This window comes from Enoplosus armatus, chromosome 3 (genome assembly GCF_043641665.1).
Source record: "Enoplosus armatus isolate fEnoArm2 chromosome 3, fEnoArm2.hap1, whole genome shotgun sequence".
NCBI lineage: Eukaryota > Metazoa > Chordata > Actinopteri > Centrarchiformes > Enoplosidae > Enoplosus > Enoplosus armatus.
Genome location: NC_092182.1, coordinates 4,783,010 through 4,927,188, shown reverse-complemented (window position 1 = coordinate 4,927,188; position 144,179 = coordinate 4,783,010). Strand labels below are relative to the sequence as shown.

The window sequence follows — 144,179 nt, the reverse complement described above, 5'->3', positions numbered from 1 at the left end:
AACATCCAAGCAGTTATATGTACATGTAAAGCCTAATTTGCACCGTGACACAATGGTGAAAGAAAATCTCATCTATTTGATCTACAGCTCTCTCAGAATATCCTGCAAGGGTATTAGTGGGAGCTGCAACTAGAGCAAACCTAAAGGTAACCCCAAAAATAGCACTAAGGCGAAATGAGCAGATATCGCAGTTCTCCACGAGGCAGATTTTTACTGTCATTAGAGATATATTGTTTCCCACACATCTCTCCTGTGCTGCCTCGAGATGAAAAGCTGCGTAAAAGGTGCCATAAGGATGTCAGCGGAGATTAATCACACTTATCCCTGATCTGTGGTGGCATTCCTAACCGGGTCACCGGTAAAACGATGACTTCAGAGCCGAAATAGTCCAGCCCTCTCTCAAAGTGAGACCCAGCGCGGAGAAGTAACCCACAATCACATGAAAGCAACCAGAGAAAAGCACATCAGCAGCTGCTGAATCACAGAACAGAACGACTGGTTTTTATGATGATGAGATGACTTTGGTTGTTGTTTGATGATTGATGTGTGTGTCTGTGTGCATATGTGTGTGTGTGTTGTTGCACAGCTGAAGAAATTGAAGCAGTGTGAGTGGTTAACCTCAGTCATTTGTGTTTATCCTTTTCAAATTTTAGGTTCAGCTTCTCCAAACTGACACTAAATAAACACTCACCAAGAGATGGGAATAGTCAGTACTTCATTTTCCAGTCATTTGCTTTTCTGTTTTAAACTCTCTGGTAATTTCCAAAAAAATAGGTTCTCTAATGTTCTCGTTCCTTCCTTACCTAAGTTCCTATTTATGATGGCTGCAGCGCACATAACTCAGAGGTCAGACACAGAGGATGGTAGTGAGGTGTCTGTGCCAGCTGGACTCAGATTAACAATCAGCCATTGTGGCGAAACCGAGATTCGCCCCCCTGTTCCAGGACCTCTTGCTTTGCTCTGTCTCCAGGCCTCTTTAACTTTTCAGAGAACAGAGTTCTGTCTCAAAGTTGAGCAGCTCAGGCCAAGGATTTTCCTTAACCTCTTTTGAGAAATGGACCGCGGGGTGAATTCATAAAAGAGCAGTCTGTTGGACAATTTGTCTTTTGACAGGAGGGAACATTGGAAGCCACCAGAGGGTGGTCAGCGGTGAGTGGCACAGGCGTGCCTGGGGCGGTACCTGCAGGCCATTCTTCCTCATGATTTGTCCTGGACGAGGAGAGGAGGGAGCGGCAGCGCTGGCCACCATCTGGCCCCGGCCGGGGAATTGGGTGGTGAGGTGCGGGCGGCGGGGTGTGCGTTCGGTGTCAGTACGGCTCCATCAGGGCTGTTTGCGAACAGATGTTCTGTGGTGTGTTCGCTCCAGCACGGCTCAGGAGGGAAGACGTGTCTATCAGTGGCTGGAGGCTTTCAGGAGAGCAGCAGACTCTGACCTTGAGGCTGCCGCATGTCAATCCCTGTCTCCTAAAGCCCTGCGAGACTGCCAAACACTGCCCCATTTAGTAATCAAATCAAACACACTACATTTAATTTCTGATATGCATTTATTAAAGTGGCTGCTCAGAAAAAAAAGTTGCAATCCTGGTGAATTCTCAGAAATCTTGATAAAAGTTCAACCCTCAAATCCTCAAAATGTAGCACCAGTCAGGATTTTTTTTTTTCTTTCAGTCAGGGATCAGTTTGTCTTTGGCTTAGTGTGCATTATGCTTCCTCGTGAACAGAGGGCAGTGTAAAACGCAAGGGCGAGAGTATCCATATCCTTTGTCTCCATCATCCGTATCTCAGCAATCAATAAGCGTTTAATCAGTCAATTATATGGCACTAATTTAACAGCCCGCAGGTAGAGCCATCTCCGAGCACTTCCCCATGAAAATACAGGCCATAGAAATTTATCTTTTGGAAAAATGTCAGGGAAGAAAATGAAGATTTCAAAGGGAGGCATGTGGAAGTCCACAACACGTCGTCCATGTTGGGGAGATAGGGAGGACAAACCAGAGAGCTTCGGTTTAGGGGACAGGGTTAAAGGGAAGATTATGTACAGGAAAGATTGCAGCCTGAACGTGCAGAGGAGACGATGCCCCACGGTAAAACTGATCTACAAATAACAGTTCTGCAGAGAGGGAAAAAAAGGAGCCATGGTCTTGATAGTGAAGGGAATATCTGAACATTCCCGATAGGGATTCCATTGGAAAAGATCAGAGTAGCAGCCATGTTACAGCAAGAGAGGGAGCAGCCTTCCTCTCAGTGTCCACAGTGAACAATGCCCACATTCAGCTTATCATTTATTAAACAAACATCCCTGCCTTCTCACTGACATCAGACATATTTGCAGAATTTCCGCATGGCAACAAAAAATGTTTATTTGTTCATGAACTGAGAGTTAATGTTTTATTTACGGGCAGCGATTAGAGAGGGCTGCGCTGAGTTGATGTTTAGCTAATAGGGAACAAAAACAAGAAACCCGACATAATAGCACAGAGTTCGCCGGCAACCTGGCTTGTAATTTCTGGTGTCAATATTTGAATTGATGAGGGGAAGTATTATGGACACGGGCCGGCGTTGTAGAGTGCAGCAGAGCTCCTCGCTCACCTATAAAAACTAACATCTGTTGAAGCATACATTAAGTTTAAAAATATCTGCACAGAGATCACCGAGTAAAGTACAGTCAACCAGATGTCGTTTTAAAAGTGCCAGATGGAACAATGAAAGCGGGATTGGAAATTAGAAAGCACTGTGAAAGGTCAGATCAATTAAGAAAGCGGCGTTGGCTGCCATATGACAATTAAGGCAAGTTTAAAGCGCTAGAGCTACCGGGGCAGCCGAGTGAGTGGCTGTCGCAGGGAGGAACTTCTTGGGGGCATGGAAACGTGCGCCGTGCTGAACGGGGGGAGCTTCCTGGACTGAAGTGCATTTACACCAGGTCAAGGTTAATGACCCGCACAGATAAACCTGATAGAACGCCTCACAGCGCTGCTCACGACCTTTGTCCGTCAGTATTAAGGAGCCAATAAATTACAGCCGTGACTTTAAGTGACATTGAGATTGACTCCGCTCTAATGAGGGGACGAGAGAGAGAGGGAGACAGCAGAAAGGGACAGAGAGAGAGAGAGAGAGAGAGACAGCAGAAAGGGACAGAGAGAGAGAGAGAGAGAGAGAGAGAGAGAGAGAGAGACAGCAGAAAGGGACAGAGAGAGAGAGAGAGAGAGAGAGACAGAGACAGACAGAGAGAGAGATGTGGGTGTGAGAAGGGGATGCAGTTAATCTGGAAGTTTGGTTGCAGAAAGAAATAATTTATTTCTTAAATACAAAAACCTAATAATCATGATTCCAACATGACATCAGACTCAGGTAAAAAAACACACCTCCTCTACTGCTCCAGCCCTTTACTTTATGTCGTGAAATACAGCTATAACAGATACCGGGTCTCTGCCGTCCCAGATGGCTGCCAGCTTCCCATGAGTGCACACAGAACCACAAGGGGGCAATATTTGCATTGTTTGTCTGCATCCTCCCCAGGCACACACACACACACACACACACACACACACACACACACACTCTGATTTACATTTATGTTTTGCATTTGCACATTTGGATTAAGTACAGTTTAGCTGTTCATTTACATTGCAACATGTTAACAGAAACCTCGATAAGCTGTTTTCCTGTAGCGACAACCGCTCACACTGCCAGCCTGACTAACAGGAACACAGGCTCTTTATGTTACAATTTACAGGCAATAATAATTTAGAGACTAAAACAGCCTCTCTTTTCTCTTTATATCCAGTGCTTATCTGTACGTTTGGAGAAATTCCACCAGAGCAACATCTGTCACTTTGCTCTGCTCTGGTTTTCCTTTTGAACTGTGGATTAACAAGCCATTGTTCTAAGTGGTCAAGCGTGCAGCGGCACGGCTTGGTGCAAAACACTGAGAGGCCGAAGATCGTCTCCACACTCACACACTCCTGAACGAGACCATTTAGGAATTTCTTACACAATTTGCTCTGTTGATTCTTCCAAAGTTCTGCTGTAAGCACTTTTGCAGTGTGCAAACGGAATTATTCATCGCACTAACGATAACATAAATGCAGCGGTGACAGAATTTAATGCACCCGTGGAGATTACCTTTATTTACTCATGAAAAAGAATACGTTGAGCTACTTCTTGCAGAGCAGGGTCTCTGTAAAACGATTCTTTTGAACTCTGTCCCCACCACAGTGAGAAGGATATATGTTAGGTCTGTTAATATCTCCATTTGCATGTCCATAAAATACAGTTTTAATTATAGATAAGGCTAACCTGTGATAGCACCATCTCTACTGCTGCGGCTATGGCACACCAGCAGTATGTTGTTAGAGTAGACTTTTTGTAGATTCATGTTAATAGTGTTCTATTCAGGAAGAGAGGGTGGTCAAAAAAACACGTGCACCCACACCTGTTATACCTGCACTGAATCTCTTTAGCAATTTCTCCAGTAAGCTGTGAATCTTGAACTGTAGCTTTTTTTGTCATTTTCTTTGAAGAGTTCATCCTTGCAGCAGGTGCATCACCTCCAGCTATGTATGCATCAACTGTAACTGCACTCTGGGCTCCGACTGGGCTCTTCTCCCAGTGTTTTGTCTCCATTGATTGTTGGGCCGCTCTGCTGGAATGTGGGAATTAATTAGACAATTTGTATAATGGACTTAGGCACATAAAGACGCGCGGGGCTCGACAGAGTGGCGGCATCCTGCGGCTCCCATTGTCCTTGAGGAACTCTCATCCAGATGTTCAAACGGATTGGAGGCTGACCCCTCACCCGCTCCTAATTATCATCTGAATGACAACATGGCCCAGATCAATAGTTCCCAGTCACAGTTTGAAGATCACAGATAAGACGCCACCTTGTTGTCAGAGAGAAAATGCTAATGTAATTAATGTTCAATAATCCTCTGGCAAAAGATCTGTGTGGGGATATTAATGCTGGATATTTACTCCAAACAGGCCCGAGGAGGGAAAAACACAGACTGGGCAAACTAGGTTTTAAAGGTCTCTGAGCCCCGTTTGGTCACAGTATACTGGAGTGAAAGTGTAACACAGAGGAGACTTCCTGTTGAGAGTGCAACTCATGATGAGGTCAATGGGACTCTTTAGCGCTGTGTCAAACCCCCTCAGTGCCCGCCCTGTGCTGTAGGTGCATGTGTGTGGTCAGCTGCTGTAGACACACACTGCAGGCATCTCTGCTGTCATCTCAGACACAATGCGACTCAGTAGCTCGTGGTTTAATGACACATAACATACATTCCCTCAGGAGGTAATTTGATCGTTTAACATCCAGTTTCCCCCTTTTCTTCCCCTTAAAGTAGCTTTAAAGGTGGAAATGTCCAAACTGTCTGTATCAGCTTGCTGTAACCTGTCAAAAAATAAGCACATTTACACAATGGTTTATACTTGCATTCCGCTACATTTAACAAGGAAGTATTGAGCTTTTTTCTCCATATTTTTTGGGGGGTAGTTTAATCAATAACAATTAATCATATAAGATGATTATAAAACCTTAATATGAAAAGTAGCTAAAGCTGTCAGATAAATGTAATGGAGTAAAAAGCACAATAGTTCCCTCTAAAATGTAGCGAAATCCAAGTATAAAGTGATAAAAGTACAATAATTAAATAGGATGAATTGTTATTGATTAAACTACACCTCCGCCCCCCAAAAAAGTGACTCCACTTTGACCAGCTACAGCAATAAAATGCTGCTTATGCAACAGCAATAATAATCCAAAAATATAATATATAGTAATATACCACTCACAGAAGCCACTTTTCTGCGTAATAAGTACTTCTACTTTTGATACTTGAGTACATTTTGCTGATGATACCTCTGTACTTTTATTTAAAGGGGCACTCCACCTATTTTACACATGGAGGTCAGGTTGCGCATCATGAGGAGAACTACTCAGCCTGTGGAAACAGCTTTAAACTATCTTCTGTGGCTCTGGATGGAGAAATAACCTCATTCCTTCATGATAACATTAGTTCTCTACTAAAATTTGAAATAAAGTTCAGTTGGTTTGAATCATATTTGGCTGCACAGAACAAGTTTATGACACACCCACCAGTGAGACACTGCTTGATAAGTCATACCTTAACACTGAATTTTGTCCTTTTTCTTCAGCAAACACAGTATTTTGGATCCATTAAAGCAACAGCTTAAAGACATGTATTACAACATATGTACACATAGTCAGCTTGGAACAAAAATGTGTGTCTGATATGTTTTTGCTGTAAAAAGAGCATAATTTCCACATTGAAATCCTTAAAAAGGCAAATTCTGTTCATTTCTAAAGTTTTCCTGCTGGACACAAGACGTCTACTTCACTGTAAAGTCCATTCTCAGGGTGTGTGCACGAGCGGCTTCATCAAGTATCTACATCACACCTGTATAAGTTGCAAATTGGACCAGGATTGGCTTCCAAACTATTTGTGATGTCACAAATCAATCACCCCTTAAAACCAGATTTTCAATGAGCGCAGAGAAACTTTCCACTTTCAGCAGATGAATGTGAAAACAGCCGCTTGGAGTCAAACTCTGCACATACATCATTCTGCACAGTGCAGCTCAAACATCGAACTGTAAGAACAAGAAGAAAAACATATAACATATTAAACTACAGTCAGCTTAGCTAGACAAGGCCTGGTATCAGGGAGGAAACACATATAAAGTGTTTGCTAATGACCTCACCTCACCTCATTGCTGGTGGAGCCAGGCTAGCTGTGCTTTATATGCCTTTTATTGATCTTCTCATCTACCTCCCTAATTTCCCAAAATGCCATTCACTCAGTGAAACCAAGGGACACTCAGAACTTACGGCAAGACATATTTACATAGGAAGAAATGTGACAAAACTCACAATAAAACATCAAATAATATGCTCTCACTATCCCAGAACAGCCTGATATCAAGACGCTCACTCGGCTGCAGTTGCTAATGACCTCCTGATGACACAGATACCTACAGTATCCTCTGCCCTGGCCTTGCTCCTCCTCGAGCTGTGTATTTTTTCTTTTTGATGCCGCCACCTGCCACAGCTCACGACTCTCTGACTGACTGAGTTCATGATTAACTTAATTCTTTTTTTTTTTTTATCTCCTAAACCTCTGCTCACAATGCTTCCCACTGAGCCAATAGCAATTTCTCTGAGAAGTTGCACTCCTCATGATTCAAAATCATAAACCCAGCATGTGTCAATGAGGATCCCATCCCTGGTTTTTGCAAAGACGAATAAAACAGGTTGCGGGGAAATAGGCGGAGATGCCCAATTAAAGAAATTGTTATTGTGAAATAGCACTGGATCTCATCGGGATTTTGCTTCAGTAACTATCCCATTCCAGCTTAAATGATCTATATGAGCAGTGAAGAGAGGAAGGGAAGGGATGTTTATATGTGTGTGGGAGGGTGTGTTCGTTACAAGATGGAGAAAGATGGAGCAATACAATTTATTCCTTAAGTGAGGTAAAGGCCATATTGCCTACCATTAACAGAGCAGAACGTCGGCACGGGCTGATAATTAAGTAATCCATGAGAGCATGAGCAATATAGGACAATCACTAACATCCTCTTCTCCTTTGCCACATCAAGCCACTTGCCGTTTTTTTCCTCCGACATCATTTTAGATTATGCTGGAAAATATTATTGCATTGTGATTTGAAACTGCTGCTATAGAGGAAAATGTTCTGCTCGCAGCTCCAAACTAATGATTCCAGCGAGATGAACTCATTTCAAAGACGCGTGTCGCCTGTCACACTTTTCTGATTTGCTCTCTTTGCAAACTTTAGGTTGATATTTGATTGAGTGGGGGTGTGGGAGGTGTTGTTGGTTGTTTTATCTTTAATTGTCATTTGTGGGGTAGGCCCATGATTCACACAGCCATGATTCATACAGCAGATTTACCAATATATGCATCACCCTAACTTTATTTAAATGTAATTCTACAACTCTTGAGTCATTTTGGTTTGGAAACAATTCCAGACCATGCGGTGCACTGAAATAATATTTGTATTTTGTCATTTTATTCAAACATTCAGAGGGAATCATTGGCTAAACACCACAGGTGTTTCATGACAATATTATTGACACATCATATGATACCTGAAGACTCTCATAAACTCACATCCCAAATTTAACATCTCATTGATTCTCAAAGTATTAGACAATATTTTATCAATGTTTTAATGGAATAGAGCATACTATTCATTCAATAAAGTCTTTTTACATTATAAAATCTTAAGTGATCGACTTCTGTGAATGTATTTAACCATAGGTGTACAATATTCAATTGTATCTCAGTGAGATTTCTATTTCTCTACATTTTATACAACGCTATATGTTGTGTGATGGGAATGACATGTCATGGCAGAAAAGGCTGGATATAGTGATTAGTGATTCTGAGCAGCATGTATTTTACAAAGAAGCCTTGTTGTTGGTAAAAAATGAGAATTCAAATGTGAATCCACAGAAAAAGGCTGAAACTGGTTCTGCACTGCTCTCTGTGGGTAAGCGTTCAAGCATGTGACAATTCTCACCTATCAATGATTTGAGAGCAGCTGCTGCAGTGGGACATCACTGACTGGGGGTGGCTCCAATATGACTCCAAGTTTGAGGCCATCAAGAGCAGTGTAGTGACAGCTATTTTTGTTGCATGTCAGTTAGTTTGGATTTACTCTGTAAAAAGAAAACAAGTTTAGACCGATAGCTACTTTCATTCACCGCACAGAAAAGGACATTTTACCACTCAATATCTTTTGATGTTTTAGTGGCCTTCTAAATACATCCTTGGGATCCCAACTTTAATGCACAGGTCACAGGGCAGCTGGCAGCAGATGTAAGTGCAAGTGTATGTTGTAATTAAAATAAATAAATAAACCAGCTTCAACATCTAAACCTAACCAAAGTGAAACTCCAGCACTTAACTACAGTACAACAAAGACACTCGTTTACAACGTGCTTACATTGTCATTTCCATCACAACATTTGTGTCTAAAAAAAGCCATGAAATCAGCCCTAGGGTTAGCACTTAATAATTATTAATCAAATTATTTTACATTAAAAGGAAATATGAGCTACTTCTGTCTTTAGCCATGTGCTCCAGTGTCACATTACTATTTCAGTAGTAAGACCCTCTTGAATTTAGTTTTTGTGCAGTGTGGTAGAAATGACAGTGACCCCAAGAAAGAAACAACATTCCATTTGAAAGCTCATTGTCGGGCCTATACATATGACTATGAATATGAAAAAAGTATTTTTAAGATCAAATTTATTGAGCTAAAAAATGAAATATTAGCGGTGTTTGGTTTTAATTTTCAACGCGATCAACTGACACATAAATCCACATCACAATTACTTCTAAAATCATCTGCTGTTTACGTTTCATGTCGTTCTCTCACTCCACTCTGAGCTTGTCTCTGTAGCTGTTTGCTTCTTCCACATGGAAAATGGACAATAACTCGCCCCTCATTTCATCACGTTGGTCCAGTTGCCACTGAAATATTTATCCAGATTGCAATTTACAACAATCCACAATTTACGACAGCAGTCTGTATCATCCATCTTCCCGCTTGTCCAAATGCATTTCCTTTGTTTCTTAAAAGAAATTGAATCATGGGAGGTTTAGGACAAGACTCTTCAATTTTTCCCCCCCTCGCTTCCTAACAAACGGTAACATTTTAATTCTTGCTTTCATCCCTCAAGACTGAAAATACAATTTCATGATCACCTCGCTGCTAGAGCCATGTTTAATAATTCCCAATTATGCAGCCAGGCACCTAGTCCACAGCGTGAGCCCCACCATGCTGCCTGAGCAGCAGCTGGCTCGCTGCTCTGTGTGTGTTCAGTCACCTTGATATCATCGATGAGCATGTTCCCCCATCTTAGCAGGTTACAACGCTGGGACCTGTGCTCTTGTTTTAATAATACAGCATGGTATTGTCCATGAGGGAGTTTACTCTGTGTCTCCGGCTCCAGCCTTTTTTCTCCAATTTGTTACGCAGTTTACCCAAACACGGAGCGTGCAGCGTTTCGTGGGGCCCTGCATGAGGCGGATGCACTGACGCACAGGGACGACTTGCACTTACTGTGCGAGAAAAAACGCACTCCTTCCAAGAGAAGTGAGACTGGCTGTGTTTACAAGTTTCAAATGTGAAGTTATTTGTCCTCATTTCAATTTTTCTACTCATATTGGTTTTCATTTGACACACACACACACACACACACCTCCTCAGTGATTTATGAACAAACATTAATACTAGTAGCAGGTGCACTTTGGACATGTAGAAGGGCTATGTCATACTGTTTTGTGCATTTTTAACTGAAAAGTGATGGGGGGGGGTGTCCTATTCAGGTGCTGAATTACACGGCTGACATTTGGCTTTGGATAAAAACTACTATCAACATGTTGACATGACAGGAGCGAGAATATGACTCAAATGAAACATCTTGAGGGGTGTCAGTTGGTTAAACCTGAACTGAAACCTGTCTCACTTTGCCTTTAGGAGCTGTTAAAGTCATTTCTCTGAGTGTTACGTGTCTATTGATAGTCTGCATGTGATTCAGAGGCTTTTACACAGTGGTAATAGGATGTATTCAGATCCTTTACTTAAGCAGAAGTAGCAAAACCACACTGTAAAACTAATACAGTTACTTAAAGTGATTTGAAGAGTCCTGTTTTGAAAAGCACAGCAGTATTGAGGCATTGCACCGATGCATTATTGTGTAAGTAGCATTTTACCGTAGTTGTTCGAGGTGGCGAAATTTTCTTTTCTTTTTGGATAGTTTCATCTATAACAATGCATCATATTTTACACGCTAATTAGAAATGTTGTATGTTAAATCTAAACTGGTTATCGTATAGTCACAAATAAGTGTACTGAGGTAAAAAGCAAAAAGATTTCCTTCTGAAATGTAGTGGAGGAGATGTATAAAGTGGCATCAAATGGAAACACCCAATGAAGAACCATGAATTTGTACTTTCGTAAATGTACTTTGTTACAATTCTCCACTGCTTTCACACCACTGACAGCACTCAGTCTTTTCACTTTTTTGCAGCTTCCACACTAATCTAAACCCTGAACCCTTTGAAAAAAAAAAACCTCAGCTGAGCCCTACAGGGTAGATCGGACTCATATGGAGACAGGAACAAGTGAAGACATTTCAGTGTGAAAGAAAACAACAAACGTAAACAGTGCAATAAGACATTCAACAAGCAGTAATGAAGTCAATGACCAGTAAGCCGCTGAACTCACTGACTCACTCAGTTCATACTGAAGACTGGAGGAGGGTGTGTTCTGCAGTCGTGTTTGAAACTGTTTTTCTTTGCTCAGTGTGTCTTCTGCATTTCCTTCCTGCTCTTTGTTCCTACGCTGAACATATCTCTAAGTCACCCTGGGTGTCGCAACGGGACGCGCTCCTCGCCCTCCGGCAACGCTTTATATCAGACTATCGCCTCAGCGCATGCCCGTGTAATGCTACATTACAGCATCACGTTGTGGTTTTGTTTCATGGTTTTTTTTGGACTGAGTATTAGCCCGTGAACCCACATGTCGGCTATGCTTCTCTTGCTTTTTCCAAATCAATACCACCTGAGTCTTAATGCATGACTCCTAATGAATGGGAGTGTATGCAGGAGGGAGAGATGGAGGTGGGAGAAATAATAAAACACCCATCCTGAACACACACACACACACACACACACACACACACACACCTGTAACGTCAGTGCCTGAGCATCCATTACATTATACAGTGAAGCTATTCAGGAATGAACATACCTCGCCGTGACTGGCCAGTTATGACACAATACAGTTCAGTACTTTATTTTTCTAAGCCTTCTTTCTTTTTCTTTTCTTCTTTTCCCCCTTTGCATGTCACCTTTAATACCGCACTCCCCCTCCATATGGAAGCAAGCTCAAAATTAGTGATTGCGGGTTACATGGAGGTCAAAAGTCTGATCAGAACCATGTGTTCTGAACATTAGGTGTGCGTTTTTTCACGTCAGTCCTCGTGGAAATCAATCCTTGCGACGACCCACCCATGCGCTCTGAAAAAAAACAAAACAGGGGAGCATATTTATGAGCTTACTGTACACTCGCATGGCATGAAAACTTCAAGGGCAACATTTACTCTCGCACGCGGAGTATTGTTCACCAAGATGCAGGCTGAAATACTGGAGAAACACGCCTGAGGGTGCTCAACTATTAGACTTTGTTTTTGATCTTCTTTGAAGCAGTTGCACCCCTTTCCTCCATCATTTACCACGTCGGTGTTTCTCATGAACAGTGGGATCTTTATTGTCTAATATTGCTTGTCAAAACCTAATTTTTCTTCATATTAAGCAGCCGGGATTTGATGGCGTCTCTGATTTGGACTGTCATTTCATTCACATGTACCGAAAAGATCCAAAACATAAAAAACCCAAACTGTATTTTGCCAGAGTGCGCAGCAGCTCAGTGTGTGTGACTTACAGCAGGAAACAAGAAAGTGCTTATGTACAGTGTGTGTGTGTGTGTGTGAGGTCAAGGGTGTGTGCATATGTCTAGGCATGTGTGTGTGTGCAGTGGATCCTCCTCCTTGTTGTGTACCGGTGTGCAGGGCCACGCAGGCCTCTTCAAAGCAATCTCGCTCCATATGGTGTGATGTGCTGTGAGTGGGTCAACTTAGCAGCACCGCTCTGAGAGAGGGGGATTTTCTCGCTGCCCATCGTCTGTCCACAGAGCCTGCGGAGAGAGCCTGCCGCTCTCGGGGCATCACCGCCAGGCCCTAATATGGCAAATGAATGCATGAGCGAATACAAGGGTGAATAACTGAATGAATAACCAAAGACAATTTACATAATTGCACGTAGGGTATGTATTTTCTAACGTTTGAGCAGCCATTTGCATATTCACACTATATAGAAATTATTCAGTCAATACTGTAGATCCATCATGTCAATACAACTCCTTTGAATTAACGGCAAAAGGGGGGGAAAAAAGAACTCAAACAATAATAATGTTAATGATGTCTTCTGCCCTGAGGGAAGATCTCCTCCCAGCCTCTAGAGCAATTGCTGTCAGAATAAGAAGTGTGATCCCAAAAATTCAGTTATGACATGTTTGCTTAACAGATAAATATCAGGCAAAAAAAAACCCAAGAAGAAGTCTTCAGTATCTTTAATCCTTTCTTGCAGAAAACCCCCCACCAACTGCCGCCACTGTCTTGTTGTGTCATCTGAAGTGCTATTTTCTCCCGTGTCACCCTCCTTTGTGATCAAGATGGACGCCGGGTTCTTGCGCGCCGACATCTTTTGAACTATTCAAAAGCGCCACTATCACTCCGCGTCCCTTTTGTTGTTGTTTTAGGCGGGATGAGAGGCCAGTTAACCTTCACATCGCTTGCTTGAGAATGAATGCCGGGTGGCTGGTGGAGGCGGTGGTGGTGGTGGGGGGGGTGAAGAGAAGTGAAGAGAGTGGCAGATGAAGAGGGAGATGGGGGAAAAAGGTGGGTAGAAAAAGTATTGTGCATATCTGTGTGTGTGTGTGTGTGTTGACCTGCCTACCCTTCACCTTTTGTCTCACTGTGTGGTGCTGTTGTGAGTGCTGGAGGAGGACATGTGAAGAGCCGGACTCTGGCCAGCAGAATGGCACCCCTGCCTGGGTTTTCACAACCCCTCCTCCCCCTCCCTCTCTCTCTTTCATTCCGTCTTCCTGGCCTGCAGCTAAAAACACATATTTTCTCTGTTAGGGGGGTTTAGATCAGAGGGGAACCAAACACATCAAAAGCCCAAGGATGGAGTATGTAGCTGTATTTGACCAGGTCAGCCAGCGTTGTCAGATTTTACACGGCGCTGAAGAGCGGCTCCCTCACTTCCCTCAATCATCTCATTTTGCCTCTCTCAGAATACCAGCCTCTATGCCTCATTTTGCTTGTCATACTTAAATTCCTCTTGTTTGTCAGCCATAATTCAGCATCTCATGAATTAGTCATGAGAATAACTGCTTTCATTTAGAGGCTTTAACCTGTGCGAAACCCTCCTTGGCTGACTTGGCAGTAGCACACGCATGCACGCAACATATTGGGTGGGTGCTGCCGGCGGGAAGCGTGGAACCACAGTAGATTTGCAGCAGCTCTGTCCACAAATGGGGGAGGGGAGGGGGGGGATGTAAATGAGATGGCCTGTGGTCCTGGGGAGGGAGCAGGGGGGGGGGGCAGTCGCTGATCACTGTCCACCACATTAAGCACCACTCATTCCCTCCCGCGCTCACACGCACAATCATCTCATCATATGCAAAACAGGAGGCTTCCAGTGTGAAAAACAACAACAGTCGCACTAATGAAACACTCGCCGTTAATGTGCTTCTGAGTAGCATGTCATTTGTTGAAGATGGGAAGATGTTGCATTTCAAAAGGGATATCATCAAAGTGGAGCCTCACTGAACATGAACACGCGACACACTGCAGGTTATCCTGCAACAGTATGCTCCGTTCTGTTGTTCATTTCTTCTTCATTCCCCAGATGTAGGCGATGATTTGATGATGGAAGGAAACTCCGCTGATACTGACTTTTCACATAATATTGTTTATTTGCATCAAAGATCAGGATCAACAGGCATGCGCATCTTGGCCTGTACAGCACCCGTAGCCGAATCAGTACTGCTGCCCCGAACACTGTTCAAGCTCATCTTTTATACCTTTAGACATACATGGGGTCCTACTATAACACACAAGTCTGTAAACTTCCGTTCCCCATCTAGGGGTCAGGAAAAGAGACCTCTCAGAATGACCTTTCACATACCTTTACCTCTCCTAAACAACAATAAATCTTATCTTTATGGGCCCCAACATCTACTAGTTGTTTACCTATTGCATACGTGGCAACTTTATACTGCATATCATTTTATGAAAAGACTACTTTTATGATTAGTATCAAATAATACACATCAGTTGCTGGTTAAAGGATCATTCGAGTTTGACATAACTTGGGTTTTATTTTCCTACATTTGGCCGCCAGTAATCGCTGAGATCTGGGAACACTGAAAGTTGACAGTTGGGGCAAATAAACACACAGGTTTTAAACAATGCAAAAGTTTAGCCAGAGTAATGAAAACCATTGAGCACACCTGTTATAATCCCTCATTAGTCGTATTTCTTTGCACATTTTGAAGTTGTTGCATTAGAAAAGCTGTCGGAAAACGGCAAACTTCAATAAAACTCAATTGTGCAAGAAGGTTTGTACGCTCACTTGAGGTGGTTTCTGCCTTTGTCGAAAGACAGCTGATGCGCTAAATGGGTTATGGAAAGGCCTTTGCAGAATAAGTTCTGACGTAGAGAACATTTAACTCACATGACTGATCAGCTATTTCTGCAGAACCGCTCTGCATTGATTTGTCTTTGTCTCTGGACGGCATGAAACACGGCCGACACCAGCTGACATGAAAGAACCATTCAAACTTGCCCAATAGAAAACAAATTCCTGAGGACCTCTCTCCATTTTTCTCCTGTAGATGGTAGATGGCAAGGCGACCTGTACTTTTCTCCTCTCTTTACTGGCGGATTACAGCTGTGTTTAAACACAGCCTGTACCGCCAACTTCTGCAATTCGCCTTCCTTTTTCGTGACATTGTAGAAGGTCGCTTAAAATACGCTTGACAATAGAATAGAACCACAACTACTGGAGAGTTACAGTGTGCACAGCTACAATAAACAGGAGTAATAATCTTCCTAACTCTGTTTATTTACTGCTAAATGGTGACGCCTAATGCATTTTGGAGAATATTCAATCGTTGTATGGATTACGCTCGCTGGCAAGTCCACGTGGTGTTGGTATTGATGTGGGCGTACAAACTGCAGGACTTCTTTGACACCAGAGACCAGAGTTCATGTCCTGCATCCTACGAGTGGTTAGATTGAGGCAACAAAAGCGATGATGATTGTGATGATGAGACTTAAGCGAGCTAACGGTTTCTGGCAGTAGCTTAATATTTAAAGGACAGATACGAGATACGACAAAGAATCCGAGTAGCATCGCATTTCTTGTTGTAAACGAGTAGCGTACGGTATGAATGTAATTTTTATAAGTAAATGTCAAGCTATCCTTTAAGGAGACAACAACCTTGATGAATTATGGAGCCACAGCTGTAGAGTAATGCTGATAGTGACACCTCCTGTGCTGATGTGTCAATAGAATCAGCTGTCGGTCACAGATGCAGTCGATAGGGCAGCAGTAGGGACGGTGACCCAGCAGAGATCCTTCAGCAGACTCGTAATAACTTGACAGATTCTGACAATACTGTAGACTGCGGCAGCACATTAACATCCCATATTTGTCTGTGACAAATACAGCAAAAGCCAACACTTCTTGTGTACTTTACTCAGATTTGCCCTCCCGTCCACTCAGCAAACAAGCGCCGCAGAGGTTATTTACAGCAGTTGCGAGTTCTGCAACGGTTAACACATTTTGTACTCCCTGAATGCTTCATTTATTAAACTGTGTCGGCGCAATTTGTTCACTTAGTTACATGCCTACCTATTTGTTCCTTTACATGACAGGGTAGAGCTTCCTGTCAGGAGTGTTTTTGTTTCCTCTTAGTATGCTTCCAGCATTCAAATGTGCTGAACACACAGCGCGCAGCCGGGCGGGAGAGGAAGAGAAGGGAAGGAGAGTAAGCAGACTGGAGTAAACAACGCTTTGGCTCTTTAAATAAAACATTTGTTTGTGATTGAGGCTTCGTGATGTGAACAGCATGACCTGTTTTACTGGGAGTCTCTAAACAGCCAGCCCGTCGCCCTCGCAGAAACAGATCCCATCTCTCTACCCACAGACTCAGGGCCTATTTATATTGCATGAGAACAAATTTTTTTGACAACTTGAGTGATAGATTTGTACAAGGCCCAAATGTTTTCTTTTTCTGCAGAGGTCCCGTCTGAGTGACATAAATTGCTATTAATAAAAATTTTAACAATACATGGCAAATGAGTTTTTTCTGTTAACATGGTATGAGCAGGAGCAAATGGCGCTTGTTGAGGTCTTCCTGGGAATAGGGGCGCTGTCTGAGTCAACATTTGAAGGAAGCATGTTGGGGAGGAAAGAAAGCATGTGGTGCTGTATTCTGTGGAATAAAACCAACACATGAACAATTAACCACTGAGAAAACACAACCTTAACTGACAGAACAGACCACATCGATGACAATTAATTCTTCATCCCTCAAACTCCTGATTTTTAGTTTAACCAAGCTACAAGATCTTCGACTTTATGCTCAATCGATTTAACCCATAAGAACCCAGACCCATTTCCCCTCAAAGGAAAATTATGGGGAATACACCACAGACCAAGTGGACCACATTGAAGACATTTCTGATGTGTGTTTTTTATACTACCTCTTAATATCAAAGATCTGTGATGGTACATATACGTTACATTGGGCGTTTATGGTAAATTTACTTGTTTTATTGTTTTATATTAATTTGTTCAAGAAACATGGTTGTTTCAACATTGGAAAAGGAGAGAACAAAAACAGTCAGGTTGCATTATGGGACGGATAGGATCCAGTGAGCTTGAACCCATAAGAGACTAAAAGTCAGGATACCTCTGCCTCTGCTGCATCCATTTTGACTGCCCCCCCCCCCCCCCCCCAGCTTTATTAAGGAGAGATAATAAATTGCTGTAAAGAGCTGTTTGTCCTGCAACCCAATACAAAATAGGTGAATAGAGGTATGTCTGTATAGAAATGACATAATTCAGCAGCTACATGCCTTTCCAGAAACAGCGCCCACGTTCCTTTCGATAATCCGCAGACCTTGATTTGAAGAGTTTTCATTGGAACTACTTTCTCCCAAAGAAAGAGTCCCCTCATGTTTAGTATATTCAGTGTAGACGTCTACTAGAAACAAAGACTTCTGGGTCCACTTTTGTTTTTATTTCTCAATCTCATCCCTCATTTCTTATTATTTAGTTTTGTTTCAGTCCTCATTAAAGGCTGGCTGTGTCCACACACACACACACACACACACACACACACACACACACACACACATACACACCGCTGCATGAGGCGGACTGACAGCAGCAGACCAGGATTCCACAGTTGCCTCTCTATCTTCCCTGTACGCATTTCGCCTCTCACTTTGTGCTGAAATAATTAACTGCGTGCATGTTTGAAGGCGGGATTACAGTTGTCTAATTGTAGTGAGCGTTGTCATGGAGACTATCAGGCCATCGGTGAATAAACAGCCTTTCTTGGCAGTGTTTGGCTAAAATGGGGCTTTGTGCAGATGTCAGACACAGATTTATGATGGCGAAACAGATTATATTTGGCAGGAAAATCAATAGGCTGACCACTCTGGACTGGCTGCTTATTTTGATAAACAGCTCTGTGGATGTAACCTGCCCAGAAGCTTGTCTCCTCATCTGTTTGCTCTGAGAGCGTGAATTAATGTAAAAGTTTACTTTCCAAAGCAGCATGGTCGGGTTCCTACTTCAGCGTTTTAAAAAATTGACCCTTTATTGCTGTTAGGTTCATGAATATTTAGTGCTTTTTTTTAAAAATATAATATATAACATTAACAAAGATTTTTTTGACAAAGTCACTTGAAGTGAACAAACTGTATAATACATTGCAGGTTTGGGTATCTCACTCTAAGGAAATATCTTAAGTCATTAAATCTTGAATCATTTGCAAACATCTAGAAAATTAGACCGTTTTCATGAGTCAAAGAGAAAAACGTCAAGGACAGTCAGTTATGCTGTAATGTAGTGCAATGTTGACGACTTTATGGATCTACAGTGTGTGTCTGCTCAGCAGGGGTATGCAGTGAATAGTTGTGGACTGTGAAAAGTGCAGTGGACAGGCAATAATACAGTGTTAATAGTGCCATAACCCAGAAACACGTGTAGCAGTCGACGTTTGGAAGCAAAGGTTCAACTATATCTAAGTCAAAAATGTTAAAATAATAATTCTTAATAAATATTCATAAATAACGTAGCACCTCATTTTTTGGAAGAAGAGCCTTCAAGTGATGGGAAAATTAACAAAAATAATGCTAATTTGATATTGGCCACTAGTTTGATCTCAAAAGTAAAACAATGTGAAGTTGTAGCTGTTGTAAACTTAAATACCACCTTAAACATGTAATAACAGATTGTTTTGGCCTCTTGGGCGCAGCAGGAAAACAGCTGTAGCTCATTATAAAGAGTCGGTCTAGACCTGCTCTATTTTGTAAAGTGTCATGAGATGACTTTGTTGTGATTTGGCGCTATATAAATAAAATTGAATTGAATTGAAAAATAGCCAGCAAGAGCGGTGAGAGTGAACTAAAACAGTAAAATTGTGAGCCGGACAGCTAAACAATGAGCTGTTTGTGTTGTCAGTGGAGTGTCAGAGGTGCAACAGACCTGGAAGTGTCGGCCTGTCAAATAGCTGCACTTCTGTGTTAAGTCACTCATTGAAGACCCGATGAAATAAATAACTTTTGCTTCCTGGAAAACAGCAAGTCTCTCTGTGATGCTGCATAAATAGCTGTCCCCTCACTCAGAGCGAAGCAACAGACAGTCACATCACTGGACTTTTCTTGGTACGCTCTTATTTTGAAACAATATTGGTCACTGTAAATTTCTTACGTTTTTATCAATGCTGCATCATCGATTAGACGTGACTCACGCTGTGCGATTGTGTAACTGTGTGAAAAGGTCACCACTACAGAAACAGCATGACCCCCAGTTAATCACGAGACTCCAGCAGGACTATGTGGTGTAGGGTTGGAGGAATGCAGCTATCTACCATCTCATCTAAGGCCCAGATGTCCTCCAACCCTCCCTGCAATCAACAGTTAACCCCCCATTCATACAGTTAAATAGTAGGATATGTCTTTAATATATTCACTTTCCTCGCATGCCTGCAAACATGAGTTCAGCTAACAGTCAGGAGAAAAACATTCCAGGAACAGGAAGTCAATAACGCCGCTATCCCCCTCAGGGTGCACATTACCATTGTTGTGAGCCAGGTTAATGTACTTCAAACAAGGTTTATTATATACTGCAGCGCACAATAGCGAGGTGAGGAGCATAGTGGGCATGTGCTGTAGGTAAGACGGGAAGCTGATCACTTCTCTCAACCTTGTCTGCGGCTGCGGGGTGTAATGACTCAGCTGCACTACAGAAATACATACATCTGTATGCATCTGACACACACAGTTGGTGTGGGTGTGAGACGATTCCGCTCAACTGTCTGATCTGACCCTTACCTGAAGCTAAACGAGAAAAGCTCAACCTGTGACCTTCTCATGGTGGGTGTAAAGGAACACTGAACTATAGTGCCACCTCTTGTAGCTTGTAAACAGGATCATGTTGCGCTGTTTTTGATGATATCTTGCTAACACTGTTGCTTTGTTGTTGTTGTGTTTCATTGCTAAACAATGAACCTCTGCCAACCATTAAATCTCCATGCCGACACAATCGGTTTGATCACAACCGTCCATTTGATGTGTTGTGCATGACAAACCCCCCCCCCAGCCTACCTTCTTGAGGCTACTTCTGTTTATTGCTTTCCACACTTCCCAGAATCACTCTGTGGACTTGCCTGGACTTGTTGCAACCAGGTGTTGGATTCAAGGGAGGCAGCAACAGATTTATAGTAATGGTTACAGAAAAAAAAGAGACATTATTGGGTAATCTGTGGTAATTCATCAACTAACAACATGGTTACAGTTTTAAAGTACTTCTGTACTGGCTCAGACATAAGACTATTCTTATTATAACATGGCTGCTCTTTTTGCCACACTGATGAAGATTGATTTTTGGATGAAGGCCTCCAGTTTGATGCGTTTTCAGTTCGCTTATGAGATCCAGGGCTGCAGCCAAGCCATTTTAGAAATACTGGAGGTCAGGAGTCCCTGGTTGTTATTATATCAATTATATTTCCTGCCAGTTTTAAATGGAGGAGTTCTTCCTCCACAAATCAACTTCTGCTTTTAAACTCAAAACACTCAAATAACTGTCTCAGAACTCTGTTTGTATTTTCCAAATAATTAGTAACAGATTACATCGCTCTTTCGAGGAAACTTCCAAGGAAATTAGCAGGAAATAAAGTGAGACTTTTATATGTAAAGTCCTTTACTTATTTATTTTGTTGGGCTACAAGTAGTAATTCTAAAGTCTAAAAGCACACAAACTCACAAACATGTAATTTCTAACTGTAAAGTCCCCCCAGGCTGCTAAAATCCCCAAATTCACTGGGAAAAGTTTCCAGGATTACCACATTGTCTTCAGTGGAAGCTGCAGCCCTGATAAGATCCATCAGAAAGAAGTGATGCTGACGTATCACCAAAACTATTATCAGATCAAAGCTTTGGAAATCATCAAACAATCCACTGTTTGGAAGTGATCGTCTCTGACAGGATAAAGTGGAAAAGTTTGGTCATTCTTGATGGCTATTTTTGTCCATATTGATTTGGTCACTGTATTTTTGTTTGAAGGTAATGATTCATTAACAAGCGCCAATTTGCAATAGCTGCCACCACCTTCATGCATTCACACACGCACAACCTCCTCACAAACACTTGGCCTCCGTGTCAAATTTCAGCCTCATCAATAGAAAGTTGCGGATGCTATAGGAGTGGGCACAATGAAAAAGGAACTCTGCTTAGTCCAATGATGCCTCCCACAAGTGTCTACGACAACCGGATCATGAGTTATGAAAGGGGACGTGGCAAAATGGTACAGACATGACAGTCTGTTTTTGTTTAATCCAGTGAATTAACGACCTGATTAACAAAGTTACTCCATCACATTGATGCAAAAATCTGAAAATAAAAATCGAATTCTGCAATGAAGCAGTCCTGTTCACCCCTGATTTGCTACACTAAGGCTATTAAAGGGGGAGCTACCGACCCTACCTGGCTTCCTTGTTTAATTGTATTCATTTAAACTGTTTTAAATTACTTTAATCTATGGTGACAAACTGGTATAATGTTCAGTAATTATGTTGGTGTCTTGAGAATATTCTGCTCCCTTTTTATCATCTTTTGAATCGGCTCTCACTGCCCACTGCAGCCCACAGTGGCCCCGTGGAGTCCACTGGAGCCATCCTCCCCACTCAGCAGGCCCGGGGGTCCGGGAGGTGGGCTTTTAGGCCGTGCTCCTACACCGAAGGGCCTGTAGCTCATCAATATTGCAAAGGAATAAAGTAGGCTGGTGGTGAAGGACAGGGGTGCTGAGGCCTAATCAACCGTCAGTGCGCTCCGGACGACAGGAGTAACAGGGATATAGATTTAGGGATACACTCTGCCATAGCTGCTTAATAAATAATGAGGAAACATATGGCTTATTGCACATCCTAAAGAAATGTAGGAGATAAACACATCTGATAATGCATCAGTCATTGAAGGACACCTCAGCTCTTGGTGGATCTTGGACACTTGACTTGTTGTGGTGACCACGTAGCTTCCCCTTCACTCTTTAGCCGGCTCCCACCACCACCTGGTCACTGCATGTTTCTCGCAGACAGCAGCAGAAGATCGCAAGCTGCAGCTCAAAGGGATGGAGAGATTACCTTTATTTCAATTATAAAGTACACTGAACATGACTGACTTTGAACACAGCGGGGGCACCGAAGCCCTGCACGGTTTTTGTTCGTTATGCCGTGGTACCTCAGCAGCGGCCTACAGTGCCTCAATAAAAGACCAATGAACGGTGCACATCCTGTATTGATTTGTTTGCTGAATATCAGAGTGAATTTTCAGATGTATTTATAATGGCCTCATTAAAGCCCCCTTTGATCTAAAGAATACAACAATAACAGAATCAGTCTGTGTTGTTTGCATCCAAGATCCACCGTGGTAAAGAAATGTCAATATTAACTGTTTTTCAGGGGTATTCAATTATTTTTCCTTTTAATCATAAAATGGAATGACTTTCACAGGTGGGAGGGGGTGGGCTTGGTGCGGTTCTTTCTTTTCTATCATTGATGCAAAGCTGTCCATCCAATGGTATTATTGCTCCACATATGACTTTTTTTTTTTGTAAATGAAATATACTATTTGAAATGCAAACAGCTTTAATTATTGAAACTGCACTTGACTTTGAAAGACTGTCAGCTGTTGACATTGGGAATTGTGAGGATTTCTGCTCTCGGCACTTGCATGATAAAGATATTATTTGGAGGTGACTCTCATCTGTCGTAAGAGTTATTGAAGCGGGCGAACACAAAGACAAGTGATCTGATGAATTGGTGATTAATGTGAGAGGATTTTAAGTGAGGATGAGGATCAACCCTCTCTGTGCTTGTTTTTTTTTAAATGATGTTCAAGTAGAGTCAAATGAAAGAACAAATAAGAAAGACAATATCAAGTGAAACTCAAGGGACACTGAGTGTCACATTATTCATTGGAGGAAGAAAAAATAAATTGCCAGTTCAAGCGTTACCAGATTAAAATGGGGTAATGAAAGCGAGGAGATAACATGGAGCAACATTGTGCTGGACAATAAGTGCATGAGGACAGCGAGGTAAATGGCAGTTATCATACACAATGAGATGTTTTATCTGGACTAAAATCCTTTAAGAGGAATACTACTTGATTTAACAATTCATATACCGTATGATTTTCTATGGCCAGGGACATCTAATCATTGCAGATGGTTCTTCAAGTTCTTAATTCAAACACCTAATCCTTCTACTCTGTGGAACTGATGTTCTGAACGTATGTTAAGGCAGTTGCAATTTACAAAACCTTACCTTAAAGCAGCTATAATCAATATTTTAACATAACACTGTATGTGAAAGGGGTCACTCGTAGTGATGAACCTACAGAGGATTATCACCAGAATCTGCAGCTGTCCTTGGCTACCTGCCCTGTACATTACCTGCTCATCACCAAGCGGCGGACAGACACAATTTGCGACTAGCTGGTGAACATAGTGGAGCCTTTAGCAGCTAAAGAGCCAGATATTTCCGTCAGGAGTTGGGGACCAAAACAGAGCTAAAAGTGAGAGAGTTGCATGATGTTGCATTGTGACTGCTGGATGTGTAAATAAGCAAGTTTACAACCTAAGAGGTGACGATATGTCAATGTTGTGTTCACAACTTGTTTCCGCCGCCCCCAAGTGGTCAAAAAAATCAATTATTGCAGGTTTAATCTACAAATTTGTTCAGCAATTCGGTAAGTCTCTTTCCACTGGTTGGACAAACAATGAATACAATAAGCTTTGCAGGCCCGTCATAATAGGTCATAAGAGAAAGAGTCATGAAATGAATAAATAAATTAAAGAAAGACGTCTCTTTTATAATGGTGGTCTATGGGGAAAATGCTTTTTGGGCCACTTCCCAAATGGAAGCAAGGCTGGGCGGCGGTTTTACATCCATGCACTGTGCTCACTCACAGCTCTGTCACCAGTTTGAGAAGCAATCGACCAATCAGAGCTTTGTGGGCGGGATTAAGAATGATGGTGTCATCTTCCTACATAGCTTGCTAGCTACATAGCGACATCCAATAAAAATGGCTTACAGAAATAACTAAATCAGCATGTCTTTAATCGTCACGTGGCAGTCAAACAAAATCAATGCTGAAGAACACACTTTGTTGCTCAGTTTGAGACACTTCTGCAAGCACAGAATCACTCACAACACACAACTGTCATCCGCCACAGTGGGTCTTTTTTTTTTTTTTCCAATTTAAGGTGGCGTTTGCCGACTCAACTTTTTTGAAGATTTGGCTCAAATGATACACGCTGCTTCATCAGGAGTGATAGCAGGATCCCATGAGCAGCTAATGAGAGATGACATGGGGAATGAATCAGTATTCATGAATATGTCATGTAGCTGACATGAAGCTCTTGTTTAGGTGTTATAAACGCTAAATACATGAGCGCTACATTTCTCAGGTGGCACATTGTGAAAACATGAAACTGTGATGAGACATACACAGTCGGGACACAAGAAAGCTGGATTACAGAAGGTTTTTTTTTGTCATCTGGAGTGTTTATTTTTTGTGGATCTTCAGTGTTAATACGTGTTAAACTTCTTATCATCACCATCCTCTACATATCTTTCCCTCCACTGTGGCACAATATAAATGTGTTGTTTTTTTAAACCAAGAATCTGTTGTCCATATTTAGGGAAAGTTGGTCCAAACCCAAGAATATCATTTGGCTTGGCAGGCCTCTGTAGGCAACCAGTTGCTACTGCCTTCTGCCTTTGCGGATGAAAAAAACAGAAACAAATTTACACTCCTTATGGATCCAGTCACTCGGAATTACTGAGCGAAACAATTTATAAACACTTCTTCCTGTTGGACAGCGCGTGCGTACCTGTTTCAAATCAAGTCTATAAGAGCTATGGGGGAGGTGGTTTTTCTTCTGCTTTTTCCGCACTGACTTCATGTGCTAGAAATATTGCAGCCGAGGGTTATTTGATCCTTTGCTGAGGAACATGCCGGGGAAGATTTGATAAAGCTACAGATAGCAATTCGACAGGGACGTTGCATGTTTCACAGGGCCGTGCTTCCACCCTCGGCCTGATTGAGAGACAGCTCCTCAGCTGCCAACAAACACACATGACGGTCTCTGTTTCCCTGTGTGTTGATGAGGCGCTGCAGAGGTGCAACGTATAGAGTAGCCAGGGTAAACTGAGCCGTGATTGCTCTCGAGCTGAAACGCTTCCATGTGAGCCGATCAGTGGTCCCCGCGCGCTCTGACAGCAATGTTTAGCTAAAGCACAGTTCCACATTAAACCTGGAGCTGTGAAACAGTTTGACTTGTGCAAATATCATTCATACATAAAAAAATGATCATGCTGTTAGTAATGTTTTCCTTTTTATGGAATCTGTGGCACCGAAGGTTATTTTACAACCGGGACTCTTTTTTTTCGAGCAGGTTGTCGAACGTGCCTTATATAAAACCCCCCACACACAGTGCGTGAAAACATCAGTAAATTTTAGATACCTATAAATCGCTTTTTTTCTCAAGGAAAGCTGGTGGAGCAGTGAGCTGTCAGCGACACATCAGTGGCAGAAAGAATAGAAGTTTTTCTCTTCCCTCAAGGGGAGACAATACTGAAGTTCTTCTGGAGGCAGTGGTTTCCATCAGCGGCGTGCTGCACGCCAGCATCAGGGGCACTGGTTTGGCTGGATTGCTAGACAGGAGACAGAGCGAGGGCAGGTCGTACATTTGTGTTAGTTTAGGATTTCATACATCATTAGAGAATGGACTGACTGTGTTTATCCACAGCCGCTGCTCTGCCAAGAGGACTTCTGTCACACAACCTGAAAGTAAGTAAAAAAGGGGGGGCTGGGTGGCTGTTTCTTTCCTATAAACATAAGACAATGTCACTTATTGTAACATGGCACCTCTCGTGCTTGTTCCTTGCATCTCGTGAAACTCACAGCACACAATACCGCTGACAAACTGGCAAATTAAGTGAGCCGGAGCGCACTCACATCCTCGTGAAAAATGTGCCCATTTGAAGGGGGGGGGGATTAAAACAACAAACGTAAATAAATAAACAATTCAGTTTCTCCAAAGACTTCATTCTTCCACATTTCAAACACCACAGCGGCTAATTATAGCCTTAAGTCAGGCGCTTTGATGCATTTTCCCTCAGCAGGAATCCCTGGCTTTTCTTTTCCTGGAAGTGCTTTTCTGTCGGTCCTGAGGTAAACTGCCCGATGGCGCACAGCAGGCTCTGATTACTCTGGGCATATAGCGCATTTATCTGTGTGTATTTATGTGCATCGATGAGAAAAATAAAAACGAATGACAGAGAGATGACCCCATACCATATTGTCTACATTGTGAAATGGCATCATAACTACATCGTATGCGGATTAGAGACTCGGAGGCTCTGTAGAAGAAACCGCAACCCGAGCTCGCTCTTGACATCTTGCAGAAAATGTCTCCACAGCAAGAAAAACCTTCCTGGTTAAAGTTGTGGACTCTCAGCGGTGTGGTGCTCCACGGCTGACATTGGCAGGCCCAAGATCAACAGCGAAGAAGGAGAAACCAACCCATGTGTCGGCAGACCGCCGCTGCTGGGCCCGTCACACGCAGGAGGGCTGCTGCTGTCACACTCAAATGCACGAAGCCATAAACTTGTCTGGCCTGTATGAAATGCTTGGGAGGGAAGGAGGAGAGGGTGGGTGTTCGCGCAGGGGTGGAAGTGCATACCCTGGGCACTGCCGTTTCCTCTTGGCCCCCTTCCCGGTCTGTCTCCAAGCCCACACCCCGGACAGGCATCCAGGCTGCCAAACCCCCTACATGCAAAGAAGAGGGAATGTAGCAGTGGGGTTCACTCTAAGGCTACAAAGGTTTCTCCAAGCAGTGACGCAGCTCCATCTGCACTCCCCTCATATTAAAGTCAACCCAGGGTGACATATGACATCCAGACATGCAGGGAGTAATTGTTTTTACTGATGCTCCCTGACGATGCCTCGTCCCTGTATGAGGCTCCTTGTCTCGGCGGACCGCCGCTCATGTGTTTCCCATCAGGAAAGTCTGTGGTTACCTTCCTGATTTTGCTGGACTGGAAAAACATAGCTAATATGGTGTGATCTGGAAAAAGCTTTGATGCAGGGGCTTTACAAATAAACCTCCGAATGCCATATGGTTTGCATTCATCTCTTAATTTATTTCCTATAAATGTCTATTGAATATTCTGCGGAGCCAACATGTGTGTAACCAGAGTTGGAAAACAGAAGGCCAGGGAGAGCAGTTTGTGGCAAAGTGTGATTATTATGATTTGTCCGGGGTTTTTTTTTCTTTCTCCGTGCCACATGATAGATGAGTTGCAAAGTCATGCCAAAACAAGCAAACAAGAAAACATGCAAACAATTCCCCTGTGAGCTTCACCGTTCCCGTCTCACCTTACTGTGCCAGGCCCGACACAAAGAACATTCCACTCGAAGAGCAATTAAAAAGTAATGATTGTAAGCTTCACGATGACTCATCAACTGACAGACTTTTCCCTATGAAGCTGGGTATTGGGTTACCACTGACAGAGGAGTCAACAGACAGCAGGCGTCCAGCGGTGGAGGACATGGAAGCGAGCTTTTCCAGAACGCGGCAGACTTTCCTACAGCGGCTTCCAGCACAGCGAAGATATAACCTGCTTTCTGTGCAATGCTTCAGCCCGACAACAGGGAGCCCAACATTTGTCATCAGCAGCTGCTTGTGTGGGTGTCAGCTTTATAAAAACACGCGGCATTTTGTTCCTTCATTATGCTCAGAGCCATCTATGCAAAAAACAAACCAAGGAACAAACACGTCAAACGTCACAGTAAACTCACAATAGACACATTTTCCACTTGCTTGACCTTTTCCACAACGACGTGTTTAACCTCTGCAGCTGCGCGAGAACTTGCAGGAAGCGGCTCGCGTGTTGGAGTTTCGCTTTCTGCCCACCAATATTCTAGAAACGCACACCACGAGATGAACCCATGAGTGTGAAGAAGAGAAAGAAAAAAGAAAAAGGCAGTAGGTTTTGAACAAACAAAACAAAATGATCGGTATGGACAGGCTGGAGTGTGCTGGACACTAAACATCCGCCTCAGAGAACATGTCACATGCCATTTGGTGGACACTTTAAGCCAAAATGAGACATTTTTAGCACGTCTGAGGCTCCTGGCAGTGTCAGTGCCACGCTGTGCTGTATACAGAGCAGCGAGCTATTAAAGGATGCATTTGCAAGCATGTGACACTGAGCAGCACATGGTAAATATGTACCAGGCAGAATATTCATGCCTATCCCTCTGGTCCCACCAAATGTGGGATTTTAGTAGGAGATAGTGGTAGTCCCGTATTTACTTTCAGCGGGGTGAGAGGAGGAGAGGCTATAATCACTGATTGAAATGTAAATGTGAGGTAGCTAACTGAAGTATTAGGGCCAGCGAGCGCGCAGAGTGGAGATATGAATTACAATCCGTCGGACAAATTTTTCCTCATCGGACATTATGTAAATGGAAGTATAAGTGACTGGTAGTATTTGAAGCAAAAATCGATGCAGTAGGCGATAAGTGAGAGTGGTTGACAGAGTGGTTCTGGATATCCACAGATATTTCAAATTCAGGGATGATAATTTGATCATGCAAAGTATATTCATTACATAAGGGCCCCTGCCTGCTAATAGAAGACATTCTGTGTTCTGTAAAGTTAATATTTACCGTGTTTGATCATTTAAAACTAGACAATCATGGGATGTTTTCTGATGTAGGATTTTATAGTTGAATCAAAATCAAAATTCACTGTTGATAAGAATTCAGCATGTATACATATCCTTTCCTTGGTGTTTGTTTTGACTTGAGTACAGCTTTGGTCGAAATTGTAATTACCATAAAGAAGATCTTTTCCTGCAGTCCTGTATAGTGAGCCAAAATGAAACCAGAACTTCTGGGTTTTGTTCCAGAAGTCAGAAAAGCTCATCCAAAATCATTTTTAATAATGCAAATGACTAAAAATCAAGCCTGGGAACATTTCTCAACGGTATGTCGTGTGGTTCACTTCATACGTCTAGATAAGGACGGTGTTTTTAAAATTTTATTCATCTAATATTGTTGTTTATTTAATATTTCTGTTCTGTAGTGCCATTTAGCTAACGGCACATAAACCCGAGACGATAGCAGGCTAAACACCGGCAGATTGACAGAAGAGGCGAGTCAAGAGGCTGCGGTTAGTTCGGAATGTCTGCAAGAGTAGCAGCACTGGAAGAGAGTGTTGGAGGACACAACCAAGTCACGATGACTGAAATACTCACACTGCTGCGCTGGTACATTTTCAAGGGAATCGTAGTTTTTATGCTGACAAATGAATTGTTGTTTAATTTTGTTAAAATCACGAAGGTTTCAAGCTGGTCTTGATGATTATGATTATTAGTCAGGAAGGCATTTACAGAAGTGGCAAGTGAAGCCGCGGTATCGAGGTCCTGCCCATACACCCGCCCGACCCAATCGCGAGCACACCACAGTCAATCACAGCTGTCAATCATGACGTTTCACCCTCCCCTTTTGATAGCATCAAATAACTCATTAAAACCAAACTTATCTGAAAAATGAACACTTGAACAAACGTCAGCATGAAAAGAGCTACCTAAAATGACGGAAACCATCTTTAGGAAAAATGTATTTGACGTGTACTTTGGTTTTTTAGTTTGGCCCATGTCCCATCCGCCAACATGGAGGGGGTGGGGCTTATTGCCTATACTGCAGCCAGCCACCAGGGGGTGATCGAGAACTTTTGGGGAGCTATCGTGTCGTCCATCTTTGTACACAGTCTATGCCCCAACCCATGAAAGAGAGACAGCTAACGCTAGCTAGCCCCTCTCCTTTCTCTAATGTGGGACCAGCAGCACTGACATGCATGAACAGTGGATGTCGTCTAGTGGCAATCAGTGCCAACGTTAGCATGCCAGGCTAACTTGCTTCCACATTCTGACTAAAATATAAACTTAACAGCACAATGGGTCGTCCCAAATAACGAAGGTTCAAAGGGACGAACAACTTAAGTTGCTAATTACTGACAGCTAATACTTGTGTGGACTTGAAAGTGGAAAAAGACTCCTTGTGTCAATGTTAAAAGGCTGTAATGTATCACGTTTTCCAGTCAGTAGCACAGCACAAAGTTGAGACTTAGATGCTATTTTCACAAATAGGTCCAGAAATAGTAGTACAGTATATATTAGTAGTATACTTTCTTACACAAATTGGGAGGAGAATTCAACTCATTTCAATTCAACTTTGAATCAACTGTACATCACTGACTAATCTGGTCATGAGAAGTTGTGAATATGCTTTGATTTAGTGGTCAAACATTAAAAAAGATTCTAATACTGACCTGAAATAACATCAAAGTGAAGTCCTGCCTGACAGTTTTATCTTTTTCCTCCTCTGTTTAGAAATGGCAAAGTAGGCCTTGACAGGAGGGGGTGGGGGGGTTAATCGGGGTGGACCGGCCCGGTCTGCACCCAGCCCAGTTCCCCGTCTGTAAACAATAGGGGTGTGGATTAGTTTGGAAACAATGTGTTTATTTAAAAAGCCCACTTCCTGTATGGACTCAGCAAGTCTCCCATTAATTTTATTGGCGGCGGCTCCATTTCTGAAAATCATTGTTTAGAGGGGGGAAAAATACAAAACACACAGGGCAAAAAGGAATGCTTTGCATCAGCGCTTGGTTCCTGTGTGATAGGACGACAGCATTAATACAATTGGTGCTAGCTATTTGTGTTTTTTTAATCATCTGGAGGGATCTTACAGTAGGTTCAGAGGAAAAAAACAAATGAGGAAATATTTCGATGTTTTTGTTGAGACTGCTTTGGCATAAACCTGCTGCTGCGTTCTCTACGTGTACAGATGTGAGTTGCGGGGGGGGGGTGCGAGAAAGAAAGCCAAACACAGTTTTTCTGCTTAGTCTAAACTGCCATGAGCGGTCTACAGAGTCTGCCTGCAGGGGCTGAGATTCAGCTGAGGGCTGTGGAGCCCAGGAGCGACGCCCACCATCCCCAACTGCCCAAAGCCACATCCTGTCCAAAAAGGAAAAGACTTGCACTTTCTCCTCAGGAGGAACACGTGCATTAATGTGATCTCAATTACTCATAAAGCAGTCCTGCAGCAGCACTCACACCTCACGGCCTCATTTCAGCGTCGGTCACATCCTGCCGCACACATGCGCTTTAACTTTAGCTAATCTGATGGCTGCTGTGGAAAGTTTGGAGGCCCCCTGAGCAGGAAACAAACAAAACTCCCGATGTGCTGTTACGCCAAACCAATTTTTGCCATACTGAGTAGCCCCGCTGGAGTTTATGAGATCATTTCTGAGACTGACAGATATGAGGGGGGATGAAAAGGCATTAAAAATAAGCAGTGCAACCTTAGCCCATCCAGACGCGTGCTCAGAGGCCAGAGAGTAACAGGTAAACTCGGGGGAGGGTGGTTAAGCCCTAGTTAGGCATGTAAATCCCACCCTTTACAGGCAACGCGCTCCAGTAGATCCCTGTCAATTTCCTGCAGCTGTGCTTGGGCGGATTTACATGAATACACTCTATCACTAGCGCTTAGCCTCCTGTGTTATACATTTACTCACTTTTGGGTGGGTTCTAAAATTGGTTATTTTCTTTTTTACTTTTTTTTTTGTCTTCTGTAGAGAAAGAAAGGTTTTATTTACAAGCCACCCGGCATGGCTTCTTTTGTAAATTGACTCCTCAGTTTTGTACACGGGCCAGGCACAAGAAGGTTAGCTGCCTGTTTCCTGATAAGCTGGCAGAACCTATCAGCGCCGGCAAGAAGATAGAGCTCTGTATTTCTGTCATGCTTTATCATCAGCTGGGGTGAAACTAAACCGGTGTTAAGCGAGAGTAGAGGGACCATTTCCCTGGATTACAGGCGTCAACTTTAATTTCAAAGACCAATGGTGTATCCAGGGAAGGTGCAGGCTTCGCTTGCCACAGATTGGCAGCGGGCTCCTGATAAGGACCCAGTAGCGTTGTTCGCATTCACCACGGGGGCCTATTGATCTCCGAGCCGCTGGTTCATTTCATAAAATACACGGCAAACGGTGTTAGAGCTGCAGTATGGCTCCCTATTCACCAGACACACTGCGTCCCGTGCCAAGTTGTCTCGGCTCTGCGCTGTGGCGAACAGGAAGCGCGCCGCAGGAAGGCAGGGTATTTGTCAGGAGTCATTAAGGAAGGAGGTGACAGTTCAAGCTTTTTTCGCTCGTGGAATACAGTGCATATGAGCTTCAGAGGAAAGATGCTTTTTCTTTACAACAAAGCCGAGTCAGGTTACGGCTGACACTTTGTTCAGAGGATGCTTCCAGCTCAGCGTGCGACGCTCTCACTGGTCCAACTGAACCCGCAGAGCTATCGTTTGGAGTATCAGCTCACCATCTGAGGGTGAAATCCATATCAACATATTGAGCACTTATTCATATTGAATTTTTTTTTTCTTTCCAAAACCAAATTTATGAAAAGCATAATCACAACATGAGGGCCCTCTTATTTTATTATCAGTGGGTGTTATTATTAGAAAACCATTTCAAATGATATGTCACATGGGAACAAATATCATTTACAAACCACTAATGACTTTGCAAACACTCCTCTAGCCTCCGGTGCAGAGTGACGCCGTCTCACAGTGTGTGCTCTGCTCGCCTCTCTACGGGGATGTGCCGTGGGACGCGGCGCGCTCTCAGAATCAAACGGAATAAACAGGAAGACCTCTCTCTTTCAGCACAGGCCATACAGTGGCAATAACACATTAATTCTTAAAAATCAGCCCATTTAAACCTGTCATTACCACGGCCGTCTAATGGTTTTAAGGTGTGTGTTTGTTGCAAAAATTCAAATGAGACACTAAAATATGTACATATTCTCTGCAGAGATGGATTAGGTTTTGGGTATTAATAATTAAGCAGGCATTATTATTATTACACTTTGCATCTTCTGGGTGGATCAAACTCACCTCACTGCTGGACTGCTAATAATGAGTCATCAATAAAACATTCTCATAATGTCAGGGAGACACTTGTGTAGATGCACGGCCTAATTTTACACGGGCTGACTTGGTCATTAGTTCACTACGGCGTGAATGCTTCGCCATGCAAAACACAAGAGGAGGTTACAGAGGTGGCCTGATGTGGCCTGACAGTCGGTGCATCAAGCTCGCTGCTTCATTAATGTTAATCATCTTGAAATTGTGAATAAGCAAATCAGTGCACCTATATGCAAATATTTCAAGCATTTTACTTTTTAATGGGAAAAAAGGTGTTTTTGTTTCTGGCGCCGTCATTTGCATAGCAATTGTGTCTATTGTGTCGTGCTTCCTTCACCTCACTGGATAGCCATCCATGCTTGGACTGGAGCTGCAAATGAGTAGATACAGGCTGCAGCAGGCAGGCAGAAATCATATCAAAACTCCATGTAAAAGTTTCCCCTCCTCACATCAGAAATCACGCAGGCTGTTGGACCCTCCAAAAATTTCACAGAGCTGTAATGAGAAACTAAGAAAAGCACAGACCAGAGGGAGAGAGCCGTCTTTATTGCCGCCCAGACATAATAACTTAATGCAAATTGTAACTAGTTAAGCACAGCAAAATGATATAATACCATTGTCTGTGGCAGATTGATATTATAATGTTAGCATGTGCAAATAATCACATTTTCTCCCTGATACAATTACATTATTTGTTATGGTTGTATCATACACCAATAAAAGCAAACATCATATTAGGATTCATGGCACTTTTCGTATTGCGTTATCAATATGTGGAAATAATTGTCTGCTGAGAGATTAAATTACATTATTGTGTATCTTTTTCATGCCTAATAAATAATGATGGATGGCTCTTATTTTCATCACCACCTGCAACCATTTTGTCTCCTTCCTCCCTGCAAGTTAAAAATGAGAGAATAAATAAAGAAATAAAAGGGGAGAGTGAAGAACCTCGAGCGATACAAACCCTGAGGTTCTTGTCGCTGAAGTTTTAGTGTCTGATCAAGGCGTGGGGAACTGCAAATATCAGCCAGATAGACACCCTAAAAGTCAACATGCCACTGTTTATTCGTTGATACATCTTCTGGCAAGCACACACTTTAAGATGATGAATAACTGATTGACAAGGAAAAAGCCTTGCAGGGGAATTTCTGTGTACCATGACTTTATCAAATATTGTTCCTTCAAAGCTGCGGCATATTTCAAGGAGAAGGTAGAAACCCCCTCAGAAACACTAAGTTAACATATTTTTTGTGTCTTTTTGTTCATGTATTCTTGTCTGGGTCGTCTTCGCCTGAGATGTCAGATTATAATTTCTTACCCCATCACTGGCTGAAATAAATACAAAATCCAGAAAATGTTTTAAATGGCACATCAATATATACATACAGTACATACGATTACATACCTATCATCAAATTATTAAAGTGACAGTTCAACTGGCCTCTCTAAAATATGTTACTTAGCGACAAAGTTACTTAGTGATGTCAATACATCCAAAACAACTGCTGAACAGTAATGTTGGGTAACTATAAAGTAGGCTGATTTGATTGCAATGGCAGATCAATGTGTAAACCGTATGTTTTTTTGTACTTGTATTAATGTAAAATTGTCTTGTCTGTGTAAAATAATGTAGCTGAGTGGTGATGCTAAGTACTGGAGGTGTGGTTCACAGTGCATACTGTATATGCCATGCCTATATTACTGATGAAGATGAAAAGTTCCCATACATTTTCATAAGAAATGCAAACTCACTTAAGGGAAGCTGAGGTAATAATTCAAAAGCTTTATTTCCTGAATAAAGTACTGGAATATGACATGCTGAAACATCAAAAACCTCAAATACACTTGGTCATTTACACGTCTAATAATTCAAATCAAGTCAACAAATGAAGTTGCTGAAATTGGACCATTCAGACTCTCCAAAATACAACCTTTAAACAAACGTCCAAGCTTTCATTGTAAAACTTGTAATGACCTTCTGGGGATTCCAAAGAGGGGAATTCAAACCACAGGGTTTTCAAAGTGAAATATTTTAATATTTAGATTTAAACAGGAAATAATCCACAATGGTTACATTTCACAATCAGGTATAAAAAAAAAATCCAAATGATTATGGCCTTTCTTTGCTTCCATACAGACCCTGAGTAAAGTACCTTTTGCAGATTGTTTTCTTCTCCTGACAAATGTCTGAGATAAACTTGGATGTCCAACAGCAGCAGCCAGCTGCGAGGCCGTCTGACGGTTTACAATTCTCTCTCACTCTTTTTCTTTTGCATAACCTTAATTTTAATCACTTCATTTGCACTTTGGGAAGATAAGAGAATTGATTAGCCACCACTCTTCAGGAGGCTTCGTGTTTGACTTTCTGTTTTTTTTCTTTCTTTCTTCCTGTCCACCAATCTCAGCTGTCAATACCTGAAACTCTTGTTGCATGCGATGCATTTGTTGGCACGCTATTATGCAGCGATAAAACAAGGTAAGGACATTATAGTCCCCCCCACCAGTTAATTGGCATCAGAGAGAGAAATGCAGTTATAACTTCATAACGTCTTAAGTCATGCCTTGTGCACAGCTAGACGTACGGCGTTGTAAAAATTTACATTTTAATGAAATATTTGAATAAGCACTTGAAATTCACTCTACCAGGTCTCCTGGTTCTAAAACCAACATTTCATGTTTGTGTTTTGAATGGCAGCGTCAGAGAAATTAGCATGCCAGTCATACAGATTAGGAGGGCATCAGTGTAAAGTCACAGGCTTTCTCAATCAAGGTTCACTGCAGGTAAACACTACCCATGACATGTTTTAATGATAGCTTTTTCTGAAAGGAAGGAGGGGAGAAAAAAAAAGCAATAAATTCACGGGCGAAGGGGAGAAAGCCCATATAGGAATCAGACCAGGACAGAAGTGAATAGAAATTCAGACTGTTGGCAATGAAGGCTATCTACAGTTTACAATAATGCATTTCCTTTTAACCAAACCTGTCAGGGAACCACAAAACTACAATTTAAATTTCCACATGAGTGGTGCTTCTAAATCAAAAATAAAATGAAAGCTTGTATATTGTGTGCCATTTTATTTAAGAAAATAAGGATTATGCCGTTGTAGATCATTTATGAACACTACATGTATAAAATATACAGCTGTAGGTGGTTTGACAGTTGGATTTGGCACAAGGTTGTTACATGAAATCGTTTGTTTCTGTTTGTTCTGAAGGATTAGTTTGACATTTTGGGAAACGCATTTATTCACTTTCTTTCCGAGAGTTAGACAAGAAGAAGATCAATAACACTCTCACGTCCGTACGCTAAATATGAAGCTACAGCCAGCAGCCAGTTAGCTTAGCTTAGCATAAAGACTGGACACGGGGGGTAACAGCTAGCCTGGCTCTGTCCAAAGACAGACGAAATCCGTCTACCAGCACCTCTAACTCACTAACTAACACGCTATATCTTAGTGCCAGGCTAGCTGGTTCTCCCTGTCTTTGTGCTAAGCTAAACTAACCTGCTGCTGACTGTAGTTTCATATTTAGCACAGGGACATGACTTTCAGCAACAACTCGAATAAGCACGTTTCCCAAAATGTCAAACACTTCCTTTAAACAAATTGTACTGCTATTCCATCAGTGTATAAGCATAAAAATTAGTAAATGTATTTGTCCTCTTAAAAACATCTTTCAGTCTTGCAACATTAACCCCACCATGGCTTGCAAGCTGTGTGAAAGCACACAAATAATCAGGAGCTTGTTTTTGGTAACACTCTCTTCTCCTCACCTGATCAGAAATCTATCATCCCTTCTCTGCTAATTCACTGTGACACCAAAGTGCCAGAGCGAGACGTAATTATTCATGTTGTTTTGCATCCCTTCAATTATTCAAACAAAAACATTTTGACTTTTTTACTTACAGTAACGCTGCATGCTGGCACATGAGCTCAGGTCAAACAGTGAGGGCTACAGCGCAGTTCATCATGAGGGTCATGTTGTTTACAGCAGACCAGGATCAACCTGAGGCTCTACACTCTAGTTCAATTCAATTTTATTTCTATATTGATGAAGTTATCTTAGGGCATGTTTCATATAGAGCAGGTCTGGACCGTACGCTTTATAATATTATTTATAGAGGACGTTTTCTATGCAGTTTGTCAGGGAGTGTGTAGATCATTCGGATGCTGGAGGGTCCACTGATCTACATCTCCAACAAAACTCTTAATCTGTATTTTGTTATCGTCAACAAACCCTGTAAAAAGACCTGAACCAACAATGTGTTGGACACACACCCAAACGGGACAAACGGGAGTAGACAGTGCACTTGTAGGGGACTATTTTCAGCTGTGGATTAATACACATTTGCTGTAGTGCATATAGCAGCAGGAGGGTGTATGTGGGATTGCGTCGAAATAAATGACTGTGCCCATGTTCATCATAACGAAGGAACATGTCACCCAGTGCAGCAGTGTGGCTCACTGATGTGTTTTTAATAGCTTTTGGACAAAAATGGAGCTCTATGGCACAGGGGAGTAAGATATATCAGGCTTTGGACACACAACACATTATGGGTTTGGGTCTTTTCATTTCATTTGACAACAAGAAAAATATGGTACATCACCAGACTTTGCATAGTTTCGTATATAAATCTAGAGGTGTGCACTGTCAGTCTTGGGTTGCTCTGTATTTACTGTGATTTCAGTCTTGACTTGGCCTCAACTTCTTCACCTGAGCCTCTTTACTGAACTGGCAGCTGTCATATGACAGTTTTAAGCCAACACAGACAATAAGTCCTAAAAGCGATGGACGCACGCAATCTTAACAGCTGAAGAGCTTCCATGTCTACAGATCTATCTCCATACCAACCGACTCCATCCGCTGATGAAGACCTTATAATATGGTTAAAAGCTAGGAAGTGGACCTTGAGTTGGGGCTGTTTGTCAAACTGTTATTTCCAAACTCAGTAACAAGCTTCAATGTTTGACATAAAACTTATCCAAATATGAAACTTAAACTGTTGATGTCAGAGAAGAAATTTGGGGATTTGGCGTTGCTATACCAACTTCAGCGAGTGTATTTTTAACCAACAGTAAGTCCATCCACATTCAGCTCCCATCAGCACCTGATTTGTGTTGTTAGTCATGTCCAGTTAGTGAACCCATCAGCGGATCCAACAGCTCCCCCACCCTTAACCCTCTGTTACCAAGAGAAGGAGACATCCGAGCATCTCAGCTATTTACTCAATGAGCGTAATTACCATTGGCTACTCACACGAGGCCTGCTAACTGATGTGATAAGTACCTTTATACTTTCATCTTCCTTTAGTTTCCTTTTTAATTGCCTGGACTCTCTTTGAAACCTAGCTGTGCCTTCTAATAAAGAAGAAAGCAGGGCCAGCTGTGAATTACTGATTGTTGTGTTGGAGCGGGAGCTGGTAGTGAAGCAGGCCTCATGCTATTGTTGTGTACGTGTGTGTGCGCATGTGTGTGTGTGTGTGTGTGTGTGTATGCAGGGGTGGGGGGCAGCGAGGCATGCCTTTTGAACAGCAGGTGGTAATTGAAACAAAACAAGGGCTGATTAGGGAAGCGTCTGGCAACTCATGATCCAAACAGCGAGCCGCCGAGGAGCCCAAACACAAGAGCCCTGGAATAAAGTGGTCATCATCTAATTAACAGAACACATTTTAATTACCGAGTAAACCAAGCAGTGCAGTGTGTCAATTTAACTGATGTGGTAAGTGCCAGTTTACAATATCAGAAACAGACAAATAATTGGAATCTAATTACAAGCAGGTCCATTGCACACCAGCGCCTGCAGCCCATCTTAATAAACAAATTTTTACATCAAACCATGAATAACAAACACTGCAGGACTGCTAATTGCCTCACTGCAATGTTGGGAGTTTGCCAGCTTTGACTATTTGACTGAAGCTCTTGTGTGAATGGATGAGGCTGTGCCACGCTTTAATTAGAATGAAGTGAGCAGCAGCCATTCAACGTTTGTTTTTGTAATCTAACAGAGCTAAATAATATGACTGGGGATGATGAACTGATACAGTTACAGGGTCAGCTCAACAAAAAAAAACAAAAAACACATTTTCTCACTGGCCTCAAGTGGTATCGAGGCATGTAGATTAGTTTTGGTTGTATTTGCCCAGGTTTAAAGATGTCTCAGAGATTTCTGCCTTCACCTCAACATGATGGAGGCGATTGGAACTTCATTTGTGGTGTCCACGGCATTGAAGAATTCAAACCCTCTGAAATGTATGGAAGCCCATTTCTGCCAGGATTAGAAAAAATAAATAGATGAAACACGATAACAATAAAACATTGTCATGGTTGGTCAAAATGAGGAAATACTAGGTCCAAATTATGAGAAACCAAAACTTAACTAAAACTTGGCATATCAAGTTATGATACTAAGCCAAACCATATTTAAACACTGGTTTGTTTCATTTACAGGTTCTATTAAATGTGAAAACGGCTGATAAGGAGTTGCACCAAAATATCATGTTTTGTACTGGCGTGTTGTCAATGGTCTGCAAGGAAATGCAGATTTATGTGTAGGGGGCCAGTATTGGCTGATCATGTCACTGCACCGATATAACCACGGAGACCCACTGTTCCCATAGTATTTCATCCACCTTTATGGTCCATAATAACATCATATGTTAATGCCTCTCTGTAAGTTACTGTGCTAAGATTAATTTATGGGAATGTTTCCGCTCTGGATGACTTTTAAACACAAACACCTCCCATTACCGCGTGTAACTTGATGCTATCTGATCCAGTTTGTGATCAGTGTCATGAAAACAACACGGAGGAATCCCGAACGTCCGCTGAAATACTGCCTGCAGAAAGATTGCTTGTGATTTTATATCGTTTCCATTAAATCTTGTCTTTCAAAGGCCTTAATTAATAATACACTTGACATTTATGTTTTCCAGCAATAAGCTAAGCAAGAAACAATTTATGTCACCTAAAGCTTTTTAACAAATCAATGCAACTATTTGTAATTGCTTGTTTCACAAGATTAAAAGTGCTTAGACTTGATCCCTGTCTCCTGTTTAGTGGCCAACGTGACCCGTGCCTCCATCGTAAAAAACGCAATTCTTGGTCATCAGCATTAGCGCCCGTCACCAAATCCATATCGCTATTATTTCTGGAATTTTAATGCCGTTGCAATTTATAGCTTTATCAAATGCAGTTACCTAAATTGCTGTTAGGAAAAGACAGTTTAACTGTCTCTTTTTAATTACGATATAATTTAATGTTGAGGCTGAGGTGAGAGTCCTGCAGCAGATGACAAACACAGGTCTGTGTGAAACTCTCCTGCAGGCCAAAATAATGAGGAAAACAGCCCTGAGAGGGGTTTTAAAGGTGTTATCAGCTAAACTAAAACATTCATGATAATATGTCTGGTAAGTTTGTATCAGTCTGTGTTTTGCATTATGAAGCCTTCTAAATGCTGCAAGTCCAAATGAAAAGTAGTGTGAATGTATTCAAACTTTATATTGCTACTTAATTCTGCATTACACCCTTCTTCTGTCACCACTAGAGTTGAATTACGTGCGATGCAGCCGCCACACTGCACAAACCAGATACAATGAGAGACTCGGAGGAAAACCATGTGAACAACCAGCATTTTATTGCATGTTTAGAATGCTCACGTCAGTCATCGCCACTGACTACAACAGAGTGGTCTGCATCCGACAGACGAGGAATGATGAGGAGGTTACAGACTGATGGAAGTGATGATAATATTTCTCTATAAAAAAAACCCCCAAAAAACAGGAAAAAGAAACTACAGAGTACATCTTCAAAGAAAAAGAGAAAGAGAAAGAAAAGCTGCTGCAGGATGAGAGCACCATGACAGCTCCTGGGCTGCCCTCCCCCATTTCCCCTCCTCTCTCCCTCCCTCCCCCTCTATCTGGAAAAAAAAAAGAAAGAAAAAAAACACAAAGTGTGGTGTGAGAGAGGGAGGGGGGGGGGGCAGCGGGCTGGATGGTTGATGATGGATGAAACAATGGCGTTTTTAGCTCGGGTGCCAGCGTGTGATGTTGGGGCGATCTGATGCCACGCGGCCGCAGTTTGCAGGACGTTACGTCTCCAGCAGCGTCTATAACCTCTGACCTGCCCGCTGTGCTTGGTTTTTGACTCATTTACAGTGACCCTTGAGATAAAAATATAAATATCTTGATGCCAAATGCAAAATGTGTTGTTTTACCTACGTGACATGGATGAGGAGGACACATCTTTGATGCGTGAGTGAAATAAATTTTTCAAACAAAGAAAAAAAAAGAAAAAAAGACAGCATTTAACAATATTCTTTACATCTTGGCACTGCATATTTTTTTCTTTTTCCTATTAATTTCATATAAAATATCATTAGATTGATACACCCTTATATTATTACTGACCACTTAAACCATACCCCTTCCCTCCCACCACCCCCCGCATCTCTGTGACCCTGGGATTAGTCATGCAAGATATCTCCGTCTTGTAGAGGAAATATACCTGTCTGCCCTTTTTCTCAGAGCAGTAATCTTTAACATACAGCCACAGAAGGCAGTGGTTGGACCATTAAAAGGAAGTATCAAAAAACAGATTAACACAAAGAGGGAAAAAAGAAATCTGTACAAAATGCTTAGGTCAATGATAACAGAGAAAAGTCTGTTTTCTATATTACAGTTTAAAATCCAAAATCGGGGATAATCTCCCCCCCAGCCTGCCCCTGCCCAGCTCACCCAGATGTCTGCATGGATGATGTGACTTTTTTTTTTTCCTTTTTTTTTTTTTAAAGCAAGGATTACTAAGTAAAATACATTTGCAGCACAGTTTGCTATTCCAATACATACAGCAGTTTTTTTTTTCTCATAGCTATTTCATAGTTAATACAAAGCAGTCGCGATAAAAGCAAACATCATAACACAAATGTATTTTTTTGATCTTAAAAAAAAAAAAGAGAGAGAGAGAGGAAAAGACAGAGAAAAGACAAAGGCTATACCGACATGTATGTACAACCTAATATTGGAAACGCCCTTAAAACAACCCATCAGAGAACAGACTTTGACAGGATGAATGGTGCCACACACAGCTGGGTGATATTTCAATGAACAAAAAAAAAAAAAGGCCTGAGGTTTGGATTGGTTTGGCAACAAAAAAAAAAGAAAAAAGGATGAAACCTTTAAGATAAACAAGCTCTAATTTCATTTTTTTTTTCTCTCTACAGTATCAGACTACACATGCAAGACATACGACTAAGTGCAACTGAGTGAAATGTTTATTCTTTTTCTCATTGAATTGAACCATTCCCTATAGGTTTTGAACTGAGGTATGCGTACAGACGGTTTTCTCATGCTGTTATCTTTAGTAATGTCAAGCTACACATGCTGAGAATGTTCTAATCTACCAGCGCTTTTTCCTCCTTTTTGAATACCAAACAAACCGGCCAGATGACTGGGGGTTGGGTGGGGGGGTTTGTGGATGAGCTCGGCCCTGTTCTCACGGTCCTGGCCTGGCTGTAACTGACCCATCCCACAGCTGCCTGGATATTAAATACATCTTCTGGAGACCACAGATTGCCCTTTTCCTTTTGAGTTAATGAGCGGTGAACTTAAAAAATAGAATAAGAATAATAACAATAACTGCCATAAAGTACCTTGTACCCAGCTTATTAGTTGACAGGAGTGTTTTTTAATATAAAAAGTAAAGTTGACAGAAACTAAAACACAATCATAACATCTTGCCAATCTTAACAAAGACGCTAAAAAACCCTAAAAAGTGGCATACAATCATTTCGAAGGATACAAAGGAATAAAAGAAGAGACACATTGAAGCATTGTGTGGTCCAGTTGAAGTATAGAATCCGTTTCACATTGTTCTCTGCAAAGCTTTTCCCATTTACCAGTATACTTTTTCTCCTCATCGACTTTATCTACATACCCTTTATGTTGCACACAGAATCTGCTCCTGCCCAAAAAGCTCCCTTTTCCCACTCACTGGCCCAAAAGACTAAAATGTTTTCCCTAATTTGGTCACCGCGTAGTCAAGACTCTCAGCGCCTCCCGTTCAGATTTGGTCACTGCACACATTACCGCAGCTGTCCTGTTCAAGACATCCCCTTTGGTTTTTATAAGAATGTATGAAAACACCAGTTCGAGGAGCAATAATCCCCCCCCCCCCTCGATTCGATCTGCCGCCGGCCTCGATCGCGGCCGCCGGGATGGTCCAGCGGGAGAGAATGGAGGAGAGATATTTGGCCTTCTCTGCTATTGCATGGAACACACAACATTGACTTTGTAGTTTATCTTTGGTAGTCACAGAACAAGATATTCAAACACATCAACAACAACAACAAAAAAAAAAAGCCATAAAACATAAAATAATACTAAAAATAAATACAAATTTAAAAGTGGTTGATTGCAGTCTTGAAATTCATGGTTTCTTTAAAGTTCAATTTTTTTGTCGCTGCATCACAAAACCACATATGGATTCCACTCGGTTCAATGTTGTTGACTACAACTATTGGCTTTTTGGGTGACACTGAACGTCGAGGTATCCACATTCCCTAAATGGCATGTACTGTATATTTGGGCCCTTTTTTTTTTTTTTTTACGATGGCTGTCGAATGGCTGGAATGTGCAATGTTTAGGTCTTATTGCAAGTCTTAGGGATTTCTTTTTTTCCCCCTTGATGAAGAAAATGAACATTTCCTCAACACTCACTAAAACTTAAAACGAGTGGTGATACAAATAAAAAGACTACAGGGAATGCACGTTTGTCTTCGAGCACTGAATGAAATTACAGCGTGGAGAAGCAGACATGTTTGATTAACAGCGACAGTTGTGTTCAGGAATCACAATTAGTTGGTCTAAATCATTATCTGTGCCGGTGCACACCTGACATTTTCATTTTGCTTTATAAAAACCCTTGTAAGTGATCAGAAATTCTGTTGCAGCTCAACATGCTCTGCCGTGAGGGGCTGTTTTAAAGTGTAATTTCATAAGGATAAATCATAACCTGCATGATTTCTCTGTCATTCATTCGCATCTTAAATTAAACTTCATTGATGCGTGGAGAGAGCCTTCATTATGAGTAGTGCATTGCCAATGGACTTCATGAGCAGGAGGAGGAGGAGGAGGAGGAGGGGGAGGAAGAGGAAAGGAGGGAGGGGAGGGTGGTGAGGGGGGGGGGGGGCGGACTACATGTCAGAGTGGTGACTTTTTTTTGGGGGGGAGATTGCGGAATAAATGACAGAAAAATACTACTTGGTATCTGACATTCTGCTTCATGTGTGTGCTTAAAAGAACAACATGAAAGGAAATCATAAACATTCATCATCGAGTGCCGACCACACAGAATCTCCACAGCATGGGCATGAGGTCTGATCAGTTTAAAGGAATACAAAGACGCAACAACAATAACAGCATTGAATGGAAAAGACACATTATTTTGATATTCTATAACCTCTCACCCCCCCCAACGAAAACAAACAAAAACACCCCCAAAAAAAACACCCAAATAAAAACAACATCCCTCCCACCCGAGATGGAATCAAACCAATGAGAAGTGTTGAAGGCAGTGACAATGAACAGAAGTCCGCACTCGCTCTCCCTCACACACACACACACACACACACACACACACACACACACACGATGTAAATTAAACGTCAGTCACTCTCTCTCTCTCGTGAGTTTGTGGTCAGATGTGTGTGTCTGAGAGAGGGAGGGAGAGAGAGCAGAGGGGTGGGGTGGGGGGGTTCACACAGCCCGTCTTGCAGTCCGCTGAGTGCAGTCCGTCCTGGAGGGTCGATTACTCGCGAACGCATCACCCCCCCCTCTTGGTACCAAACAAGTCCATCCGACAGACACATGAGTAGAAATGAAGTTTGTTTTCACTTTTTAAGCTTTACTTGAATCAAAAGTAGAAAGGAATCAGGAGAAAAAAAAATCCCTCATGTGGGGGCGTATTCTGTGTTTTGTGTGTGTGTGTTCTTGCTATGTATTGTAATGGCACTAAAAAGTTAACTTGGGAGACATTTGAGAGCTGTCATCAGTAGCTGAGACTGCAGTTCAGTGTTTGTTATCTGCGGAGCGTTTCCGTCTCCCAGATGACCCAGACTGCCTCTGCCTCTGAGGGGCCCGGGGAGGGGGGGGGGGGGGGCTGGGGGTCATGGGGGCGGTGCTAGCCTTACAGCATGTCGTCGTGGCCCTGGTCATCATCGTAATCTCTGTGGTGATCGAAATCCGGACTGTGATTGGCGGTCGTTACCAGGGAGAGGGGCCCTTCGTGGTCTTCGGGGTCCAGTGGTTCCTCCTTAACGCTGATGTGATGCCTGGAGGACGAGAAGAGAGTAGACGTGTGGCTTCAGCGCCGCTATCTTTAACTTTCTTTATAACCTTTCACAGACACAAAGCGATACAGACCTGAGCTGATCCTGTTTATAAAGCAGGAAACAGGGGAACAAAAACAAATGTCTGGCTTCAGTGAGGCTGTGAGTGGGGGCCTCGCTGGTGCTGATGATAATTTCAGCTTTCTTTTGAGGTATTCCAATCCCGGCAAAGCTGGGGGCTTTTCATTTTCATGGCAACCGACAACAGGGTATTCACTTAGAATTGATAAATGAGGAAGATTAACAACGTGAGACGGGGAGAGGAGAGAATGGACTGCGCTGAGCGAGTGGGCCGCCGTTGTCAGCCTCCTGGTGGCGGAGGATCAGCGGCGCGCTGTGTGTTCCCCTTCCTTCTCGTTAACATGCACAACCTGCAAGGCGGGTCTCCAGAGGACGACCCCGAGCCGGCTTCTATCATTAATCAACTTCAAGCAAACACAGCGACCAGACACCGTCGTACATGCTTTAAACTCCAGAATTAATGCACATTTTCAAGCAAGTGTCAATAAGGGAAGAAAAGCGCTGGCAGGAGAGGCGCGGCGAGGAGAGCAGCGGCGGCGCACTCGGCACAACACTGTGATAAGAAACAGAGCCCTTATGAGAATAATAACGCTGTCACTTGTAAACAAGGCAAAAACATGAGCCCCCCCCCCCCCCCCCCCCCCCAAGCTCACAGCCTGGGCAAAAGAGCCACTAAAGAGATGAGATCTGCCAAATTTCTCATTACAGAAACAGAGCAGGAATGAAGCACAAGGGGAGGGAGGGGGGGATCCTGGCTGTGGCAGAAAGGAAAAAAAGAAAAAGAAACATCATGAGCAGCAGCTGCGGGGGACTCGCCGCTCTAACCCGCGGTGCCAGGCTGCTGTAGTGGAGGTAGAGCAGTGTCAGGATGAGGCACCAGGCTCATTTACTACCACAACAAGGGACAACCGGCACATTCCTCACCACCAAAGCCCACATTTGATTTATTCACGCCGGGGTGTCTTGTGCGATTTGCGTGACTATTGTGATGGAGACACTTCCAACGTGCTAACGAGCTGACATATTTGTGTGTGAATTACAAAAAGGGGGGAAAAAGTAAAGTCAGCTTTTCTATCATTTTTCACATCAAAGTGAACTCCACAAGTGCCGTAGCCTCGGGTCTGACTCTGTGGCTGCAGGGCAGACATGAAATTGTTATTATTATGCTATTGAACTGCATGCTGATTCTACAACTTTGCTTATAATTAGAAGTCTCTGGATACCTGCTTCTTCGTCTAGCTGCTTAAAGAGAAGGGCTCTGGTTTCCTCACCGTCCTGTCGACCAGGCAGCACACTGGCACATGTGGAGCACACATGTTACACAGTTAACAGCGGTGGTGAACTTGTGTTGGGAGCGGTGCGAGCCAGAGCATCACAGTGAAATGCACATGTTAGTTTGTCGCTGGTTGCCGGAGCAAGAGGAGACTGAGTGGTAGTGCCACTGTATAGAACATTTAATGCTCGATCCGTAAGGCACGAAGCATCGGGTGTGTTTTGTTAATAAGATAATAAAGTTCTTTAAAAGCAAAAAGAAAACAGATTTAACTCATTTTGTGCTTGAATAAAGCTCATAGACATAATTATGGAGAGAGCGTGTGTGAGCTCCATCAGCCTAAAGATAGAAGCAGAGGGGCAGAGGGAGAAGCAGGCTGCCTTTAGGCCAGCACACCCATCCTGTCTCTGCCTTTCCTGTTCCACAGCCATGCTCACAGCTATGTTCACAGTGATTAGGGATGGCACTTTCCCCCATTTGGCCAGGAGCTCATTACTGCACCTTTTTTTTTTTTTTTTTTTTTTTGGTTTTCAGGCAGAATTTCCCCCAAGCTCAGACATTTCAGGAGGCCATCCCCGAGTCTACCCGCGCTGCACATCGGTGGTCTGCCCCCACATCTGGAAACGATGCAGCGTGTGCTGTATTATTTTAGGCTTCAAACAACTTAGCAGACACTCCTATACAACAAGTGAACGAGGGAGAAGGGGGGGGGGTGGTGTGGTTTCCAGGCCGACCGCAACTTTCCTACATGAGAATCCTGGGTGATGTCCTCCAGACTAATTACGCTTTTGTGTTTGCATTTCTGTTTCCGCGGCACAGAGGCCGTTTCTGTAGGTGTCGCGGCTCGCATTTCAGAGATCAACAGCTCTGTCGCTCTGTGTTCTGGCATTTTGTAAATATTTTAACAAATTGGGAACGCTGATCATGGCGGGGGCCTCAGACAGACAGCGGGACACATGCAGGGGAGTTCATAAACTTGCTGTTAAAATAACAGGGGGGCTCCGGGCCTTTTCTTCCTCTGAAAAGGTGGAGTTTCCTTTTCGGCAGGGAGGCCCGCCACAGCTCTGGCCGTGACCCCCACACACACCACTCCAACATCATACCTCTTTATTTATTGTCCTCTGTGGCATTGTTTCTGTTTCATCTAATGCCACGTATTAGATCACTTTAGAGCACTTTGGGTGGGCACTAAAATCACTTTCTGTCTAAATCTATTTAGAGTGTTGCTGCCTCAGTGGAGTGAGCATCTGAAACTCTTCTCTTTTCTTACACAGACTGTGGCGGAGATATGAAAATGCGTGCGTGTGCCACTCACATAGCTGGCAGGGGCGAGCGTCCCGGGCTGCTGTCACTGCCGTTGCTGTTTCCATGGTCCATCGCTCCATTCATCTCCTCACGGATGGCGTTGGCCAGGGAGTTGAGGGTGGGACTTCCAATGGAAGCAGTAGTGTATAGAGGTATGTTGTTTTCTGCCATTGAAGCCTGAAAAGCAAAGCCCGGAGGCATTAAATGTGAAACGGAAGAGGGTTGTCAGCACTTTCTCAGTTGCCCATCACTCTTTTCATAGCAGTACATCCCCGAAAAAACAAAGACTAAGAGCATATGAGACGGAGAGAGACTTTTAAAGTTCTGAGTGAGGCCGCTGAAGATGAAGTCACTTTCACAAAACTGTTTTTACCTGGAAGGCAGCAGAGAGGGTCGGACCATAGCCCAAGCTGGTCTGAATGTTCTTCACTAAGGCTGGACTTCTGCAAGCAGAAAAAAATCTAATTACAACCACAGACTCGTGTCTAGCACGTACCTAGCATGCATTCCTCAGCTACAGTATCTTGTTTCATAAGAAGAAATCAATGCACTTTGTATAAGAAACTAAATACATTTACTGGTGTAGTAATGTGGATATTAAGGCTATAGTTCTAAGATGTTCAATCACTTGACAACACCACACAACTATCTTCAACACATTTCATGGGAGGAAAGAACGGGCTGATGGAGGCAGAGCTTGTTGAAAGCATGATGGGTGGCGAGCTAGACACAAAAAGCATGATGACAACACTGAGGGCAGAGCATGCAGGTGGGGCCGGGCCTCCGGAGTTTTTTTGCAGGGCAGGCGGGAAGTGCTTACTGTACGAGCAGCTCGTCAAAGTTCTCATCAGCGGCGTATTTCCGAGGGCGGCCTCGCTGTACGTGGCGGCCGCGCTTAAACTCCTCATCATCAACAGTCCAAAAGGACCCAAACTCATCCTCTACTCTCACAAAGCACTTATGCAGGGAAAGGTTGGTGCGAATGGCACCCTGGGAAAGCAAACCAGCGGGGGAGGGGGGGACAGCCAGAAGCAGATGCAGTGATCGACAGGACGGACAGACAGACAGACAGACAGACAGACAGACACAGGGAGGAGGGGAGAGGGTGAGGATCAAAATGAAAATGAGCCATTGTGGGTTATGAGGTATCACCAAAAGGCTTCTGAAAGCATGAAGGGGAAGCACGCCAAAGCAAGCAGGGACTCTGGACGTTATGGCACACAGACAATGAGATGAAGCAGCAGCAGCAGCAGCGTCTCCCCATCAGGACACGGTGAGACAGACACCAGTCAGGGCTCAACAGGCCAAACCTACCCACTGATCTTTTGAGGCCGTCTCTTTTGGAACTCAAGTTCGTCGACTGTCCACACAGCCCCTTTTACGTTTTCTACCCGCACAAAACACTTGTGAAGACTAAGATTATGCCGGACTGCATTCTGCAGTTGGTGTAAAAAAACAAGGAGAGAAAGAAAAGGTTGCTATCAGTGCAGTAAACATGTGTGCAATGGGAAGAAAAGTTTCATTTCAAAGAAGAAACATTTTGACAGGCACTGGACGAAAACCTGAATGAAAACAATAAATAAACCAGAAGGTTACTGGCAGTCAATGGTGCTGAAGTTTCAAATGACTTCAACAACACACAAATATTTCTTGGTTTCCATGGCAATGGAGTTAGTAACACCCTTTTTTCCATCATTCATAACCCTTTTCTGATAAGTAAATGTAATGAGTGAGATGTAGAAACATTTTATTGCGAATATTTGACAAAAAAAGTTCTGGTCATTTTCAGAAAAAAAAGAAAAGAGAGAGAGCTATTAAAACCTAAATCCAGAGTCCAATCCAAATCATTTAGGCATGAAAGTAGACCTGCATATATCATCCCTTTGTTATTCCAGGAGCTATGCTGAGTGTATGTGTGTATACTAAGTGTGTGTGTGTGTGTGTGTAGAGAGAGAGTTGTGGAATCCAGTGTTTATAACACCAATGTGCCCCTATGGAAGGATGTCATTAAGTGTGGGAGATGATGGAGGACGGGGCTGGAGCAGGGTGGTGGTAGTGTGTGTGTGTGTGTGTGTGTTGGGTCTCATCCAGCTGCATGTGACAGATCAGCTAAGGCTTAGGAGAGGCTTTCAGTGCTTCATCACGGCCTTTCTCATTAAAATCTCACTTTATTCCCCGTCATTTCTGTTTTTTTTTTTAGACTGTTGTTTTGTTTTTGTTGTGTGTGTGTGTGTGTGTGTGTGAGTGTGTTTGTGCTGGAAAACAGTGTTCCTTTCTGAAGTGAGCGCGAGGGGCTCAGCCAGGAGTCACTGGCAGAGCACTCCTACGTTAAACTAATGCCACCCACCACCAGAACATCCCCACATATTACAAGAAGATTGTTTTTTTTTTTTTTTTTCATTTTTCTTCTCTCTCTTTCTCCCCCCCCCTTTTTTTTTTTCTTTTTTTCCTTACAAGAATGCACATATTCCTCCCCTTGGTTTTTCTATGTGGTTCATGTGTTTGTTTAAAAGGTGGTTCACTTTGGACCGAATATAAGTGGAGTATTGTTATGTGTTTGGGTAGAGGTTCATTTATAAAGGGTAGCATGCCTGGCTATCACTTAATTCTCCCTAACATCGACGCAGTGTTTCCTTCTGGTTTGAAGAGAGTCAGGAGGAGGAACAGCAGAATTACCTTCCACGTCGCTGCGTTGCGCCTAAAATATGCAAACATTCGTGTGAACCAGTTGTAGATTTCGTTTAGTGTTAGCTGCTTTTCTGGAGATTCGAGGATCGCCTGGATGAGGAACAGTGACAGAAACAAACATTTACAATTATGCTCCCTTCACAGAGTGATCAATAATTCACAAGAGGCTTGCAGGTTTGTGTGCGTTCTCTGGAGAAAAACACCGAAAACAGCAAAGAAACGGTGCATGTGAAGAGTGCGCCCCTCGCTCTGTTTATAGAAGTCTTCTGCACTTTTCCATTCAAAATGGCAGATTTGAATATATTTTCTTTTGTGGGTGTAAATGAAGGGCAAGCGAAAACATTTCTCAGGCAGATTACAGGGCAGCAATTATGGCCGGCTCAGATTAATTCCTGAGATCCCAGATTACTGCGGCCGAGCTATAATTGACTGGCCATCTTAAAACAGGTCCATCCCTACTGTTGTGTGAAATGAATTTGGTAATAATCACAGCCACTGAAATGCTTAATCAAATGCAATTGTCATATGTGGCTGTTTTTTTTTTGAATCCCATACCCTTCTTGCAGTCATTTGAAGATGGTTAATCTGCTCCTCTGTCTAAATTGTGTTCAAAATTGAACAAGGAAGGGACGGAGAAATGTAGTTTGTGAACTCCTAAATAGCTGAGTGTATTCCTTGCTATGACCAGGCAGGGTGGAGGATGTTAAAGGCCCTGTTTTTCATATTTCAACCAGATTAAAAAGAACAAGCAGAGTCCTTACCTGTCTTATTAGTGAGGCGTATGTGAACGGCGGTCTAACATCTGCATTCATGTAAAACTCTTTGTTCTGACTGAGATCTGCACACAGGGAACAAACACAAACTGTGTTAACACGGAATAAAACGATCAGGTGTCAACAGGAATGTTCCATCAGTGGCTGATAACACGAATTATAGCATGACTACAAGGCTGTGTCTATATACAGAAGCAGTATATATATGTGTGTCAGTTATTGAGCAGGGTGGTGAGTTTGTGCGTTCATACCTGGAGAGATGGGCATGTTGTACTTTTCTGAGTAGCGCCGTCGCATGGGGCCCACGCTGTGGAGGCTGTTGGCTGTGATGACGGAGTGGGTCTGGGACAGGGGCGTGAGGGGTGCTGTGGGTGTGGTGGGGGTCTGCGGCAGGCTCAGAGGGGGAGAGGCCTCCGGGGCCGATTTGGACAACGTGACGTTGGACACCAGGTTGAGCTGGAGGAGAGAAACAAACAAGAGACACAGACAGGCAGGAGCACAGTTAGTCTAATTACCCCGGTGTCTCAGACGCCTCATTGACTATGCATATCTCCTCTCTAATTGCAGGCGGGCCCTGAGATGATCCATGAACGTTCGCTAAATGTTTGGAAAACAACGCCGGAGCCCCGCTCCTCCACCTCCTCTATTCTTCACGCTCTGCTCTCTCCTCCCTCCCTCCCTCTCTCTTGCTGCCGTGTCAGGCCTTTCCCCGGCTTTCTGTTTCATCGCCTTTGTTAAATCTTTTGTCCCTCTTGTCCTGTTTGGACAACACTCCCCCCCCCACACACACACACACACACTCCCCGCCTCATCCACCAACTGTGGTAACCACTGAGGGGTCGAGCAGGAGAAGGGAAGATGGGCGTCCCGAACTGCTCTGAAAAATGACAGTGTGACTCTCACCTACCGCTGAGCAGCCCCGCTAATAAGGCAGCCAGAGGAAGGAGCCGATCTGGGCTAATTACAAGCTGAAATTGTATTGTGAGGACTCTAATTAGGAGCTGCTTATGGAGGTGATCTGATGATTAACTGCTGTATCTGACTGACCTCCATCATCAGGCCGCAGCAAAGATGGCCTCACAGTGTTTTCACGGACAGCCTTATGTAGAGAATGTTTGGTTTTTACCACTGAGGCCTGGTGTATGTGTGTGTGTGTGTGTGTGGATAGGTTGGGCGGGCTGAGGAGGAGGGATTTAAGTAATAATGGCTACAAGGTAAACTAATTATGGCCAAGTGCTCCAAAGGTATAGCATGGCTTCCAGCAGCTGTGGCGGCTTCGAGCCAAGTGCCGAGCCTCCGAACTGGAGGAGCAGCAGTCAAGTGGAAAATTCTCGCCTGACCCCCTGCTCCAGCTATTAATTGGCAGGAAAACTAATGACACAGATACATATTCCAACAAAATTGTTCTAATTGCTAATTTGCCGAAGGAGGCCAGTTTCCAAATTAAACATGACTTCAGACTGTGAGAAAAGGAAAGGGGAGAAAATACAGTGAGAGAAATGGAGAGCTGGGGGGAAAAAAACCCCCAAAAAACGAGACAATGTCTGATTTCTGCTGATAATGTCTCGGAGGTGACGGAGGGTTTGACGACAGACAGGTGGACGTGAACCCATCCTGTTCAGCCACCAAGTATTGAACATTATATTAACACTCATTACCAACAGGTATAATATAGATATCAGAAATCCAAGATTGGTATCCCCAGAATTCAAATTTTTTGTTTTGTTTATTGATAATTAACACATTTGTTTTTGTTTTATTTTGCACAAAAATGTAATTATTAAGTTTCAAGCTGCTCCCACCAAAATGAGTGACATTTGTGTTTTCTCCCACTTTAACAGACATGTGTCCAAGTCCTCACAATGTCTATTTATGTTTTGGAGGCTGCGCTGTGGCTTTTTGGCAGAGTCTGCCCAAATAATTTGGATTACTGCGGGGATGCACTAAACGCAGACTACATCCTCCCCAACAGTAGCAGGAGACGTGTTATTCTAAATCATGAGCAAAATAAATCACACTTGGGTTTCGCGTGTTTCTGACACAATGCTATCAATAGAAGGGGGCTGCGGTGTTGACTTCTCTTCCTGTGGATTAGCAGGCTTTGTTTCATGTTTCATCCATATTCCCTGGCAATAAACACAGAGAGGCTTCAACAATAGGCCAGACAGGCTGGTAATAGCCTTGCCTTTGTTTGCCTCACCATTTGGGCTCACTCCAGTGCCTAGACAAAATGAGACTTCAGACTGAAATTAATTAAATGGTAATTGGTGATCTAATTATACTGGCTTTGACTCGGCAAGCTGCTAAAGAAAATAAACAAAAAGTCCCTCCTTAATTATGTATGGCGTAAAAGGTCAGATTTCTGACAAGAATGCTTAGTGACACCGAGTGCAGACACCCACCCCCACACACACACACACATACATACACACACAGAGGCAAATACAAACACGCACACAGAAACACGCATTGCTAATGTGGCGCATTTTGTTTTGAACCCCCCACCCTTGCTGCCTGCCCCCATCCACCTCAGAGGACTAAAATGAATCCTATTCATGCACAGTATCAGTTTGTTTGTCTTTAATTATAACTAAATGTAAACCAGCAGACTCATCTGAGCTACTTTGCTGTGACAGCTGGCTGCTTCTACATGCCTTTATTATATGCAACAGCACAGAACAGCAGAAAAGCATAAGTAGCAATTACTGGGAGAACACAGAGCGGCTGTATCTCCGGTCAGCTCCGAGAATACTTTCATTCTACTCAAAGGAGGCTTTTTTTGGGGGGGGTGGCGCCCTTTGATGCTGCAATCTCACTAAAGCCTGGGTGGGGGCCATGGGTCCTGACCTGTGTAAGTCCACCACTCACCCAGCCAAAGCGAGACATATTTACCATAGCATCTCCTAGCAGCTCGCAGCAGGCAAAGTGGCACTGGAGAATGGGAGTCTATTTATTTGAATAAAAAAAAAAAAAAAATCCCACTTCGCCCCCTCGAGAGCGTTAACGCTGAGCTCTGACACAGCCGTTCTCACAGGCCCCTGGGAGAGAGGAGAGGTAGCCAACTCAAGATGCTATCTGCCGCCCCTACCACTTTTCATATACAAATGTCCCCGTGTCAGAGCTCTCGTTTTGCACTCTAATCTACACAATCAGTGTGTGTGACAGAGGCACAGCTTTAACAGACAGCCTATTGTCGCTCGACACCTCCGGGCGCTTTATGTTGACTGGCTGTGCTGTGTGGAGCGCACATGCAGCCTCTGCACGTCAATGACCACCTCTCTGACTGTAAATAAATGATCCAAGCCGCACAGTGTGCTGAGAGACAAGACGCCTGCATGTACATTGTGCATCTGTGTGAGTGTGTGTATGTGTGCGCGCATGATTTCAGATTCACGCCCTGCAGTAAAATGATCTTTCCACACTTGGCTCTCTCTGAATGAACTGTCATACAGACTGAAATATGGTGGTGAGGCCCCTTCTTAAACATGACAAAATAGCACAGACACTTAAATGCCATATGTTAAGCCCTTGCCCCTATAGGGGAGGGATTAAGCAGTGGGCTTTATGGCATGGCATATATTAAGAGTGATAAGCATGATGTCTGGAATGTGTCAAGAAGACAATAAATTGATCTGCTGTTACATTTATTCAAAATTCATGTCACCTGCAGAAAACTTTGGTGAACATTTTGGTTTCTTTTCTCCTCCTGCAAGATTTAAATTTTTAAATGACCTTCATTCTGGTGTTGACCTTGATGCCAAACTACAACGACATTTAAGCTGAAACCATATATAACATTTCTTGTTTTGTCTGAATGTTTGGACAAAATAAATGATACATTGACCCACGATTAGCCTGTATTTGGATCTAATTTTACTCTTAACTACTCTTTACTTTTAAAGTGGGTAATTTCTGACAAATTTTTAACCCGAAATGAGGATTCAAATGTCCTTAAAGAAGCGCCTGTTTTCACAGAAAATCAATATTATATTAGCAGCAGCTTTTACCACTGATAATTTGGAATTTTGGACACTAGCAACCTTAGCTTAACCTGTTTCTTTCAACATCAGTAAGGAATATCTTATGTCTACACATCAATCGATCAACAATATCTTATACCTCTACTTGAAATATGACAATCTAAATATATTGCTTCAATTGTTTCATAATGTAGTTCATTCACTTTTTTGATGATTCTACATGCGTCAGCATGAATTTGTTGTTGGAAACTTTGCTTTTAAAAGCAAAAAATAAATAAATGTTACGTTATGTTATCTATTCATAAAACATAATGTCAGTTATTATTATTTCCCTGCGCTTTCTCATCTTCCCTGGCTGAGATGGGGGCCGTTACAGAGTGCACATCCAGTTCATCACAGACACCAAATTGAATCTCGGATGTCAGCAGATGTGGTCCAAACAATATTTACTGCCTCCCTCAAGAGAACAGCTGTTTTTATTTAGCAGATAAATAAGAAGATGGAGGAAGGGATTAATGAATACATGTGTGCCAATTAAGACAAACAAAAGGACGAGGGGAGGAGGGACGAGAGAGAGAGAGAGAGAGAGAGAGAGACGTATGACAGGGCTGCTGCTCACCGGCTGTGGGGTGGCTTTGGGCTCCGTGGACTTGACATGAAGGTGCGTCATCATAGCTTGCAGACGCTCTTTGTCTTTTGCTAGCTGTAATGAGGAAAGAGAACGCATTGAAAGGAAGAAAAAAAAACATGTATTTCTCTACTTCTGTTAATTCCATGCATCCCTTTTCAGCAAAGACATTTTTTATAATCAGCGTGTTTGAACAAATCGATCTTTTTGCTCCCGAGGCCGTCTAATTATTTGTTTTCAAAATGCTTTTGGAAGCTGTCAACAACTCCGCACTTCAGACGATCTAACAACTGCCTCCACTTCAAGGTTAAAAGATGCTGCGTCTCATTGCCAATAACAAGCCCGGGCCCTTTTCTACCTGTCTGAAACTCAGCGCTGTCTTAGCTGCCAGCTTAAATTATGGTGATAGGCTGCATGCAGAGGAAGTCTGCGTCTGATAAAACCTTCACCTCCATCTCTCTGGTATTTACACCACGAGAGCGGAAATAACAGGACGTCGGTGTGGTGTAATGTTTGAGCAACTGAACTCTCATTGTTTAAAGTTAACATCCTGTAAACCACAACTGTTTCATACTCATTATCAGTCATTTTTTGGGGGGGTATTATCTGGCTAATATGTGAACCACGCTGCATAAAATCTGGAACACATTACATGTGATCCTTGCTGTGTTTGCTTTGCAACTGTAGCAGCAGCTAATTAATAAAAATACAGTTGAATGGAATGGTTGGTTTTATAATAATAATAATAATACTAATAATAATAAGTGAAACCTTATATTAGCATAGCATGTTCACCATTGAACCCACCCATCGCCACACATACACCATATGACACACTGGCCATTTTAATGCCCCTCTAATGGAATGACGGTGAGCCATGTCTTTTTCCGTAAGTGCACTCTTAATGTGCAGATTTTTTCTTTCTTGCAGGAAAGGACAATGAAAGATAACACATAGGGGAAGTGGTTATTAAAACCACTGATTAAGTTTTCTGCGGTGGGCTGTTTTCCTTCAAGTTACTCCACATTGAGCGCCCATCCACACTAAGTGTTTTATTGTTGGTGCCAAACAGTTAAAAGTCATAAATAACTTTAAAAAACCAGTAAAATTCAAAATGTAATTATCTTCTCTACTTAGCCCCGGGCCCTTCATATATCTTTTCCTGGCCGTCATGCATACATAACACATTTTTAATGACTGATTACTTGCAAATGTACAAAATTATTTCATTCTTCTAGCCCCCGTCCCCCCTCCTCCACGAGTGACCCCATGGCTGATATCAGACGGACAGGGAGGGGCAGACACTGAGGAAGTGTCAGGAGAAGAAGACACATAAATATTTGGGCCAAAACAAACCGAGAGACAATACCTGCAGCTCCAGCTGTTGTACGACCTGCATTTGCACCCGACACTGGGCCGTGCTCCTGTCATCCAGGGCGTGCTCATTGTTAAGATGCCTGGAAAACAAAAAACAGGGAACACACGTTAAAAAAAAAAAAAAAAAAAAAATAGCTGGTGTCAGTTTGACTTTCTGCAGCCTTTGAGATGCAAGACACAAAAAAAGTCCTGCGATGTGATGCTTTCACGATGTAAAGCACAATGCATAGAAAACGTTTGTTAACGTTAAGGTGACTATTACACAGAGCTTCAAAATAAATCCAACAGCATACTGCAAAGATGACAAAATCTGCAGAACCAGAAGAAACACTTCTTTTAAGAATGACACTCAATATTTCATGACAGTCATGTCTGCTCCAACTACAGCTCACAGATAAGAGGAATGACTGAAGAATTTCAGGTTGGACTTCTTTACTAAATTATGCACCAGTGCACTAATGCCATTTCTTCTCATTCCAGCCTCCTTTCTTGCTTCCTTGTTGTATCTGCCCTTTTTTTTGGGGTGGGTGGGGGGGGGGGTGTTTTTTCTGTTAATTGCGTCATTAAAATGAGGAGAATTTCAAATAAAGCCAGACCAAATGCCGAGGACAACAGGACGAGGAGATGGGATCTGTCACAAACTTGAATTATGGATATAATTATGTGTGATTATTTTATACAGGGAAGATGTTCTCTTTTCCTGTACGTTTATAACTAATCTAAATAAGTAGCTCGCCGGGTAGCAGACAGGGTTTTTTTTTTCCTGTGATTTATATAAAATGGTGGAGATAAGGTTCACGAGTGAAGGAAATATGATTGGAGGAATTTTATCAGCCGCCGCATGAATTACTGTTTGAAAATGCTTATGCAGGGGCATTTCATTAATCATTTAATCATAATCCGAGCAGGATGTTTGAACTGATTTCACAAATACCCTTTCATTTCACTACTTCATTATGCTCGCTAATGGATCCAATATATTATATATATCATAAATTATATCACATCTTTGGTGACCATGTAGGTCACTGTCACCAGGCATGTCTGTGTGTGCACGCGGTGGCGCCGGCAGATGGGAGAGAGGTGTGTGTGTGTGTGTGTGTGTGTGAGACGCGCCTGCCTTTTCAAATGCACTTTTTCTGTCATTTACTGCAAATCAAAAATAGCCAGAGTCGACCTGGGAAGGCACGGTGGCAGCGCCGGCGTGATGATGGCCCAATAAATTTGGTGCCACTGCTTTATGTACAGACAACACATTTGTGCATTAAACACGGCACAGACACTCCGAAAACAGACACATGTGCAGGGAAGGAGAATTGATAGTGCCCTGCTCCAAACATTCTTCTTCTTTCTGCTCAGCTGCGGCGTTTTCAACCTTGAGGTGAGTGATTTAAATCTTTATGGGAAACGTGGTCTCTTCCCCCCTTTCGGGGTCCTCCTTTTGTGTTTTGATAATAATTTCTTTTTTTTCCAAGATGACGGCGATGTACATTCAGCACTTGAAGTTAATTATTGTGGCGCAAAAAGAAATTAAAAAGGCGTATTTAAAGAAAGCGTGGGCAATAACCCCCATTGCTGAAATCAATTCAGACTTCTCTGGGCCTTTTCCATTTGTTTGACTCAAATAAATGCCCATTTAATTAAGTGGGTCGGAAAATGAAACTGGTAAACATTTCGGGACATCTTACTAAATTTCAAAGAAGAAAATAATAGGTAAAGACGTTTCAACTTCAATTTAACTGGCAGAGAGTGAATTTTCAATGAAGGGTGGCCTACGTGAGCAGCTTTGGAATTTCTCTGTTCATAGGAGACATGTGCCCTGCTTCTTTTCATCCTTTGTTACATTCCACTTTATTTCTTCTAATGACATGGAGAGTCACAGTGCATAATTAATAGGAAATGAAATATTCAAATGGCCCTAATGCAGCCTTGAGAGGAGCGTCTGGACACGGGAGCAGGGGGATACGGGGGGAATTGACGTCGAGAGAGACTATGAACGTTGGCATGTGTCACTTTCTGGACTTCAAATGAAGCCACTTTTAAAAGCTCTCTGGCAGGATGACAGTCCCTAATGTAAATTGCCACAATAAAACAAGTTAAATAGACATTCCTGTAACAGTTGGCTTTTTATGTATCAGTTAGGTTTGCCTGCTATTTTTTTTCCCCTCTACAATTTCTAATTATATAGATTGAGCCCAGAGCTTAAGGCTGTCTCTGCGGAAGGTTTATCATCTTCACTGTTTGGTGGAATTTAAATTAAATCACACATCTTTACAGGACAGTATTTACATTTAAAATGCATTAAAGAATTCTGATGCATATTTCTAATTATTTCTATAGTATAGAGTATTAAAATCATTAACTTCATGTTTACACGTTTCTTAAAGTATTTCAGTTTTTTGAACTTATCCTATTTTACTTTACATTATTTTATGTTTGTGTTTTTTGCAGTGGTGCAAGGCTGCATAACTCACAAAACAATTACTACGTCGCGTTGAGGTGTGAGAGATGAGTTTTTTTGTGGTTTTAGCAGACAAGACAGTGCAGCACTAGAGGGCACTGCAGTGTTTCACTGGCTCTGACCTCCGACTGGACACTGAAGAGAAGGGTCTTGACCCTCATAAAAACACCAGGCTCCGCTACGAAACCCCAACCCCACCCTTCTGCGTGCTGAACCCGAAAACAGGAACAGGGATTTGGTGCTTTGTATTTATCAAGATAGCGTGCGTAGGTATGTAATGTTTTCTTTAAAAGATAGAATAAATACACACACAGTTTAAAACAACATTTCAGTCCCGTGTTAGTTGTTACTGTTGGCATGTGGAGCTGAAATCTGGTTGACGTTAGAGTCCTCCTCACCTTTCTTTCTCACTGGCACACAGTACACTGTGTTCTGCTGACTATACACACACACACACACACACACACACACGCACACACCTCTCTTCATTTATATTTCCAACATTTCTCCCGACCTTTGGAGACTTTTGTAACAGCATTATAATGTCTGATGTATTCTTTATTTTTATTTTTCGATTGTTTTTGGAGGCCCGCGGTATCAGTTGCCGGGTTTCATGTGGAAGTGCTTAAGGGTTTGAGAGTTAACACCTCGGTGAGCTGCTCGCAGTCTTGCCTGCTGTTAAACAAAGGCAGCTTTATGGAGACTCACCCCAAATGTTTTCTTAACATGTTCCAAGCAGTTTGAGCAGGCAACTAAAGTAAACAAGATGTTGCCATGATAAAAACACTTGTAAAAACAGAGCAGAGTGCACTTAGAGACTTTTGAAGGGAGAGCTCTACCGGGCACACTGAATTTAATTCCCCTCTCTTCTATAAACAAAGGGTGAGGCAATGTCAGAATACAATAAATAGTGATGGATTTAAGGGGACACTCCCAAAGCTGAAATATGTGTCTATGTGTGAAAGTGTGGGTGTGCAATACATGGTTTAATAATGACGTGTCGCAGGGTGTTTATTAAATAAAAACAAAAACACATAACTGCCTCTTTTTTGCATCTTGCACAGAAAAGTGTAGTGTACTACTAAACAATCTAGAGTTATAAGCCTTTCTAAAGCTTTTGAGATTTAAGTAAACGATCACGAAACGAAAAGAGGATTCAAAATGTTGACAAAGACAGTCAAAACTTTCTCTGCGGCACCTTTCTCTCCGGCGTATGCGAGGAAACCGTGTCTTCGCTGAGTGCTTGTTTTAGGATAATGGAATTGTGTCATATCTTGTTTAAAGTGCGACTAATCCAGGGTGACAGTGAGCCATTGATCTGCTGCCACAATGCAGATGTTTTCATCCTCCCCGTAACCATGGCGCTGTTATGTGTTGGATTACCTAGAGCGCACTGCACACAGGGCTGATTAGTAAACCAGGGGTCTGACTCAGATGGGGAAACACGGTGCAAAACAAAAGGCCTGTATGAGGCTGGACGGGGTCAAACCTGTTACACTGGAGAGATGCCGCACAGCAGGTGATGCTGACTTAGCTGGAGCTCTTTAAGTACAGTATGCATGGTTCATTTTAACGTGGTGCTGAGGGGTGGGCCTTTAATAACAGACACTACACGGTAAACCAAAAGTGTAGTGAAACAAGTAAAGAATGAGAAAGGAGAGAGAAAGGCAAACAAACTGGTGAGAAAAAGACGGAAAGAGCTGAGCAAGGCAGTCAAAGACACACACACACACACACACACACAGCAATCCCCCTGTCCAGTGACAAGGGCAAACATGCAGAGCGCCCTAAGTGTGGGCTGCCACAGATAAACATCCTACCGTTGTTTGTTTGGGAAAAACGGCGTCACCATGGGAACTGCACTTATCACAGGAATTAGAGGCCCATGCCGTTCTCAGAAGGAGACCCCGCCACAGTACCCTTGTCTAGAGAGTGCCAACCCAGGCACCCACACTCAGTAATAACAACCAGCTTGCACCTGTAGTGCCTCCGAGTCAAAACATGGGTACAAACAAACTGTGCTGGAGACGGACCTCTGGCTAGGACTTTTACTTACTTGAGGAATGACTGGAAATCGTCAAACACGGCCTCGCATCCAGGCCACTTGCAAACCCCGTGACCATAGAGAGGGTGGCTGTGGTGGGAAGGCTCCTCTAGTGTGGATCTAAAAAGAGGAATTTAGAGAAAGAGAGACGGTTATTAATAAAAATGGTGTTTTCTGTAGCACAAACACAGTCACATAACATGACGAGGGGTCACAGCAGATGGTTTCTTCCGTTAAGCTGGTTAGTGCCTCCCTGTGTGTACTGTGTGCCGTTTCCACACGAAAACCTTCACTTCAACTTGATCTGCGAACCTTGGTCTGTGTGGAATCAGTGTACCTGTGTGATCTCTGCTTGCTCCTCTCTTTTGAGGGGACTCATGTTGTGAGAGCACAACCAAATCAATATGTAATTATTTAGTATCACTGAGCCATGCTGCAATTCACTTTGATCAAGCCTGCGAGGGGGCCTCCCCCCAGTCGCTGCTTTACCTGTGACATGTCCCGGAGCCCACCTGGAGGATTGCGTACCACAACATGAAACCCCCAAAAGCATCAGGCACTTTCACACAGTGCGCAAACTGTAAACATCCCCGCCTGGCATCAATTTATAAACTGACCAATCCGTGTCACCAGGGGGCTGACAAGCACGCATCTATGGGGAGCGTATGGCTCCGTATCATCAGTCTAAATAGCGGGAACATCCCTGAAAAACAAACTTTACAACATCTTCCATATGGCGAGAGGCGTGGAACCACAGCTAACCGCAATCAGCGTCGAGAGGAAACGGCCTGCGTGGAGGCAGTGTCTGCTAAGAGAGCGAGACAGGTGGCCATATGGACACAGGCGCTATACAAGACACACAACTTTCAGCTACAAGAGCCTGGGGGACTGGCCTATATCGCTACCACCTGTGCTTCTGGTGCTGCTTCTCCTCCAGTCTGAGCCCTGCTCTCTAAGACAACACGCCAGATAGGGAGATTCATTACACCACAAACTGTTGTGTTGCCATGTGGGAATAACACCAACCACTAAAATCCCATTCACATACATATATTCAGTAAGAGATCATGTCTAATGCTGCTACTTCAGGGGGCGTCTTTAAGGATAAAGAGAAAAAATAAATACTAAAAATAACATCTTGCATTGCTTAGCCAATCATCCATCTGCTAAGATTTAAAAATGGATGTGAAAAATGAATTAGTTAAAAAAAAAAGAAAAGAAAGTAATCTAACCATGGCGTGCCAATTTTGCAGGATTAAACAAGCTGATGTTCAGATTAAAATCTCATTTGTATCAATGTTAGTAAAGCTGTACCTCAAGTAGGAAATTTTTAAGGTCGTCACAGGTTTCCTTGTGTTATAATTACTTGCTTAAGAGTTCACATTGTTCATAACATGTGATAATTGCATTGCAATTAGGAAGCAGTCAAGCATTCATGAATGTGGTTAGCAGCTTTTTTTTCTCTCCCCCTTTCAAAAGTCAGAATTTTTTTTCTTTTTTATTCAATTATGAATTATGCATTCACATTAAGACCTCTGTTTTGATACAGCTAATAAATAGATGGCGGAAGACCTATTATAATGAGTTTTTAACAAGGAAATGTGTGGACTGGTGAAGGTAACGCTGGTTTTTAATTTAAAGAGATCCCCTTTTTTTTTATTCTTTGCGGGTAGGCTTGTTGGTTAATTCTGTATTAATAAGAAATTGAAATGTGGAGTGCGCTGGGAATCAGTGAGCACAATGCGCTGTGAGGGGCTGGCGGCAGAAGAGCCCTTTTAAACGGTGGATGGCTAAACAGTAGTAAATGACAGAATTTACACCAAATGAGCTACATTAGTGTAATAGGAGAAGAGTGTAGGATTCATGGGGTTTTCTCCCATTTGAGAACATGCTGAAGGGAAAAAAAAGAAGAGAAAGAAACCGCTTTGCAGTTCCCTGCGTTGCGTTAAATTTGACTTGTGCCCACGACAGGTCTGTCAGGATGTTATTATTGTCAGGCAGCCCCCGGGGGGAAGCACACTCTAATGATCTTGTAACAGCTATGAGGAAAACCGTGTCATCAGCTCCCTTTAGATGAAGAAGAACATTAAAGTGCCTATGGAGCTGGACAGAAAGTGTATGCGCACCTTCCAGGTGTTGCACTGTGTTTATGTGTCGACAGACGGGGCGGGGGGGGGTGCTGCACACAAAGATGACTTCGACAGCTGCTAGCCAGTTGTTTTCTCGCTCACTTCTTTTGATGAGATGCTTTGGGCCATAAACAAGTCATGATCTATGGCATCGCGCGGCTGATGGACTCAATCTATCAGCAAAAGTGGGAAGATTGATGTCCACCATGCTAGGTCAGAGTCTGGCCACAGTGTGTGAAGCCAGTCACAACACTCTCCCCTCAGTGTTAGTACTAATGTTAACCTATTCCCTTGTGTCCTCCCCCTCAATCCCCCATCAATACCCGATACTCCCCCCCGCCCCCTTTTTAACTCTCCAAACCCTAAACTCGATCCTTTCTCTGTGCCACTGCATGGTTTACCCTAAATGATTTAATAATCTTTTCTTTTTTTCTGGTGTAAGACAAATGAAAGGCAAGAGTGATGGGAGTGCTGTGCCAAATCTGATTATTTATCTCCTTAACAGATTGCTGTGTTACAGTCCCCGAGCTGTGGTTACTGATGGTTGTTGGGAAGTAAAGTGGGCCAAGCGCCTTTGTGAGGATGCCCCCCCCCTACAAAGCTGATGCAGCATTGTATTGGGAATTTGTGTCAGATACAGATCAGGCACATTTCATTTAAATAAGCAAATCATTGAATAAAGATGACCTGGCTCACAGGGGTATATCTCTATCTCTGCATCGCAAGTTCGTGGGCTGGTGAAACAACACGGTGCTGACAGATTGAGTGACTCAGGCCCTGGTCATATCAGGGATGTTGTTCAGACAAACAGAAATCCCAGCCTGCCTTGCCAGAGTGTTCTCCGAGACAAGTAAAAGCAGGAACACGTGCCTCATCTTTGGTGTGTCAAGCCGGCAGTGATTGAATTTCTCCTCCTTCCTTAAGACGGAAGTGCAAAGTCGGTGAGTGATTCCTGTGGATGCACTTAAGGTTTTAGTTGCAGGCGTCGTTGTGCCTGGGCAGATTTTATATGACACATGAAACTAACTACATGGTACTTAGGGCCTGCTGTAAACCAATCTGAAGCCAGTCGGGAAAACAGGCCCATCAGCAGAGAGGCTTGTTTCTGTTGCATGACAAAAGGACTTGCAAAACCGCATCAATTAAAAGTTCATTAAGTTCAGCACTGGGAGGATGAGTGGATGCTCTCTATTTACGCCCAGGCCGGCCCAGCCCATTATCTTCAACCTGATTATTCAAATCCCTGGATTATAACACAGACGTTTTTCTTTTTTTTTCTCTCTTCTCAGAGCCTTGCTTAGAATAATCATACTTAATAATATTTCATTTTTCTTCCCATGGAGTTCTGATTAAAATTGAGTCCGCATCATCAAAAGAGACGAACAATGCTCTTGATAGTTGTGCGAGTTAAGTTTGAGTTCCAAAAAATGAACACAAGAAAAGGATTATTGGTCGTGTGAATCTAAATGAGCATCATTCAGAATTTAATAAGGACTGTTTTGTGTTCGCTTTGTATCAGCCATCTATTCTTAGTAATTGCACGTTTGAAACTCTGGGTAGGTAATCCACAGCTTCCTTGAGCAGATGGGCTGGATGAGAATCACCTGCTTGGTTTTCTGACAGATCTAAGATACTGCGAGAATATTCAGACTGAGGCTGCCTTCTTCACTTAAGCTTGTGTTAAACTGCTGTTGACATCTTCTTTAATCTCTGACAGTCAGCGCGAGGCAGAGGGGGCTGCCAGCTCTTGCGTTATGTCTTCTCCGATGTTTCATGGAGCCCTGAGCTGAGGCTGGTTCTTGCCTTTTTTTTCTCCCCCCACCGTCGATGCTCACCTTGTTTGCTCGCCTGCGACAATGTGTGATGGAGTGAGCGAGTCAATATCCTCCCCTGCGATTTGTCTTGAACCACACCAAGAAAACCAGACATTCAGCCAGACACTGGATGAAGGACTGGGAGCCTGTGGATACTGTCAACTGTGGGAGCAACTAAAGCCCATTTTTTATTTTATTTTCCCCCAGTGTCTGTGCTGGAAGATAACTTTGAAACACAGTAAAGAGGATAAGTCTGTACAGGTAATATTAATCCCTTTAAAACCGATACCACTGCTTGAAAAGAAATAGCTGCTTTCCGTTTGTATCTCTCCATCTGTGAATCATAGTATTTCCTCTCGAAGTCACTCAGATCCTCTCTATAACCCCCCCCCCCCCATGCACCCCCTCCACTAGCAGCCCCTCTTTACCTCCAAAGGCCTGCTGGTTTACTGTGCTAAACATGTCTTCATCGGCATTGCTTTCATAATGACGCGTAGGTTTTGATCACTGAAACACAAGTCAGATGTTATGCAGTGAGCTCATGGTGCCTGGAGGCTCCTCACTAGCAGTTCAAAGATCAGGCTGTGGTGCAAGAAAACAAGCAAATGTGTAAGATGCCAAATTAATTCCTTCCTTAAAGACACAGACACGTAGCTCAGAGAGCACACACATCTCATGGATGATTCATCCTGGTTCTTGAAAACGATGATACACCCAGGGTTTGTTTCTTCAAGCATATAATAGCTTGCTGTTCTTGTTGTGTTTTCTTTGTTCATTCCTGAACTGACAGGTGATGATGAGGCTGATTCGACATGTCAACAAGTACACAGTATACAAGGAAGTGTTTTTCCCTTTTGAGAAGACACTGGTAATCTAAATGTTATGAAGGAACTGAAGTCCCGGCTGCAACTCCAGCTCCAATGTGCAATTGAAACAATAGCAGGAGGGGGGTCAATACCCTGACCCCCTCATTAACAGTACGGTGATCCCATTTCGACTGCGCGCACATTTCTCCAAATCCCTGTATTCATTCCAGGTGTTCCTATGAAATCCCCAGCTGCATCCAGACACAGAAAAGTGGCCTTAAAATAATACTCACAAATGGTAAATTAATAGTAATCTCTATGCAAACCCTATGGGGACATGTCCATCAACCGAGCCCCTGTGAGAAATTGCTGTTTTAAATGGGAATATGCAGCGCATGGGCCTTCTGTTTGCTTTACACAACGATGACAGTGAACTGTTTCACCAGGTTAATTACCAGTCGGAACAGCGCTTTGAAAAACTTCATTTTAAGCTTGCGTGCCTTCACTGACTGCATGTTCTCATTGTGAGAGCACGCACATGCAAATAAAAAGACAAGTAAAAACAAGGATTATATAAAAAGACCTTGCAGAGGGAGGGGACTCACCCTTCTCTCTTGTGACTCATGTACTGCCCGTTGGTGGAGGCATGCTGGTTGAGGAGTGGGTTCTTTGGCGGTGCCGGGGATGACAGGTCAAGGCCCCGGTGGCCGTTGTTGCTGCTGCTGTTGTGCTCCTCTTTCACGTGAGCATTTGTCACCTCCTTCCACAGTTGCTGCAGCTCTGCTGGAATCATGCCTGAGACAAACAAATTGGATAATTAAATCAATTAACAGCTAATCCAACTCTCTTCTTCATCACTTAATTAAATCAAAGCGTCTGTAAACAAAGCCGAGTATTAATTAGAAAATATTCCACTACAGGGTAATGCACTGAGAGCTCTTGCCTGCAACCCCCCCCCCCCCCCCCCCCCCCCCCCCCCCCTCCCTGCCACCTCCTTCTCTCCCTCCCATTTTTCCTGTGATCTGAAGCGTGTTTGTATACACAAATCCCTGGCATTCACGCAAATTTCATGCCCAGAGTAAATAATTAACACCCAGACAAGGCATGAAATCTGAATAATCACCATCATTTTCTCACAACAACAGAGATGTGCAGAACGTACACAACAAAAAGTTTACAATAGCAACACTAGAAAACATCCCACCCCTGCCTCCTTGAGAAACAGGACCCTGGGGTAATATTCTCAAAAGCGCATTAATGTGCAAAATACTTAAAGCTCTGCACCGCCTCCAATTGACACAGAAGACTTAAACCTCATTTAACAAGTCAAGCACACTGCAGCTCACACAGCCCTTTGAAAAAAAAAAAGAAAAAATCCCTTGAAGACAGAAGACATTTTTCTGTGTGCTGCAAACACATCTACGGAGAACGTGTGTTTTTTGTTTTTTTTTTGACTATGAGTGACAGCGATCCCGACACCCAGGGCCAGAGTTGGGATGAAGAAGGATAATGCTGAGTTTGTGCACCCCGCTCTCCACGTCTTTAGAGGAGAGAGCCTTTGTCGGCACACATTATACATATGTGTCCATCTGCGGCGTGTCTGTTACCGTGCTTTCATTTGACACAAATGAGGATAAAGCTGATATGTAAAACAAGACTAAGCCTCATGGGTGCAGAATCTTTGGCTATTTGTATTTTCAGTCAAAACAGAACCGCATCTGGGTAACCACGATTTTAATAGCATACTTAAAGATCTAATAGGGGAGTGTGTGTGTGTGTGTGTGTGTGGTTTTGTATTAGGTGTTCAAATCTGTGCTTAAATAAGCCACAAGTTTTAAGCATGGTGAAAGAAGCCCTCGGATATGTGGTGAATTTAACCACAGAGCAAATGGGCAAGACCGCTCGTTTAACATTACAATTAATTAAATCCATTCTCAAAATGAGCACTGGCAAATGAAAGATGATTTGCACATGCTTATCTACTTGGGTTTATATTCTCCGGATCCCCCCCCCCCACCCGCCTCACCTCCCTCTCCTCCCCGTTTCTCATCACCAGCTCTATAGATACCAGAAGTGCTCCTTTCAAGCACCAGATTGTAACACATTGTGTGCAAAATGCTTAGTCGTAATTTATTCCTGTTGTGGAAAATAACTGTGAGGTGAAGATCTCAATACGATCAGCAAAAATATTTTTAATTTGATAAGCTACTAAAGATTTTAATTATGCTGGTAATGGAGAACATTGGCCTAATGAGGCGGAGGACTCCGGAGAGACGCAGGGGCTAAGAACTGTGAAATGAGTCTGATAGGATTGCTGTAAATTCACACTAGATCGTTTGCATATCAAAGAGCAGGAAATGATTACAGGACAAATCAATAACCTTTCCACGTTCCAAGGAGCGTCTTCCCTCATTCGAATATTTCAACACCCTCGCTCCATTCTGCCTGCCTGTATTCTCCCTTATTCTCTTCAATGCCTTGATGTGCCCTAATCGAAGTGCACGTCCATGACAGGCTAAACATGCTTAATATTGCGCTCTGTGTTACAGCATGCTAATCCACTGCTTGCTGATTTTCCAGTCACATTATCAAAGGCTCCATTGTTGACTTGATGTTATAAGGAGACTTTGCAGCAAGTTGTTTTTGTTTCTTTTCTTCTTTTTTTTTCTCTCTCTCCTGTGATCGCTGGTTTTGGAAGCGGAAGGTCACCGGTGATGCGAGTGTCCTGCGCTCCGACAGCGGGAACAATCATTTTCCCCCCACTTGGTGCCCGGTGACAGTGGGCGATGTATTTTTAGCCGATGTGCTTGACAGGGCGGCCCACACTGGCTCAATTACCCAGCAGTCCTGGTGACCCCGACACCACTGTTTACTCAGATGAAACCGCAGCGGATAGACCGGTCTGATGAGAGGGGTAACGGAGTGGGACCGGGCTGTCTCCTTCTGGATCTAGTCTATAGTTTTATAGCTCTCTGTTCGCCCCTTCCCTCTCTGCACTCCTATCTAACCCTAATCTCTTCAAACCCAACAACAGCTATGGCTCATGATTACACATAAATGACAATAAAATATCATTACACAAACGTCTCAGAGGGTATTATATTTTGTGTTTGGACAAAATGCATTGAGTCCCTCTCCATCTGATTACTGTGGGACACATAATGACATTGATCTGTAAATCCTCTTTCTTGGGTCCTCGCTTTGTCCATCCTTTAAATGCCGGATTGGTTTATCTTTCCTCTTTCCATTTTTCAACACAACTATTCCACTCATTACACCTCGGAAACACGGACAAGCACTCTAAAAAATGTATGTTGTTGGGACACTTGATTGATCACCGGCCTCCCAACTCAATTTTACCTCTGCAGGTAGCTCTGGCACCGAGACAGGCCGAGCTCTTCAACCTTTTCCTGTCCTTGTCCCCCTGTACCCAGGTGACCATGTTCAAGCAAGCAGAAAGTTGATTTAAGGTTCATAATGACATCAGTTGCAGGCCATCATCCCCCAAATAAAAAATGGCCCCCAGTGCTCCGGGCTCTTTAAACCGAGCTGTTACTTCTCACACACAGTGCCGGTGCCATGGGGGGACAGTGACATCGCTATTAGTTTATTGTTCCGTCAGGCTGGGACCTTTACTGCACCCCTGTTTATGTTGCCGTAATCACTGGCCTGCTGATATGCACCCCTTAGGCCTGAAATATATCCTGTCCTAATGCTGCAGGAACTATTACCAGTAGCCCACTGCTGGATGTATCAATCACTGACAGGTCACCCGCATTACCCGCCGCTGTCCCCGATGTGCTGCTGTTCTGTGAGCACTTCATGGCTCTCCACATTCTTTGCTTTCATATTACCGACAAATTTGTCTTGTCACTGTCCCACTGGCCTCTGCTAGACAGCTTAAATGATGTTGTGCGGCTACAAGAACTCACTCGGAGGGTGAGCGGCTGATGTAGCCAGGATGTGCACACAACACTGGCCACCTCTGTGACACACACATACGTGCATAAACATGAAAACACACACATACAACACCTATGAGCCTGAGCAACCACTGACTCACTTATCAGGTCAAGAGGACAGGCTTTTGTGAGGGGGCGGGGAGGGGGATCAAATTTATATTTATGAGAGTTATATCCTCCCCAAACACATTGTTGTAATTTATAACAGATACCGTCTGGCCGCTTCCAAGACTTTGAACATTAATGTCAAAAGAATTTACGACAAGAGAAACAAATTATACTCCAGATAATGTGAGCAATTGTTTTTTCACTCAAAACTGCTATCTACAAGTTTACACTTAATTAGTGCTATCACAGTTTTGGAAAAGCTAATTCAAATGCATTCCTTCAGTCCATCGCTGTGGCAGGAAAAAAAATGGCTGTAATCTGTCTCAGCCAACAATGTAACTAAGCAGAAGAGTGATGCAAAAAAGAGCCGTAAACTGCATCATTGTACCCCCCAAAAACAACTGCAGATTGCACACCTAGTTTTCTTTAATTACTCTGCAGTGACCTATTATATGAAAACCTTTTGTTCCTTTCATTGTCTTGGCACATGAAAAAGGGATACAGAAGATTGCACGTGATAACAGTGGCTTTTTAAAAGAATTATATTGATATGTACGTTTTGAAATGAAAGGAAATAAAAATCACCAGTTAAAAAGCCAGGCCAATTTACTGCCCCCCAAGTTTGAATCCATAATCGCCGGGACCCAAACAGAGCAGATTAACTCATCACTTCCGACGCAGTGCTAACTGCTAGCTGAATATTGCAGATTAGATCTGAGCACCATGGGCCTCGTCCGCTGATGCATGAAAGAGTTTAGTGATGTGGAAAACAGAAAGGTCATCAATAACTTCAAACAGTCAAGCAGAAAATGTGTAGAATAGGAAGACAAACTGGGGGCCTGGAGCAGCTAGCTAAGTGTTGTAACAGCTGTCGGAGGCACAGAGTTAAACCATCAGTGGAGTGCGAGGGCAAACCAACCAGGTTCGACTGGTCGTAACAAACTGAGACAAAACACTAATTGTACAAACAACACCTTCAAGAAATAGTTTGAGTTTTGAGTACAATTCCTTTCGATACACTGTTGAGAGAAAATTTCTCATTTTTTCAACTACAAATATTTAATTGTGTGTACGACACCTTATTGGGGATGGTGATGCACTGTAGGAGGCTCCAATGATTTATTTATTGCATTTGATGCAAGGATTCTCCCTATTAATGCAAATAATAATTGAAATGACTATTTTAACAAAATGCACCACACAAGACACAGACAAAGCATAAAAGATTCAATACACCTACTCTCTTGATAAGATAAGACGCCTTGGAGGTATTTGATGATGGCACAGTATAAACAGGATGTTCTGGGGATGTTGTGAAATCCATCAAGAGCACAGGACCTAGCCATATCACCCATATAATGCTTTACTCAAAGGGTGTGTGTGTGTTTGCCAGACATCTGACACAGAGCAATTCAGCAAAGCACACTCACAACACAGCCGGCGCTCCACGCCTGTGCCCATGGCAATCGTCTGCGAGTGGATGAGTGATTCCATACCCAGTCCAAACAATAACACCACTGTACAAACCGTGTTTGTGTTTGCCTATTACCTAAGCACCTCCCACCCCCCCACCCCCACAAACCCTCCCGTTTTTATCGCCCTTATCTTGTTATTTCAAAACTGTTTGTCTTAGCTGGGAATGAATAGTCGATGTCATGTTCTAAAACCCTGATGACGCCGTCTTTGTCACAAGGCGACCACTCCTTGACAAAATATTAAAAGGATAAATAAAGAAATAAACTTCCTGGCCAAACAACAAGTATTGACTCCCTATCAAGTAACAGGCCGTTTCACAATGACAAGTTCACTGGCAGTTTGAGAACAATAGATCCAGTCTTTCGTCCAGGCTGAAGGAGACTGCCACCAGGATGCCAATCACAGGCGCAGTACACAGAGAGTTCAAGGACAAAGCATGGACATCTCACTCTATCTCCACTGAACAGTGGGATACTTTACTTCTAAAGTCGACGGTGGAAATAAACAAAGTGTAGCGCCCGAGAATCAAACTGAATGCTGTGGTACTGTAAACAGCAGACCCGGACAAGAGGTGTGAGATGCCATTTAGTAAATTAGAGAAGTGTTGAGTGAGGATTTACAGTAGGTGTGTCCTGAATCAGTGAAACCACGTACCGTATGTGGTTACATACTTAAGTGGTGCATTGTTCACTTTGACTAAGTCAATTTGTACAGGTATTGTAGCAGTAGCAGATCACACGACCCTGAATACATACACTGAGATACACATTTACACAAGCTGCAATGCTGAAATAGATTGTTGGTAAAACCGGTGCCTGAAAACTTCCCAGATTTCTACAATGCCACCCCAACAGCTCTGCATGGCAGTCAAAGTCAGAGTAATCTCATTAGGGGTTTAGATTTTTGAAGACCCATAGGAATACTGATATTGTGACGGCGAGGCTGCTTATAGTTTGTGCATCTGTGTGCCAAAAAAAAAGTCAAAAAGTTTCTCCCACAACTGTTAGAGATTAAAGGCTGTGACACAACATTCATCTTCATGATGATCATGTGGCTCTTCAAGTGAAAGCTAGCTCATATAAAATTGATTTTAGATGTGTTAGCAGGCGTTACTGTACCTTTTACAGACAGTTGATTAAAATCCTCCTACGCTACAACTGAACACTTCCTCTGCTCTTAACAATTTTGCAAGCAGAATTTTGCTTATTATAAAAAAACAAGTCATGTTCGGGGAACAACCCCCCACCAGGATCATCCAATATATCAATTAACAGTTGTAGTAGCAGGACCCTAAACCCTTTTGTCTTGTAACCCAGACTCTAATGTGCACCCAACAGCAGGCTAGATCTTCTCTTCACGTCAGCAAACACATTTGAGCTCTTTGACATATGTTGGAGGTGAAAAGAGGTGTTGGATCATCCCCAGACATAGTTTTGTTGCAGTCTTTTGTTACCACAAATGCTCCCATTGAGGCCTGATGGGCAGGAGATTTGACAAAGTGCTGCAGGCTACTAGTTGAGTACAGTGCTGTGATATACTGGTACTGACCCTGAGTGAGGGAGTGCAGCGGCAGGCCGGTCTGTCCAGGCTGGATTGTGAGCAGCCCTTGCCTCTGAAGGTTGAGCAGATGCTGCTGCTGGACCTGCTGGACCTGCAGGAGCTGCTGCTGGAAGGCCAACTGCTGTGCCGACACCTGCTGCTGGTGGTACACACACACACACACACACAAAAAAAAAGATAGAGAGGCACACCATCAGCAAACAGACATATATATATATATATATATATATATTTATATATATATATAGAAGCATAACAGCCAGTGCAAACGTATAAAGCTGAATTTCCGGTTTGTACATTACTGGAATTACGTGTGCCTCTGAAGAAAAACATTTTAAGTTCAAGGCCACGGAGTTCATAGTTCAGGTTGTAAAGTAGAACACTTTAGAACAACACGTTCATTCATAAAATACAAAAGTTAAAGGATTTTGCATGTGCTAACACACAATAGTGCAATAGAGTAATTTTCATAAATGTTGCCTTTACTGGGGGTTTGCCTGGGCCCACTTAAGACAGGTACAATATACATCCCTCTCTCTCTTAATTAACGAGGAGTCGGGAGGCAAATGACAAACAATGAAACAACATAGTTAATCATTCATAATAAGAGCCACAGGAATTTAATTACAGCCATTCATAATTCAGCAAACAACGTGTGACTAAATCAAAGTGCTTAATAACCACCCCAGCAACTCTCGCAACTCTCCCAGGCATGGCGCTGAGCTCAGGGATACACTTCTCCCCCCAGCCAGCGCAGCAAGCACTGTGGACCCACTGAGAGATAGCTGTTTTGTTGATCTGACTGTGCTGCGTCTGTTTCATCAAGACTTTTTTTTTAATGAAAAGCTGGTGTGCCTGTACTGTTTTCGGGTTTAGGGGGGGGGTTTGGCTCTGGTAAGTGAAACGTGTGAACTCTGGTGGGATGAAGAGGCGACATGATGGTAGAGAGGAAAATGGAAAGGAGAAAAAGACTAAGTCAGAATAATAAATAGAAGGAAATTATCTAATATCCCCAATCTGCTATGAGTCAAAACAAATGAGAAGATGTTATTTAGATAGCAGGGGCACGGAGGAGAGAGATTACTCTTAACCCTTTCGTCAATCCCTGCTCTCAACAAATCCACAACGTGTCCAATGAAACAACACAATCTATCAGGACACCTTTTGTATTTTCTAATTGATAAGGATGAAATAAGCATGCCTGAGACTCAGGCCTGTTTATGAGTATACAAGGCCAGTTGTCAAGCGGGGTGGGAGGAGAGAGGAGGGGGCACTAAAAGCAGTGCAGGGGCTGCCAAGCTGTGCACCGCACCCTTTTACCAAACACAGGATACACCACTTTGTTTACTTCTCACAATTGAGTGCATACAAAAAAGGTCTCGGTGCAACGTGGCTGTCAGGTCACTCGCTGGCGGCTCTGAAACCACTGAAACAGCCAGATAAAACGCGCCCCCCCCCCCCCCCCCCCCCCCCCCCTCTGCCCACCCCCGTTCGGCTTGTCAAAAGGGTCTAGCTAGCGGCCTTCCCTTTCCCTTCCTCTCCCTCCGCCCTGCCTATTGCTCCTGCACTGGCTCGCTAAAAATAAAGCTCTGGACGGCGCTGGTCTATTACAGTGAGCAGGGTCGTCTCATTGGATCAATCAGGGGGAAAAGGCGCTTTGACAGTGGGAGCAGAGTCATAATCGAGGAGTAACCACATTCACTTACAGGCTCATGTGTGATCTAACCCAAAATGAGCTGAGAGAGAAGTGAGAGAGACACGATAGAGATCTCAGACGTTTCAGTGAAATTCGGGATGCAGGTGGCCTGTGATCCCCTCTGATCTGTGCTATTTATGAAAGGCGGTTGGTTCTTTTTTCCTCTTCCATCAGTGTGAGAAAAGTTTCTCATGTCTTCAGTGGTTTTCTGTGGTGTTCTCCAGCTCCTCCCTGACAGCCTGAGACAAAGATAATAGTGCTACGGGGGTGGGAGTTCACAAGGAACAATGTCTTTCATCAAAACGCTAAATAAAGGGAGGGTGGCTTTTCAGAAAAAAAAGAGGAAGAAAGAAAAATCGAGTATTGCAAATGAATTTAACTCTCTCCCCTTCACATTTTTTTTCTTCTTCTGGTCCCATCAGCTGACAGGAGCTCCTGTGCGCTCCCAGCATGCAGACACATTAAAACCCCCCGACCCAATAGACCAAATAAGAGGTTAACAAGAAGTGGCACGAGGGAGAGAAAAATACAGTCCCTGACAAATGATAAAGAGTGGCACTGGCAGGCCTTTATTGTCAAGCTTCAAATATAAAGTTAAAGATCTTTGAAAAACTAAATTTTGATGTCTTTAAAATAAAAGAGGCACAAAGCAACAACAGGGGGTTATTGTCTGGCAGCCACAGGGGAGTCACTGTGTAATTCTTATTCTGTCTTTTGATGGCTGCGAGAAATGCGACTGAAAAAAAAAAAAAAAAGGAGAGCGCGATGGGGAGAGAAAGAAAACATCGGCAGAGGGGGAGAGCCTCTCGAGGCTGCATCCATTTCCTGTGATCATACATAATATGCTTCAAAAGTTGTTTTTTCTTTTATTCTCATGCTCCATTCAACTGATCAATTGCACCTCCTTGCCATCCCCCTCCCCCTCACCCCCCTCTTTTCCCCCCTGCTCCTCTAGTGTTTACATCAGATGCGACTTGGTGACAGGCCCTATCTGAGGCCGAGGAGCTCTGCTGTCATGTTGATTTATGGGAGCATCACGCCACAACTTGTCCAAACTGAAGCCCGCAGTTCATTAATTAGGGAGCTACGACTTTGAAGTTGGGAGCTTCGACAGCGCACGGACGTGTGTGAGCGTGAGCATGCGTGGATGTGTGTGTGTGTGTGTGTGTGTCTCTGCTTTTAACATAGGGCTTCATTTTCTATACTTCCTCCACTCTCCAAACATGGAACTCAACGGGGACAAGAGCAAAAAAAGAAATTTCCCAGATTGTCTTTGAACTTCTTCTGACCGCACAATAATAATTTGCTTTGTCCACAGTGATGCCTGTATCCTCAAGTCATTAACACGCATTAAGCCGCTGCCTACGAGCAAGCCCTGCTGCACTGGAGGGAGCGAAGGAGAGAGAGAGAGAGAGAGAGAAGAGAGAGAGAGAGAAAAAAAAAAACTCAACACAGGCAACAAAGCTGGGAGCGCTCTCTGCACTGATATCTCACAATTACATGCCTTCTCTTCCTCTGCCATTTCCATGTTAATTACCGAGAAAAGCCTCTCAGATTTATATGCTCCGTGTTCCTGCCTTTCTCCCTTCTGCCTTTCATTATGTCCTACACGAGGCTCACAGGAGCGGTCATCTCTTTGTTGCACAGGACACTTGTTTACTTGGGAAAAAAAAATAGAACAATGGAGTGAGGCTCGGGCTCCATAAAATATTACATTTAATGTGGAGACGCTTGGAGAGAAAAAAGAGACACTGTATTCTTAGCACAGTATCAGTCAGTTGTTACCATTTATCCAGCAAGTCTGACATGCTAATCAGAAGCATGAGTGCACTTGATTCTCCCCCTCTCCTCTCTGCTTCAACCACGGTCTGGAAGCAGATGGGGTTGAGGGAGGGAGCACACATGCCTTCCATGCTCTGTCTGGCCAACGGGTTTGGTAATGGCAGGCAGTTAAGAGTGATGTCAGCCTACCTCTTTGCTCTGCTTGCTGCCTGCATGCTGCTGCTGCTGCTGTTGCTGCTGCTGCTGCTGCTGCTGCTGCTGCTGTAAAAGCTGGAGGTGGAGCTGTTCCTGCTGCTTCTTGTAGAACTCTTGGAGTTGCTGCTGCAGAAGAGGTAGGAAGGCGACATGTGAGTGAGAGTGTTCGACACTTTGAGGATCGAAGTGAAGTGAATCTTTTTTTTTGTGAAATGCTGTCTATGCATTCGTGACATGAACGTCAGGAGCACATTACCTGCTGTAACATGAGGGCCTGTTGCTGCTGGAGAAGGACCTGGAGCTGCTGAGGGCTCAGGACTTGCTGCTGAAGGATTTGCTGCATCTGCTGTGGAGTTATCACTTGGGGTGTCATCATAGCCACTGACACTGGAACCTGCACAGACACACAAGACAAGCAAGCAGACGTCAAAAAAACATGAATCCACTAATGCAGCACAGAGTGAATGCAGGAAACAAAAAGCGAGCCATTCTCTATACACGCTTAGTCCTGTTAATAGTCAAGTGGGCTAAAGCCTATACCAGCATGCAATAGGCGAAAGGTCGGAGATCATGTGGTCGAATATGGAAAAAACTGAAGGCTTACAACTTGCCAGGGATAAATACCATTCAACAAAAAAATACATATAAACTATATTATATAATATATATAAAATAGCCCCTTGCTTTTGACTGGATACTAGGAATTCATCTCAAGTGTCATCTTGATGTTTTATAAGCTGCACATGCCCTCCAACAAACACACAAACACACACACTCCAACCCCTCTAACCGTTATGACACCACACCAGACGGAGGCGGGCTAAAGGACACGAGACAGCAAGGCGTGGATCATGCCTGTGGAGTGAACGGCCTCCATCCATCCGACCTTCCCCTCACTCACACACACACACACAAACACACACACACACACACACACACACACACAACCCCTCAACGCCGTCTGACATGATCTGCATCTGCCGTGACGCTCCTCCTCAGAGCCCGCCGTTCGTACGAAGCCGGCGAAACGTGGCCGCACCTGAGGACGTGAAACATTGCCTCCAAAAAAACGCGGCGGCCCAGCTCGTCGCACATACACACGCACGGCATGTCATGTGAGAACATTTCATTAGAGACGCTGTCAACAGCGATCTATTATTGTGAAGATGTGGAGTGCCTGGAGGAGGAGCCACGGTGAAGAACACGCAGGCCTCTAACTAACTCCCAGCAGAAAAGGTGTGAGTGCATGACTCCTCAAAACAAGTGATTTGTTGTGACACCGAAAGAGCCCCCACAGTTGTCAGGGTGCCTTAATTGCTCCGGCGGCGTAGAGGACTCCGAGTGTGTCTGGATGCTGCCACTCACTGCTATGATGTGCAATACCATTAAAAGCTCCTTTCCTTGACACTCGGATGACAAACAGCAACTGAGATGTATTTGATAGTGCTGCGTCAGTTGTTAACATGTTGCGCCGCTCGTTCCTTTGTGTACGTGCACATTAACATTAGCATGTATGTGCATGAGTGTTGAAAAGTGCTTTGCAGGCTGATGTCAGCAGCTGATAGAGCGGACGCAACGGGTGACAGTCTGTCTTCACCAAGGTTACCCAAATTGTGTGGCCGCCTTACAGCTAATGACACCCCCTTTGAATTTTTCATGCGCTTCTGAATGTAATTTCGTTGTTAAAAATCCCGATAACTAAGGGGCTTTTCTTGACACACACCCCCTGCATGCACATCACCTTCTTCATCCTCCCCGCCGTAGCATAAAACAAAAACAAAGCGCCGCCATAATGAACAGCTTGTACTGCAAATGCAGAGGAAAGGGCAGCGGTGTCAAATAGGACAGAGCAGCTTTGATGCTCTCCGTTAACTTTATTGAGCAGTGCCAGACTGCACTGTGCTGTGCTTCCTCCAGCCCCAAGAGAGCAAAGGAGGTTCAGCCCCACCCAGGACTAACGCACACTCCACATTTCTCATCTCCAGTAGCAGGCGTAGGGAGCGCAAGGAGGAAAATGCAATATTAATTCCCCCCTGTATTATGTCTTAATATGCAGTTCATCTTGACTTTTGCACATGACTTGTCCTGTCATTTGCATAGCCCCGGCCTCCCATTTCCTAATTTCACAGTCATTATCCACGGAAGTCCCTTTTTTTCTCTTTTTTTTGGGGCATCGCTAATTTTGATGAACTATTTTGAAGGTCAACCAAGCAGCCCCATCTTGCTGACACGCAAGCGCCACACGTGATATATAGTTCCCGTCTAAACATGACATTTACCCCCCACGCACACCAAGGATAAATAATAATGCCCCCTCTTTTTTTTTTTTGAAGCTTTACTTTAACGGCATGCATTAAAAATCTACTCCATAGTTGTCATGCTCTATTTTTTACTACCGTGTTCAAGCTGTAAATTTTGCCTTATTTTCAAATGTATAATCGTTTTGTCATGCCATATTATATAGAGTGTGTGATATGGAAAAAAAGGAAGGGAGAGCAAACTCCCAAGTTAACACAGAGATTTCACACACTTAACCAGCTCTCAATAGCTGCCAATTTCATTACAAATTACACTGAGATTCCCTTCAATTTAACTGTCTTAATTCTTTACACCTTGGGTGTATATCTCATCATGGTTTCACACTTCACCTTGTCAGCAGCGTCTGGCTCACAGTAACTACAGCTAGAGCAGCTTCCTCTGTGCACAGCCCCAGCAAGAGGCTATTACAGACCCCCATTTTATTACCCATTACTACTGAGGTCATTAGCAGCAAGAGGGATTGTATGCTTCTTAACCTATTGATCAATGTAACTACTACCATTTAATCCTGTGCTGAAGGAGTGAAAATCTGCCTAAGACTGGATCCTATTGAGAGGAAGGGCGGGAGGGAGCACTTTAACTGAAAAATATTGCCCTGGCCGCTGTATCATGCCCATTTAACGCAAACACAGGACGCCAGTCGCCATTTAGAGCACTCCCATATGGTGCACTCCCTTATCTCTTGGATAACATCATGACTCCAGATGATCCTGAAAAATATATATCACCATCTAAAGATAGCCTAAAAGGAGACTCGTACTGGGCTAATAACTGGAGGGATCCACTGAGCCCAGCTCTAATCTGCTCTCCCAATATGAGGGTGTGAAAAAGAGGACATTCTGAGGATGCCAGAAATAGCTGACGTTTATGAATTTCGCGAAGGTGTGGCGCTCTCCAGGTGCCTCCCATACATAAACATTCAAACCTGGAACATTCTCACACAGCTGCACTGTGACTGACTGGAGGCAATATACTGTACCAGCACAGGCCCGCTGGCCACACACACACACACACACACACACACACACACACACACACGTACACGTCTTAACTGTGGCATGTTAACTGTCACAAGCACATACAGGCACATGTGCAGCCCATGACACACTGTATAGGAGGAGCAAAGACACATTTTCCATATAGAGTAACAATGTGTCTGTATTGTATATTCGGTATAAAAATGTTTATGGAATGAAATTAAACATGATTCATTGAAACTTTTTTTCCCTCAATTTAAAACAAAAAATATTTCTTTTTGTCAAACATCGTGGATCGTTCATTTCATTCATATCATAATTCTCTGTCCCACCTCAGACCATGCATCAACACACACACACACACAGTACAGAAAGCATTTGACATTAAAGGGCTCCTACACTAAGCCAACTTCTCTTTGTGTATCACTTCTCAAGAGAAAAAGCACTAAAAATGATAATCTAACGAGGGAACACACACCGCAGATCTGAAAACGTTAGAGCCACTGATTTAGAGTTAATGAAGACGCTCTCCAAGCACCCCCCCCCGACCACCACCACCTTCCCGCCCCCCCATCACAAGTCAGAGGTCAAAACCTAGTGAAAAGGAGTAGAGGTGAACAAGGCTGTAAGATAGCCCCCTTTCCCCGGCACTGAGGCAATTAAGAGGAACAGAAAATGAGGGACAAGGAGGTGAATGTCAGTGAGACCGGCAGAGACGTTTCACTTGCTGCAAAGGTGCAGCAAGGCTGAAAGAAAAGAAGAAAATGAAAAAAATAACGAAGAAGAGGAGAATTATCAAATTTTCATTTGTGCTCCCTGGGGTCATCTTGTTTTGTAGGGGCATCAAATGGAATGGAGAAGTAAAAAAAGAAATAACAAGCCCTAGAGAAATCACCGAGTCTAGTCCGTTTGATGCTGTTGTTTTACCTTGGCCTGCAGTGGCGCAAGGAAACGACTTCCCATCCCGACTGTGATCTCCTGCATGAAAATGTCGCCGAAAATGAGGATTTCACGGGAGCTATTGTATTTAAGTGATGTGTGAACATAATTAGTCCTTGACAAGTCTGAAAAGACTAATTTCATATTACCCATTCAGGTTGATTGAAATCTCTGAGGTGGAGAACATTTATTTCCCTCTAAAAAACAGATGCAGTGGATTCACACCGATAAGCTTTTCCCCTAATAATAATAATAATAATAATAACAAAAATAATGATTTCTTAATATATAAATTGCTGCAAAATATAATTTGTGTAAAAAATTTTGGATCATAAATTCTTCAATAAGCCTAAATTCTTTTAAAAAAGGACAGAACTACCCATCCCTACACGTGTTAAGACCTCCTTAATTCCTTCCTCGTCATCCACAATCAAGCTGTTTTAAAAATGTTTACAGCTCAGATAAACAGGATAATCACAGCCACATTTTGCCTCCCTTTACCGTACACTATATATTCAGAACTGGGGTGCAGGAGTGTGAGGGGGTCTGGGGCTCAAATGATTTGCAGCAACTGTAAAAACAAAAGTTAAGATTGCATTTTAATTAACTTTGCGCCTACAAACAAACAGGTTTTTTGTGCCGGAGCGGGTCCCAGTGTCGGGTTTAAACAAACAAACTGCACGGCGGAGTGAGCGAGCGAGCGAGCGAGCTCTCACTCCAACAGCAACAGCTGAGCTGAGAGCCGGACGCTGTTTCCCACACTGGAGGCAGCCACCGCTGCAGGTGACCACTGCTGAGGGGAGAGCACACAGGGCAACCCCCCCCCACCCCCCAACACACACACACACACACACATCACCACCATGTTTTAGTATAGCTTTACAAATGAACTATTTGTATTTCAGAAAATGTATTTCTGATTTTATTCTACAATAAAAAAATCAATGACCAGGAGATTTCTTAAAATAATATCGTTATTATTAGTGGTAATATTAAAGTAACACTGATGCAGTCATATATTCTTGATTTTTAGAAGTGAGCATTTCTAAACACAAACATTAAAAAAAAACCAAAAAAACCTAAGTGCTTGGTTACATTTTGACGTGTGACACTCTTTTTGACCTTTCAAGCCACACCTCCAAGGGCGTATTTCACAGCCACGAGGCATTTGAGTTCTGAAACCTGGCTTACACGTTCACGGTGACAACTGCTATCCTACACACCAGTCTTAACACTGTTGTTCACCTTTTCCCGGAAACCTCCGATCACTGTTGGGGTGAACTGCGTGCCCCTGATCTATGGTTTGCCAGCTCCTACGCGGTTACGCAACGACGCACGTCTTCAGATGCTTTATTTGAGTCAGTTGAGATTTAATTAAGATCACAGCCCCTAAAATCCCTTTCAAATGAAACTGTAGTCAAAAGACAATGGCTGACACATCCTCGTGTAGATTGTTTCTATTCTCTGCACACCAGCAACGCAAAGCTAATCCTTGTTTCCATGACGGCAGACAAGAGGGCCACAAATTCTGTTGCTTCTTGACACTCCTAATGTTGTTGTGTGTTATGTGGCTCATATAAAGTATACAGCCAATTAATAAAATTATATAGAAAAAGACATGCAGCAGTAGCAGCAGTAGGTTTGCAGCATTAAGTAAAAATCATGTCCACACACAAGCCTGACAATTCACCCTTATTTTCCAGGCGCAACATGTCAATACCATCACGTCCTTTATTGTTTTAAAAACACATAGGTCGCAGCAGAGACGAGTGGTGAAAAAGACCTTCTGCCATAAAACACTCTACACCATGTAATCTCATCATTATCCTACCATCTCAACCCTTTGAAACACATGGCATCTCGAGTGTGGAGTTAATCTCCCAATCTGAAACAGAGACGCACACACTCCGAACAGTAATGACCCTTAAAAAAAAATGAAGGAAAGGCTTTTTTTTTTTTTTTCAAGTAAAAACATGTTTTAGTCGGGAAAGCCAGGGAAGCAGCTGGTGGCTCACTATATCACTGCTAAACTATTCCCCCGTCTCTCCTCTCTGTCTTGCCTGCCTGCTCCAGTACAAAGCACAGACCGTCCCTGTAAAGGATACCCCAGCGAGCCGCGAGGCTCTGGCGGCTACCCCCTGTGCCCCCCTCTCCGGGTACACAGCTAATATCTGGTTGCCTATGTCATGGTTTAGAAATGACAGGTGCTGGCAGCCCCTCGCCTTGACAGGCCACTGCACAAATAACGCCCCTGCCTGAAAGGGCTAATGCACTACTAATGAACAATAAATCAACTTTGATTACAAACTGTCAACCCAATCAGCTCGCACTCCAGCTCTCCCAAACTGCGAGTCTCGGCACAGCTGCACGGCATTACGGTGCACGCTGCCCTGTTTAGGCTTCGCTCTCCTCCTCCTCCTCCTTCATTCTCTTCCATCTCTCCTTCCTTTCAGGCACCCACTTTCTTAGCACTGATGCAAGGTGCTGAAACATTGCACCCCAAAAAAGTTTTGGCTAAACGGTGCAAACAGACAAAAACCAAAAACAACACTCTCATAAAAGTGACATCATGACATGTGAGTCCTTTCTATTGCACTTAAAATGATTGTAATAAAAATACTTTGAGGTCATTAAACAACAGATAGTCAATAGCTGTCTTCTGTGTAAAAACCTCAAAGCTGTCAAATAGCACTCAAAACTTGACAGCCAAAGAAATGAAAGAAAATGACCGCAACTTTCCCTCCTAAATGTATTCCGCAATCCCTTTGTTGCAAGTGCAGGCACACAGACACACACACACACAAACACACACGCAGGCACGTACAAACATTCACACACTCGAACTTTTGCAGGAAGATGTAAGCGATGACATTTGGAGTGACAGCGTGTCTCTAACGTGGGTTTTGTGGTGACGGTGTCAAATATAGAGCTGTGCCAGCCTGTCTTAATTCACTGTGACACCATGAGGATTAGTCCAGGCCATCGTCTGAGAGAGCAAGCAAAGTCTGACCAGCACTCATTAGAAGAAATCATCCCAAAACACACAACCAGCAAAACATGTACCAATGAAACAAAAAAAATAAAAGACCTTCTGTGTATTTTAAATGCCTTACCCTGGAGTAAATAATATTCTAAACAATAAAGCAATAACCATAATAATCATTTTCTGAGAAACACAACAATGTGAAAGAGAAGGCAAACCTGTCTCCTGTTTTTCCTTGAACTTTCCATAATTCAAACAGCATACAGTACTGTACCGGATCCTGCTCAACTGGTTAGCTCACTATCAGCAAAGTAAACAAAACTAAACAAACAGCGTAAAATGGCAGTCAGAAACCTATTGTAAATGGTTAGGTAACTAACACAGCAAAGTGAAAAACAAGCAAAGTAAAAGAAACTGTTGCTTGAACTAAAAGTGAAATGCTAAAAACCATCAGCAGCACAGCACAGAGATAAACAGAAGCACCTAATCCACACAGACTTGCTTTGAAATGCAATACATTCTGATAGTAAATCTAATGTACATGACACCTGCTCTCTGCGTTTCTCTGTCAGTGTCTCAACGGCAAAGTGCCGCTTCCCTCATACAAAACTGCATGACAAAATTAACCAATTACAATGATAAAACATCAGCGATAGACAGACAATAAGCCTCCTTTTCTCCTTTTCCCTGGTCAAATTAAATTGTCAAGCTGGTTTTTTTTCAACACAAGAAAGCTGGCAAAATCACAGAAATCAATCATATTGACAAACCTGACAAACTCCATTTAGCTGGCAGGGTAAACAGAGTGCTGGGCCACGCGGTGTGGAGTGAAGCAGAGCGGAGAACAGAGCGGAGAGGGAAAGAGAGGGAGAGAGAGAGAGGGAGAGGGAGAGGGAGAGAGAGAGCGCAAGCGAGAGAGTGAGAGAGGGCTAGGGAGAGGTAGAGAGGCACACGGGCTGGCAGGCAGGCAGGCAGGCAGGCAGGCAGGGAGGCTGAGAACGAGCGCTGCTGTGCTGTGGAGTCTCCAACCTTCCTCGGGATACAGACAGATTGCACGCGCAAGGTTGCTCCCCGGCTGACAAGATACAAAACTATCCAATCAACCACGCCCTTCTCCACCAATCACAACCAGCCCTCTAAACATAATCAATTCAAATGGGGCCACACAATAGGGAGCCGCGGGCTGGGCTGCAGGTGAACCCGTGCCTTTGTGTGGGGGCCCCTTTAAAAAAAAAAAGAGAAAAAAAAGGAAAGAAAGAAAGAAAAAAAAAAAGACACAGTTGACGGCTGTTAACCCTTTGACCCCTGCTGGGACTCCGGCCGTGCTATTGAAACAATGGGAGCCTAAAGAAAAGAGGCCCTTTAATTAAACAACAGATAAGTAAACACAGCTATCCAGCGGAAAGAAAGAAAAACTGGCCCCGCTATCAGCCCCTTTATTGTTCTGCTAAATGGAATTGTTTACAGTGCCGGAACAAAGACACAACTCATTTCACATGCTGGAAACAACAAATGCGCAAACAATTCGGACGGCTTTGTAGTTATTTGGACTTTTTCTTCCTTTTAAATTTCCCAAGCTCAGACAACACCACATGTATTTTATTTTAGAGCAAAATAATGTATTTATAAGAGCAGCTTGGCTTGCCTTGTCTTTCCTCCACTCACGTCAATGTGTACTCTTGCACCACAGCACGCAACTAGTTGCAACATACTAACTTTGTGTGTATTTCGGTCATAAAAATCAACCACAGCAGTGTCAACTTTTTTTTTTCTGCAATAGTTTTTAAACACTTATCCTACAATTTGGCCTCAGACAAGCTAAAACCACTTACATTAATAGCTAACATTACACCAGCTACCAGGCAATCCATCCAACTCCATCCCAATGAGAGCAATTAGCTGTCATAATATCATCACACTCTTTAACACCCATGTGCACTCAGTAAGGGGAAAAGACAGGAGAGGGAAACAGGACCCTGCCACCTACTGGAGATCCTGCTGAACTCACCAGGAGAGAGAGAGAGAAGGCAGGGGGAGAAGCCTGGCTCCTGTCACCGTAGATATCTATTTCAACCTTCTAACTGAACGAATCTTACCTTTAGCAGTATTTATCTAAATTCACCTACAAGTGTGTTTCATTCTATAGTACATAAAACAGAAAGAAACAGAAAGAGCTGCTAATCAGACCTACTTTCAGTGATAACAATAAAATCAGGTTCACTAACTTGTGCAACCCACGTAACAAAGACTTAGAGGAAAAGGCATGAGGCGAGATTAACACCTCACTTTGTTAATTATCATGACAATAAACACAGAGCTGAATAACACAGCTCTAAAACACAGCTCATATCAACAGCTATAAACCCTTGGCCAAGGATGAAGGAATGTTCATGGGATACATTCCAGTCCACAAACACACTGGTAAAATAAACAGAGCGCCTGCATAACAAGCCACTGCTCTCATCTGCTAATAACTAACAATGAGCCCCGCTAAGCCGGCCTGACCTATATAAATTATTGACTGGGACACCTCAAGTGTCAAAAGTGACAATTCCAATACATATCATGGTGAATAATTAAGTGGAAGAAAAGGACGCTTTTATTTTCTATCTTGACGCCCTCAAGACGGCTCACACAAAAAGACAGTGACAGGCAGGCATGTGCTTACAACTGCACGCACACGCACACGCACACACACACACACACACACACACACACCCACACACACACATGCACAAAGTGGTTTAGGCTATGGCCACACTCTTCTCCCCCGGCACTCTCCCTGGGGTGGTATGTCGGCGTATTCTCAATAAAACACCTTCTTAGCAGTAATAGGCCACTGTTCTCATTTCAACGCTCCCAGAGGCCTCATGATAAATTTAGCAGACGCACAGTTCAAGCTTCTCCTCTCACACACTGTCTTTCTAATCCATTGCCTCTGTGCCTGCGCCATGTAAAATAATTACACATATGTGTCGATGTGATACACACGCTATATAGATTTTTTTCCCCCTTTCCCTGCGTACAGAGAAACATCAATATCCTTGAGCCTTGAACCGACATCCCCTGTGATAGTTTACAGAGAGCACTGAGCGATTGTGCTCATGACAGAGTGGATGACATTATAAAATACTCCCATTTCCTGCTTGAGTTAGAGTGAAAGTATGAGTTAATGTCTGGTCTGGCCCGGGCTCTGCTCCGCTCGGCTCTGGCTAAAGATAACGACTCGGCTCCAATTACAAAGCCTTTCCCAAAACACTAACAAAACCAGCTGCATCGGCATGCCAACCAACGTCTCACTGCCACTGCAGGAAGAGAAGGAGAGGAGTGGAGAGAGGACGAGGAGGGAAAACTACAGTCGTTCCTTTTCTTGAAAGGCTCTGGTGACCTGGACCATTGTCATGAGAAAACAAACACAGCCTGTTTCCCTGCGAGTGTGTGTGCAAAGTAAATCATTGTTTACTGATGATGGGAGTCAGCAGGGCAGGTGTGGGACCTATATAAATAACAGCTGCTCTATATAATATCGCCAAGGCAACAAAAATAGTTTTCACATCCGCACCAGGGCCACAATGTGTGATCTTTCTATTATTTCGTTATTTTTACATTTCACCTGCGATCGCTGTCAAGAGTCAAGAGAGACACAGAGCATTTAACAACAGAAATAAATCACACAACACATCAACTGTTTCTTCCAAGCCACAGCAAAACTAAAGACTTTGGACAGCTCAGAAATACATTTCATTTTGATTCCTCTGTATTAATATCCTTCAGTCAAAGGTCAAGGTCATAGCTTAACAAAGCCAAAGGTGATCTAGTCTTTTCCATCTCAGACTCATTTTTAATTGTTTACTACAAAGTGTCATTCGAACTGCATTTATTTTATATTTAGTGTATTTTTCTGTACCCCTGTTCCTAACTCCTTATTTTAATACTGAGTTGTATTTATCGTTGGTGTTTCTGTTAAAACAGTGTATTTCCATTGTGATGACATGACAGTGAACTCAGCCCTTTAACATCTGCAGCCTACCGATACTCCCTCAGATACTTGGAATAAGTCATATTTAGAGTGAATGAGGTTATCACCCGAAGCAGAATGGAGTTACAGTAAGTCACGCCTGAGTCACCGCGTTCCTCCTTGCCTATTATATATGGGTTTGGTTATTTGCTTTTAATTTCAGCATTCAGGAGCACATTGTTTAGTCAGCACATGTGAACTATTTTTGCAAAATATTTCCTGAGGTGATATGCCAGCCAGTGTATAACGGAGCTTGTGTTTCGAGCGTGCACCGTCTACTGCGGTTTTTCGCTTAGTCAAAACAAGAGCACTTTTAGGTTTGAGCAACATCAATTTCAGCAGGCGGGGGAATTTCTGCCTCATCTTGTTTTGCAATTGATTCATCTTTGATTTAATTCAGAAACTATATTAATACACAGAAACAGTATTTTAATCAGCAATAACAATGGTTCTGTGGGGGCTGAGGAGATAAAAATAACTTTGAAGCCACAAATAAGTTGCATAAAGCACTTGTTATTTCAATCATATCGATATGTAATTTATAGGCTTTGATATGCAATCACAAATACATGAGATTTACTTTTATAAATCTGGGCCACCCCCAGACAAGCAGGTTTGTCTGGGGGTGGCCATTGTCATCACTTTTTAAGGAAGTCTCAAAGTAGGACGCACAGTTAGCACCGCCAACCACTGTGGTGCTATTAAACAGCATTTGTTAGCCTGTCCTGTTTCCAACACTAACCAATAAAATTCCTCAGGAACATTCCTGGAGGTAACAGATACAGATGACCACTCTTTACATGAACTTCTTTTAACCAACAAGGCAAAATGAAAACAGAAAAACCTGCAGATTGGGTGTCGCTACATGGTTGACGAGGCTATGCACTGCTGATGGTTTACTGTACAATGTCCAACACAAACATAAAACGCAACTCCAAACGATGTCCTCATGTGGCTGAAGGCCCCTCTGTCTCTGACTCTCTCTGCTGTCTGAGCGAGACAATATTTCTCTTCTCTTTCTCCTAACATGAAGTGAAAATGGAATCAAGACAATCGCCTGGCTGTCAAAAGTGTGAGACGCCACCCAAAGAGAAACAGCATTGTGTGTCCATGCTGACTTGACTGCACCTTGCATGGCTGTTAGTGTTTATTAATGCTATGGTTGACTGTGCATCCATCCATCCTTCCACCCCTCTGTAAAGGGCGTGTGAATCACTCCAAACAACACACGCTTGACATCAAGATATAGTGCCAGAGGATGACACAAAGATACAACAAATTTTAAAGGGTGTGTGTGTGTGTGTGTGTGTGTATCTGGGTGGATGACTGAGTGGGGTGGAGGGTTGAGAGGGTTCACTGCTTGAAGGGAAACATCAGGCCTCAAATGAAAAGAGGGTCCTGAAAATGGTAAGTGGCTCGCAGCGCTGTGACTGGAGTCAATTCGACAGTCATCGTCTTGGCTGTGTGAGAGCTCCTAACACAGCAGCCCCCCCCCCCCCCCCCCTCCTCTCAGTCTCTGCTTGGCTGCGTGGAATTGGGACAGATGACTTCATTCTGACAGGATTATCCCAAACCTGGTTCTAATCTATACAGTACACATAATACATTTTTACAATATGACAAGGAAAACAAGCAGCAAAAGAGACGGCCCGATCCTGGGGTTCCACGCGAGCACCGGCCTTGGCGTTGAGCTGATCATTCCTGACAGATTGTATCACCTCAAAGCAACACGCCCGTCAAAGTGAGATTTCATTACAGCATCACCTTGAGACTTTTTACTAAACACAAAGCGATGAACTCCTTGTGAGGCTCCCGCACGCAACTGACGGAATTGCGGGATTTTACTGCTGGAGACACTTTGCAGATGGACAGAGGAGCCGTTCTGAATTATATATGCCTAAAATATGGGATGGCAACAGCACATCCTGGAGGTACAGAAGCGAAGACAGCAAAAAAAAGATGTCAACAATTATGATTTGAACCAAGAGTATTGAGGAAAAAACACTTAGAGGAACGGTTTGAAATGTATTCTCTCTTACCAAGAGTTCGATGAGAGGATTGATAGCACTGTCTGACTGAGAGTGGTATCGATCTTCTTGGCTACACTTGGCTGGAAGGTTAAGAAGCATATTTCCCAAAATGTCGAACTATTCCTTTAGGTATCGATACACTCCAGCCTGAATAGTTTGAAAGAAGGTACTAACTCTTAACACTTATGCAGGTTGGTATAAGTGCCACAACCAGCAGCGATTTGAGCTTTAATAACTGGTTAATCTTAGAAACCTTAAAGCAGTCGTCAAGTGAGTCAATTAGAAATTGTCAATACTTTGATTTGGTTCAGTGTTTTGAGAGAGCGCCACCGCTCCTGCTGTCTTTTCTACGTTCAGCACTTCCTTTCTTTCACTTCTTTTCTTTCACTTCTTCACTTCAGCATTATTTTCTGGTCTAATATCCTTCAAATGAATTTTAGCTGAATATAAACACACTCCTGTTGTCTTGACTGGGTCTCTCTTGTGTAAAGAGAATCTTTATCTCCCAGCAGCTAACCCAGGAACATTAATCCAGTCCTGAGCTCACTGTCACCTCGCCAGTGGGCTACCGCTGCTGTGCCACTTTGGGCCACTGGCCGACTTCGGCTGCGGGAACACCTCGAAATGCTGCCTCAGATCGCCCCGCAGCACTGGCTGGGCTCCAGCTGACAGGCTTCGGCCTAGTGCTCTAATGACTTACAGATTGGAGCGCCGTGGTATACATGTGTCAGGACAATGCCATGGGCCTACTGCAAAAAACAGTAGGAGAGGGAGAGGAGGAGAGCCGGCGGCTTCTCCCTGCCCTGTCAGACAGAGGCTCGGCCCCTGGATTGTGTCACATCACGCTTCCCCCCAACAGACCACAAATGAAGGATGTGAAGAGCAAACATGGGGAGGAGGGGCGATGGAGAGGGGGGCGCTCTACAACTTAAAAGGCTTTCATCCTGTAAACTGAAAAGACATTATCTTTTGACCTGGAGATGCCCTCTGTGAGGCTGTACACTATGGTGTGAAAACAGAGAGAGGGGGAGGGGGAGGGAGGGGGGAAGAGAAAAGAGGACAAAAAAGAAAAGAGGAAAGGAGAAATAAGAAGTGTCGATTGTGGCTTCAACTGTTAGCACATTATAGATAAGAACATTGTCTGCTGCCATGGTTTTGAAGCATTATCAGTGGTTTCACTGTGTGTGAAGAATAACAAATGATGCACCTTTGACATCATGAAAATGTTCAATGCAACATTTATCAGAATAGTGAATAGTGCTTCCCATTTAGAAACAAAAGGCCATCATATAATTACAATAAATATAAAAAAAACCCAACTAAACCCAAAGGGTAGAGATGATATTTTAGCTTCAAATTCTTCACAAAGAAACTCATCACTTTAAAGCTCTGAACAGTAAGTAAAGTGATGTTATCATTTTCCTATAGGCTGACTATCTCTGCTCTCAATCACAAGTAAAAACTGCCTTAAACTGCCTTTACTGTCCTTCATTATCCACCTTCCTCTCCTCAACATGGCCATTCATGTATCCTCATTACTACAGACAGAAACCAGTCAATGCCATTCAAGCAGCGTCCACACAGGCAACTTCAGTCGGCCGTAGCTCACACTGCACTAGTGACATGAATAATGAAGGCCAATCTCAGGCAAAATCCTGGATGGGAAACAAGCATAATCTGGGCATTACTCTGATAGCAAAGACGCCATGTTGACACAACATCTTCAACCCAGCTGAATGCCACATAATCCCCTGTAGGAGGTGGATGCCTACCTGAGATCTCTTGCAATGAGGTGTAGTTAACCAGCCAGCCTCGTGAGCAACGCCACAAATGAGCTTCAATCCCCCCCCCCACCCTCCCCCCACCTCGGTGCTGGTGGACTATCAGCGAGGGTCCGACAGTGTTGTTCCTAATTACCTATTTCTCCACTCCTGATCCTGCGGCTGGCATAATTAGTTACCTGGGGCTGCAATCCAATTTGAAGTGATGACAAGAAAGTGATCCATGAAAAAGTAATAAGTTAAATCCAATTTCAGCCTGCCTCTAATTAAATGCACATGGAACTAATGAGTCAAACCCTACCATTTCACTGATAATGGTAATTAGCGGGGTGGGAGTTGCTGGCTCTCGTCGTCGCGCCACTGTAGGTGTGAAGCGCAAAAGGTAAAAGCGGCGTGGATTGTTTTAATCACACGTGTCATTCTGTCAATGTAATTTACTGGCTTTTTGACCAGTCAAGTATGTTTAGCTGCTTTCCAAGCCTGCGCGGCGGCTGTTTGTATACCTCGTCTGATTAAAGCGCCTCCTGGCTACAGAGTATACAGCGGAGGCATCTTCATCCAGAGGCAGGGGTGGGCGGCGTAGGGGTGAGGGGGTGTGAGGGGGGGGGCACCCCTGTTGGAGATATAAAACCAAAGAGCCATTTAATGCTGATCAAGGATTCTGAGGCTTGTTTGACTCATATTTTCCCCCCTTTACTACTCTATGCAGGTCTTTTTTTTTCAGATGTTCTGTATATACCGTGCTTCATTATTTTTGACTTGAATAAGAATGAATTGGAAAGTGAGTCACATCTCCAAATGAGTAAAAGTCTCTGCGCACATCTCCTTCTGCCTAATGGGAAGACCGCTGAGATGAATGGAGCCTCGTCCGCAGATCAGGTGCTTTTATGGGGTGTCAGCTTACTACACAGCCTAATAATTGTTGGATCATGTCTTTTGATGACCCAGCCCAGCTCAACAGAGAATCATTATCCAGGCTGTATGATGGAGATAGTGGAATGTTTCTGTGTGAAGGGGGCTCCTCTAAGCCCGGGTTTGTTCTTAAAAGAGGAAGTGAGATGAGACTCAGACCGTTACCCTCTGGTGTTTGTGCGAAAGAGAGACGGTGTGAGAAAAAGAAGAGAAAACAAGAGAAATCTCACCACAAGAAAACCATGAGAAGAAAAAAAAGAGCAAAAACAAATGTAATACATCCTCACGCAGAACGGCACACTGATGTTTATGCATGAACCTTTGGCTCTAAACTGTGTGTGTGTGTGTGTGTGTGTGTAGTTAGGGTGTGTTTAATTAGCAGAATATGTAATTCAGAGATAAACAAACACTTGTCTGGACCTGTGGCTTTTCCATAATGGCAGCTTCAACCCAGCAAAAATGTAACGCGCAACATTAGAGAGCAGGCAATTTACGGCGTTAGTTAGATACTAGAGCACTACCATGCTCTTTTCACAAGAACCGGGCAGGAGAGGGGAGGGGAGGGGAAGCGGGGGAAAGGGCCCGACTCTCTTTTCAATAGCTGAGTGACAGCTTGGCCAAGCTCTCTGTATACATTAATAAATTAGAATTTTAATTTTGTCTTTGTCTGCAGGAGATGGTCTAGTACTTCACTATGTACCAACAACTGGCTGTACGCTGGAATCTGCCGTTGCGGTCCCCTCTGTTGACCTCTGCAGCACAATTCCCTGGCAGGCTGGGGAAACTGTTTAGTTTGATCCTTTCAACTTATTTGAATCCTGACAAATATGCACACAACTGAAAGGTCATCACAGTCATATTTCATCCTCTGGAGCTATTCCGAAGACATCTGCACAACAAAGAGGCTTTTTCACAACCTGACATTAGACCTAGCTGCTACAATAGCTCATTAAAAAGGGCCCCCAATGGGATAGTAAGGGTATTAAATATTATATATATACACACATTGAGTACAGGGCCTCCGTATTAATTACCAAATATGCCCCGAAGTCGTTTGCAATTTCACACCGACACAAACAACCGCTCCTTGTTCAAACAAAGATGTACATCTCGGAGGCAGCTGATCTGAAATTAACGTAAATATTGCATCAGATATGCAGCGCCGCACATATTAAAAGCAGGACAAGAGGGCAAAAAAAGGTTTTCTTTGCATCACAAAGGCAGTACAAATAACTGTCCTACCACCTCTTTAACTCTCCCCAACCCTTGCTTGTCTCTCTCTACTCCACCTACAAGCCAGTCCACCTGGATCACCCACCTCTCTCGTGGGCTGCTCTATAGCACCTCCTGCTGCTGGTGGTAGGGACCAGCCTCCTCTTATTCTGTGTGTGTGTGTGTGTGTGTGCGAAAGGCAAACAGGGACAGCATGGAGTTTCCTCTGCTTGACCAGACTCTCTTCTCTGTGGGAGGAATGAAGTTCTCTCACTTCCCCCCTCTTCTTCTCCCTCACTTCCACACTTTCCCCTGCTTTCACCCAAGCTGTACACCTCCTGAACTGAGTGCAGTCAACAGAAAAGGCCTTTCCACTGCAAAAGTCAGGATCAGCCACACACGCCGATGTGTGTTACCACACTGGGATGATTCTGGTACCACTGGATGAGCTCATGTGATCTAAACTGTACCACACAGGAGCTTTTCGAACATCGGGGCCTATATATTTCACAACAGCGCCAGTTTACACACACTGCTGCTTCTAATGCTCTATGTCAAGATTCCGATGACACGGCTGATTATGTGTGTGTGTGTGTGTGCTGCTAAATCACACATAATGCTCGAGCATACATTACTGCAAATGTTGCACTGCCAATTCTAATTTCCTGTTTGTGAACTAGTGCTGTTTCTCGCACACTGTGTTCTACAGAGAGTTGCGTAAGTTCACATTTTTATTTGATCAACCACGTCAAGTCAAATAACCTGAGCCATCTGATAATCAAGAGTTAATAAATACGAGGGGACGACAACATATTTACGGTACCTGTAGGCTGTGCTGCTTGTCGTTGGTTTTGGGGGATTTGCGGCCAGTGTTTTGTTGAGACTGCAGATGATGTGGCTGCTGCTGCTGCTGCTGCTGCTGGAGGAGTATCTGCCGAGCCACTTGGAGAGCCTAAAAGACAGAAATACATAAAAAATATTTCTTTAGAAATCCAACAGAAATGCTACAAGTAGATATGCTAAAAGCCCCTTGAGAACACTTTGATGCCTATTATCAGAGCAGATGTATCCCCTTACAACAATATCCCCTTGGCCTTCTGATAGATAGCAAACAAACATTACAGGCCATCTTTTTCATACTCTCCCATTTTTGAGTCATAAATCTAAAGGCTGGCATAAACAATCCCTCCACACAAACACAAAGGGAACAATGATCAGATGTCAAAACAAACAACATCTAAACAAAAACAAAGACAGAAAGAAGACAGAAAAAAAAAACCCAACTGCAGCCATCCAGAAGAAATATCTATCTGTTGATAAGTTGCACTTACAGAAAACACAGAGACACTAATCAGTGCTTTTGATCCTCCTTTAGCTCAGTCAAACTCCCCAAATAAAAGGCTTTACGGCCGCTTCAAATATCTGTTAAAGGACACGGCCTTCTCAGTGGAAAACAAAATACAGTGCAGTCACATGTTTATTGCTCCAGCTACTCCCTTTTCCCTTACGATAAATAATCAAACATGCCATCCAGAGCAAACAAAGCTGGAGAGAGCTAAGGGGGGTGGGGGGAGAAACACAGTGGTCTTGAAAACGGTCAGCGATACCAAGAAAAGCAAGCGTTGTGTTCCCACAGTGAGCTGGCCAGCCTCACACCTCCACCAGTAAACCATCTGGGTAAATAACTGGCCTCATTCTTTCCATGTTCCTCAGACGATTGCTCCCACAATTAAACAAACAGTCAAAGGTGGGGGAGGGTGTGGGGGGGTACATCCAAGCTCATCTCACAGACTGACGATCTTTAAGTTCTCCTGTCGATTACTTGAGAAGTTGAGAAAATAGAAAAAAAAAGTAAATGGTGGAATGTTTAAGAAGAAGATAGTGAAAGAGAGAGAGGGAGGGCGACGTGTGAACAAGTGAGTGAAACCTGCGAAAGACTGTGTGAAAGTAAGATATCTGCAGGGAAAGGGCAAATAGAAAGCTCTGCGGATGGATGAAGAGAGAGAGATTACTATGAGAGCTGGCCTTACTGCCAGTAAAGTCTGACAATACTTTAAGACGAAAAAAAGGGGGGAGAGACAGTCAGGGGCTGGGGGGAACAGCTGTATGATGGTCTGTGTGTGGGTGTATGCGTTGAACCTCCCAAACACACGGCTGTTGGGATGACATCATGAGGCATAAATATGACCACAGGCTGCAAAGAGGCCACACTCCTGGCATTTCACCACGCTCAACTTTGAAGCACATCAATTCTCCCTCTTTCTGTCCGTCTCCGAGCTCTCATGTACAGATAAATGACGGCAGAGCGACATATCTCGTTCTGCATGCCTAATTTGTCCTCTGCTTTGAAATTTGTGGAAGGGGGAGGCCCCCCCGCTAAGCACGTGTACTCATACAGAAAGTGTATAAATTGAAACCAAGAACTATGTGAGCAAGATTCACTCCCACATATGACGCCAATATTACATTACATTTAGCTTTTGCTCCGGAGCGACCCACAACCTGGTCGAAAAATCACAAACAAAAACTTGATGGGAACTGAAGTGACACGGGTAAAGTACCACCGTATGATGATATTGCGAGACTGTCTCCTGCAGTCATACGGAGCATGATGAGATGTTTATGAAGCCTTTTGATTATCAAAAGCAGACCAATATTTTAAAATGGTAAAAGTCGGAGTGTCCTTGACAATCGAAAAGGCCTTTTATTTTGTCTTTTAATGAACTAAAAGAACTTGAACTTTTAATGAAGTATTTTCAACACTTTATTAGGGAAAAAAAAGATCAAATTCAGCTTGATTTCCACTCATAGTTAAAAAAAAACAAGCTAAGAATAAACTTAAAAATAAACGTAAAAACAGGATATTATTAGTTACCAGTTTTAAAAAGAATATCCACCACATTAATATAATGTGGGTGAGGCAGTGTGATTATTGTATATGAGCAGCTCTGATCTGCAATGACGTGTCGATTTTTCAAGTGCTGGCTACTACGCCATCATAGACTTAAAAGTTAGCTTGAATGACTAAGACGGTGAAACGCTGACAATTCATAAGGAAATTTCAAAAGAAAAAAGAACCATTCACGACGCCCGAGGCGTGGTATTACGGGTACACTGAAGAGTAAACAAAGTTTGCTGTTTTCTTTTCCCCTGTAACTGATGACACATGCAGTGAAATGTGTGTGTGTGTGGCGGGGTGTCTGTCTGGGTTTACAACCGAGGGTGTTGGAACAAAAGAAGAGTTGAGTCAACAGGATATGATAGGAAATTCAGACAGTAATGGATGAAGAGATACATTTCTGGGAAGTCTTCCTTCACTGCCATCGTCCACAAGAAGGTAAAGACATGTGACACTGCAATAATGTGCTCTGTTATAACACGGGGCTTTTAACAAGTACACTAACACTCTAATATTGGTACTGTTACGACTATGTTGTCATATAAACATACAGCAAATAATTCCATTACGTTGCTCACAGTGAGGCTGCTTGCAGAGTATTAATCGTGCAATGAAAACACCTGAGTTTGACAGCCACGGTGTCCAGACATGTATGTAAGCGCTGTCTCTGTATACACTTTTTGGCAACAACAGGAAAGTTACATGCCCTGGGATAATGACAACTGCATTAAAGCGGAGGAGTCACATGACAATTTCAATAATGATGGCATTTTGCAACATTGCTATTAACACGGCCTCCTACTATTCATGTCAACGGCTTCATCAAATTATTCTTCCAATTAAAGCAAGGGAAATAATTATGTCATCAAGCACTTGAAAACATTGTCAATGATCGTCTTGACGATGTGATTCCAGTTAATTTGCCTGACAGCACATGCCTGGATGTGCGGGCTTAATAACTTTACAGTGCGACTTTTGAAAGCCAGAGACACAAGACGAGCGAACACTGTTGTTTAGTAGAGAAAGTAACGAGACAAAGAGGCGAGCGGGCTGAGAACCCGCGTAGTGAGGTCTGCTCTGCGTTGAGGAATGTTGCCGTCGTGTTTGTGTTTTAAAAAGGCCACTGGAGCTGGCATGCCTTTGAGAGGCCTAATGCTGAGCTAAAATAACCTATTGTGAAGTGTCACCGCGGTGTTTACACAGCAACCACTCCTCTATCTCCCCCCTCCTCCTCTGGAATTCGTCTTCTTTTGATCTTCCGTACAAAAAAGGTACTGGACGCCTGATAGACGTGCAAGTGTTAGAGCTGCTCCAGGCAGATGTGATAAACTGGAAACTGACGACAGGCACAAGGCATGTGAAGCGAAATTAGTGTAACAGTCCAAAGCAAGTGACAGGTGAGGTTAAACTGATCAGTTAAAAAGAACAATGTTCTGGCCAGATATAGCAGGCCGCCCGCAGGACTGATTCTGTACGCAAGGAAAATGGTCAGCTGGGCAGACTCATACTGTTATGTTGTATATATTACTTGTTAATGTATAAAGAGTAAAATGCACACTCATTGAAGTTTACTTAAAAAGAACCATTAAAAAAACAGAAAAAAAGTGAAAACTGAGGTTGTTTTGGAAACAAGTTTGTTACAGGAATAAGCACCCAACTGCAGTTAGACGCCTATATCCACACACACACCATACATACACTGACTGTTTGTGGGTCTACACACACACACACACACACACACACACACACACACACACACTATGGTGGGAGTGAACCCTCCAGGTGCTTTTGATTAGAAAACAGCCTCCAGCACATGACAAAGGTTTTATCAGCAACAAAGCCGCTGCAATTTGGTATCCTTGTCATTTGTAGTCCTCTTTCATATTCCCCATTTCAAATGTGTTCAAAGTTCACACCCTCTCCTCCATGTTAACGCAACTTCCTCAATAAACAACAGGCGCTTTATCTGCATCTACTTTCACACCATATTAGTGAATAGAGGCAGGAGCGTCTCTTATGTCCCCAGGCTATCACGCTGTGATAAGGGAACTGCTAAGTACTGGATGTCTTTATGTGCAGTCTGCACATGTGGATTATTTACAGGCTTTGGGGTTTCCTGCTGCTAAAGCCAGCTCTGGGTGTCTTACAAATCCCAGCTCAGAGCATTGCCACACAGTCAAGTCTGCTCTCTGCTGAATCCCTCGCTGCATCTTTTCCCTCTACGACAAAAAAAAAAAGCGACATATTTCAGATATGTCTCTCTTTTCCCTCATTGCATGCAACTTTCCTGACCCACAGTAACAACCAAAACCAGCACAGACAGGCCAAATCTAACTGTGCATAAAGGAAAGGGATCCAGGAGAATTTGCCTCAAGTGTGACAGACACACGCCGCTCATATCACGTTTTCTAAATGACAGACAAATAGTAAGGGAATGCGATAAAAGGTCTGGAGAAAATAGAGACGATGTGGGTAAATGTTGAGGGGAAAACGTCCGGGGGGGGGATCATTCAGGGTGCCTCCACCGGGAGTCAGATGGTTGTTTGTTCAGGCCCATCAACAGAGAGACCTCCGTAGTTCTATAAACGTCCGGCTCCTCCTGCCACAGCTGGGGAAGACCTTGAACGTGAAATGGTTTCAAGCAGATTGCTCCTAATTGCTAGAAGATGTGCGAGCAGGTGTAACCGGATCCCCGCGGCCACTCAGAGAAAAGGAGAAGGAACAAGATGTGCATCTGTGTGTGTGTGTGTGTGTGTGTGTGTGTGCTTCAGTGTATTTACTCAGTGGCCACGTTTCACCAGGCTTTAATAGTGCAGAGAGTGTGGCTCAGAGACAGCCAGCAACAACTCGACTAATAGGTTAGCTCTTAATGTAGTCCGGCTCGGGAGACGGCGGGCCCCCTCTGGTCTCACTCTGTGGCCTCTGTGGGGGGGCTTCAACACCAGCAGCCTAAATGTCAAGGTTATCTGCTCGACTTTCCGACTGATCGCACGTCTCAACTCACCTGACATTTATCACTTCTGCTGTTTCCTTTTCTTTTTTTTCCCAAAGACAATGCCCTCTGCTCCCCGGCGGCGGCCTAACCACGCCAAGAGGCCAGGTCGTTCTGTCAGCCGGCTCCTCCACATGTCTTGCTAACAAGTTAATGTAACGTCCTTCCACAGGCAGCCCAAGACAGCAAAGTTATCCAATCATTTCATACATTATATGGGCTATTGTAACCAGTATATATGTATTATACCAGAAAAGGGGGTATGACTGATTGTATATTCACAATATGACTGATGGCAGATACAGCGTTAGAGGAGTGTTGACTATGCAAACACATAGTAATGGAACTCACTTGGAATACTTGTCATTTCAATTAAAATGCATATCATTTTTTTCTAACTTTTAGGCGGGGGGTGATTTTTAAACATGTAAGGGGATAAGCAGCAAGGATCATGTCTATTTATATTAATTGCATTTTTTTTCTTTATCTTTTTCCTCACCAACACAGACGTTTATCTGCAATGCAAAGCAGGGAAAAGTCTGGTTTCCCAGTAAGTATATAATTAATGCCATTTCCAAAAAGCCACTCCACATGGAAAACAGGCCCCGATGCTCAAACCTTGCGCATTACAGAGCCCTCGCAACAACACTCTCCAGTCTGTGTTTAGATTTCCAAACTAATTCATGTAGAATACATAAATAAATCAGCGTTTTATACCCACTTCAAACCATTAGATTCCCTTCCTTCGCTGCACTTTTCAACTAATCTATTAATATTTATGACAACGCTAAACATTTCAAATATCCACGTTTAAACAATAAGGCAGTGCGTGCACTTACATAAGACAAAATCTGACTTCAATAAAGACCCCGTTTTGTCTGTCCAACACACCTCCCCCCTGTAACGCCCCCCCCATCTCTCTCTCCCCATAACAGGTAATGCAGTACCCTGACAAATGTTTTTGGGAGGAAAAAAAAATGACTGTAAGAAAAACAAGACGAAAGCAAAGTTATTAACTGTGAGTGGAGATAGAAGAGAGGGGGCTGTGAAGCAGGACTGATGATGGAGGGAGTGGAGTGAAAAGCGGGAGAGGGGGGGGGGGCAGGCAGATGGGGGAAGAGAATAAGAGTGTGAAACAGAGAAGAGAGAGGTAAAAGGGAGATGGAAAGACAGTGGAAAAGAGGAGAATGCTGCAGAGAAGGAGGCAGAGGTTGCAGGAGGTGCAGAGGGGAGGGTAAACAGAGCCCCAACCAGGCGGTTCGGGCGCTCGGAGCCTGGTACAGAGGGGTCAACCCCCCCCCCAACACCAACCCCCCCCTCTCCCTACAACCCAGCGAGGTCAGCCCAGCTATGCAGGCCCTGACAGCTTCCGTTTGCTGTGTGCTCACCGTTTGTTTGGATTCCCCAGCCTTGCTTAGCCAGCAGCTTAACAACAGATGGCTAAAGAAGGCCTCTATTCAGAGTGGTCCGGATCAGAAAATCACACCAAGGAAAGTACACAGGCTGCAGACAAAACACACAAGACACGCAGTCACAAGCACACACACACGCGCGCACACATGCAAATGACATGGATTGTCAGAGTTGCACATGCTGCAAACCGCAGAACAGCAAATAAGGTTTTGCTTGCGGCAAACAAGTTATTCCCTGGAAAAAAAAAAAATGCATGCAAAACACACAGCGACGCGACACACACAACAGCATGCAAGTGAGCACACACACGCATGCACACAGTGTTGTCTGATTATGCCAAACAACTTCCTGGGAGGATTCAATAACCGAGTGGAGCTGAGTGAAAGCATTTCCGTCCCCCGCCATTATTAAACGAATGCTGTGTTTATTACAGCTTTAGAGCGGTGTAAACTCATAAACACCCTCCCAGAGTACAAGAGGAGCTGTCAACTAAATATTGTTTCTCTCACGAGTCGCTCTTCCACCTCAATTACGCCTTTCAACTTCATAGCCTCAGTATGATAAAGTGGCAGTAAAAATCATTCACATTAATACACCATTGTGCATCTGCTGCTAAAGGTAATTAAAGAAGTAAATGACTCATAAGAATAGACATATTAGCTGCAAAATGAAAGGCAACTGGGCTGCCTCATGAAAATATGTACCATTAAGATACTGCATTTTCATATTGGGGTAATCAGCTCCACTAGCCTGATGCTGATTTAATCCACTCCAGTGGAAAGTCTATCAGCGCACAGCCGCGTGTCACTGTCTCTCTTATGTCTACCCGCCAAGAGCCAGCCATTCTACTTTAGCACTGCCTGTGAATGGCTCTACTAAAGGAGGGAGGTCACACGCAGGCAAATCAGTCGGAGGAGCAGTCAATGCTTAGGTGTCATTTAGAGGCAGATGGAGAGAGAGAAATGGGGGGGGGGTATGAGAGTGAGGGGAGGATAAAATGAGCTGAAAAAGAGTAAAGGGAAAAAAAGAAGCACAAATGATGTGGGAACAATGCAGCGGGCAGATCTCAGCAGCAGCCTCTCTCCCTGACCTTAGCTTTTTGTTCTGAGCACATGATGCCTCGGGATGCACCACCACTGAATACGGCGTTAATATCCGTCAAATTGATAAAGTGTGTGTGTGTGTGGGGGGGGGGGGGGGGGGGGGGGGGGCAGAGGCATGCCAACTGTGCAGGGTACTCAGATTGGACTGTTAGGAAACACGTGCTCCTTCTCGATTGCATCTTCGTTGGAAGTGTTGCATCACTTTGTAGCGGGGAGTGTTGTGCTTGGGAAAGCAGGCGCTTCCAAAAACCCCAGCGTGAGACCTAGAATACTGTGAGCAGATTTTATCATGAGTGAATGATATTGTTTAGAATGGGAAGATCCATCTGCCCTGGTCTCATAGACGGAGGACTCAACATTATTGATACACCCGAGACTTCCGGGATACGTCCAGTAAAACCCCTAAATCTTCCAATTTAGTTGTGGTGAATATAGATGAATGTAGTCTACACGCAACTATAGAATAGTGCTCAGGAGTGGGGAGAGCGATCACAGTTATGGAGAGTCACAGGGCTGGAGGCCTGAACTTGACGGCCTGCGCTGTCAGCTGACCACTCTTGTGCCTCGGCATGCCACAGGGCATGTTGATTAACTCAGTGTGGATGCAAAAGTAACTCATCTGCATGAATAATCCCACTAATCAGTAATACAGACAACAAGCGAGACGCTGCCCAAAGCAAATTCGGACTGCTCCCTTGAAGATGGATTAGAAATGACATCTGCCCAAAGACAGTGTCCTGTTGATTTCATTAAGACACTAAAACTAAAATCTCTCTTCTTGAAGTTAACATGTGTCTTGCATTTAACAACCGTATTGTAGCCTTTATGGTCAGGCTTTGTTCGTTTTTTTTCGACTGTACATCTTTTTCCACACTGGTGCTCACTGCCTTGAACTGTCCTGACCTGAGACCTAACACATCATGAGCTGCTGAGGGAGAATTCCCAGTGTGTGTGTGTGGGTGTGTGTGGAGCGAGAGTTCCTCCGAAGGAGAGGATTTTCTATAAATCACGGGCCAGTCCAATTGGCTATGGATTGAGTTGCAGCGGGGAGAGACAGCTCCCTGGGAATAGCAGTGTCTCTGTTGAAGTCATTCCAAGATGGGTAATATGATCCTGTGCCGCCAGGAATAAAGGAAGGGAAGAGAAAGGGGGTAGGGGGGCGAGGGAGGGGGGGCTGGGAATCTGATTGCTCCGGCCATAAAGAGGAGTAATCTCCAGCAGGGTCATCACCCGTCACACTGGACTGTAATGTGTTATAGTCTCACAGGCAGATGATGTGACACACGGCGGGCCTCACCTTTTTGGGGGGTTTCAAGAACTGATTTTTTTTCTTATTCAAGGATTCTTTCAAATCTTATTGACATAGTAGGAAGATGTGGCAGGTGTATGGGAAAACAAAGGATTGCCACTTCTGGTGCCAACATAAGGTTTAGAGAACTTCATCTAGAATCATGTTTAATCTTAACATGGGTTGTTTAATGTTCCTGTATCTTCTGTGGAAAGCATGTGAAGTTATAAAAAAACGCATTTTGAGGTGAGGGCCTGAACATGGGGCTAACCAGCAAAACTGTTTCACGTGACACCATGACCTAAAGTTGCAGCCAATTGCCATTCAATTTACAAAACCTCACCTGTTGCTGAAAAATGGCAACAACCGAACTGCTTGCAGTTCATGTTTCTCTCAAGTAAACTAGCGGATTAATGAACCTGACTATCACACATCGGTGGAACGAAGCCCAGTGCAGAGCAGTATTCCATCACGGTCTGTGACAAAGCAACTGTTCAGAACTGAGCATTTGAATCAGGAAATAAATGTTAGTAACTCCAAGGAAGGGCCGGAACATTTGCTGAACATTTAGTGCCATTTCTAACTAACACAGTCTATCTACCACTAAAGATAAAAACTTCAGAAGTACTCACAATTCTGATTTACAAATACTTACATTTGCACCTTTTTTTTCTGGAGTGTTTATGGACTAATAAGTCATAGGGGGAAAAAATCCTTTGAGTGTAAGCACTTCTCCAAACCACCTCAAGCTTAATTAACATGCGGAGTGTAGTGCGGTGACAGAATTGGCCGCCCTCAATCTGCCTGAGCCACCTTCAGCTTTAGGCGCTGAGACCTGCAGGCTGCAGGCTTCAATAAATGTCGCTGGAGGAGATGATCACAACTCAAATTAAGTTATGCGCTAAGCTCGGAGGGCTTACATAAACATGTGATGGAAATATTAAACAACGACAAACTGGGGGGATAGACGGGGGACAAAAAACGGTGGTTAAAAACACATCCTGATGCAACTTTAAAACCATTTGAATTAGCGCAGTTGGGTGAATAATTTTCCCAGATGCTGAATTGTCATTGATGGCTGAACATTGCATATACACAATAAATCACCACCCCCCTGTTTTTCAGAAAGAGGTACTTAGTAGCGGTTGGCGTGAATGAAAAGTAAAATGCAGGTGGCAGAAGTAGCCCAAACAACAAGCACTGCAGGAACCAAGGGCATGTGGGCTATAGAGCTGCTGGGGAGGGGGGGGATGGGTGGCGGTGGGGATGACAGACTGCTGTTCAACTCCATTAGCTGCTATGTGAGAGGGGTGCATCTAGCAGCACACGACCTGTGAAGAATCTTAGATCTCACTCTATCTTGGAATGGGGATTGCCGCATTAATTCTAGGAAACTGTAATCTCTCAAGCAAATCAAATTACTCTCATTAAGCGCAAGAAGAAAACTGCCTCTGTAATAAGTATGTATAAAAAGTATTTATTACCAATAATCACCTCTTTAATATGAGCTGGCTTACAACGGCTTTTATTTTTGCTGATTAAGTTTAAAAAAGGGGGAAACAAGGAAGGGCACATGCTCACGGACGCATATACATGGCATTCACACACACACACGGAAACACACACGCACACTAATACACACCTCATGGAGTTTATGAGAGCGGTTGATACAGTGATTAAAGGGGAGGGTAGAGGGATACAGTGCTTGAGGGCCTTGGAGAGGACGTGTCTCACCTAGTCATAAAAACACACCTCTGTCTTTAAGCCAGCACCAGAATCGCTCTCCGCGGGTTCACTTGGAGGTGAATCGCTAAAAGAATTTACATGCAAAGTAGCACATGTCATCGCCCAGACGTAGCGTTGCACTGTAACTTGGCGTACGCTCACTGACCACCTCATATTTGCAACGGTTTGTGAGGTTGACCCAGGGCCGGCACTCTGTGAACAAGGCTATTTCTGAAACACGCACAGCTGCTGCTTGCTTTTTTCTTTTTTCCCCCCACCTTTCCATTTGCATAATTTGTGTATCTACAAGCGTACCTATTTCACCAAACAGTCAGCAGTATGTTAATGTTACGCATGTATGGTTTTCAAACAGTAAATAAAGCTAAATAACATTGTGGGCGTAATGACTCTGGCGGGAGGTGAAGTCTTCTTCCAGGATATGACATCATTCCACAAAGCACGAGCTGCCAACTATAATTGTCCTGCTGGTAAATGGAAGAGACAGATTTCCTGCAACCCCGTTTCTAGTATTTGATTCTTTGTTCACATAACCAATTAATTACATTTAAAAAAAAAAAAAGTTAACAAAAACACATCAAAATGGGCGCTAAAAACCATTTGCCTCTACAAAATCAATTAGGGCCGAGGGTCAGTGGGTCATTCATTTGCTGGTTCGGCATAATTACCTGTTTTTCTTCCCCTCATTTACTTCTTTATTCATCTGGGACACCGACGTCCCCGCGAACCAAAAGAACACACTTTGTGATTGTTCAAATTAAACATCGATTCCTGAGAGAAAACGTCTGTCAAACTACAATGCGCCAAAGCTAATGTGCTCCAAAAACAAAAAGAAAATCCCCTGAAGCGAAATGAGGGAATTTCTATTAGATGTCAGCCTACATACTGTACATTTCAATTTGACTTGTCCAATCAGGTAATAAATAAATATATAAAGACTGAATCATATTAGAAATCACAATTTGATCTTGCGGAATATGAATTAGGATGGAAATATGCTCAACAGCCTGCACCTAATGCCTCCATCTGATATGAGTGCTTGGCAAGAGGACAGGTTACAGCAATACTGTTGCCCTGTGGCTACAAATCACGGCTGGTGCTTCTTTGACTGTCTATCAAAGAGGCCGCATCCACTCCTGTCCGTCCTGTCTGCTATGATTCATTGTGGTTAGAAGGGAGAGGTGAGACAGAGAGGAGGAGGAGGATCATGGCTGACTATAGATGTTCTTTCCCTCTTTTGAAGAAAGCTGTAAAGACTTCTATAAACTGCATTGCTCCTATATAAAGTAGAAGGTGTTGGTCTTTTAATAGACGGAGGCATTTATCGTGTTTAACACATAAAAGCAGACTCAGTTAGTCCGCCTGCAGAATATCACATTAACACTTTGTAAACATCCACCCATAAAGATAATTATTTTGATTGCAAGACTCTTGTGGGGCTTTTCTTCCCCTCCTCAACATCTGGTTAAAATATGGGGCAAGTGCTGGCTTCCTGGCTCCCGCTCAGGTGGTTAAAATAGACTGCACACATACACATATAAATAGAGTGGTGGGTAACTTTCTTTTTTTTTCCCCCTCTAGTTTACAATTTTCTTTTTTTTTTCCCTTGGTGGGGAGTCAGCGAAAAAAGGCAGGAGCTGCGGCTCCCCACATTGCACCTGCCGGGAAGTGATCCTTTTCTCTCCAGCCAGAGAGGCTGCTGGGATACGCCAGGACATGCAGCGCGTAGCGTGAGCATTCAGCTCGATAGCTCCTCCGGGCAGGGCACGCGGGAGGTACAGAGGCGCACGTTTGCGGTTTTTCATTCATGAGTTATACAGCAAGCAAAGACTTGGAATCACCTGCGGACCCGATCCAAAGCAAACCTGCCTTTGGGCAAAATGCTTCATTCAGGGAAGAATCATCACTTCACTCAAAAAACTAACCATTTCAGAAACATTACTAATGTAGATTTTTAGCATCTCCTTGTGTTCTTGGTTGTGTAGTGGGCCAGACAGACGAGGAGAGGCCTCGCGAGTAGAACAGAGCAGAGGAGACTGTGATAATTGACCAAGATGCTGCTACCAGCGAGTCCCCCGTCACCTCACCTCCAAATCCCAGCGGCCCCGTTTTCAATTTAACACACAGGACTTGACCAGATTTCACTCATTGCAGGGCTAAGGCCCATCTTTGACACTTTTACATTAGAAGCACAGCTTTCTGCTGATTAAAAAACCTTCCCTCTGCCTCCCTCTGCCTCTCTCTTCCTCCCGCTGTATGGCGAGAGGTAATGTGAGAGGGGTGTCCATTTCCTGTCCCCCTCTTCCCTGCCCCCCACCCCCTTTCCCTCAAATCCACCACAAATAACTCACAGCCTCCTGCGCCTATCTTGATTTCACTCCAGAAGATAAGGACACCATTTTATTGTTTTCATTGAGCTTGAGTGCTAAGACAGAGAGCACGGAATTACTCTCCGATCGAGATAAATATACCGCAGATCGCTAATTCAATCCGTCCTCGATGCCGGTGATGTTTTGAAGAGAGGGCAATATCAAAAGATCGCACTGTGAAACCCGAATCTGGTGGCGCGATACCGGCTAGAGACCTCATCAAATTGAGAAGAAAAGCTAACTGTAACTTGAGTCAGAATTCCCTTTGGAGAGGCAGAGAGCTGGTACAATATGCCCATGTATTAAATATGGAATGTGCTTTTATGTGCATCCTTCATAGCTGTGATAGAAATGGATTTATAAGCGAATGGTCTAAATATATGTCATGATTTGGGCTCTTTGATGTTCATGACACAAAGGAGAGCTGAAAATGAATTCACAAGATGCGTGTGTGTGTGTGTGTGTGTGTGTGTGTGTGTGGGGAGAGCAGCGCTGCCCCTGGTAGTGATGGCGTGCTGGTGAGGGGCTGAGGAGTGGAGAGTATTTACTGATGTGGTTATCTTGTCCTGTGACAGGCAGGACCACTCAATCAGCCGGCGATGGCCGGGCTCAGGGAAGCATTACACACACACATCCCCATACTTCTGGGGAGGAGGCGTCAGCCAAGCCAAATCTGATCAACAAATGCAGTTCCCCTGTGCCACAGCTATCTGAGATGAAGATGATATTATGTGGAAGTGAGCAAAGTGATGGAGACAGTGGAGGGAGAAACCAAGAAAGACGGAGAGGGAGAGAAAAGGAGACAGAGTGAGACCTGAGGGTGGAACCTCCTCCCCTAAGGCTCGGCTTCTTAAAGGCAAAGTGTCTCTCTACTGGAAAGCAAGGGGAGATAACACGCTGGTATATTTTAATAAGAACCATGTGCCTCGCAACACTCCCTTTACCAGATCAAAGAGCCGAGCATTTATATGCTGGAGACAGACTCACATTAATTATCAAAAAAGTGGAATTAAAAAATAAAAACTTGTCTGTCCAGTAGAGTTACATACCAATTAAAAACACAATCCTGGCAGAGTCCAACTGACATTTCTAATGATTCCTTTTAAAAATTACTGACATGTATATGTTATTAAAAGGTTAGAGAAATTAGCATTTAGCAATGAGGAAAAATAAATATAGTGTTGAGTGTGCAGATAAGAGCTCAGTAATTAGGAGTAGGCACTGCGGTGGTGGAAAACATTTGAAGAATAAACCTGGACTAGTTTGCTTCTTTCCCTGTTGCCCTACAGATATTTTACATTATTCAATCCAAAATACCATCTTTCTGATTCTAACTTTTCTTTTGCATGTTAATGTTTAATAAGAGCCCTTGGCTATCTATGGGCACAATTATTAGATATCCGCAGAGAGAAATTGAAAAATTAATCATACTCTCAATTTTGTACTTCTCTGATCCATTGGAAATGGCTCTAAGAGCTGTGGCTTCTCCCCTGTCACATGTGCCGTCTAAACACAATCAATCTGCTGCCAGAGATGGGTTGCTTGTGCAACGGAGACAATTGCATCAATACAGTAATTAACTGATTATTTATATGTTGCCGCTTGTCCTGATACACCACAGCACTGATAGGCCTGTTGCAAGTGGTGATGATTACAGGGAGGTTTCTCTCTGGCCTGCCATGGTTAGTATGTGTTTAATTATACTAAATATTATACCAAGTCTGGCAGGACGTTGTGTCAATAGGTGCAGACAGAGATACGTATGTCCCATACAGTATCTCTCGATTGGCCATGAGCACATACTGTCGAATGACACATTAACACACTCCCGGAATTACATATAGTGCCATAATAACAGTTGCAAATACAAAATTGCCTCGACCAGGTGTCTTGTGCAGCCATACAACTCAATTATCCATGCGTGGGCCCTGTAGGTTTTCAATAATCCTTGTTTTGGCCCTTGCCATTACTGTATGCAATCTATGCTAATCTAATGTACTGAGTATAAAATATGCTAATGTGCAGACCAAACAGCATTAAGTTATAGTTGACAGAGGGCTTTATTCCGCACGCTATCAAGTTTCTAAGTGGCAATTTTGGCTTTTGAAAGGCACATATATAATAAGGTATTATGCAGAATAATGGTAACTGCTGTTTCAGTGCTGCTTAAATACTGCTGTGTGAATGCAATGTCCCTTACTTTTCACCAGGTGAAATTACAATTCATCATCACCTCTAGAGCATGCACACATGTGGATCAAAATATTTACAGCACAAGTAGAAAAAAAGGAAACTTTTTGTTGTTGATGCTGATCTACAAAAGCCAGTGACAGCAAACTGGGAGCCTGTTATCCAAGTGACCCCTCCAAAGCAAGAGGTAGAGAGGCCACTTCAGCCAGCCTGAAGTTGTCCTCTGGTGGGTGGCTGTATTTTAGTTCGTGATTGTTATTTACTGCCGAGACAAATCTAAAAGGAACGCATAATTGAAGGTGTAACCTTAATATATGGGTTGCAAAGTAGCCGATGAATGATGAGAAGCAGGGATAATTGTGTCTAAATATTGCAAGTTAAGAAAAATACAGATAGCAATGACTTGCCAAACATATCAAGCGATAATACTGAAGCATAATGTGGGCTAATGTGGCCAAAGGAAGTAGCAGAATTGTAAATTCAGTATCATTAGATAAAAGTAAACAACATTTGAGTTTCATCTGTGTTGTTTTAGAGCACAGGCCGGTCATCTTCCTGTAAGTAGTGTGCTGAATCAACACGCAATGTAAGGCATGCACTGATTACTGACAGATTACTGTGTGCTGATTAGTATAAAGGATGTGGTAACTTAGTATCTTAGGCCAAAGACAAGGTAGTCTGGTTTTTGACATTGGACAGTAGCAGTAAATTATAATACTGCAGTAACATCAAACAGTTGACTGCGTATTGGACTAAATCCCAGTTCACCTAAACTGTCCAATTCAAGCTGATGTTTAGTTTTGTTTCCCAGTGTATCACAGTTATATTAGTGGTTTAAAAAAAAACTTAGCATTGGCATCTGAGAGACATTACTTGTAATTTGTATGTCTGAGAACAAGGCCAGTGATGGGTCCTGTGTGCTCTGCATCTGCCTCCGCCAGTGCTCTCCTGTTGGACTTCCTCGATTTCCTCGACCATGCTTCAATCCCGACACCCCCCAGCCCAACCCATCCCACCCACAGACGCACACACACAAAGATGTGCGCGCGGAGCACCCCCGGGCCGAATGCCCTCCTCCCTAAACAACTCTTTCTTTAACATCTGCCCAGAAGCAGCACTGCTGCCTTTTGTCCACTCACTGTCTCCTAAGGCATGTCATCCAGCTCTAATCAAGCAGAAAATGGTCATAAATATTTCTTTCTGCTAGATTTCACATTCACATTTCACGCAGGGACATGATATTTTCCCCCTACCTCCAGGGAGTACCTAATGCAAAAAACAGTTACTTATATTCAAGGCTCATGTTCCTTCACTCAAATGCAGAACATATTCCCCCGTTTGCAGGGAGAAAACAAGGAAAAAAGGGGGGGAGGGAGACATAAAGGGCCGTCTTATTTGCTGTGCCATTTACTGGCTAGTACTTTCACAGCCATCCCATTACATCATGTCAAAGATTGTAAACAAGAAAATAACAACAGCGCATCAGAGACCACAGTGAGGGAGCGGCACACACTGTCCTGCTCCGGAGGTCTCTCTGCCGCCAAATGAGGAGTAAAAAACATTTGTTTTTACTGTCCGTTTAAATAATATATATCTTTTTTTTTTGTACAGAGAAAAGGGCTGCATGAGGATTTATATGAACCATTGTCTCTGGCCGGGCTAAGTATTTATGGCACACGCCATTCACAGGATGCGGAGGTGCCATCACTATTATTTATGACGAGACAACCCATCATGGCATATCATTCTCTAAATGGTATACAGCTATTCACCAGTGAATACCGACCTGTGCCATTTTTCTCTCAAATAGAGGCCATGTCACTGCTGAACGCGCAGCGGGGGTTGTTATTAATCACTGATACATACTTTGATGGGTGAATACATGTCAAACAATCAAATTTACTCTAAGAGACCTATACATGGAGTGGCTGTCCATGCATATTTACTTCAATGAAGGCTCATTTGATCATCAGCATCGGTGATTTATCATATTCCACCCCACGAGCCAAAAACAGAGCTGTCAATTTCTTTTCTGTGTCACAGGAAAAGGGACATACGCTGTACACTACTTTCAATGACAACTGAAATTTCTACTACTACTACACAGTTACACAAGATATAATCCTATACTATATAACTATGTTATTAGTATGTTCTTGTTAACCTACCTTACTTCAATGCAGAGCTACATATCCCACAGTTTGCAATACTGTTCAAAAAGGGCCAACGGAAACTAAACAGCAAAGAGGTACAGCGGGACAAACTGGCTGAAACATTATATCTTGATATTTTAAACCTTGAAATGTTGATGATGGTACAACAATGCAGGGGGTCCTTTAACATGTGGCATACAAACAGTTATCATTTACAAACATGTCAAAATATGTTCTATTTTTTTCTTCCTTAAAAGATGTAGATCACTTTGGATCAGTCTTCTTTTGACTCTTAAACTGTCCTCGCCCCGTCTGACAGTTCTTTCACATCACAAATGTTAAAGTCCAGTCTCATTTAGTTCCAGGCAGGTTATAGTTTTCATTTCTTTTCCTCAAGGTAAACAAATCATCTTTCCCTGACTTGATTTCAGTTTGCTATAGTAAAAAGTGAAAATAAAGTCAAAGGTAAGGTAAAAAACAAAACAACAACTCTGCTCTCCTTTCCTACTTTCCTCCCAGTTCCATCCTAAATCTAGTCCCTAATTTGAGTCCTTCTGGAGCTGATACACGGAGGGCACAGTTGTCACAGGATGCTCTGGGGAGTGATATCTGCAGTGTGCTAACAAACGGCAGCAGGTGGGAAACAGGCATTTTGCTACCATCACCTAGCTCCTCTTAGAACCCCCCCCCCCCCCCCCCCCCCCCCCCCCCCCCAGCCTGGCCAGGGCCTTGCAGGCTGACGCCAAGAATCAACACTGATGTCTGTTGCCCACATTGTGTCAAGAGATTATGAATAAGATATAAAAGCCAGGCGCGCTACAGGGTTTTCACATTAGCCTGGCTGTGTAGGTGGTGCCCTCTATGCATACATGTATACAAGCAAGTGCACATGCTTCCATGTGTCATGCACGCACATGCACACACGTTTACCTAAACACGCATGCACACGACACACACATCAACAATCTGCATGCACATACGGAGGCTCCAGCTCACGTGTGCACCCAAAAGATGCCTTAATCTGCAACAAGGATTAGGGCTTATTGAAACAAATAAGTGTTTTAAGAGGAGACAGTCCCAGTTTCAATTTCAATAGCTCATTTAACCCTTATCTGCCCAAATCCTTGGGGTCCATTCTATGTTAATTGGATCTACATTGCACTAGCATTGGGGGTGTTAACAAGCACAGCCTATGAATATTAATTACCCTGAAGTTTTCTGCACAGGAAAGACTTCACTGATACATATTAATTCTATGAAGTTTTTAAAGTAGTGCTCTCATTAAAAATGAATAGGCCCTGCGCTTGAATGTTTTCCCAAGAGGAATTGTGCATCCTTAAGTCTATCCCTAATAAACTGGGTCAGACTGGCGATCCTTAAAGAATAGCTTCTCCTTAAATTGGCATTATCATTCAGCTAAATGTAAACATTCCAAGCGGGTGAAGAAAGGGTTTTGTTGAAACAGTGTTTTGACAATGGCTATTAAAGCCAGTCATGTCTGAGCGTGTACTTTCCCAACCACAGTCTCCGGAGGCCCTGTTAAAACGGTTACTTATTTACAACACTAAACACACAAGTTGTTCAGCTAAACAGCACAAAATTACTCTGTGTGCCTGTGTGTGTGCCTATGTGTGTGTGTGTGTGTGTGTCTTGATGTGGAGCATTCAGAAGCAGTTGTTGGCACTACTTTAAATAAAACATTGAGGATGCATTAGTCCTCTGGCTAGCCGAGGCCTCTCTCTAAGCCATTTAATACTGGACTGACGCAGACGTGTTTCCCTGTCTGCCTCCAGCCAGCTGCTTCAGACACCTGCTCAAAGTTTAGAGTTGCCCACTTCAGCACAAACACGCCGGCCGTGGCCATCAAAGACCATCCGGGCGCCACACAATGAGAGCCACTTCACTCTTCCTAATGATACCAGCATACACTTGCATCATTTACATGGGAGGCATTTGTACGTGCACACGTCCTTGAGAGGTTTCCTCATCCACACATTTTTCTACAGGGACACGCAATATATCTAGCCTTAAAGAGAGACCACGTTTACACACACACACACACACACACACACACACACAAGAAACCAGATTAATATGAGGAGTCAGTTTAGGACCCGGAATCGGATGCTGCGTTTACATGTGTCTGCGACCGTCTGTTATTTATTATTAATTATTCTAAAACCCCAGTTTATACGCAACTGATCAGTGGTCAGTTTTTTAGCTAATATGTCAGGTAAAGAATCTGCTTGACGATGTGATGCTGGGGCATTGTTTAGCTGTCCATCTTTGTCATGCAGAAATCCACACTAATTCACACACTTGAATGCCACATCTGAAAAGGCATGATCTTCTCTCATTTTGGCCTTCTGTCCACACTAAGCCACTAACTGTTTTTTACACCCAAAAACAGAGCTTTTCACAAACGCTTTGTGTTTAGGGTGGACGGGGAAAAGGAGTGTTTTGACAAATATAACAATGAACTGTGCCCGCTCAGACACACTCAGGTACTGTGCAGCAGTAATAGTGAAAGAAAAACTTTGCAGCATAAAATAGTGATGTGACTCTGTAGAACAACCAGGCTGTGTATTACTATTACTACTACTATTATTTTGTAGCCTGGGAACCAAACGAGTCTGCAAGCTCATGTTTTATTTGCTCTGGCAGATGCGTCTGGCCCCCCTCCCGTTCAGACAGATTCTCAGCCCGGGTCGAGCCAATCGCAACCATTTATCTAATATGGGGCGGTTTTGATACGCTGACTGTACAGAGGAGCGCCACTGACGCATTTTCGTAAACAACCAAGATGGCTGCCAGTGATGTGGAACGTTCTGTTGAATCCACCACTGCATCAGTATTCAACGAACTGGATGGTATATTTTCTCTAAAAGAGGACAAACAACTGCACAAGAAAGATGTGTCCAGTTGGGTCCAGAGGCATTTTGGTCTGCGCCCGTTGATAACGCCCCTTAGAAATCGGAAATGAAATGTTTTAGAATTCAGGTTGATCTTAATCATGGACTTTGAATGACCCAGAATATGAATTCCTTTCATTTAAATGAGGTGAAACTGTGGAGTGGATGTGATTGGTGGGCAAACTGGACTGATTTGACCAATTCTTAATACCAGGTGGTGACTCTCATGTTCCTGTAGAAACCATAACAAGCTCATAACTCAAATGCATGTTAACACACTTTCTGTTTCTCTTTTGCGCTGGAATGAGATGGAAACTAAGCTGTGAGGTGTGTGTGTGTGTGTGTGCGTCCAATCTGATTACCACAATGTCAAACAACTCCTGTGATCCCCCTCCTGCTGCCCACATAAGCAGGGTGTGTAAACAGGATGTCGACCCGAGCAACAGTCAACTATTTTAAACTATGGCTTCGGCACACATGCAACCTGCGCTTCATCTCATCCCAGTTGGAGAGCGACGGCTGGAGGTAGACTCAACAAAATGGATGAGTTCACGGGCTGGCTGTCTTGGAAGGCATCCATAAGACAAAGGAGAGGTGCTGGGTGGTTTGCCTCCCAAACCCACTAACAAATACCTGAGTGACAAAAGGATTTGAAAAGCTGCACCTAGACTAAACAGGATTTTATGATTCAAGTGAGAGAAGCTCAAGCCTGTGTAAAAATAGTGGTGATATTTTCAGTGACACATGCTGTGTTTTTTTCCCCTTTAATAATTATTTCTTTCGACATAGCAGCACATCACTGTTCAATTTTAACCTCCATCTGTGTGATTATTAATCAGATCACACATCAATTGCCAGAACCAGCAAAGAAATTCAGCCTGTAATAAAACTGTCATGTGCTGTGGTATAAAGACAGATGTTGCCAGTTGTGTGATAACATAATTAAACTGTTCTGTGAGGAATTCCATAAAATTATTCAAATTGGACGAGCACTATCATTTTACCAATAAAGCAATTTGGGGCAATATGCAGTGTCATAACACTGATGTTATCCTCTCCGCCAGATTTTCCAATAAGTTGGAGCCTCGACACGGCCTCCTGTGACAATATGAACAGTATACATGAGGATACCTGAGAGCTGCTAGAGAAGGAGGAGCACATACAGCAAGACCGTGTGAACCCAGATCCTTTCGGCGTGATCTGCTCTATGGATGTACAAACTGTACGTGTGAGTGAGTTAGATGACATGGCTCAGGAAGGAAGCACACATTCATTAGGATAATGCACCACAGCTATTGGTCAGAAAGCACCCCGAGCAAAGAGGCCTTTATCGCACGTGTCGAATATTCAGCACTGCACTGCACAGATATAGAATTCTGCAGTAGAGCAAATACAGAGATGCTGGCAGGGATTCAATTCAGAAGTGCGGCGATAAGGCCGCGCTCTTCTTGTGAAACACCATATTTCGATCCAGGCATAGTGCTCTCTGCCTCTTGCCCTCAGCTCTGCGGCAGAATACATGCGATTAGCAGAGATCTGAGGCAGCAAACGCACTCTGACCTCCTCCCTGACCTCACCCTGTTAACTCTCTCAGCCTGAACATTAGCCCCTAAAGTGGACCGGACGCCAGAAACCAGCAGGCCCTGCACGGGCAGGCCTGGCCTTTGGGCCTCTATTCTGTCTGAGAAAACCGTGTGTTCATACATGTACTGTATATCTGTGTGTGTACATGTCTGAGTGTGCTGCGATGGCGAGGCTTATCATCTAGCACTGCCCCCTGAAGCCTGGCAGAACAGAGCTCGGGGACCGTGGCTAAGACGTGCATTTCCACCTTCTCAAGTCCCCACAAGGGACCGTGTAAGCCCCTGCATTATGCAAACAGGAAACCTGTGCCCGCTCAGCTCTTTCTGCGGCCACTGTTATGCGTGTCACTCTCTCTCCTCCCTGCACACGCAACGCGACGGACCTCCACCACGCAGCCAGAGAAGAAAAAAAAATACCCATAATTGGCTGGCCTTATCTTGCGATAACGCAACAAAGCTTTAAAGGCACTTGTTTGACAAAGCAGACTTTATGCTGGTTGTGTATGCAATAAAAAAAAGCAATTATTCATGTCTGTTTTATTTTTTTTTTCTTTTGAGATATTGTTGGGGCATATTTGTACAGTATCACTGAGCGGAAGAGACAGGCTGATATTTTAGAAATCACTCTAACTTGATTAAAAGGGCTCCCCTAAAAGACAGGATATTAATATTTAATGCTCTACAGTTGTATCAGTTGAACCAAATTTCAAGTGAAGGAATCACTTGCATGATTAAACATGTGAGATGTTATAAGCGCTTTGCTGAAATTGACCACACATCACAGGAAATATGCGTCCCGAAGACAGCAGCTGCAAAGCTAACACAAAGTCCCCCAACATCATTATTGTCACTGCGTGTTTATTTGACTACAACAGCCACGCAGCACAACTTCCTGTTACAAAATCGTTTAAATCACAAATCACAAAACAGGTTATTGCAAAACACTCCTCTTGCGTACTGTTGTTTGTTAATTTTTTTCTCTCCTACAGTATCTTCACTTCCTCATACGCATAACGTTAAAACCACAACTTCTGCAACACACAAACAAAAACACAGAGAAAACAAACATACTCAGCATACTTCTGGGGCAAACACACATGTTATGAATAAAATACTACATTCACGTTCTTAAAAAAAAAAAAAAAAAAAAAGGAGATACTCATTTATTATACACAAGCGACTGCAAACAACTGAGCGCAGCCTGAAAAAAAGCTACGAGGCGCACAACAAACATCTAGATGCACACCCAAACGTCTAAGCATTACAACACCACAGATATCACTTTGAGTTCCTCAAAAAGTGAATTCTGTTAAATTTCCACAGCATGTTAGAGAGAAAAAAGACGAGAGACGGCGCCTTCTTCTTTGCATCCTTACTCCTTAGCAAACAGCACTTGGCTTACTAATAGAGATGCTTAAATCAAGCTTATGGTCCACTTCCCCCAAATCTGACTAGTCTACAAGATGAATTCCCCTGTCAGAATCAAGATGATCAAACAGATTACAATTATTTCATCCCCCATCTTTATTAATGAGGACTGTCTTTCATAGTTATGTTCCCTAATAAGAATAAATGATATGCCACTGCCAGGTTTGTTGTTCCTGCTCACTCAGGGGACTCTCAAGACGTTTGCGCTTTGACTCTGAGAAGATTTTAGATTGATTTTTGCATCACCTAAAGAGGGTAATAGCATCTTGGATGTTGTGGAGAACAAAGAATGCAAGAAAAAAAAAAAGAAAAACCCCTCAGCGCGTCAGTTAGAGGCGTATTAGTGCAAGCCGCAAAAGAACTTAAAAGAAAGACTGTGAAAATGCCACAAAAGTAAAAAGTTATCAAGTAATTGAGCGAAGATCGTAATGCCCTGGGGACAATTAACATGGTTCATGGTGCATGAGTGAAAATCCTGGGTTCGTCTAATGGGAGAATAAAAAGACTGCCTGCCTGCCTTCCCAGTAACACTACCCTGGGAAGTAGCCTATCAAAGCCCAGTGTCGGGAGCTGAGAGTGAGACATCTCGTCCTTTGTCCCCATCCATGCGCCATTTATCATACACAACAATTAACACACCTCCCTCTGTTTCAACTCCAACCGCAGGCCAAACAAATTAACCGCTGGATTTGTTCAAGAGGCATAAAGCAAAAAAAGCGCTTGCTATTTACTACGTAGAAAGCAGAGAGAAAATGCGACTGAATTGGGAAGGAGAGAGCTGCTCGTTTTCCCTCCCTGTAAATGCCAGGGCAGATCCTGGAGAGCCGTAGTTCTTTGTGGATGACTCGAAAACAGGGACCACGCTTTGGGCGACTGGCTCTGTTCTAGCGGGGAGGCTTTATTTCCATCCCTTCTCGGTGTCAAGTGCACATCTGTGACACTTTTCTCTCCCTCTCTCCCCCTGCGTCAATTCATCAAAGTTGTAGCCCTGTTGTCTTTGCGGAGCGAATCAGAATGTGCCCCTGGCAAAGAATGAAGGAAAAGTCAACAGGAATTAAGTTTCAGTGCAACTGTTTACTCAACTGTGGCCTGCAGTTATTGAAATTTTATCCATGGTTTTGTGTGACTACTGCAGTAATGAATTCAGTATGGCTGTGATTTTCTCACTGACGACATGCTCATTTTGAGCTGGAAAAAAAAAAAGGTGGGCGGGAGGTGGGGTCTGGGACTGGGGTCTGGAGCCGGGGTAGTGGGGATGAAGAGCAGATCTGGTAAAGCCTAAAGGCCTAACAACTGAGACTGAGGAGCAGGACTGACACACCCTTTCTACTTAGTGACCAGCTAACACTTCTTCGCTGGTGTTTATTCCAATACTGTCCCACTTAATACCCTGAAAAATGAAAAACAATGAGGACATCTAGAACAACACATTTGGCCTGTGTTGTATGTCTCTCTAAATTTAGTGTGTGTAAAAGATTAAAATAATGAAAATATATGACTAATCACGATGCAAAAGTAATCACTTATGAAGTCATATTACTACTCAAGTGATATATAAGTAGGACTGAGCAATACACTTGAAATTAATTATCTTTCTTACCATGATGAAACGTATGTGCACAGCTGATTATGGGCTGCTGTGACCTGCGTATTGCATCAAGTGAGATGTCAAGCAATGACTTTTCACAATGCTAAGCTATTTAGGAAAAATGTTTCATACTTGTGTGTTGTCAAAATGAGATATGAATGAGTGTGCTGGTTATCATCAGTCCTGACAACAGAACTGCGTATCGCAGTGTCACAATATCATATCATCATAAATGCCGTGATTATTCTGCTGAAAGATGATAAATGATAACACTGAATTATTGCTGGGCTCTGTATGTTACAGCGTCATATCTCCCGTGCTCCACGCTGCAGCATTGTTGTTGCCCTCCCTGCGCAGATGCTGATGGATGTGCTGTGACAACAGACAGCGGCACAGGGCCTGCGCATCATCACCAAACAGCTCCTGACAACAACCCCAGTCGTCCTGTCGGGCAGACCAAGATAGCAGAAGACACGCTGATCTTTTCAATGTTGTTTCCTTAACCACGCTGTCGTGTGCCACACATAACGCTGACACCAACAGAAAGAGCTTGTCTGTTTGCCTCAAGTCTGAGACGGCGAAAAATGTTGCGAGCTTCGCCGACGATGACGCCGGCGTGCATCTCCGCACCTAACACTTAACACCGCAGAGTGCGGCATTAGTTGTGAGTGTGAGGCGTGTTTACAATGAGCCAGGGGAAAATGCTGTCATCCCATTGGATGTCACGCTTTCTTAACTGTCTACAAAATCCTGTGGCACCTACATACTTAAAATATGTCAGAACACCATGATGAATATTTTACCAAAATGCAGATGCTGCATGCTACGATAAACACGCTCACAACCAAACACAATCACAGAGAGCACTTCCCCTTCTTTAAATATTCAAAAAGGGCCTCAATATACATAAATAATAATAATAATGTGTTTATGTAGTGGATTTACTTGGTGGAATTAAATATTAAGTGGCACTTTAAGAGAGGGGTCGAGCCTGCTGATGACATGGCGTAATAACGCAAAGACAGGTGTGAAAGGGGGACTGGTCTACCTGGTGCTGCTGGAGATGCAGGAGGTCAGCTGCAGTCACCTCCATTGACGGCGTGGCGCTCTTGGGACGTCCCTCCCTGGGCCCGCCATCCACGCTCGCTGCTCCATTTTGATTGGCTGGTCCGTTGCTCGTCGCCTCCGTCCCAGATTCTTGCATCATGACTTAAAAACCTGAGAGGAGGCGCGGAGGAGAGAAAACAGGGACAGAGACAGAAGGAGGAGACAGGAGAGAAGCAGCTGTTAAAACACGCAGCAATGAGGTCGCATTTTAACTCTGGGCCAAACTATAAACATCTGTCATATCCTTCCCACACAATTTCATTTATTGCAGGTTTCCCTGTTGGTTTGTGCTTCCCCGTGTCTTGTTTGTTTGCTTGTAGCATATGCAATGAGGCAAACACACACACACACACACACACGCTCTCAGAGAATAATGAACTGCTCCATTGTTTTGTCTTTTCCGGTGCAGATGAGTCCATACTGGGCTGGAGAAGAGAGGGGGGGACTCAGGTTTTGTTTGTGTTCTCCATTATGGGGCATATGCAGGGGTTGGGGTCCAGCACACATCGGAGAGGAACCCGACCTGAGTTGAGTGAGAGCAGAGGAGCCCAAGAAAACACTGGACCTCCAAAACAAAACACTTTCTATGGAAATGGATATATTTACTCGCATGGCTCCCAGAAGAACCACGGCAGAATGGCTTTTTAATGGGAAACAGGGCGACTGTGTGAGGCCTGCCAAAGGATCTCCATGAGAAACATCCAATCCGAGGCCGAGCGAAAACAGCCAAATCCTTCAGGGGTGCTCAATTAACACCAAAATACAGGTCTGAATATAAACAAACCCCTTTGAGCTCTTGGAGAAAACTGTTGTCTTTTAGAACTTTGTCTAACTCAAAAGGATAACAGTGTTGTTTTATGTGTCACTACATGCTTTTTGCTTTATGTTCTAATAGGACAGCAGTAACCAGTGTTAAATGTGAATGTACAGCTATTTGTTTACATTTTCTATCCTCTGTTCTGCTTTTGGATACACAAAAGCCAGACAGACCCCCCCCCCCCACCCTCTCTCCTCTGTCTGGGGATGAGTGCCAGTGACACTAGTGCATATCTGTATTCCTCAAATCAGTGGAATGATTTACAGCTATTGTGCGTTGGTCGCAGGCCTCAGTGGCGCAACGCGTCTAGCCTCCCAATTCCAGGGCGGTTAATGAAGCTGACCAAGTCAGGCAGAAGCGAATTAACTTGCCTGATTAATTATTTATATGAAGCAGAATAAATGCCTTTAAAACACTGGACCTCATCATGAAAGAAGGTGAAAATGGAACTAAATGCAGATTTATGGTGTTGCATTTAAGGCGTGTAATAGGAGGCCCAATGCGAATTAATATGTGCTCAAACCACACGGGCGTCTCCAGAGATCTAGATCTAAACAAGATGCAGACACACACCCAGACACCATGGGGACACACACTCAGGCTGACAGATAGGAAATTGAGGTTGACAACTTGTCACATAAGAATATTTACAGAGCGTAGGTGAGATAATAATCTAGACACGGGATTATTAAAAAATAAACAGCACTATAAGCAGCACTGCTCCTTCTCAGGGATAGCCTCCCAGTTCAGTGTCATCAGTAGCAGTTGTGGGCTAAAACAGCACCAGAACAAAAATCAAACCCACAGTATGGTTTACATCTCTTCTCCTGTAGAAGCCATCCTTCAAGAAGCATATCCGAGTGAGTCATCTGACACTGTGGCCTGTGCTGGTTCAGTTGTGTGTCACAACGCCCCCACACTCAGGGGCCTGTCTGAGCAGCTTGGACCCAGCCTACAGGCCCTGTTCTCCGGGCTGGGGCGAGAGCCCCCTCCCTCCAGACAGATGTTGACCCGACTCACCCCTCCAGTCTGGCACGGCCTCCCTCCATAATGGGATTTTCTAAACAAGGAGTGAGCAAGAGGAATACTGTGGGATGGGATGCAGCCAGCCACAACTCCACCTACAGGCCCCTGCTCGCACCAACTCCCCTTCTCAGACAGCAATTAGAAACACACATTCTCGGGCAAAATTAAATGCCATTTGAAATAAACCATGGGGCTGACGTTATTCACCCCCACTTATTTTTCAAATAAAAGACATTTTTCCACATGCAGAAAAAACGAAGGGCCTGCTTTCTTTCTTTTTTTTTCCAAAGCTACATAAGGGGGGGGGGGGGGGGTAATGGCTATTATACATGCACTGTCATTCCATGCAAAATTTTCATAATTATAACGGAAAGGCGTAAATTTCCAAATGCATGGCATCTCCAAAAGTAATCAGGAGAATGAGCCGCGGGCCTATTTTAATGTATGCAAAACTAGTGACCCACAATAAAAGGAGAGAAAGGCTACAATGAATGCAAAGTAATGCGCGCATGCTTGGAACCGGCACTGATGAGGGGATGGCTAAAATTAACACCCAATTAATTTTCGAATTGACAAACAAATGAAACCCATAAATCTACTTTCTCATTAATTTCACCACAGAATAATTCAAAGCTGCAATATCATGAGAAAAAAAATTGGGAGGGAAAAAAAGAAAATGGAAAATGGGCATTATCCATCATAAATATCAAGCAGATAGGAAAGAGCCTTATTAGAGAGTTGTGCTGATAACAGTGTTAATCTGTGAAGCACTGAGGCAGGGACACCATCATCAGCTGGGGCCCGGGCAACTCGGCCATGTGACTTGGCCCTGTGTTTGTTTATCTATTTATTTTCACTTTGCTCAGGGGATCGCCTCGTCTGTGATGACTCAAAAAGCTCCAAGTTTTTCCACCCGTTCCTTTTATACAACACATACGAATTCAGCTGTAATTATGGGTCAAGAGTCCTGCTAAAAGGGGTGTAGTTACTGGGGTTAAAAACATATGTTATCGTGCTGCAAACGCAAACCTTTCAACATACAACAATACACAAAAGGAGACACGAGGGAGGGAAAAAAAGAGTCTTTCTCATTATTAATGGAGCATCTCAGCTTTTTTTTCTGAGCTGGAAAAAAAAAGTTTTAAAAAGAATGGAAATAATGGAAATTCCAGGAGATCAAAACAAGGCAACAGCAGTTTGTAAGAAAAAAAGAACTGGCTGTGCTGTTGATTATTAGATGCCTGTCTGTTCTTAGGGGGGGGGGGGTTGCTTGCAAAACAAAACAAGTGTTTGGAACAAACACTGGATAATAAAAGAGGTCAGAGTTTCTGTTTGTTTACAGTTTGTTTTGTTTTCCCTGCCTCAAATATGGGGAGTACAGTACAAACAAGAGTCACATGTGTCTCCCACCTGACCAGACAGGTTGAAGGTTAAGAACAGCCGGCGGCCAGAGCTCATCAACCCTGCCCCCCCCCCCTCTGGAAATCCAATGCCTGTCCCCCTGTCATGCTTGCCTGGAATTCAACAGCTCAAACAAGTCAGCAGTCGATTCAAGGTAGGGTCGGCCCGCGCAGCTGTGCTTTGACCCTTCTCCATGTTCTGTTTTTCTTTAATGCTCATGACAGTAAAGCCTCAGCGGCCACCTGCTTCGATTCGCAGAGTTCTCACACAGCCCTTGTTTACACAAGCACACAACAAAAGCACAACATTTCTTGGGCGGAAGATAAAGACACGCCGAGGAGGAGACAATGGGGAGAGGTTCAATTTAGAGCTGTTTAGGTTCAGCTTGGTTGCTAGACTAGACAACACATCAGCATGTACCAAAGGTACAACAACAGAATGCTTCTCAAGGTCCGTCGTTATGTTTTGATTTGTATTTTGGCTCCTGATTCCAGGGAAAAGTCAAAAGACAAACACAAGCAGTATGTTAAATAATCCATTATCGCAGCCCTCATCACTGATAAACTACTCAGAGAGTATGTCCCTTGGAAACATCCACCGGACAGCAGAGAGAAATTTGGGCTGAATCCCAATAACCTTTCCAATCTGTAGTCCCACACCCTTCCACATATTATCTGCAAAAGAAAAGGGGCCTTTTGCAAACTAGAACCACCTCCATCAAAAAGACTCAATCTGGACTCACTTGCTGCTCTGCCTGCAATTCTCTGGCCGCTCTCTGCTGAGGGGAACTAACGGCGGGGATGACATTCTGCCAAAGGAGACTTCACAGTCAGACCAAACAACCATGTAATCTTGTCAGCCACTTCAACCAAGTCGCAGATAAGCAAAGCATATCTCCAGACTACTGTGACAATGTAGTGCGAACACACCCCCACACCCCCTGCAAATAATACCTCCATCGCAAAAAAAAAAACCCACACATCCTTGCACCACGCAAGACACAGAAATGCTTTCCAAGTTCTTCCCAGACCTTGTACGGGGTATAAGCAGACCACTCATGCTGGCAAACAAAGCAGCTGTTGGTTTAATAAGTGATTGCTGCCATGGCTACAGTAAACAGGAGGAGCGGGGTTGGTGTTTATGAACAAACACATCTCCTTGCAGGAGCCATTTAATATTAACCAGGTGGAATGATCAGCCGATTTCCTAGGTGACACCCGGGGCAGGCGTAGTGTAAACAAGTTCTGGGAGGGGAGGGGAGGGGACCAGGCTTTGGGGAATCAAGGTCGATGCAAATGCAGCTACGGCTAGAATAAACAGCCAGGCAGAAGTCAAGATAAACAAAAAGTCATTCTTCTGACATTTGAAGACAGCATTAAGCTGGTGTGTTGCAGCTGCTAGCAAGCCACCGTGAATGCGAACAAGATTGGCGACGGCCGGGACTAGGGGCGGGGGCTGGCAGCGAGGTGGTCTCCTATGGAAACGCACATCATTGTCAAGCAAAGCAACCCAGTGTTTCTCCCAGACCCGACAAACTGTGGCTCCTCACAACAGCACAGCGAGGAACTTGTAAAAACATGTTAAACATTTACCTTGTTCAATTATTCAGTAACTGGGTTTGTGGAAATAACAAAGGATGTCTGAGGGCTCCGAGATCTGGCACTCACAACAGATCAGGGTATGGAGTGGAAAACAACAAAAAGAAAATGGGGGAATTAGGTGGAATTGAATGGACAAAGATGTTATCTATCTATCATAAATAAGTGCTTTGATGTTTTATGTGTGACTTTGTGAGTTACTCCATCTGCTAGATCAAACGCTACACTGTCCGAAAGTAGAGATTACAAAAGACAAGGTAGTTCATGTAGTGTAGGGACTCTCAGGCTGCACGTCACCTTTACCATGAATGTTTCATGCATACAACAACTTGTCATCTGCTGAGCTGAATCCAGTGAGGCTTCCCTACCCAGAATCCATAGTTTTCTGTCTCTACTTCCCCTGCTGATTTCATTTAGTCCCCGAAAAAAAAAAACAGTAAGGAAGGCATAAAATATGAGCAAGGGTGCCAAACACATATTTATAACACATTGGGACAACTATGATAGGATTCTCAAGCATGAAATCTAGATCCAAACCTATTACTACACCAAGTGCAGAGGGAAGCAGTGGTGAGTATGATGATTCACGTGAATATCAACCTATTATCACGCTACAAGCTTGGATAAATTAACAATAAGAAGGGCACTAGAAGGCGGACTCCGGTGGAGAAGCTGAGCAGATCCATAATTTCAGAAAAATACACAGACCAGTTTGTCTCCCTTTGCATGGAGCCACCCGAGAAACACCTCGGTGTTAAGGCCTGCTGTGCACAGACAATGACGGAATGTGCCAAAGTAAGGCAGGCCATGGTATTTTTAGTACAACTAGGGCCGATAGAGACTAAGTAAATAGAGGAGTCTAATGAGTTTAAATCCGGTTGCACATGAATGGAATAGTAATTCTGGGATGTGGAGCCTCTTTTAGGAGTGGTCCGCCACACATTTCCTCAGCGTCTCCTTCATTTGACTTTGATAATCTCGCTCGCATGCGGCTCATGCCCATTAACACGACAGCGAAGAGGACAGACACCAGGAGACAAGAGGCCTCCTTTTCTGACCACGGGCTCAACGCACAGGAAGAAAAAAAAAGAAGAAGAAGAAGCAGCAGCCATTGCTCCCCTCAAGCTCATCTTACCAATTAGACCTGTCAAACATGCACACCCGGAGACAAACACAGCTTCAATCTATCAGCATCCTACGGGATCTACAAAAGCGCTTATTGTTTTAACATTACGTAAAGTGTGTCATATATTTTTAATCATTTTTTTCTTGCTGGAACTCATGTAAGGGCTGTTCCCAGTGGGTGTGGGAATGCGAACTTGTGGAGAGGCAACGTGTCAGATGCATTTTCCTGGGAAAGCCAAGGTTAGCCTTAACGAACTTCTCTAATTAATGTTACGTACCTGCGCAAAGAAAGGACAGTATTATTAGAAGTGCTGTCGTTTTGGGGAGGTGTCAACTCGCTGGAGTGCATGCTTCCTCTGCAGGCTGACAACATGTAGCCTAATCTTTTTTTTTTTTTTTTTTGGGGGGGGGGGGGGGGGGGGGGGTTGCAGCTGTGTTAAATCATCAAGACAGACTTGCGGTAAAGTAAGCCACTAATTACTGTTGAGTAAGTCATCAAGTGTGGTGAATGCATTTATTACGATCCCTCTCTCAGTAGCATGCATGGTAAGTGGAGGAAACTGTAGGGTCTGCCCCTGCTATTTAAATGATTCTTACCACTGTTCAATGTTTCTCTACAGACAAAAAACTCACAGCAGGTGCAGGTCTCCCACCTCCTTCCTTTAGAGTTAGAGATTAAGTTAAGCTATTGATTTCCCAGACGCAATCATTAACCTTTACACACAATTAATGGCATGGAAATGCAATGGCTATTTTATTTCAACAGTATCTCACCCATAACCGTCAGTGATCAGTGAAAATGCCTGCATCTGTACCACAATTGCCAGGTTGCTATTAGGCTTCTGATTCACTGCCATTGCTATGGGAGTGGTCTTACCCATTGACCCCTCCTGCTGCTTCTTTCTCAACATGTTACTGGGGTCCTTTAAGCCTAAGAAGCATGTTATTATTTTAAAAGCCCCAGCTTCCCAGAGAGAGGGGGTTAAAAAGGAAGGGAAACTGAAGATAAAGGGCGAAGGGCTAAATACCAAAAGACCTTACATGAATTTCGGCGTTTTAATGGAATCAGGTTTTAACAACTCCTTTATTTTTTGTTAAATACAGCCCGTGTCAGGAGGATGGGTCCCACTCATAAAGCAGCACAATGACAATGTACAGTGGCACTAATACAAGGACATAGTTCATCATGACATTTTCTGCAATTCCCAACTGATTAGGGTCATTATGTTGGAGGCCTGATTTATGTTGTCATTTCCTCTCACCGATCCTGCATCAATGAATCTTAATGAATTGGTAAATAAGGGTGAAGATTACACTGTGTGACACGGCAACATTTCTCACCCTCAACGGCCGAGATTTATGTAGCCAATTAGAGACTAACAGAGAAAATTGGCTGGCAGAAAAATAATATTCTTTATGGTGCAAAATGGAGGAGAGCATTCTCAGTGAAGGGCAATTGTACTGTCGGTGTTAAAAGTCCATAAACCACCCGGCTAACCCGCCTTCAAAGCGCATAGGGAAGTCGGACTGTGTTTGCAAGCAGGGAATGTAGGGGCAGGTCTGGACCACTTGCGGGGCCACAGAGCTGTTGAGCCAAAAGTCTTTAACATTCACCACGGCCCGCCTCACATGTTTGATCAGCATAAATACACCCCCTGTACGACAAACATGTTTACCTTCTCACCGCAAACATCAGACAATCAGACACCATGAGGTGCTGCTTCACTAATGAAGACACAGGAGCTTTTATCAAGGCCAGCCGAGTCCCTCTGTCAGAAATATGCCTCTTTTATACAGACATCAAAAAGCATTTGTACAAAGAAAAGAAGCCAAATTATTTGCTCTAAACATACAATAAGGCAATATTTTTCAATTAGTTTTTTATGAAGAGGGGAAAGAAATCTTCGTTAAAAAAAAAAATAACACATCCAAATGCCCTTCATCTTTTTTTCAAAGGAGGAATATCAAAATACAATCCCCTCTTTGAAGAAATCTCTGATCAACACATAGAAGAGGACATATACAATATTATTAGGGGCTCTTTAACTGTTCCCGGATACATCGTTATCACAGCCATGACAGTTTTTATTTCTCAGATGCAGATTAAGGAATTTTGAAGATGATTATGGCGAGGGACAACGCTGTTTTTGTGTATCACTACAAAGCATGGAAAGCCTGCCTGCTTATTAATACCAACTTCTTAAAAGAGCACTTAGAGTTATAATGAGAGCCTTTATGTATTACATATTGTGACTAGATTTAGTGTGAGGAAGCGGCTCTCCACATCAAACAAGCTGGCCCCGCTATTAGGCACAGGGGCTGAGGGATGCTGTGTGAAAAGGAGTGGAAAATTAAAGCTGAAGCAACGCAGGAAAGGGCTTAATTTACTGGCATGTACAGTATGCAAATGAGATTACTCTCAGCTTAACTGCATCATTTATGTCCATAATAACAGCATCATCATTACAGGGCTCAAATTAAATTACACTGTAATTAGCATATCAAAGTGATTGGTTAAAGTTTAAAACAAATACCCAATTTTGTTAATGAACATCTGTAATCACCATGTAGACTCTCAGTGAAAACATCCAAAACAAATATGTGTTTTGGAGAAGGGGAGGAATATCCCTCCTAAACGACACGTCAGTCTGTCTGTGTGTGTGTGTGTGTGTATCGTAGTGATGTTGGTAGGATGAGGGGGGTGGGGGGTAGTTTTACCTGGAGAGCTCCACACACTCAGGATATATTTCCCAAACTCCAGGAGATCAAAGATCCAATTTCCCACACTTGCCACTTCAGGAGCTCATCAATAAAATACTAATCACTTCACGCCTGATTCTGAGAATGGAGCCGCAGCGGAGGGCTTAGGGAGACTTCCATATCCCACACGAAAAAGAAAAAAAAAAAAACACACCTCCGCTCTGACTGTCTTGACTGTTGTTGAACGTGCACACACTCCTGCAAAGACACACGTATAATTTGCAGTCAGGTTTATCCAATAGGTGTCCTCTGAGTTTTAACTCAGAGAGCACCTCCTCAGACCTCTGACGGAAATCACACATCCTTACTTCATGTGTACATGAACGCAGGTCCACTCTTTTCATGTCGTCCACATATTATTGATATAATTCAGAATTCATGATGGATTACACCACATGGAAACATGTTTTTTTACAGGCCCCATGAAGACCTTTGTTTTCCCCTTTTCACTATTATCACTACCAGTATCACTCTGTTTTCTCTATTCATTTAACAGAAAAAAAAGGCAGCAGTGGTGTACGTTATCAGAAACTTTAAAGAAGTGGCATCTTATTTTATTCATTAAGAAATCCATTAAAAGGCCTCATTCCTTGCAAGTATGTAAGAGATGTGCCTTTCAAGGTAGAGCCAGGGCAAATCCACTCCATCAGCTAATGATGGCACTCATTACACAGAGAAGCTGGCTAATGAAGGCGCGGTGGCCGGCCGATCCCCTCACCCAGCATAAAGCCCTATGAAATGCTAATATCTCACTTCTAATTAAAGGATACTAAGTCCAAATGCACCTTCACGGCTAGTAGCGGGCAACATAAATTTTATTTTTCAACACTACACTACACCCAGAGATGTGCCTGAGCAACATTCCATTAATTCATATTTAATACCCCCACTAGTCCTGCGTTCGCCTTGCTATCTGCCTCTCCTCTCCTTCTCTCCCCTCTCAGCTTTATATCGTGAGTAGGCACATCATTACGCTTTCTAAGTGTACTTTTTTTTTGTTTGTTTTTTGTTGGTGCACATATTACTTTAAAGTGCTTCCAGAAATAAACACGCATGCACACAACAGCCTTTCCTGCGTGTGTCACAGGGGAAAGGTCAGGGAAAAAAACAAAGAGAAGAGAAAAAAAAAAAAAGAGGAAAACATGCCAGTATCGCCCCTCGCCCCTGCTGAACCTGTATACATTTACAGTGTTTACACATCTTTGGCTGTAAATATATTTACAAGAAAAACTGCTGCCCTTCTCAGAAACCGACCTTGAAGCCAGTAAACAACCCTTTCGCAAAGTTCATTAACGTCAAAGAGGGTATAGTCTTTCCCCTCAGATGGAAAAAGAAAAAAGAAATGTCAATGCCATTAGGTTATCAACAAAATATAACTGTAATGGGGTGGAAACAGTTGGCCTGAACAAATACTAGAGAAATAATGAACAGTATGCCTGTCTGAACTATGGCTAAAACTAAATGTATAACATAACTGAACTGTATCATAGTTAGAACATAGTTACAACTAATTATCAGACCACTTCCTTACAGCTCCTTCTAAGTGTATGCTTCAAAATATCAAAGTGACTGTGACTCAAAATATGTATTTAGTCACAGGCCAATAAGATGAAAACCACAGATCTCAGATCTATTCAAGGAATTTCCGAAAACAGCGTCTGCTTTTACTATGAATGTCTATGCCTATTCAAAATACTTGCATTTTGACACCCCGACATTGATTAAGTAACTCCAAAACTGAACCACTGGGTCTGAAGCATTTTATAAAAGAAATCATATTATGACCACTTCAGGAACCAGTATCCTTCAAACTGCACAAATGATTAAAAAATGACACATTCTTTAAATAGCAATTATCTTTAAAAGGTTCAAATATATATTGTTTTACATTTAGTGCATCATTTGCCAAAGCGGAGCAGTAAAAAAAAAAAGCATGAATTCAAAGGTCAGTGTTAAGAACAGATCACATGACGTCTGTTTGATCCCGGCCTAAGTATTTTCCCAAGGATTTCCCTGGCTCTGTACTGTGTAAATCACGCAGTCTGACCTTCTACATTCCTCATGCTCTGTCCCCCCATTCGTCCGCCGGCACAGATAATGCTGGGCAAATATCATAAACGTGAGGATTTTAGGATTGAGGTGAGGCTGCCATCATCCTCCGCCAACTGGGGAAAAGAAAGCCCATGCATCTGAAAGAAGCCTATTTCCACCTACTGCCAGGCTAACCAGCAGTGAGGGTGCCTGACCCTGATGCCTAATAGCCTATATACTGTCAATCCGTGGAGAATACTCCCAGATGATTGGCAATTTGAGTGACGTCCAGTTTGAAGTTTTTGATGACATTTTACCTGGACTTTTGTACTGATAGTCAACCTCCGATTACTTCAAACCAACTACTGTTGCTGCTACAAAAAGCAAATCCTAAAACATCCACAGGCTTTATAGGTTAAATCACTATTTTATTCAATCTGTAATTAGAAACAACTACAACTGATGCTTCAGCAAACTTCAGAACAATTAAACCAAAAAAGCCACAGCCTCCAGAATGCTACGTTTCCTCTGCAGCATCTCAGGGTTTTCTGAGTTCATCCAAGTATCATAAAGGGCCTCTAAGCATCGCCAAGATGTTCCCAGTTCAAACGCAGCGTCGGGCTTCGGGCCAGGGCGTGACCTGCAGCTGAACTGGCCTCTGCTCGGCCACAGGGAGGAGGGCGGCAGCCACTCCAAACACGTCGCCCCACCCCCCCGATAAATAACTTAACACAGCAAACAGAGGCCCATCAGTCAACCTACACATAGCTAACACCAGGACAGGGACAGAGATCGATGGGGAGATACAGACAAAGAAAGACAGGAGGAAGGGAAGAAAGACAAGAAGAGGGGACGGAGAGGGAGGGAGGTGGGGGTACATTGTGAGGGCATCAAACAGCAGAGAGTAGATAAATATCACACGGGAGCCTGAGCCAAGCGGCGTGGAAGGCCAAGTACTGTAAGGCTGTGAAAGCCGGGCTATTTTGCCGAGCTGTGACATTTGTTTCTTATTGTCTAAGTGGCAGCTGAAAGCGTCTCCCTGCGAGGGCCCCTCGGCTCTGCTCCGGCCCGCTTTGACAGGGAGGTAACCATATTAGGACGTGTATGGTAAAGTAAACAATAACATAGTTGCAATGAGATGGAAATTTTTCAGCTAATGGTGTTTGTCATTCCTGTTTTCACTGCACTGAGCAGCCCTGTGATTTTTTTTCCCCTCGCTGGCCAGAGAGACTTTGTTTATGAAAACAACGCGGGAGCCAAGGCTAAAACCGGAGCAAAAAAAATGTGAAAAACTGTAAATAAATATCAGTTTAAAAAGTGCCTCCACCTTTTTCATTTGATTACATAAATAAACCCACATTTGGGAAGAAACAGCCGTTCGTGCTCCCAGGCCATGTCCACAGCGAGGCGGCTATATTTGAAATGTTTTCCTGTCCACTTTGGCCTTCCTTCAGATGCAAACTATACTCTTGAAAAACACACCCCAGTGTGGATGAATCTGAAAACAAGGGTTGGAAGCTGTTAAAATCACTCCTTTACAATTGTCCAGTTGTCTGGCAAAAAGAAACAGAGAAACATGTCAATGAGATCTAAATATTGTGTTTGGCTACACTGAAACACAACACGAGTGATCGTGGAGAGTAAGAGGGTGCAGAACGTAAAGCTGGGATCCATTTCATTTTTTGATGCCAGCACTAATATGATACCTCCGAATTTTTTTTTCCATTCCTTACTTTGAGGAAATGAGAAATGTTTTCATACAAATCCAAAGTGAGTAAGGATGCCAAATTCTCAGTGTGTCCTGCTGTATTCAATGTTGTCATAAAACAGAGCTCAACAAGAACTTAAGCTGAGTAAAATAAAGTCAAAACTATAGTTGTGATTTCTGGCCCGGTCACACAAGAATTTAAAAGCAACAAACTTTCTCGGCAAAATCAATTCATTGTAATGGAATCCCTGAAATCAACAGATTCATTCCTGGGGCAGCAAAGTAAATCCGCATCCAAATTTTTAGCTCAACTTGAGTGAACTTTGACACGTGGATTTGCACCGTTGTCTTATAGCAAACCGTCTTGATGTTGCTGACCTTTACGGGATAGCCGGAGAGTCCAAAATGGAGGACGTTATCCTAGCTGGGAAAGGTATGCAGAAAGTTATGAAACAGGAGTTAATGGTCCAAGCGTCTTTTGAACAAAACGGTGTGAACTTGGCTAGTTAGATAGTTCGTCTGGAGAGCGTTTATCCTCCTTCAATGGCTCTTCATTGAATAAAATGATGTACAGTCCAGAGAACAACATCCCAGGGGAGGGTGAAAGGCCCAGCACAGAGAAAATAGAAAGAAGTTCAGAGAGCTATTGTGACCGACAAGCGCTAGCCCAGCTGGCCCAGTTTGAAGTTTACCAGCTGGTTTAACCCTGTGAGCAGTCCCTACGTCACCAAGCTTTCACAAAGACGCCCAGATGGATTTGCCGTGCCAGTTTCTAGTGTGATCAGGCCTTCAGTGGGGGAAATAACTGTTTTTAAGAATAAGTATTGCTTATTTATTTGAGTGGGCATTCAATGCAGACTTCCTATGCTTCAGGTTTTAATATTGGATTCTACTGTCACGTTTTGGTTGATACTGAACCAGTATTGAGCTGGAGTACGATACGAGTGTGGATGATATCACTTCCCTATGCAGGGTTTTCAGATGTATCTGCTATAGCGTGAACGTAGCCTCAAGAAAAAAGGTTTCACTTAGCTGCATCTTTAATTCTGATACAGTATTCAAAATTATTTTCTATTATCCAGACAATCCAACAAGGAAATGAGTGGGAGCCTAATTGTTAGCAAAATATAATGTGAATCACAGCAGTGGGCAAACTCGTGGTTGAATGAAATGACGGCGATACTATTTGATATGCCTGGTCTCGCTAATTCCAGCAGCAACGTTGAGCAGTTTAACAGAAACGTAGCCCTCATTCTGCTTCCTGTTTCACTGGTCACTGGTTCTCCTGCCTGTTCGCTCCCTTTTCCTTGGCTCTGGCTACCAACACTATCTTCTCCAGGTGAAGAAAAGGCACAGCTGCGCGTTTTCGTATGCGCAAAGTGTGGAAAAACAAAGACTAGAGATATTTTCCTGGCTCGTTTGAATAATATCCTACTGCTGACTCACTGGTCAACTACTTACAACAACAAAAAAAGAGCTTTACCTCAGCATGAAAGTGAAAAATAGGGAAAGCCTTACCCAGGTTCAAAGCTCACAACGTGCCAAGTGTTCGTATTTCTACAGACACACAGTCAGCTACAGTAGGAGCAGCCGTCGAAGCAGACGTGAAACTCCTCCACTTCTGTCCTCTCCACATGTTGATGATGGCTTTCTTTGTTTGGTTTTTACCCACCTCACTCCAGCTCTCCCTCAGCCTCGTTCCTAATCTCACACCAAAAAATGCAAGCTGTTTATTTGCGTAGGGCTGAAGCCATTCCATTAAGAAGCCCCACCAGGTGCTTTATCCCTAAAAGGGATTTGTTTTCTAAAATAAACGGAGAAAAGCAAAGGACTGCCAAAGCGATATTTACCATGACATGAAGTGATTGCAACAAAGTCAAAACTATCCAAATAAGAATCACTGTGCCTTGTAGGAACTTTTTCGAATTCCCTTACATAGTCAGAGAGGCTTCTCTAGTCAGACTGGAAACCATAAACAACTTTTAATGTGTCATAATACACAAATGTATAATATTGTATATGGGAGAAGGAACAGTGTGTACATGTTTTAAGCTATATGTGATATTCCACCAGTTATACTATATTATATTATAGTATATTGTTTTGCAGTAAAGGCAGTCTGACAGATGCCGGCCTAGGTTACTACAAAAATACCCTCTGTATAGTCATTCTGCTCAGAAGACAACAAATCAATCCAAGTTATTAGTTCTATTTCATCTTTTCTGAGGCAGAGACTCAAGGCCAAAGCAAAAAAAAAAAAAAAAAAGGGACAGCTTTGACACCTTTTCTCACTTTTGTGATTTCCTTTTCATCTCGCTGTAAGACAACTCATCCACGGATGGAATTTGCTTACTTCTGTCGCCTCAGTCAATCTCTGTGTCACGTTAGCCGTCTGCACCTGGTAGCAGACTGGCATTATCAAAGCTCCCTCACTCTCCTAGCAGACCAGAGTTTACACTCCCGTCAATATGTCTCAGACCAAAAGAAGACGCGTCTGTTTGATGCTGATAGAAAAAGAAATTGAAACTTGCCACAAAAAAAGGTATTTTAAGTAGCTTCAAGATAACACATCTGTGATAACATTATCAGTGAGATTCTTTCTACCTCACAGCGGAAGATAACTCACATGAAAGTCGTGGGAGATGCAAGAGAAAATAAGGATGTTGCTCTATTGTGTGACATCATATATTCAGCATAAGGCGTGCATGTAACTGTGCAACCTGTTTAGTCAGACAACACGGAGACGGGCGATCTGCCAGAGTGTGCTCTGATAGCAGCTGATGCGGCCATGGGAGCAGAGCATCAGATAGGGAGAGCAGACGGCGGCCAGGTGAAGGTGTTTAGGAGGCTTTGACACATCCTGTGATCTCAATCAACAGGAAGAAGGCAGAGGCACGCCGTCGCTTTGTGTCTCCGCCTCTGCCTCCATTGTGACGTCTTTGTAGGGACGATAATTTTTCACTTTCACGCTGCCTTGCATCTATTCTGCCTGTCACTGTTTTTAACTACGGCAGCCAAGCTCAGAGAGTAGATTACGGTACTTACAGTGCATGAAAAAAAAAAAAACACAGCAACAAAACTGCCAGCAACAGAAGCGTTTAACTTTCTTGCTAGAAATCTCCCCCATGTGGCACTTTTGCTACAGCGAGTTGTTTATTATGTTCCTAGCTAGGCATAAGCGATTAAAGGAGCTCTTAAGAATCAAAGTGTTATAAATGCATGGAAACACAGCCGGCTGTAAATGCCACAGAATTAGAAGCTTACCAGGCCTAATACTAATACATGGCAATTTTCAGCTTGATGCTGATATAAAGAAATTACTTTTTTAAAGTAAGCAATAAATGCAGTCAAGGGAACTATTACAGAGGCCCTATTTTCATCCCAGCATAAATCTGCACACGACCTTTCTGTGGGTCCAACTCATGAATCCACTTGTTTATTCTTAACATTTCCATTAAAAAAAGAGTGGATTAACAAAGCAACCTCAACAAGTAAAACTGAGGCAATATAAACCAAAGCATTTACAGCAAAGGAAGAATTAGAAGAGTGTTTGCGTGCTGTGTTCTTCTCTCCCTTACATGGATTCATGAAATTCAAATTAAGTCCAGCATGAGACGGTAACATTTTGAAGCCCTCAAAACAGAGAAACATGGTTTTGGGCATCTTTATTGGGATTCTTCTAAGCAGAGGCCCTTTTCTGGAAAGTTGGATGTCATCAGGTCTGAATAAATTGGCCAAACAAGCAGGCCTGTGCACAGATATGCCCATATGATGAGAAGTATTGCAGATATCGCAGTCAGAAGTTGTCTGCTATAAGGCTTTTCCTACATTTCAAATTCCTATTTCCTAATGTTCAAACAATTCACCATAAATATTCGAAAAAGCACAGTTGATCCAAATAGAGTGCCGCAGGAATGAGTCCTAAAACCCAGAAATGAGTAGCATTTTTACACTTCCTGTTCCCGCGTCTGGAAGTCAATGGGTTTTTGGTTATTTGCCTGAAATAAGGTCTGTGTTTAACACAAACTTAAGAGAGTTTAACGTTTTGTTCTACGACATAAAATATGTCAGTAATGTCTTTAAAAAGGCGGTTGCTAACAAGTGGCTAAATGAGACAACAGAGGTTGTCACTGACATCGTTACAGCCTTGTTGTGTTTATACTCTATATCTGTCTATATATCTATATCTATCTATATTATCTATAAGTTAAGCTTAGTGGTGGTGATGTTGAAGTAATGCGACCGTGGTGTAGCTCGTTTATAGCCAACATTAGCTTTTTACTTCTGGCGATTCCATTTATGCTTCTAAAATCATAAAAGTGGTGTTCATTAGTGAAGATTATCTCGCTGAACAAAACCTGTAAGCATCATAAACGTTTGTTTGTGATAATCAGAAATCTCATTGGCTTTAAGTCGAGGGAACCAGGGCGATGCTAACTTCCTGGTTGGCCTACAAACATACGCCATCCCTTCAGCACTGTATTGAGACAAACATGAACATCAGGCTTTCACACACAAACACAAACAGTGTATTAGAGTCTATTGCACTTTGAAAGCGCTTTAAACACCAAGACATAGTAATCCCATAAGCTGCCACGGGGATTTCTCTACTAGTGATGCAGTCAAAATCACATTGGAAAGTCGTGTCAATAATTAGGCAGATTTTGCCACATTAGCATTAATTACACAAACATTTGGAAGATGTCAGCTGATGCTGATCTTGCATCTGGAGCAGGCAGCTGAGTGGACCTGACTATGCAGAGAATGCACTACAGATAAACAGCAGCAACAACGAAGCCACTTCCAGTTGTGGCAACAAGGGCCTCACAATAAAGAAACATATAGCTGGTCTGGCTGACATCCTACAGGCATTGCTAACTGTAAAGGTGATAGTTACAGCTACTTTTCTTTTTTCCCAAACGCTATGGAGAAGCTCAAGCAGTTTATGTTTAAGATGAGAATAATGTATCAGTAATGGCGTTTTGCTGACATTTGCCTGTATGTGCCATCAACCACTCTATCTAGGAAGTAATTTGATTTATTACATTTTTATTGTACTGTTGCGTAAGGCTAAACTCTTTGTCTTTGGGAATCCTCTCTGGGGTGAATGGAGAGTTGTAGGATTCACCTTTTGTTTGACGTATACTTCTTTTAAAAAAGAAATATATCCTGGGCAAAACACTTTATCACAAGTTCTGCAACACTGTGTGGCAAAAAATGTTCAAATTTAGCATTTTGTTTAAACTTAGGATGGAAACAAAATATCAGCTATTTGGATAAGTTTATGGAAATTAGTCTATGAAAATACAGGTAACTCTACAAGAAAAACAATGAGAATAAACTGTTATCCTTTCTGATTTTACTAATCCTTCCATGGGCAGGGCATTTTGTTGTATAATTTAATAATCATAAAATGAACTCAATCACTAGTTGGGTTAGAACAGGCTGGTTGGTCTCAAACGACGACAGCACTGCTCAAATGTACAGTGGTTATTTGACACTGCCTACCTACAAGTCACAATGTGCTGATGGAGGGAGAGAGAGAAGAAGTGAGACACCACAGAGAAGAGAGAAAGGGATGACAGTGAGGTTGAAGCTGTATGAGACAGAAAACAGACACGCTCTCCTCCTCTGAAGCCCCGAGCTCCTGAAGTGTTACTACCCCCCCGCCCCCCCCCGCCACTACACACATACACACACAAAACTTCCCTGCAGTCCTACTCCGTCTCACAGGATCGCTCTACTCAAAAGTTCACATCCTGGGGGCCCCCAAACCTTCTCAGATAGGGAGACGGGTGTGAGAAGCAAACACGAGATATCCACCAGGATGGCTGAGATGCCAATGATAACAACCCCCCCCCCCCCCCCCGTTTGGTAAACACAGAATTACCATATTTCTGCTTTTCCTGACAGACGTCAACATGTACAAACAGACAGACATATCCTCACTGAGCTGCCTCATTTCCTCTGAGGTCTTCAATAGTGCAACGTTGAACAACCAACTTCTTACTAACTCCACATTGATCTTTAGGGGGACTGTCCCTTTATTACTCACCATGCTAGTCTGCTAACCACTGACAGAGTACACCTGTTGAGCCTCACCAACACCAACCCTCCCACCCTCTTGTCCTGCACACACACACACACACACACACTCAAAATACAGTACACAAGCAAGACGACCACACCGCATTCAGTCCATTATCAAACCAACGCAACGCAGCATTCACACACGTGCAGGGACTTCAGTCTGGAGAATGATTGTGTGTTTACCTCCGACAAGGACTTGCTTATTTAAAGCAATCTTCAGTTCCAGCGGTGGTAAAACAGCCTCCTCCCCCTGCAGGACGCAAGATGGAAGAATTATTTTTAGTTATGAAATAATTACCACTGCAGACCATAATGCTTGTCATGAGCACCCAAGTCAATTTACAGAAAGAAGTACACAGGTGTAGACTAAATGCTGCCAATAACAAGTTGCTCTTGATTGGAACTGGCAACGTGCAACAGTCTTACGTGTCCTCGGAAATCAATTCTCTGTATCCCTGCGCTGTTTGCTTTCCTTTGTTTGTATGAAGCGGTACCAGTCAGTGTGCCTCCCTTCGCCGCTGTGGTGCCACCATTTCAGCTGGGAGCAGGGCAGAAGGCACCCCTCGGTTATCGTCCTGTGGCACAAATACTGTCACCGTCGGACACATCCTGGCATTTCCATCCAGCCCGTAAACTACGACTACACCCACTGACGATAGCAAACGAACAATGGGGCCGTCTGATGTGAGTGAATGGTTTATTTGCAAGACAAAAACTTTTCATATTGCTGACAGTAGAGGCACTTCTTGCCACCCCCCCCCCCCCCCCCCCCCACCCCTTACCTCCTCCACCCCCTGGTGGTGAACACAGTGTACCTGTACTTGCTCTGCCCTGACTCAACTCCCCGTGGGCAGCCCTGATCTGCATGCACACAGCTTTCCAAACTGAGCACTCAACCCAGGCAAGGAAAGACGGGGAAAAAAGAAAAGGGAAGGAAACAAAATCTTATTTTTATGGTAAACTGAGAAGTGACTGTGGGGCAATATCTCAGGTGCATTTGAATAAAAGCATTAAAGCATATCCAAATATGAAAGGGGGAAAAAAAAGCTCCAACTCCCTCTCCCACTGTTCTTTTTTACCGTTTACATTTGGCAGTCAAAAACTGTGGCCAGGCGTTTGTGCAAGTGTTTATCTAAAGCAGACGTGGGCTTAGATAAAAACACACCGTCCAACTTGCCCGGTTTCAGCATTAATTATGCGCTAAATGCCCTTGTTGAAAACGCAAGTCAACATGCAGCTCGCTCTGAAGTCTACTGAGGGTTGAACAATCATCGAAAATGGACCATTCCCACACAACTACCCTATTATTGTGATTCATTACACTTCAATTAACATATCATCAATGGAATCGTAAATCAATGGCGAGTGGTGACAAATGACAGATATTTTCAGTTTCAAACTACTAAACATCATTAATTCCCATCACCTGAAAGAGCCCCGGGAGCTAAATGAGTTTACCCAACGCATAACATCCATTTAGATAAATGTTCCATCATTTTAATGACGGAAAATTTGTATCGGAGAGAAAAGGCAACAACGGGATCCTGATAGCAGCTGTACGCCTTTTCTCCTTGTAATATAATGCCCATCTTGTAATGCCTAAACAGATAATTGTCTCCATTTCAAACAGCACAAGGCTGTAATATTGCCATTTAGAACAGTGGGGGGTGCGGAGAACGTAGGGTGAGGATAAACAAGCACACGCTGCTTCGCCCGGTTGGGAAAACCAAGCCCATCACACACTCCCACATTGAGATTTTAGGGAATAGAACAACTCCTGGTTGAGATAATTACCCACCTGGGTGGGTTATGTGCATGCTCAGTAAGAGGCTTAAGCTAAGAATATGAATCAAAATGCAACAATTTCAAAAGACAAAGGAAGCTAAGGAGGATTTTGCAAGGTTCTCTTGTGAGGTCTTGAAGAGTGTGTTGTAGGTGTGCTGTGTTAAACAAAGTGGAAAATAGGACAACAAAGACTTGACAAAGGAATACCTCACAGCAGTTACACGACTCTTGTGTGCAACAGATAGCATGACCGTTAGCCTGATACCTTTAGAGGATCAGATTATCCAAATAAATGTTTCCGTTCTCTATGCAAATATCAATGGCTTCATTGTAATTGTGGAGGGGAAAAAACATGCAAACAGCCTATTTTCAGAGGAAATGGGCGAATCAGAAGGTTTTTTTTTTGCTATGGTAATGAACCGCTGTGGTTACATCTGAGCATGAACAAAGGCTCATTTCATTCTGTCCACAGACCTGTGAAGTGGACTTCCCTATTTGTGAGGGGGGGGGGGTCACGGCTTCACAATATGCTCTCTAGTCCCAGGTATGTTATCAGTGCCTTTGGCTTTGTTGTAAGATTGCATGTTCAAAATATGAATTAATACCCCTCCACTGAAACGCACCCAATCCCAACAAAAGGCCCGCATTCACTGTGGACAGCTCTTCAGCCCCTCTAATGGACAGGCTCTCCTCTCTCTTCACACTGTGCAGACAAAAAGGATGAGGACCCATGAATATTTACCACTAAGTAAAGTTATGCCATTAATTACTCCAAGCACGCTTAATACTGTATCTGTGGATACTTCTGTGGTGGCTCGTTAATGAACCTTCACACATCATTACCATATTAATTAATGCTCAACTCGATGGTTGTCAATAGGAGGCTGCCAGAGTTCTTTACAGCCCATCCGGGATGTTTCGATCACTTAGTATCAGCCTGTGAATAAATCTACAGTATCTATTCATCATGCCGGGGCACAACGGTGTGTTTGACTAACTCAAAAAGAGTAGTGTCACTGGTTAACACTCCTCAAGCCCGGTGGATCCGTATTAAGGGCATTGTGTAAATAAGAAGAGGGCGTAGGAGAGTTTTAGTTGCCAGTGATATCTATATACAGTCATTGGTGTTTGTTTTTAGGGTGTGTGCAGGAGACTTTCCAAGTCACTGTCTGTGCTCCGAAACACAGGAAAATCTAAAGCATGACTCACTTCTTCAACAAACGCAGCTGTTTACTGTATGATCTGATCTGCCGAAAGGGCTGACTGCACACTATTTTCTCCCTCTTTTCTTCTGGGCTTTTATTAAGAGCGACTGATTAAATGAAAAACATGGCTAAGTCTCATAAAGACAAAAAAAAAAGAAGCCAGCATTTAAAAAAGTGAAAAAAAACAACCATTGTTTTTTTTTTCTTTTTGATGTGATTGGCAGGATCCTGGCATTATATTGTAACACCCACACAGACTGTAAACAACAGCACTTTCTGACACGCAAACAGACTCAAAACCCACCAATTAAACCCAACTTCAATCCAGCCAGCCCTTATTCTGGATGCTTTTTTTTTCAGATTCTTTTTTTTTCTAAGCTTAAAAGGCAACAGTGCAGTCTGGTGAATGTCAGGCCTGTCTGATCCCCCAGATTCTTTGGACCTGCCCTCACATTTTGCTGAGCTAAGAACAAAGTACACAGAGTGCACACAGAGAGCTTTACTGCCTTAACAGCAAGGAAGTGGAATTTCACTCCTAACCCAAAACAAACAAGGCCACATATTTCTTTACACTATTTAAATGAGCTCATTGGATACAGAAAGTCCTATCAAGTGGATATCCACTACTCTGTGTCTTCAGGAAGTCTAATCTATTGATCCACGAGATATGCACTTCGTGAGTTATTTTGTCAGCTGACAGGTCACAGCTGGGGCCGCTCAGGGTCCACGCGGTTGAAAAAAAGACGTCTCACACTTTG

The 144,179-nt window shown here is 43.3% G+C and overlaps 1 protein-coding gene across 7 annotated transcripts; it reads right to left on the bottom strand.

The window, feature by feature from the left end:
• Nucleotides 1-45,435: 45,435 nt before the first annotated feature.
• On the bottom strand, nucleotides 45,436-121,975 carry foxp1b (forkhead box P1b). 7 transcript variants are annotated; one of them, XM_070901936.1, is made up of 17 exons: nucleotides 121,817-121,975; nucleotides 105,146-105,151; nucleotides 95,931-96,059; nucleotides 78,193-78,330; nucleotides 77,931-78,062; nucleotides 74,252-74,402; nucleotides 67,763-67,952; nucleotides 62,421-62,528; nucleotides 57,896-57,983; nucleotides 56,518-56,601; nucleotides 52,170-52,374; nucleotides 51,907-51,983; nucleotides 51,134-51,235; nucleotides 49,772-49,893; nucleotides 48,831-48,900; nucleotides 48,468-48,634; nucleotides 45,436-45,801 (listed from the first exon to the last, which is right to left on the bottom strand). In XM_070901936.1, exons 1-17 carry the CDS (start codon nucleotides 121,973-121,975, stop codon nucleotides 45,657-45,659), a joined length of 2,073 nt encoding a protein of 690 aa, XP_070758037.1. In that variant the 3' UTR covers nucleotides 45,436-45,656. The 7 variants fall into 7 exon arrangements, with proteins under 7 accessions (XP_070758037.1, XP_070758036.1, XP_070758034.1 ...); XM_070901935.1 differs by lacking the exon at nucleotides 49,772-49,893 and adding an exon at nucleotides 49,278-49,447; XM_070901933.1 differs by having other exon boundaries at nucleotides 77,931-78,059.
• Nucleotides 121,976-144,179: the final 22,204 nt, after the last annotated feature.

Excerpts from the sequence above, each read along its gene's own strand:
- foxp1b (XM_070901935.1), bottom strand. The coding sequence starts at position 121,975 with ATGATGCAAGAATCTGGGACGGAGGCGACGAGCAACGGACCAGCCAAT. Across the intron at positions 52,375-56,517 it reads CCAAAGCCACCCCACAGCCG|CTCAACCTGGTGTCCAACGT; the intron begins GTGAGCAGCAGC and ends TCTCTCCTCCAG. Across the intron at positions 51,236-51,906 it reads ACGCCTCACTAATAAGACAG|GCGATCCTCGAATCTCCAGA; the intron begins GTAAGGACTCTG and ends TTCCTCATCCAG.